The sequence below is a fragment of the Somniosus microcephalus genome, chromosome 10 (assembly GCF_052327205.1).
Source record: "Somniosus microcephalus isolate GS21.2 chromosome 10, FLI_Smic_1.0, whole genome shotgun sequence".
Lineage (NCBI taxonomy): Eukaryota > Metazoa > Chordata > Chondrichthyes > Squaliformes > Somniosidae > Somniosus > Somniosus microcephalus.
Window position 1 is genome coordinate 180,711,322 of NC_140996.1, and position 102,246 is coordinate 180,813,567.

Consider the following 102,246-nt stretch of genomic DNA (forward strand, 5'->3'; position numbering starts at 1 on the left):
TTACCAGGTGTGCCCTGTCTGGCCTATAAAAATGCGGTTTGCATTCGGCGCAGACCTGGCAGTTCCTGGTCATGGTCCTGACCTCCTCGATGGAGTAAGGCAGGTTGCGAGCTTTAATAAAGTGGAAGAACCTGGTGACCCCCGGGTGGCAGAGATCATTGTGGAGGGTCCGTAGCCTATTGACTTGTGCGTTGGCACATGTCCCACGGGATAGGGCATCTGGGGGCTCATTAAGTTTCCCGGGCCGGTATAAGATATCGTAGTTGTAGGTGGATAACTCGATCCTCCACCGCAATATCTTATCATTTTTGATTTTCCCCCTTTGTCTGTTGTTAAACATAAATGCTACTGACCGTTGGTCAGTGAGCAGGGTGGAATGTTTACCGGCCAGGTAATGCCTCCAGTGCCGTACAGCCTCCACTATCGCCTGGGCCTCCTTCTTGACTGAGGAGTGTCGAATTTCGGGGCCCTGGAGGGTCCGTGAAAAGAACGCCACGGGTCTCCCCGCCTGGTTAAGGGTTGCGGCTAGGGCGAAGTCGGATGCATCGCTCTCCACTTGGAAAGGGATGGACTCAACCACTGCGTGCATTGTGGCCTTCGCAATGTCCTCTTTTATGAGGGTGAAGGCCGCACGGGCCTCTGCCGTCAGGGGGAAGGAGGTTGACTTGATGAGGGGCCGGGCTTTGTCCGCATAGTTGGGCACCCACTGGGCGTAGTAAGAGAAGAACCCTAGGCATCTCTTCAGGGCTTTTAGGCAGTGGGGGAGGGGTAGTTCCAGGAGGGGGCGCATTCGGTCGCGGTCGGGGCCGATGACTCCGTTTTCCACCACGCAGCCAAGAATAGTGAGGCGCGCGGTGCAGAACATACATTTTTCTCTGTTGTATGTCAGATTCAGCTGTTGGGCCGTACGGAGGAATTTTTCTAGGTTGGCGTCGTGGTCCTGCCGGTCATGGCCGCAGATGGTGACGTTGTCTAGATAGGGGAAGGTGGCCTGCAGTGCGTTCTGGTCAACCATCCAGTCCATCTCCCTTTGGAAGACCGAGACCCCGTTGGTGACGCCGAAGGGGACTCGGAGGAAGTGGTATAGGCGACCGTCAGCCTTGAAGGCCGTGTACTGGCGGTCCTCAGGCCTGATGGGGAGCTGGTGGTATGCCGACTTCAGATCAATCGTCGAGAATACCCAGTATTGTGCTATCTGGTTGACCATGTCAGATATGCGGGGAAGTGGGTATGCGTCTAATTGCGTGTATCGATTGATCGTCTGGCTGTAATCAATAACCAGGCGCTGTTTTTCGCCGGTCTTTACTACCATCACTTGGGCTTGCCATGGGCTGGTGCTGCCCTCGATAATCCCTTCCCTCAGGAGCCTTTCTACTTCTGATTTAATAAAGCTCCTATCCCCGGCACTGTACCGCCTGCTTTTAGTAGCAATTGGCTTGCAGTCTTTGGCGAGGTTAGCGAACAACGGGGGGGGTTTGACCTTCAGGGTGGACAGGCTGCATACTTTGCGCGGCGCCGTGTTTAAATTCTGCTGGCTGCAGACTGTAAGTGGGGGCAGGGGCCCGCCATATGCCAACGTGACGCTCTCCAGATGGCACTGGAAGTCTAATCCTAGCAGTACGGGAGCGCAGAGCTGTGGCAGGACGAGGAATTTAAAATCTCTGTACTCCACGCCGTTCACTGTCAGAGTCGCTACACAGTAGCCGCCGACGTCCGCCGTATGGGACTTTGAGGCCATAAAGACCTGGTGGCGTGTGTGCATAACCGATAGGGAGTAGCGTCGCACCGTGTCGGGGTGGATGAAGCTCTCCGTGCTTCCGCAGTCAAAAAGGCAATTTGTGGCATGGCCATTTACCTTTACGTTCATCATAGACCTGGCTAGTTGATGGGGCCTAGATTGGTCCAGGGTGATGGAGGCCATCGTCGAGGTCGGTGGGTCGCTGTAGTATTCGCCCGCGCTGGGGGCCTGGTCCCGAAATGGTGCCCAAGATGGCGGCTCCTCCGCGGCTGGTGGTGCCCAAAATGGCATCCCGCACGGCTCACACGTGGTTGGTGGGGTCCAAAATGGCGGCCTGTACGGTTCACACGCGGCGCTGCTGGAATTGGGGGTCGATTTCGCCCTGCACACTCTCGCGTAGTGGCCTTTCTTGCCGCATTTGGAGCAGGTCGCGTCCTTTGCTGGGCATTGCTGTCTGGGGTGCTTGGCCTGGCCGCAGAAGTAGCATTTCTGGCCTCTGGTCATTGCAGCTGTAGTTGGGCTGCTGGCGGCTTGTGGCCTTCCCGGGTCCCAAGATGGCTGCTCCCGTGACATCCACGTGGCCATCCGGTCAGGGGGGTAGGCGTCCATGTTCTGGAGGGCCACGTCTAACGAGTTAGCGAGGGCCACCGTCTTCTGCAGGTCGAGCCCCCTCTGTTCCAGCAGCCTCTGCCGAGTATAGTTGGACCTGATGCCGGCTACGTAGGCGTCTCGGATCAGGTCTTCCGTGCATTCCTTGGCCGTCACCGCTTTGCAATTACAGGCCCGGCCGAGGACTCTCAGTGTCAGTAAATACCCGGCGCCCGATTCCCCGGGGCGCTGTTTGCGGGTAGCCAGGAGGTGTCTGGCGTAGACCTCGTTAACAGGCCTCACGTATTGTTCCTTTAGCGTCACGATGGCGGCCGCGTAAGTTGTGGCGTCTCGGATGATCAAGTAGACTCGGTGGCTCACCCGTGAGTTCAAGACAAGCCGTTTCACGTCATCTGTAGTGACGGTAGTGCTGGAGGCCTCCAGGAAGGCTTCGAAACAGCTCAGCCAGTGTTCAAAGTTATTGGCTGCGTCTGCTGCTTGAGGATCCAGGTCTAAATGTTCCGGCTTCAAGATTTGCTCCATGTCGAAAATTAGTCAATAAAATTGATGCTCTATCAATAACACCAAAGACTACGAGTTGAACTTATACGAAGTAGGCTTTTATTGACTAAGAACTGGAGCATGCCTCTGCTAGTGGATCCATCCTAAGAGCTCCCGGGAGGAGGGTGGTGAGTCACCTTTATACCCGGGCTTAGGGGTGGAGCCAGGGGTGGAGACATGCCCGGACTTGCACAGAGTTAACAGTGGTTTACCAAAGACAGAGGGCTGCACCCAGGTTTTCAGATGACTCCCTACATATTCTTGTGGAGGGAGTCAGAGCACACAGGGAGGTCCTCTTCCCTGCTGATGGGTGGAAGAGACCTCCCCAGGAGACTAAAAGAGCCTGGTTCCAAATTGCAGAGGAGGCCAACAGCAGGGATGTTGTAAGGAGGACTTGGGTGCAGTGCCGGAAGCGCTTCAATGATCTCATGAGATCAGGAAAGGTGAGTAAAAAGCCACACTCAACTCCATCCTGCGGTGCCTCTCAGCACATCCCCATCACTCTGCCTTCCCAAGCCTACCCCTGCACATCATTCCTCACATCAACATACCTTGCACATCCACCCATCCCTTTCTCTCTATCTACATCATCACATCCCCATCTCACTAGCCACCCCTCACACTCACCCTCATCCTAGTACAATCATATCAACTAACAACACACAAGGAGGCCCTTTGGCATTGGCACCATACTCCCTCATAGTCACCCTCTAAAGATGTAACCCACACATCACTTACACTCATCCCACCACTCTCACTCAACCTTCTCTTCTTTCCCTCCTTGCAGGAGAAGAGAGCCTACAACAGCAGGGAGAGGGAGAGAACCAGAGATGGCCCTTCGCCACTTTGATAGCAGCAGAGGAGGTCGTCCTGGAGGTCTCAGGAGTTGTGAAGCAGCTGGCAGTGGGAGACAGAGAGAGGGGGACCTCTCAGCAACCTGGTGGCAGAATTGCATCTCATACAGACACATGGCATACAGCAATCACTCATATGGGGACTGATGTCAGCAGCCAGTGAATGTTCATCATGTGCATAATGGTGTTGTTACACATTTTTAATATAACATTTCTATATCATCTCTTTACTCTCCCACTGGTCCATCACGAGCACCCCCCACTGTCCAGGCGGACGAGGAAGACGACTCCTCAGAGGAGCCTCCAGCCTTTGAGGGTGCACCATCACCAGATATAAACACACCCAGCACCAGCACAGATACGCACACCTCAGTGGGTCCCATGTGAGATAGAGTAGTGTTGTCACCTGGTGCCTCACAACTCACAAGTGAGCAAGATGAGATGGTGGAGACAGGAACAGCAGTGGGGACTCCTCGCCGGAGGGCGCAGGGCACTCCCAGCTCTGTTCAGCTGCATGCAGACGCTCAGCCTCAGGGGCGATCAAGAAAGAGGGCGATCCTGGAGGTGTAGAAAGAAGTGCAGAAGGCTCTGACAGGTGAAGAACATTCACTGGCTGCTGACATCAGTCCCAATATGAGTGATTGCTGTAAGCCATGTGTCTGTATGAGATGTAATTCTGTCACCAGGTTGCTGAGAGGTCCCCCTCTCTCCCTCTCCCACTGCCAGCTGCTTCACAACTCCTGAGACCTCCAGAGTGACCTTCTCTGCTGATGTCTGCAAATGTGCAGAGAATGGAGGAGTCCATCTCCAACATGAGCACTACCGTGTTGCAGGTGATGGCGACGGTAGGCTCTTTCATGGAAAGGATGGTCACCTGCATCAAGCAACTAATGCGCCACTCACATGAGTACATGCTATCTATGGAGAACAGATGGAAGAAGCCCATAGACCTCCTGTCTAGGAGGGATGTCAGCGTAGACTTGGGTCCTCCTGGAATATGTTTCATGGCCAAGTGGGGTCAGAGAGGAATATTACAAGATTTTCACCCTTCCCAGGAAATTACATGGCTCCTGAAGGGTAGGAAGTCTCTGATTAGTGATGCATAAGGCATCAGGACTATATAGGACAGACCAGATGGACCAGCTGGTCTTATTCTGTCGGGCATTTTAGTATGTTCATATACAGATCATTCTGCTTTCAGCATTAGTTATCTTGATCTTTTTAGTCAGGAATTCTTTACAAATAATTCACTCTTCACCACCTTATTAGACTGAAACACAACATTACATAATCAACAATAACCACAAGACAGCGCAGATAGAACATGCATGTGCACAAGACTAAATAAATTTAAGAGTAACTGAATTTCTCCAGAGAACAAAGCATCAGAGAACATAGGCATGGATATTTCTTGAATAATGTTAGTGCTCATGACTGGCACTGGATAAGTGCAGTGTTGTGCATGTGGGCAGTGGCAAATGCTCAACATTCTTATACCCTTTAGGAAAAAGCATTAAAGAAGGTGGAGACAGAGAGATAACAACAGAAAATGCTGGAAAAACTCAGCAGGTCAGGCAACATCCATGGAGAGAAATTTGAGTTGACGTTTCGGGTCGAACCCTTCTTCAAAACTGGAACGAAAGATTTGGGCATTCTAGTGCATACATCTTTAAGGGTACATGACCAATGCCATGAAGTGATAACTAGAGCAAATAGGGTGTTGGGGTGTATCCATAGGACAATTGAGTAAAAGACGAGGCATACTATTTTGTCCTTGTACAAGACCTTGGCCAGGCCACACTTGGAATACTGTGTCCAATTTTGGTCTCCTCACATGGTGGGTAATATTGAGGCTTTGGAAAGGGTACTAGATAATTCCCAGTTTGAAGCATCTTAGTTATCAAGATAGGCTAAAAGAGTTGGGATTCTACACTTCAGAGAAGTGTAGGCTTAGAGGTGATCGAATTGATGTTTATAAGATAATGAAGGGAATAGATTGTGTTCCAGTTGACAGATTGTTCCAATTTAATAGGTTAAGGAAGACCAGAGGTCACAAATTTAAGTTCTATAAGGCCAGATCTAGGTTAGATGTCAGGAGGTGGTTCTTTTCTCAGAGAATAGTGGACCTTGTGGTCCCAGAGAATAGTGGACAATACAGGGCCTTGGTGAGACCACACCTGAAGTATTGTGTGCAGTTTTGTTCTCCTTACCTAAGAAAGGATATACTTGCCATAGAGGGAGTGCAGCGAAGGTTTACCAGACTGATTCCTGGGATAGCAGGACTGTCGTATGAGGAGAGATTGGGTTGACTAGGCCTGTATTCACTAGAGTTTAGAAGAATGACAGGGGATCTCATTGAAACATATAAAATTCTGACAGGGCTAGACAAACTGGATGCAGGAAGGACGTTTCCCCTGGCTGGGGGGTCTAGAACAAGGCGTCACAGTCTCAGGATACGAGGTAGGACATTTAGGACTGAGATGAGGAGAAATTTCTTCACTCAGAGGGTGGTGAACCTATGGAATTCTCTACCACAGAAGGCTGTGGAGGCCAAGTCACTAAATATATTTAAGAAGGAGATAGATAGATTTCTAGACGCTAAAGGCGTCAAGGGGTATGGGGAGAGAGCGGGAATATGGCATTGAGATAGAGGATCAGCCATGATCATATTGAATGGCAGAGCAGGCTCGAAGGGCCGAATGGCCTACTCCTGCTCCTATTTTTCTATGTTTCTATGTTTCTACCTCTGGAACAGGCTGCCATCTTGTACGATTGATGCTGATTCACTGAATTCCCTCAAGCGAGAGCTGGACCTGTTTCTGGCTGGGGTGGAGATCACCGTTTACAGAAGGTAGGTACTGCAAGGAATTCAGAGCCAGAGTGATCTCCTGAACTAGTTTCGATCGCCTAGATGGGTCAGAGACGAATTTCCCAGATTTTTTTCCCCAAATTGGCCTGGGTTTTTAATCTGTTTTTTTTGCCTCTCCCAGGAGATCACATGGTTTCGGGTGGGGTGGAGTGTATATGTTGTGATACACAAGGTATCGCAATTGTGTGGGACATGCTCAATGGAGCAGTGGGTCTTTACCTGTCCATCATTTTTCGTATGTTCATATGAATCACTTTGACATGTAAAGGAATGGGATAGGTATGATTAACATTTAAAGCATTTTCAATTATTTTTGAAAATTGAATCCATTCCCCAGTAAATTTAATCGAGTACTTTAGCAGATTGGTTAATATTCCATAATGTGGTTGATTAGAAACGGTTTCTGCTTGATCAAAGCTTCATAATGTAATTGAGAAATTAATTTGGTAAGATCCAAACGATATTTTGTCACCTTTCTGCTGCTTGCTCACCGCTCCAATTTGCTGTTTGAACCTCTTTAGTCTGGTTTCCACCCTAACCACAGCAACAAGACAACCCTGATCAAAGACTCCACTGACATCCTCTGTTCTCTATCTCTCCTTGACCTCCATGCAGGATTTGAGATGACCTATCACACCATCCGCCTCCACTACCTCCCTCCTATGGTCCACCTCAATGGAACTACCCTGGCATGGTTCCATTCCTGAGCCAACATAGCTAGTGCATCTTCAAAAATGGCTTCTCCTCTAGTTTCCACATAATCACCTCCAGTGCCCCTTAAGGATATGTCCTTGGACCCCTCCTCTTTCTCATCTGCATGTTGCCCCTAGGTGATATTATCCACAGACACAGAATCAGTTTACACATGTATGTTGATGTCACCCAACTCCACCTCTCCACTACTTATCTTGACCCCATGATAATCTCCATGCTGTCTGTCTGACATTCAGTCATGGATGAGAAAAAATATTCCTTTAATTGACTCGTGGTTAGACGGAAGCCATCATTTTTGTTCCCTGACCAAAATTCCATCCTACTGCCATTGACTCCACCTGCTCCTGAGGTGCTTACTCAGGCTGAACCAGACTGTACACAATCTCAGACTTCTGTTCAACTCAGAGCTGAGCTTCAAATCTCACATGCCAATCACTACCTGTACCAACACTTCCATAGTCGCATCATTGTCCACCTCCACTTCTATCCTAACCCACTGTCAACAAAATCCTTATCCACAACTTCATCACCTCTAGACAACTTATCCAATGCCCTCCTTCCTGGACTCATAACCCCCACTGTCCATCAGTTCCAAGTTGTTCAAAACTTAACTCCTCACATCATGTTCCATACTAACCCCTGGCCAATCACACCTGTCCACATTGACCTGGATTGTCTTTCTGTCCCAACAACAATTATTTTCATTTATATAGTACCTTTAATGTAGAAAAATGTCCCAATGTTCTTCACAGAGGTGGAATCAAAAATGGACAGAGCCAAAGAAGCAGATATTATGAAGTGTTACCAAAAAACTTGGTCAAAGAGATGGGCTTTAAAGAGGGTCTTAAAGGAGGAGAGGGCGATGAAGAGGTGGAAGGATTTAGGAATGAGAAAGCAGGAAACTATAGACCAGTTAGCCTAACATCTGTCATTGGGAAAATTCTGGAGTCCATTATTAAGGAAGTAGTAGCAGGACATTTGGAAAATCATAACACAATCAAGCAGAGTCAGCATGGTTTTATGAAAGGGAAATCATGTTTGACAAATTTGCTAGAGTTCTTTGAGGATGTAACGAGCAGGATGGGATATAGGGGAACCAGTAGATGTTGTGTATTTGGGTTTCCAGAAGGCATTCAATAAGGTGCCAGATTAAAGGTTACTGCACAAGATAGGAGCTCACGGGATTGGGGGTAATATATTAGCATGGATAGAGGATTGGCTAACTAACAGAAAACAGAGAGTCGGGATAAATGGGTCATTTTCAGGTTGGCAAACTTTAACTAGTGGGGTGCCACAGGGATCAGTGCTGGGGCCTCAACGATTTACAATCTATATTAATGACTTGGATGAAGGGACCAAGTGTAATGTAGCCAAATTTGCTGATGGTACAAAGATAGGTGGGAAAGCAAGTTGTGAGGCAGACACAATCTCCAAAGGGATGTAGATAGGTTAAGTGAGTGAGCAAAAATTTGGCAGATGGAGTATAATGTGGGAAAGTGTGAAATTATCCACTTTGGTAGGAAGAATAAAAAAGCAAATTATTATTTAAATGGAGAGAGACTACAAAATGTTGAGTACAGAGGGATATGGGGGTCCTTGTACATGAAACACAAAAAGTTAGCATGCAGCAAGTGATTAGAAAGGCAAATGAAATGTTAGCCTTTATTGCAAGGAGGTGGAGTATAAAAGTAGGGAAGTCTTGCTACAACTGTACAGGGCGTTGGTGAGACCACACCTGGAGTACTGCGTACAGTTTTGGTCTCCTTATTTAAGGAGGGATATACTTGCATTGGAGGCAGTTCTGAGAAGGTTCACTGGGTTGATTCCTGAGATGAGGGGGTTGTTTTATGAAGAAAGGTTGAGCAGGTTGGGCCTATACTCATTGGAGTTTAGAAGAATGAGAGGTGATCTAATTGAAACATAGAAGATCCTGAGGGGGTTTGACAGGGTAGATGCAGAGAGGATGTTTACCCACGTGGAGGAATCTAGAACTAGGGGGTTTAGTTTCAAACTAAGGGGTCGCCCATTTAAATCGGAGATGAGGAGGAATTTCTTCTTTCAGAGGGTCGTGAATATTTGGAATTCTCTACCCCAGAGAGCTGTGGAGGCTGGGTCATTGAATATATATAAGGTGGAGATAGACAAATTTTTGAACTATAGGGGAGTCAAGAGTTATGCGGAGCGGGCAGGAGTTGAGGCCAAGATCAGACCAGCCATGATCTTATTGAATGGTGGAGCAGGCTCGAGGGGCCAAATGGCCTACTCCTGCTCCTATGTCTTATGTTCTTATGTTCTAGTTGTAAATTGGTGGTGCTGGGGGACAGCAAGCCAATGTACATTAGTGAGGACAGAGTGAGCAAGATTTGGTGTGGGATAGAGTAAGGGCAGCAAAGTTCCCCCAATGGATTGAATTTAAGATCCTCGTCCTCAGCTACAGAATGCTCTATCACCTTGTGCCATCCTATCTCTATCACAGTCTCACGCCTTATGGCCCCTTAAGTGACTTCTAGTCCTCTGAAGCTGGCCTCCTGTGCATTCCCTCTCCCTCTGCTCCACCTTTGGTGGCAGAGCCTTCAACTTAATCCACTCTACCCTTTCCAACTCCATCCTTACACTCCTCCACATGTCTACCGCCCACTCCACCTTCAAAAGCCTTCTCAAGACATAGGTTTTCAAACAAGCTTTTGCTCACCTATTTGCTATTCCTTAAAGGCTTGCACCTGTTCCCTTTTTTCCTCTCTGAAGCACCGGGACATTTTCTACATTAACAGCAACAACAATGTGTATTTATATAGTGCCTTTAACGTAGTAAAGCATTCCAAAGCACTGCACAGGAATATTAAAGGACAAAAAATTTGAGACCGAACCACATAAGGATAAATTAGGGAGGAGGGGTAGGTTTTAAGGAGCGTCTTAAAGGAGGAAAGAGAGGTAGCGAGACGGGGAAGTTTAGGCAGGGAATTCCAGAGATTATGACCTAGGCAACTGAAGGAATGGCCACCAATGGTTGAGCGATTATAATCAGGGATGCTCAAGAAGGCAGAATTAGAGGAGCGCAGATATCTCAGGGGGCTGTGGGGCTGAAGGAGATTACAGAGATAGGGAGGGGCGAGGCCATGGAGGAATTTGAAAACAAGGATGAGAATTTTGAAATCGAGGCGCTGCTTAACCGGGAGCCAATGTAGGTCAGCGAGCATAGGGGTGATGAGCGAACGGGACTTGGTGCAAATTAGGACACGGGCAGCCAGGAGTGTGTTGGAATAGTCAGGTCTAGAGGCAACAAATGCATGGATGAGGGTTTCAGCAGCGGATGAGCTGAGGCAAGGGCGGAGACGGGTGATGTTATGGAGCTGGAAGTAGGCGGTCTTTGTTATGCTGCGGAAAAGTGGTCAGAAACTCATTTCTGGGTCAAATATGACACCAAGGTTGCAAACAGTGTGGTTCAGCCTCAGACAGATGCTAGGGAGAGGGATGGAGTCAGTGGCTAGGGAACGGAGTTTGTGGCGGGGACTGAAAACAATGGCTTCCCAATATTTAATTGGAGAAATTTCTGCTCATCCAGAACTGTATGTCAGACAAGCAGTCTGACAATTTAGAGACCATGGAGGTGTCGAGAGAAGTGGTAGTGAGGTAGAGGTGGGTGTCGTCAGCGACATGTGGAATCTGACAGTGTGTTTTCGGATGATGTCGCCAAGGGGCAACATGTAGATGAGAAATAGGAGGGGGCCAAGGATAGATCCTTGGGGGACACCAGAGGTAACGATGCGGGAGCAGGAAGCGAGGCCATTACAGGTGATTCTCTGGCTACGATTAGATAGATAAGAATGGAACCAGGTAAGTGCAGTCCCACCCAGCTGGACGGTGGTTGAGAGGCGTTGGAGAAGGATGGAGTGGTCAACCATGTCAAAGGCTGTAGCCAAGTCAAGGAGGATGAGGAGGGATAGTTTACCTTTGTCACAGTCACAAAGGATGTCATTTGTGACTTTGATGAGAGCCATTTCGGTACTGTGGCAAGGGCGGAAACCTAATTGGAGGGATTCAAACATGGAATTGCGGGAAAGATGGGCATGGATTTGAGAGGTGACAACATGTTCAAGGACTTTGGAGAGGAAAGGGAGGTTGGAGATGGGACGGTAGTTTGCAAGGATGGAGGGATCAAGGGATCCTTGGAGGGATCAAGGGTTGGTTTAAAGGTGCCCGAAACGTCAACTCCTTTCCCTCCCCCCCTTCCCCCCCCCTTTCCTTTTGTTTCTCTCTCACACTCTCTCAGCCCTGCCAGTACACTTCACACCTAATCTCAGCCTATTACCATCTCGTCTGGCTTCGAACACCTTTTATTGTCTCTTCTACTACTTTTGTTTCTTTTACTTCTTTTGTCCGATCGCAGCCCTGCCTTCGATCTATTTTATTTTCTTTCCAGTTTTGAAGAAGGGTTCGACCTGAAACGTCAACTCAAATTTCTCTCCACGGATGTTGCCTGACCTGCTGAGTTTTTCCAGCATTTTCTGTTGTTATTTCGGATTTCCAACATCTGCAGTATTTTGCTATCGTCCTATATAAACGTAAGTTGCTATAACTGTTGAAATGAGCCAATGTGATTCTAATAGTTACAGGGAAAGGGCAGGGAAATGGAATAGTTCATTCCAGTTGAAGTGTCGTCTTCTGTGCTGCAAATCCTACATTCTAATTACAGAAAAAAGCCAAAAATACTAACTCAGAGAAAGAAAGAACTTGCATTTATATAGTGCCTTTCACAACTTTAGCATTTCCCAAAGTGCTTTACAGTCAATTATGTACTTTTGAAATGGAGTAGCTCATGTAATTTTTTTTTATTCGTTCATGGGATATGGGTGTCACTGGCAAGGCCAGCATTTATTGCCTATCCCTAATTGCCCTTGACAAAGTGGTAGTGAGCCACCTTACAACTGAGTGGATTGCTGGGTCATTTCAGAGGGCAGTTAAGAGTCAACCACATTGCTGTGGGCCTGGAGTAACATATAGGCCAGACCGGGTAAGGATGGCAGATTTCCTTCCCTAAAGGGCATTAGTGAACCAGATGGGTTTTTATGACAATCCGGTAGTGTCATTGTCACCATGACTGACACTAGCTTTGTATTCCAGATTTATTTACTTACTTGAATTTAAATTCCCCAGCTGGCGTGGTGGGGTTTGGAACTCATGTCTCCAGATCATCAGTCCAGGCCTCTGGATTACTAGTCCAGTAACATAATGTAGGAAACATCGCAGCCAAATTGTGCACAGCAAGATCCCACCAACTGCAATTAAATAAATTAATAGTTCATCTGTTTTTAGTGAGGGATAAATGTTGGCCAGGGCACCTGGAGAATTCCCTGCTCTTTTTCGAATAGTGGCATGTGATCCTTTATGTTCACCTGAGAGAGCAAACAGGGGCCTCAGTTTAACGTCTGATACAAAAGATGGCACCTCTGACAGTGCAGCACTCCCTCAGTACTACCCTAGACTTTTGTGTGTAAGTCTCTGCAGTGGGACCTGAACCACAACCTCCTGACCCAGAGTCGAGAAGTCTACCAACTGAGCCACGACTGACACAAAGTTCAAATGTTGGTGAGTTGCCTGACATATATTCACGGTTTGGCAAGAAACAAAACTATTGTAGGAACTGGGGTTCCTAGCCGAAGAATTGAGATCGACTCAGAAAATCAAAAACAATAAAATTTAATGAACAAACGAAGCTGTACAGGAAACTGTAGGATACAATGCAAATAGGTCTGGTCTGCTTGAAAGCCTCTCTGGAAACTGCTAGAAGGTTCCGAGCTCAACTGCTAGCAGGTTCCGAGCTCAACTGCTAGCAGGTTCCGAGCTCAACTGCTAGAAGGTTCCGAGCTCTACTGCTAGAAGGTTGCGAGCTCTGACGTCATGACGTCATCACGTTCTTCCCGCCGTTGAGAGATCACTGACGGACGGCATGACGTCATCACGCAGAGTACAGGAAAGAAGCCCTAGTACAGTTAACAGATACATTAAAGGTGCAGCCCCCAGCTGTAAAACATTGCTGTAAAAGGAATTATATACAATTGTCCGTAATCCTCTGGTGGTTCCGCCACATGCGCCCCCCCAGAATTGCTTTTAACAGAGAAGGTAAGGCGAGAAGGGGGTCTGACGAGTCTGTCCGACTGACTGCGATACCCCGGCAGCTGGCACGGAGCACTAGAAGACGAACTGGCCGTTGGGATGACGTCGCAGGCGGAGGAGAAGAAGAGGCCGGCTGTGGTCGATCCGGTGAGACGGGCACTGGCGACTCGGCGGATGACTGTGTCTGTACTGGACCGGCAGTCGACGGTGGACGACCACGATGAGGCGGCTGAGCGGTGATGACTGGTTCGCTCAGATCCAGATGCGCCGGTTTCAACCGGTCGATGGAGATGTGGTCAGGCTTACCGCCGACGTCGACTGTGAAGGACTTGTCACCTGACGAGATGGCGCGGAACGGACCTGTGTAAGGCGGTTTGAGCGGGTTTTTGCGAGCATCCTGCCGAATGAACACGTATTCTGCGCTCTTAAGATCCACCGGGACATGGGAGCGCTGCAGGTCATGATGCGACATAGGCACTGGGATGAAATTCCTAGCCGCTTCCTGGTGGCTGACGAGCTGCTGAGCTGGGGACCAGGGTTCCGTGTGAGGAGGAAGAAAATCGCCAGGCACTCTGAGTGGTTGGCCATAAACCAGCTCTGCTGAAGAAGAATGCAGGTCATCCTTAGGTGCCGTGCGAAGACCTAGCAGCACCCAAGGGAGCCTGTCCACCCAACTAGGCCCACGGAGACTAGCCCGCAGTGCGGCTTTAAGGGACCTGTGGAATCTTTCACACAGACCGTTCGCCTGTGGATGGTAGGCGGTGGTATGATGAAGCTTGGTGTCCAAACCTTGAGCTACGGCGTTCCAAAGCTCAGAGGTAAATTGAAGCCCCCGGTCGGAGGAGATGTCAGCCGGTACCCCGAACCGAGCTACCCACGACGAGATGAAGGCTCTGGAGACGTCTGCCGCTGTGGTGGCAACCAAAGGAATTGCCTCTGGCCACCTGGTGGTGCGGTCTACCACGGTGAGCAGGTGAGTGTACCCGCGAGAGGAAGGGAGAGGACCAACCAGGTCCACGTGCACATGGCCGAATCGACGCTCCGGAACCAGAAAAGTGGCGACTGGGGCCTTAACATGGCGTTGTATCTTGGACTTCTGGCAACTCACGCAGGTATTGGTCCAGTCACGGACGTCGAGATGCATGCCCTTCCAGACGAATTTCTTTGCCATGAGTCATTGTGACGCTCTCATGCCAGGGTGTGACAACCCGTGGATAGTGTCAAAAATTCTCCTGCGCCATTCGACTGGAACGATTGGACGTGGGACGCCCATCGAGATGTCACACAGGAGTGTGGTCCCTGCGGCCTGGAAACTGACATCAGCCACTTGTAAGCTGGAAGGTGCGGTCCAGTATGCCTGCACTTCAGGGCCTGCCTTCTGTTCTTTTGCCAAACCAACATAGTCGACTCCCAGGTGTACTGCGTGGAGCTGGACGCGGGAGAGACAATCCGCCACCAGGCGTGTTGTATGTCGGTTGTAAATTCAGATATGTACGTAAGATGACGGTGTTGCCGTGCCGACCATGGTTCCGCTGTCTTGGCCATCGCAAAAGTAAGTGGCTTGTGGTCTACAAAAGCCGTGAATGGGTGTCCTTCCAGTAGGAAGCGAAAATGGCGGATGGCCAGAAACAATGCCAACAACTCCCTATCAAAAGTACTATACTTGCGTTCGTTCTTCCGCAATTGGTGGCTGAAGAAAGCCAGTGGTTGCCATGTGCTGTCGACCCACTGCTCCTGTACTGCCCCGATGGCATAATCAGATGCGTTGGTGGTAAGGGCAATGGTTGTGCCTGGAAGGGGATGTGCCAACATGGTTGCAGCAGCCAAAGCGTTCTTAGTGTCGAGGAAAGCCTGGTCCATCTGGGGTGTCCAATTGATCGGGTCTTTGCCCGATTTACCTCTGAGGGCTTCGTACAAAGGTTGCATCAACAATGCCGCCTTGGGGACGAACCGATGATAAAAATTGACCATTCCCAGAAATTCCTGGAGGGCCCTGACGGTCTGAAGAAGAAGGAACGAGGTGACTGCTTCCACCTTCGTGGCCAACAGGACGGCGCCTTCTGAGGTGATTCTGTATCCCAGGAAATCAATGCTGTGCAACCCAAACTGGCACTTGGCCGGGTTGATAATAAGGCCATGTTGGCTGAGACGAGAAAAAAGGGTACGCAAGTGCGTAATGTGTTCTTTCGTGCTGTTACTGGCAATAAGGATGTCGTCTAGGTAGACGAAGATGAACGGCAGATCGCGCAACACGGAATCCATGAGACGTTGGAAGGTTTGTGCTGCATTCTTCAGCCCAAACGGCATACGAAGGAACTCAAAGAGCCCGAAAGGTGTGATGACGGCAGTTTTGGGGATGTCCTGAGGATGCACGGGCACTTGATGATAGCCTCGGATGAGGTCTACTTTGGAAAAGATGGAATTCCCTGCCAGATGGGCCGAAAAATCCTGAATGTGAGGAATTGAGTACCGATCCGGTGTGGTAGCCTCATTCAGGCATCTGTAGTCATCGCATGGTCGCCATCCGCCACCCGGCTTAGGAATAATGTGTAATGGCGAGGACCAAGGACTATTTGAACGTCGAATAATACCCAGGCATTCCATTGCATGGAACTCCGCCTTGGCGGCCGCGAGTTTTCCGGGTTCCAGCCTTCGAGCTCTCGCATAAACGGGGGATCCTGTCATGGTAATGTGGTGCGCCACACCATGCCTCGTGACTGAAGAAGAAAATGTGGGCCTGGTGAGCTCAGGGAACTCACTGAGAAGACGAGAGAACTCATTTGGAGATGGGACTGCACAGGCAACTGACCAAGACATCGCGGTGCTTCGGGGCAGGGACCGAGTGAAAAGTGGAGGCACTGATTAGCCGGCAGTGTCGGACGTCAACGAGAAATCCGTTTGTGCAGAAGAAATCTGCCCCCAGGATGGTCTGTGAGACTTTCGCCGTGATGAACTCCCAAACAAAACGTTGGCCGCCAAAACTCAACTGGACCCTACGCTTCCCGAACGTGTGAATGGCCGCACCATTGGCTGCTTCGAGGGAGGGACCTTGACTGCCGGATTGAAGATCTAGCTTTGACGCTGGTAGGATACTGCACTGGGAGCCAGTATCACAGAGAAAACGTCGCCCTGACAGGGAGTCTGTAATGTATAGGAGTTTCCCTGCGGACCCGACGGCCATCGCAACTCCGGCGCATCCCTTAGGCCTTATTGATCTTCTCAGAAACCGCTGGTTTGAGGTAGGTTTTTTTTTGGTGAGAAACTGCAGGGCGGATGGCAATTTCTGGCCTTCGCGCCGAAATGAGCGTGGTATGCACGCCAGCCTGCAGGAGGAGGAGTCGGATTCGCTCTTGTGGGGGATGGGCGCCTCGTGGCTGCACAAGATTGCTGTGAGACGGTGAATATTTTATCCGCTTCCGCGGCGAGTTCAGCACAATCCGTGATCGCGGAATTGGCCAAGGCCGTCTGTACTGGCTCTGGTAGTTGACAGAGAAACAGCTCGCGGAACAGAAAACATTGCGATTCCGAGCCCAAAAGCATGAGCATTTGGCTCATGAGCTCTGAGGGCTTTAAGTCCCCGAGGCCGGGCATGGAGGTAAGTCTGCGAGCACGCTCCGACTTGGACAGACTGAAAATCTGCAGTAAAAGTGCTTTTAAAGCTTCATACTTGCCATCGTTCGGCGGACTCTCGAGGAGGCTGACAACCCGCGAGGCCATGGTGCTGTCGAGGGCGGAGACCACGTAATAATAACGGGTTGAATCCGCTGGTACTCCCTGGATTGCAAATTGGGCTTCCACCTGGAAAAACCACGCGGCCGGTTGTTGCTCCCAAAACTGCGGCAGTTTGAGGGTGACGGCGTTCGTGTCCATGATGTAACTTCAACGAAAATTGTTCGAAGAAATCGGGGTCACCAATGTAGGAACTGGGGTTTCTAGCCGAAGAATTGAGGTCCGACTCAGAAAATCAAAAACAATAAAATTTAATGAACCAACGAAGCTGTACAGGAAACTGTAGGATACAATGCAAATAGGTCTGGTCTGCTTGAAAGCCTCTCTGGAACTGCTAGAAGGTTCCGAGCTCAACTGCTAGCAGGTTCCGAGCTCAACTGCTAGCAGGTTCCGAGCTCAACTGCTAGAAGGTTCCGAGCTCTACTGCTAGAAGGTTCCGAGCGCTGACGTCATGACGTCATCACGTTCTTCCCGCCGTTGAGAGATCACATGACAGATGGCATGACGTCATCACGCGGAGTACAGGAAAGAAGCCCTCGTACAGTTAACAGATACATTAAAGGTGCAGCCCCCAGCTGTACTACATTGCTGTCAAAAGTGATTATATACAATTGTCCGTAATCCTCTGGTGGTTCCGCCACACTATCATTAATAATTATATATGAATTGCGGATAAGAAAGTTTCTAGTTACCCTTTGGACGAGACCAGAGATAAATAACTTACACCATGCAATAGTGCCACCTGTTGGATAGAACTGATATAGGCAACTGGCGAGAAGGCGGTGGCCTGAGAGGGTCCCACCTTGGTTTAGAATGTAACCAAAGCATTCGGAATAATTTACTACAGGTGTAAGGGCTTCACCGAAGCGATCGACTAAATAACTTTTTCAAACATTTCTAATGCAATTTGAACTATTTGTAAGCTTGATTTAACAACCATCAACATTTCCCTTCACTCGAAAATTGATTACGACGTCTGTACCTGAAATCTTCTAAGATTCATTTAAATTGTGTTATAAATCCCAGGAAAGTACACAGAGAACTTTTGCAGTACTGACTGTAATGCAATATTAATGAGTGTAACAGGAAGAGAAATAACTTATCGGGCTGCTGCCTTTTAAATCCTTAATGAGTCAGCTCATACTCAGTATTAATGAGTGAAGCTAGATGCCACTCCTGATACAGTGAAGTGCATGCTGGAGAAAGAACATGAGACTGTTTAAGATCTTGGCGGTCCTGTAATAAGCAACTGAGTTAATTTTGTTTTAATGAATTTGCTTCAGCAAAATTTGTCAGTAGTTTAATGTCAGATTAAGCAAATGGTGACATCTGTCTTCCTAATAAGCAGCTGGAAATAATGGGAGCATGGTATCAGTAAGGAGGACATGATTAGGAAAGAACCCGAGGCAATTTATTTCCGAAACGTTATGCCCAACCTCGTGTATGCTGTTTTGATCAAGTGACCCATTACCAGAAGCAAGCTAATGCGAGTGGGAGTAGTCCAAAAGGGAAGTCAGTCTGCTAGCTATCGTGAAACAAACAGAAATATGAATTTAGAGGAGATTATAGAGATCTTACATGAGTTTGGAGAGCTCTAATCAATATTCCCATCCTGTCACAAGAGCGTTCTCTGAGATGAAGTTATCTTCCTAATATCTGAAGAGTGATTAGATGTGTCTTTACACTACTACTGTTGTGTTTTAAAAGCCATTCATTTGCAGGGTGATTGCAGCAGGAATTAATTTGAGAGGATAATGAACAGCTTTTTCTGTGCCAAGTTGGATGAGAATAAATTTTCAGAACTATTGAGTGCTCTCCAGAATCGTATTTTGTTTACAAATCTCAACTGTACTGGTTTGCACTCCCAACTCACTTTCTCTTCAATTGCCTGTGTGCTCGTTATTTACTTACGTATTCGGGTTTAGAAAAATTAAATATCAAATATTCTAAAACGCCCCTAACCTCTTTTATAAAAATGATATTTTGTAAACGAATCGTTTTCTCCTGCTGCAACTTTTGTTTTGTTTAGATTCGAATTAAAATGACCAAAAATTTAAAATGACAGAACATTACAATTACTAGGAAACAGTTCAAGATTGCAGAAGCTGCTGTGTGATCGCTAAACTTTATCAGAAATGGGGGAAAGATGTCTGAGCGAGCTGGTTCATGATTTAATAAATCTTCCATAAATATAGAAATGTGTTTCATGGGATTTTAAATACAATAGTTGATTTGTTTATATTAAATGAGATATAACTGACATACCGAGTAATATATTACCTGTATAGCATACTATGACTTTAAAGACCTCTATATTTTTACCTTACTTGGTAATGTAGTAATGTGATTAATTTAAGTTATTTTGATAGCCATTGGGTAGGAGGGGTTTGTGTTTTCATAATTACATATACGAAGCTCTTCCCTGTAGGGCATTAAGCCTTTCATGATATCTATCGTATTTCAAACTCCAATATTTTTCCGCCATTACTTTATTTGACAAATTATTCCAAGCAAGTGATCTCTTGAGTAAAGATATGTTTTCCTAGTATTTCCTAAATTTGTTTTGCGTTAATTTCCATTTATCTTCTATGTTCCAGCGTTCTTGGTACACTTTGAAGTACAAATGAAATTCTCCCTTGATGACATTTTGAGAGACTGTCAAATTCAAACTTCTCTATTTTTCCACATAGCTCGTCCCCTTTTACATTGGGGATCAGCCTTATAGTTAGTTATGTTCTGTACCATTTCCAATGTAAGTCCATCGTGTTTGTGGTGTGGTGCCCAAAACGAAGGGTGCTACAGATAGCAGTCTGCGACAGATAACTGCAGTCCGGGTCTAGCCAGGCAAGTACCCTACTTACGGTGCTTGGCTTCTGCCTGGCTGGAACTCAGTCTTGTTCAGGAGAGAGCTCTGTGCATGTGTGAATATATGTAGGCGAAGAATGCCTTCTCAACAGTTAAAAATGTATATGTTTGGAAAGTGACAAAGGGAGCGGCCCTGATCCCATGTTTAACTTGTCAGATACTTTAAAATGTATCACGGGGTCCAACCATTTGAGACAGGGCCTGAGACATCGAGGCAGCCAAGCACATTGTAAACAAGATTTTAACACCACGAAGATGTCAAGCACTCTGGTAGGTATAAAACCCGAGAGTTGCGAGACTACATCTTCCAAAAAACCACACACCGCTTTGCCCCTGAGTCAGGCCACAAACGCCAACACTAATCTTGCAATGTAAAGTGATCTGGCTCTTGCCATAACCCATGGGACTGTATATATCCTACTCTTCTGACAGTGTATCCCAACATGCTATGTGTTTTCGGTTCCCCATGCTGTCTGGACATTGAAAGTTGCGTGTCTATTATTCATTAGTTTGATATGTGTGGATATGTGAAGTCACTTATTTCATCTCACAGTATGGAACATTTTTTTGATCCGTGTAAAGCTACATTAGTAAGGCTGTTCAGATGTGTAGGGCCCTTGAAGCTGATGTTCTGTTTGGATGGAAGACAACTTGTAACAAGTCTAAAGTTGTTGAAGAGTTGGTTCCATTTGACCACAAACCTGGTTTATATTACACAGCTACCCATAAAAATGGAGCCATAACAGATTATCAAATGTACAAATGAAATACAGCTTTCCCCTACAGAAAGGTGCATAAAGTGAGTTTTTTTTTAATTCCTGAATTATTCCAATGTTCCTCAGGCCTATTCAATAAGTGGCAACAACCAGTTTTAGGAAACCGATTTGCTTAGAATTGGATACTGTTCAATAAAATATTTAACTCCAACAACTTTTCATTGGTATTTGTCAATGATACTGCAGTGGTCTTTATATACCACAGTTGTACCATATAACTTCCATCGGTTTTTATATGCCACAATTGAATATTGTGTTTTTATTTCGCCCGAATTAATACGTAGGCGCCTCACTACTCAATAATGTGCACGACCTTGTTGAAGGACTCTTGTGGTGCTTTGTATTTCACGCTGCCCTCCTTCCCAGTAGAAAGACACTAGCTTCATTGGCGCATATTTTGTTGTCTCACTCTTTGAAAACTTTTAATCTCCCCCAGCAGAACAATGCTGACTTTTGCCCTGTAACCATTGTACAAACAATCCTTCTGCTCAGGTTTGCCACCAAACACAGTTTATGGTCTGCCGTTTCACAGCAACGCATAGCAACGCCAGTCAACTCATCGGCAATAAGATCAATTATCTAGCTCTATTTATTCGATAGCATGTAGGAAGTATCAAAGTACGTTTTCCAGTACAATGAACAAAGTGATAGTGTGACCTATTCTACTCTCGCAATCAGCGGACCCTCACATGCCAATCGGCACAAAGGTTAAAGAGGCTGAATGACAGTTTGTATTAAATTAAATCTTCTCTCTATCCGTATTAATTTTTTATGGAACAAAATTAAAACGAAACACAAGTTAAATGTACTTGCATGTTGTTGGACAAAAGGTCTTCAGTATTACTAATATAGGTGTACCGTTCACCTTTTGCCTTCAATGGAAATTAAGGTTGGAGTGTAATACTGCCAAATAATATGGCAATTTGTAGAGAGGCCCCACATTTTACACACATGGGTAATTGCCAGGGTATTATAACTGCAACTTTCCAAAAGGTTCAACATTGTGGATGTCCTTGTGCAGTAAAGATGAAGCATTAGCAGATCGTTAAGCAATTGTCGGTGATCTCACTATTGTAAAACCAATCCATTAACTTCTGTGAAAGTGCTTTTCTCTCTTTCCAAATGCAACCGAAATGGATGATTTACTACTTCAATACCCTGGAGCCATCATAGCAACGAGAATGTGAGTCCCCCCACCCCCCCCCCAAAAAAAACAGTACTGAAAAATGACAATTAACTTCCCTACATCTAGTAAGATCAATCAAATTCTGTGATTTGGAACTCAGGCTTTGAAATCTACATTGTAATAAACTAGTCCGTTTACAACTAGCGCGTTAGATTTACAAAAGTATCTTTAAAAGGGAAAATATGGAACGTATATACATCGAAAGCTGAAAAACAATTAAAATAAGTACAGTACAATTCGGGCGCATTTCTGGGGAGGAAAGGGTTCACATTTGAAATGTCGAAATGCAACTGATAGTGTTTCTGAGGCCCAGATATAGCCTAGCAGTTGGCAACTATATTAAACAAAACATTTCACTGTTTTAAAGCCTGAAACACACGGGAGAACAATTCTCCAAATTACAATCGGTTCACATTGTCAGTACGCCAATGGCAAATCTTCAGTGCCCTTTAGCGATCAGAATCTCATAGCTGCTGGTTGAAGTCTGGAATAAAATGTCCCCAAAATTGTCAGATTTAAAAAGTCCAACGCTTCCATAATGTATCCCTGGAGTGCTGTAAAAAGTCTTCTTGGACACTGAAGAATCTGGAGCTCCTCGCTTAAGGAGGTGCCAGTCCACACTTGCCCCCTGTCTCTGTATATCTCTATACAGCTGAAGGTGCTCACTGAGAGACCGTGCCAGGTAAGGCCCCGCCGCTGGCAGCCAGTACTCCGCCGTTAGTAACCGAAAGAGAAGCGGCTGTCCCGGGAGGAGCCGGGCTGAGCTGGGCCGAGCCCTGCTGTGACTGCTGTTGCAACTTCTTCTTGGTCATCTTTCGCTCCTTTGCTCTTCTGTTCTGAAACCAGATCTTTACCTAAAAATGCCGAAATGAAAAATAACTTAGCACAGTACCACAAAGACCAGTTTCCATTCAACTTGTGTTAACGAGAATCGCTGCCCCGGGATACAGGCAGGGATTAGAACGTTCAGACTGTATAAATTACAAAAACACCAACTGAATCAATTTTTAATAATTTGAAGAACATTGATGAGTATATGTAAAGTATAATTTCTGATATTTACGTTGCTTTTTAAGACTTGGTTTTCACCCGAATACCCGACCACAGAAACCTACACATAAAGTTACCTTTAGCTGCTTGTAATAAACGTGTTCAGATTTACACAGCGGGTCTTTGCTACTCTCTTAAGAATAAATCAGCCTTTTTCAGAAAAAAAGAATAAATCAGCCATGGGGGCAGGGGGGATGAGCGGGGTCAAAAACTTGACGGAAATGTACGAATAACTGCTAGAAATATGATATCTTACAAATGTAATTATATTAGCTGCAGCACCTAATTGAAGCTGAATGTACGGTAGATTGGGAGATTAATTTTCAGCTTACTAAATCAGCTTGTTTTACAATAATTGTAAAATCACAGCCGGAAATTAAAACCCATCAGATTTACTGCCCATGTATTGCACAGGGTCTGTGATGAATGGAAGTTTAGAATCTCTCCTGGTTGCTGATCTCGCTAACCTTAGTTCTGAGCCTCTCTTGTTAAACCACAAGCCCCGGCTGCCGCGATATAGATGGAATTTACCCCCTAGATATAGTTGTAACTCAAAACTTTTGGAAGGACATCCTTTGAACGACTGCCACTTGCAAAACAAAACATATCTCAAGATTTATACAGAGCAATTACAACGACTGTATACTCCACAGTGGGTTTCTTACTACATATTGGTTTATATGGTTACATTTTCAAGAGTCGTTTTCAACATGCCCCGTGGTTTGTGAATTCGTCTTCCCCCTCAATCAGAGATGGAAGAAGAAATCGGTTTAGAGATTATTCGCAAAGTAGCGTGTGCAAGCCGCTCTCTGAATATGCTGCCAACGCGCCAAAGTGGCAGCTCTTAGGTTTGGTTTGGGTCTGCTGAAGGAGCGCGATTTCAGTGCTGTGACGAACCTGTCTCTCAGAAAGCCCCAAATTAGCTGCCAGCTCCGCTTTGCGCCGGATAGTGATGTAGCGACTGTAATGAAACTCTTTCTCCAGCTCCAGCCTCTGGTGATCTGTGTACACCACCCGATATTTGTCCTTTGTTCTCGTTTTATCTGCAAGAAAAGGAGTAGAAGCGCATATAATAAAAAGAAAATAAATGCTATACTATTGTGACGTCGATTCTTTAGGATTAGTGAAACCTTTATAGGGGTATAAAATGGAACACTGATTAAACTTCATTATTAGGTAGTTAAGTATCTGATAAATATTACTGAAAGTGCAGCAATGTCGTTTCTTGTGTTGGCAGTTTGCCGAGCTGATCTGAAAACCTTCCGAAATATTTTGTGTCCGTGTCATGAACATACACCATGGCTGCTTGTACCTTCATATATATATATATAAAATAAATATATTTCACAGTTCACAAGAGAAATGTTAGCATTTTTAGTTTCTCTGAGATAACTGAGAATTGACTGCCTATAAAGACGATTGATTTGAAGGGCTCAAAAACGCAAAAGAATAAATACATGCCTTTGCAAATTAGAATAAAAGGTTAAATGAGGTCAATCGATAGTTGAACCCAGATGTTTAACCAGGGCACAGAAAGACATGAGTCTTAACCTACAGAGTGCTGTAAAGGCCACGCTCCCCAGGAGGCAAAAAAGAGCATATCCTAAATGTATATGCCTGGTTTTATTGTGCAACTTAAATTATACATCTCCCAACGCTGCTTTTTCTCAATTCTATTGTCGACTATTTACTACTGCCCAGTATCGATTTTCTAACTTTTATATTTCTTCTGTATGCCCGTGATCAAATGATTCTTCGAGAAGTGCGCAGATCGATGAAGTTGTTGCATAACTAACGACACCCGTCTCATTTTCTGGCAGACCTACAACGTCTTTCGCTTTCTCGAAATGGAACAGTTTCGGGTGAGAGATGGAACTTCGGGTCATTTACCAACAGGTGCATCTTCCCGTCCACACTTATAATGTCACTTGCTGGACACGTCTGACAGAGCGGGCTTTTTTAACATTAAAGGAAACGACACTGGCGGAGGAAACTTGAACATCTGAGTCAAAATGAGTAAAGGTTCTGAGATGAGATTGGAAAGAAATTGACCAAAATCCCGATGATTTTGAGCTTGTTTCTCAAGGTGTTTTAAGAAACTTAAACTGATTTATTTTACAACGATTTTGATTAGTCTTATTCATTAACCAACGCCGAAAGCACAGCACCGCACAAGGCCAAACTTCAGATTCAGAAATCGTAGCTGAAACAGTTTGTGTTAATCAATAATGAATATGTGGGAAATATTGATCCCTTGTGTGTATTGTGGCTGATTTAGGTCAAACACTGGCCCGGTTGAAGTAACATCAAGAGCTAATCGACATTACTGATCTACCCACATCCGACCAAACCAATGCCAGAGGTTGTCAGTAATACAGTTCAGTAGGTTGATAAATGGTATTTTATGGGACAAAAGTTAATTCGGGTGCATTTTGACAAAACAGGCGACGGTCAAACATGTCCAAGGAAAGCGACGGGTCCTTAACTTAAACATTAAAATAACCTGCACAACGAAAGTCTTTCCGGGCAATGCGGCATCTGAATATTATGGGAATGTTCACCCTCTACAAAAAAAATGAAAACCGCCAGAGACCTACGGCGGTTCCTAACTATCTAATCTCCCCGTTGGTAATACAGGACAAATAGGTGCGTTGCGTGAGGTGCAGCTGTGTTCACGTATAAGGATGGGAACTGCTTAAGGTGCTATATAGGTGGAAGTTGTTGTATTGTTGTAGTTAAAATCGGATTTAATAATTACGCTCGTTTATCTATTTGCGCCGTGAATCGAGCGGTTGTTGGGCGGAATGCAGGCATAGTTCGCGCTCCATATCACAAAAATCTTTTTTTGCCTGTAGTTAGATGTTCAACGCCGGCAGGCTGACTTTGTTCAGGTAATTCGCTGCAAACCGCAACAAGAGCACCCCGCGAAGAAACATGTCTGATCCGGGGACACTGTATACAGCTGTTTAAAGGGGAACACGGCTCAAACAATGCAGTACAAGGCGATCTTATCAAAGTGATGTTTTCAGTGGTGGAATAACAAGCCCATTCTGTTTGAATTACCACTCCTGAACAAATGGCGGCAGAACCTTTCATCACAAACCTCAGCGCATTTACATTTAAAACCCCATTCCTAAAGACAGAAGAATGCTAAAGAATTTCAATGGGAACCTGCTTCAAAGATCAAGATTGGCTCTTGGGGCGGGGGCGCATACGGGCATTTGGAGAACGCAAAAAATTGATCTGACAAATGTACTTTTAAAAAGACACATTAATCATCTAAAACACATGGCTTATCTCGTGGAGCAAGAATTACACAAATAATCCCTGGGTGCTGAATGGAAGGGTCAGCCAACCCATTGGGAACGGGATCAGGTTCTTGATTATATTTTCCCTCGAGTTCACCCAAAGCGCAATTCTGTATAAACTTGATAAAAGTAAAACAAAGGCACACACTTTAAAAAGACATATTTTCGTACTTGCACACATTCTACATTATAAATATTTATTTTTCGACTTCGGCTCTACTTTCTTTTGCCTTCTTGTAACCAGCATTGTTTAGTAAATTGAAGGCACTAAAAAAACTATTACATTTGCAACTCAAACTCTTGCAGTTTCTACATTTCAGGCGTGGGTTGTGTCTCTTTTCTTCGTTATCATTCTGAATTTGGAACATTAATATGCTGCAAAATTAATTGCCACAAGTATCATTTGTTATCAAAAACAAATTTCAGAAACGTTCTTTGGAGCTCATTGACGTTTACGTTAGTCACAGGTAACACTTCGTTAGTTGGAATGAGTAACATTTATTGTTCTGTGATGGCCTGGGAACTGAACGGGATCATGCAGAAATGTCAAAATTCTTTATTTGCTGCGAAACTCGCCACCCTTTTCCGGGAGATTGGCGGAACAATGGACTGGGGCTGGTAGAAAAAGGTGTATATCAAAGCATTTCATGTTGAAAGGTCGTGACACACAAGAGATCAACCATCAGTCTGCGGTTTGGAGAAGGGGAAATACAATTAATAAATTAAAGAGATCTGGGCTCCATGCAAGTCTTCGGACTAAAATAAATTTACATTACAACTAAGCCCGGCGCCTGGTCGTGCTGCCTCCTCTCCAGTTTACATTTTAGTTTGAACATTTGACCTGTAACAAGACCGGCAACGACAAGTTCACTTAGTATCTTCCACTCGACCAAGGACTGAGGACTTTGCAAATCAAAGGAGCAATTCTTCCACATTGCAGCAAGGCTCGGAGATTTCACTTGTAACCGTCAAAAATAGATCTCAGAAAATTGCGAACTGTGAGAAATGTTAATCTTGCACCAATTTTGCTCCCAATCTCGATGTTAAATCAACGATTTTAAACTCTAACCAAGTCCAGATGCGTCCTGCAAAGCTGTAAGGCTGCGTTGGTTTGGAATACTGGTTGAAGAGTGAATATGAGAGAAACTATAACCATCTATGTTTGTACACAAACCGGGAGAAGCGAAACAATCTGGTTTCTCGGATTGCCGTGGAAATATTTTGTGAAAGTTAATGTTAATTAGCCAAGGATGGAGAATGGTTCTTTTACACCTTCAGTACTTCAAGTGCGCTCAATTCTGGGCGGGGGAGGCAGAAGTCATTCTAAGTTACAGTATGCGAGTGGTAAACCAGTTTTCAGATCGGCTATTTATAAAAGAATACAGTTTAGTGCTTAGAAAATAGCGGGTACTAATAAAAGTATTTGCTTAATGACTCAGAAACAATTGTCAGTCGACACTGTTCAGTGATTTATATGGCCGAAATTGGTTATAAAATCTTCGAATGTCGATAACAGGATTTGGAATTATTGCAATTAAAGTATGTCTCCGCATTTTAAGAGCCTTATCAGGATGCTAATGAATAAATTAAGGTGAAAAAAGCAGAAGAAATAGCCGTCACAAAACTGCGTTATAAATTTACTGCCATTCATTTATACATTAATAATAATGCTATTATGCTAGCCTGTTACAGCCAGTGTCCACATGAGAAAGTACCGACTATAATAAATACTGCTTACCTCGCAGTACAATGCATACATGGAACTGGTCTTTCAGATAACATTATAGAAAGCATTCTGACACGGTATTACCTCCTCATTTATTAGTGTTTAAGCGGAATTTCCTTGACAGATTGACAGTGTATGATACATATTATAAATAGATCATTGGTACATATATTAAGGCTGTCTACATCAAGATCTCCTTTGCAGGTCTGGTGGGTGTCCAATTCAAGGTAAGTAGAAAGGCTGTCTTTAAGAAATCGCTGTTTATTATACAAATAATTTTAGCAGGGAACATATCAGCTTTTACAGATTTTTTTTAGAAAAATAATTTACTAGATGCCTTTCGGGGTTGGAATAATACTTATTTACATTGATTCCGATGAAGAGAAGCCGGGCTTTTAATTTGCTTGTCAAAAAAGTGCGATCAATTTCTCAAGAAGCGGGTGGTTTTATGGCAGTGGAGTTACAAGCACCACAATCATATTATTTTCTAAGATGCTCTGCACTCTACGTAGATTGGAGGAGACTTTTATATTCACATTTTATATATATATATATATAAATGTAATACGATGGAAACACGATGACAGTTCGAGAGAAAACAACTCTCTATGGCCTTTGCTGAAGGGCTGGGCTATTCTCTACAAATAAGTAAGGGCCAATTTAAGAAGGCAACAATCTTTAACACTCGTTACAAGTGAGGCGAGAGAATGTTTATAACAGAAATGTAATAGTAGTTGCATACAAGGCGTATTAAGCAGCAATTTGCTTTTTCAGGGCGATGCTATGGGGGTGGTAAAGCGACTCTGGCAGTAATGTGAAAATGGAGTACTGGGAACAACCCCTCTATCACATTCTGCTTGGGAGTTTCAAGGCACAACACACAATCTTACCCGTTGCTGATAGCTGCTGGCTTGGTTTCCTCATCCATTGGTAAGGGTTGCGCCTTTGGCTGTTGGGGGAATGCTGTTCCAGAAGGTTATTATTTAAAGGCTGTATCACACCAGATCCCGGGGTCTGAACCGAGCTATAATCTGTGGGGTTGTAAGAGAGAGTCCCTGGTGAGGTGTTGATGGCGTGGACCGTGTTTGTCGGTGCCGCGTAAGCACTCCAGTCTTCCCGGGGAGGGCCATAAGGAGAAGGCCAGGATCCTGAAGATTGCGGGTGATTGTCCAGGTTTACCCCGGGTACATGATAACCAGCATAGTCCGGGTACTGTGGTGGGCTGACGAAATTCTGAGCGCCCAGGTTGATGCCAGAATGCCGGACGGACCCTGAGTACATGCTCATGTCTTTATCCAGAAGATAGCTCACGTACATGTTGGCGATAGGGCGCAATCGGCATGCTGCTTTGGAGAAATCCAGATTATTATTTGCAGGACTTTCTTTTTCCTGGTTTGCCTTTAACAGTGTCTCTCCGAAGGCGATCAGGGCGATCCGCCCGTGTCCCACATGATTAACGATTGTTTACAAGCTTCTATTAGTAATGGCAAACTAAAGGCAGGTGACGTCAACTAATTCGTACAGCCAAAGATTTGCATTTAAAAAGATAAGGAGACAGGAGCGACTCGATCAAGAGTTGCATATTCAACCAAGTATTGTTTGTGAAGCTTCCTCCTTCTATTCCAACCTTCCGCACTTTAACCTCAACGCTCCTGATAGTAAAATCATTAATCACATTCAGAAACTTAAAAAAAATCAGCTTTGGAAAGTTAACTGGTTCTGCAGGTAACGAGAGTGGCCCAGACAAGAGAGGTGGAAGTGACCAGTCACACAAGGTTCAAAAGGCGGCAGATTCGTCCAGTTATATATCACATCATGGACACATTATTCAGTATTCATTTCAAGCTATATCATAAATATATATATGTGTGTGTGTGTGTGTGTGTGTGCACAGTTTTGGTCTCCTTATCTGAGGAAGGATATACTTGCCATTGAGGGAGTGCAACGAAGGTTCACTAGATTGATCCCTGGAATGAGAGGATTGTCCTATGAGGAAAGATTGAGTAGATTGGGCCTATACTCTCCGGAGTTTAGAAGAATGAGAGGTGATCTCCTTGAAACATATAAGATTCTGAGGGGGATTGACAGGTTAGATGCTGAGAGGCTGTTTCCCCTGGCTGGAGAGTCTAGAACTAGGGGGCATAGTCTCAGGGTAGGGATTTAAGACTGAGATGAGGAGGAATTTCTTCACTCAGAGGGTTGTGAATCTTTACCCCCAAAGGGCTGTGGTTGCTGAATGGTTGAGTATATTCAGGGCTGAGATAGATATATTTTTGGACTCTAGGGGAATCAAGGGGTATGGGGATCAGGTGGGAAAGTGGAGTTGAGGGCGAAGATCAGCCATGATCTTATTCAATGGCGGAGCAGGCTAGAGAGGCCGAATGGTCTACTCCTGCTCCTATTTCTTATGTTCTTATGTGGAGAGAGAGAGAGAAAATAACTGGTCCCATGATGAAATCAGCCTGAAAACGTTACACCAATTTAGTAAAATCTAATTACAAGCATAATCAAATGCTTTACTGTTATATATACTGGACAGTGGGAAACCAACATAAGACTTATAATTTACACAGAACTCAAATACCAATAAATAAGTTTGTGTCTTCGGAAGGCACAGTAATCTCGAAATCGAGCTAGGGGTTTATCTGCGTTCTGACATTTCAAAGTTTAGGGCGCAGTGACCACAAAATAAAACTCCTCACAGAGAGCCATTTTATGAAAAATGATTTTGATAGCGAGTGAATCCTCAGCCAGAGAGTCGCTGCAAAGAGTGGGAAATGTTGCATTGCTTTGCAGCGTGCTCATTCCCTTTGGTAGAACAGGAAGTTGGGTGAACTTGTAGTTGCAATACATTATTTGTCAAATGCTAAATGTTCAACTGAGTGAAATCGAGTTTGAAAGTTAGCAGGACAACAGCGGATAAACGTGTATTATTTATGTATTGCTCAGGGCTCATGATTCTAATGAGGAGACGCTTTACACCCATGACTTATTTGAGATGAAACAGATTTTACAGAAATAGACCGAATTTGATTGAATAAATGGTGCATGTCATTAATTTTAACTTGACAAATTATTTACAAAAAACCTCTGGAAGCAGAATGAAAATTCAGAAATGCTAGTAATAATCTGAATAAATAACTAGAATATAAACAAAAACATGCATACCTTTCTTGGGAGCGGAATCATAAGTCGTAAATTGATCAGTAATTTTATATAAATAGGATTTCGAGATTCTCGGATTTTTCAGTTTGATTTCACTTGCAAAGTTAATATTTCAAAGAAATGCCAAGGAGTTGGATATGACATTTTGTATCTAACACCAGAAAGTGCATTTATGAAACTGACTGGACAAATAGGGTTTTATTATTCAAAATAAAAACACACCAGAATACACGGAAACAATTCCCCAGATAAACCTGAATAGAAACTAAATGTTTTGGTTTGCGCAGAAAGGTTGATTCGTGTATTGAAATCTAATCTGCGGAAGGATTTTTGAACATTAATCCTGTTCTCGTTCCAAATTGCTGCATAGAAGTTGCATAAACCTAATCAAAGTTATGTCTGAAATTGATCTTTTGGTTTGACGTTGAGACACTGAACAGTAAAAAAAAAACAAGCACCATATACACACACGTGAATATTCTCCAAATTTGAAAATACAACCACACAAATTATTTTGATGTTCTCGACCCAATCTGCACAATTATTTTTGACGAGACCGACATTAGTAAACTGACCCATTGGGTTAGGGTGTCGATCGTTGTTAAAATATACTTTATAATCTACATACAATATATGTGACGACGTGAAAAGTGCATCTTTTCTCCTTACGCTTTGTGCGTGTATCCTTACTGGGCAATGTCTAGAGAAGTGGACGTTGAGGGCATTTCCACAAAAGTCTTCATTTTCTTGCGGTACCGCAACTTAGTTGCTTCTCAATGACTACAAAGCAAAGAAATATAAAAACTATATTAAGTGTATTAATTACTTAGAATACGGTATCACATTTCGTCCTACACAATATAATGATGCACATCATGTTATTGTGGAATATATTAGTGAAGCGATCGTGTTTTATCTTACAAACGACCGCCATAGAACATAATAATCTATTCATGTATGTGCTGTTAGTCCCATTATTTGTAATGTTTCGTAATATTATTCCAACATTTCAAGCCTTGCGAGAACAAACTCTACATAGTTTATATTTATGTATATACGGATCTTTGCCATATGTAACCCTAGTACTAGAATTATTTGAAAGGGTATTTTACCTTCTGGTGCAGGTTTTGACATGTTACTGCCATCCTGTCTTGGAGTGCAAGTACAATTGATAGTTAGGGACCGTAGTAATTTCCAAACTGTCCTGGCAATATCATCAACATGTTTGGAATCATGCTGATATTTTAAATCCCTCAGTGATACTGGAAACCTTTCGGTGACAATTATTTTTGTATTTTTGAAACAACAAAAACGTATTTATTTAATAGAAACGAGCCAGAAAAAAAAATATTCGCTATAGTTTTAAAGTAAAACTGTGACCATTCGAAGTCCCCACCTCTCACTTCTGGCCTCCGAAGTCGATCCCATGTTAGTGGCTAATTTTAAATCACCGTATGCGAATTTGATGAAGCAATAAACTGAAAATACAGTTTAAAAAGGCGATAAAACTGACAAAAGTTGCTGTCACTTGAATTATATTGCATGATGATTGTGCTTCATAAATTTCAGCTCCGAGTTGTCTGCCCTGTGAACACCTTTCAGATCCTGTAATCTCAAAGTGATAAATGACCATTACAATACAATACAATACAAATCGCTTTATTGGCATGATAAGGTACATCTTATGTTGCCAAAGCATCAAAATACATTTATGGTTGAACACATAAACGCGGTTCCATTCATACAGTGTATAAACAGGTATATCCCTGAGTTTATAAATATATTTTCGCCTTGTTTATATATACTCTTGTCTTAGTTTACTGGTTGTCCCTCTGTTCATGGCAAGCTGTAACATAGTGTGCCGCCAGTGTTACACAGCTTCTCTCCTCCCCCAGTAGGAATGGGAGTTTTTGGTTGTCAGTCAGATTTCTGAATTCAGGGCATATTTGTGAGAATTTTTGATAGAAATTCTCTCTGATGCCCTGATATTTTCCACAGGCTGTGAGGAAGTGCATCTCTGTCTCAACTACTCCCTGACTGCAGTGAGAGCATATCCTGTCTTCTCTTGGCAGCCTGGTCTGCCTGTGTCTGCCTTTTTCGATCGCTAGGCTATGTTCGCTAAGTCTGTACCTTGTCAAGGTTCTTCTCAGTTTGTTATCCTTTACCATGGTCAGGTAATCAGCTATGTTGTATTGTCTGTTTAGGGCCAAGTAGCAATTGAGTTTGCTTTGGGTTTTTGTTGTTTCTGCCCAATATGACAGATATTTTTCCTTTTGCTTAGCGACGATTGTGTTGGGTCGAATTCTTTGTGTTACCCTGTCACTGTCCTGGGACTGGTTATTGTTAGTATTGCTATTAGTTACTTTATTGAGTCCCAGGACTAGTTGACTGAGGGTATTCTTCTTTATGGTCAGCTCTTGGCATTTCAGGGCGTCGTAGTGATAGCATTGGGGGTTGCTCATTTGTAGGTGATTCCAAAATTTGGTGGCTCTTTTTTGGATAGTGATTATTAATGGGTATTGGCCTAGTTCCGCCCTGCATGCGTTGTTTACTGTTTTCCTTTGAGTCCGGAGGATACTTTTACAGAATTCCGCATGTAGGATCTCAATTGGGTGTTTGTCCCATTTTGCAAAATCTTGTTGTGTTAGTGGTCCCCAGACCTCACTGCCATAGAGTGCAATTGGTTCAATTACTGATTTGAAAATTTTGAGCCAAATGCTAATTGGGATTTCTATTTGGATTGATTTTTTGATGGCATAGAAAGCCCTTCTTGCTTTCTCTTTCAGTTCATTCACAGCCAGTTTGAAGTTTCCCGTAGAACTGATTTTTAAGCCCAAGTATGTGTAGTGAGTGGTTTGTTCAATTTTGGTTGTTCCTACTGTGAAATTTATTGTGGGTCCATGTTGTTTGGATCTTTGCTGGAACACAAGGACTTTGGTTTTTTGGGGATTTATTGTCAGGGCCCAAGTCTGGCAGTACGACTCCAGCAGGTCCAGGTTCTGCTGTAGACCCTCCTTAGTTGGTGACAGCAGAACCAGGTCGTCGGCATAGAGGAGGAATTTAACCTTGGATTCATATAGGGTGAGGCCGGGTGCTGTAGATTGTTCAAGTAGTTTTGCCAATCCATTAATGTAAATATTAAAGAGTGTCGGTGAGATTGGCGAGCCCTGCGTCACCCCCCGCCCCTGTGGGAAGTATTTTGTTTGTTTGTCTCCAATTTTAACTGCACATTTATTGTTTGTATACATTGATTTAATTACATCATATGTTTTACCTCCTACCCCGCTTTCGATAAGTTTCAGGAATAAACCGTCATGCCAGATGGAGTCGAAAGCCTTCTGGAAATCTACAAAGCATGCGTAGATTTTGCTTTTGTTATGGTGAACGTGTTTGTCAATTAGGGTCTGTAGGGTGAAGATATGATCGGATGTTCTATAGTTTGGCAGGAATCCAATTTGGCTTTTACTCAAGACATTGTGCTCTTCAAGGAAGTTTATAAGTCTTTTGTTTATGATGCTACAGAATACCTTCCCCAGGTTACTGTTTACACAGATGCCTCGATAGTTGTTTGGGTCGATTTTGTCCCCACTTTTGTATATGGGTGTTATGAGTCCTTTGTTCCAGATGTCAGGGAAATAACCGACACTCAGAACCAAGTTGAAGAGTTTTAGGATAGCCAGTTTCAGTTTGTCGTCTGCGTGTTTAATCATCTCGTTTAGTATGCCGTCTGTCCCGCAAGCTTTTCCTGGTCGCAGGTCCTTGAGTTTTTCAAGAAGTTCTTTTTCTGTTATTATGGCGTCTAGCGGGTTTTGGTTATCTTTTATGGCCATTTCAAGCTTTTCAAGTTTTTTGCGTATTTGGTGTTGCTCTGGTCCTAGTGTGTTTTTCTGGTATAATTTTTCAAAGTGGTTTACCCATGTGTCCCCATTTTGAATGGACAAATCGTCGTGTTGTTTTTTGTGTAGTGTTTTCAAGTTGTCCCAGAAACAATTCGACTCAATGGATTCCTCCATGGAGCTGAGTGTATTCTTAATAAATTGCTCTTTTTTGGTCCTGAGTGTGTTTCTGTATTGTGTTAGCGTCTGACAATAAGTAAGGCGTAATTCCTCGTTTTCTGGATGTCTGTGTTTTTGGTTTGATAGTTTTCTAAGTTTTTTCCTCATGTTATGGCAATCATGGTCAAACCATTTTTCATAGTTTTTTGTTTTGGGTTTGTTCTTGCGAGCTTTCAAGTTTGCATTTGTTGCCAAATTATCAAAAATATTGTTTAGTTTACTAACTGCCCGGTTTACGCCTTCTTTATTGTGAGTGTATATGTTATCCAGAAAGGTGTCTAAGAGAGCTTGAGTTGATGCATTGCTAATTGTTTTCTGGTATTTTTCCGTGTCGTTTTTGGCCCATCTGTACGATTTTTTGGTGTTGTACAGTTTACTGGGTTGTGTTTCTATGTTGTTTGTTTCTGTCTTTTTGAGAAACATAGTAATTTGACTGTGATCTGACAGTGTTGTTTGTGGTTTGACTGTGAATGCTCTGAAAGAGGATGGGTCCAAGTCTGTAATCATATAGTCTACTGTGCTGCAGCCAAGAGGTGAGCAGTAGGTTGATCTTCCTAGGAGGTCTCCTATGAACCTACCATTGACAATGTACAGACCCAGGTTTCGACAGAGCTGTAGTAGCTGTTTACCGTTGGTATTTGACTGCTTGTCGCAGTTATGCCTGTATGGAAGGGAAGGGATGTCAAAGTGGTTATTCCCGAATACGTAATTGTTTCCCTGATTATTGGTGAAGTCTGGTTCTTCGCCCGTTCTTGAATTGAGGTCCCCACAGATCAACACGTTCCCCTGGGCCTGGTATTGGATAATTTCCCCCTCCATGTTGGAGAAGGTGTCCTCTTTGTAGTACGGGGAATCGATTGGAGGGATATAAAGTGCGCAAATGTAAACATCTTGGGTGTTTGAGATAATCTCCCTCTCAAGTTTGAGCCATTAACTAGACGAGTTATGATCATGGCTATTTATTAGACTAACGTGACTCTGATCTCGACAGCTTTATCTACTGCAATTTGTTCTGCCAAAACAATGCACCAGTTATTTTCCTCAAATAAAAGTCTAAAAACATAGAGCGTTTAACCTTCTGGGATTGAGTCCTGACGGATGCCTGGTTTAGGTTAGTGACCAGTTCAATCGAATTCTGTTTATTTCTGGGAACTTTGTCGAGATTTCGGAGCTTCAATTCATTACTTGACTAAATTGAAGGACATCTTTAGGGGCTTTATGTTCAATAAATAATAATCATCGGCACCAATAACACGAGTATTCTAACATTTGGGAACGTGCTAGAGACAATGTACAGATATGTTTCTTTTCTTATGAGTGTAAAACCAAATGAAATCAAACAAACGTTTCGCTGCATTTATTAGCTTTTTAAAGCAATTTATTCGATTTGCAAAGTTGCATTCTGCATTCTACAAGAGGTTTGCACATTTCATTCAGACACTCCAGAGAATTTATTCCCCAATATTTGATGCTTTGAACATCTCTGACAACCCTTCTTATTGCAGCTTGGTGGCCTGGGGTACTTGGTTGAAGATATCCAAAAGATGCAGGCGGCCGACTATTTGAATCTGCTCAATGCTGATCTTAAGCTCTTGTTCAGGGCTGTTGCGGATTCTGCTGCTGAGCTGCTGGATTATGGTGTTCCTGTCATTCATCCTGGTACAGATCACGAACGGAAAGTTGAATTTGTTCTTGTAGGCAGCTTTTAATTCACTAAGCTGGGATCTCTGGCCCGGAGTGAGACTGGTTAGCCCGGCTCGGGTCTGCTCACCCTGGGATTCGGGTGACAGGGTTCCTCTGAGCAGATCTCTCCCAGCCAGCTCGGGAAGGCATCGCAGGATTCCTTCTTTCCCTTTACAAATACAAGAGGAAAGAGCAGCTTCACAAGTTTTAAATACAACATATTTATTTCGATATTAGTGTCAAACTTTATCCGTTTCACAATCTTTAGACCTTTCTCACACATCGGTGTAAACGAAATGAACGCACAAAGATCACTGACACCGACAACAAATACGCGATTTTTTACCAATATTTCTGAACCCTAGCAGGTTACATGTTTAATCTTAACAATCAATTAAAGCAGAGAAAGAGACAACGATTGATAGGTACTACTGGAGCTCATTGAACTTAAAATATCAGAGTATTTTCTAAATAGTAAGAAGCTAGAAAATGTGAAGGAGCAGAGGGATTTAGGGAGCCATGTACAGAAATCATTAAACTAGTGGATAGGTGCAAAAGAACAATGGAATGTTAGCTTTTATCTCAAAGGGGTTGGAATAAAACAGGGATGGAAGTTATGCTACAATTGTATAAAGTTCTGGTTACACCCCACTTGGAGCACTGCATTCAGTTCTGGGCATCGCACCTCAGGAAGGTGATATTGGCCTTGGAGGGGGTGCAGCGCAAATTCACCAGAATGATACCGGGGCTAAAAGGGTTAAATTATGAGGACAGGTTGCATTGTATTCCCTCGAGTATAAAAGAGTAAGGGGTGATCTAATTGAGGAGGGAAGATGATTAAAGGATTTGATATGGGAGATAGAGAAAATCTACTTCCTCTGGTGGGAGAGTCCAGAACAAGGGGGCATAACCTTAAAATTAGAGCTAGGCCGTTCAGGGGTGATGCCAGGAAGCACTTCTTCACACAAAGGGTAGTGGAAATCTGGAACTCACTTCCCTAAAAAGTTGTTGAGGCTAGGTCAGTTGAAAGGGTATTAAGGATTACAGAACTAAGGTGGATAAATGGAGTTAAGATACAGATGAGCCATGATCCAATTGAATGGTGGAACTGGCTCGAGAGGCCGATTGGGCTATACCCATTCCTATGTTCCTATTTCTGTGAATTAGTAAAATATATAAATGCACCCCTGTTATCATAGAATCATAGAATCCTACTGCACAGAAGGAGGCCATTCAGCCTGTCGTGCCTCTGCCAGCTATTTGAAAGAGCTGTCCAATTAGTCCCACTCCCCAGATGTTTCCCCATAACCCTGCACATTAGTCCTCTTCAAGTACATGCCTAATTGCCCTTTGAAAGTTACTATAGAATCTGATTCCACCACACTTTCAGGTAGTGTGTTCCAGGTCTTAACAATCCTCTGCGTGAAGAAATATTTCCTCATTTTCCCTCTAGTTCTTGTGAAAATTCTTTTAAATCCGTGACTTTTGGTTACCGACCCACTTGCCAGAGGAAATACTTTCTCCCTATTTGCTCCATCAAAACCGCTCATAATTTTGAATACCTCTATTAGATCACCCCTTAACCTACATTACAACAGTGACTACACTTCAAAAAGTAGTTCATTGGCTGTAAAGCACTTTGGGACGTCCAGTGGTCATGAAAGGTGCTATATAAATGCAAGTCTTTCCTTCTCTTCTCTAAGGAGAATAATCCCAGCTTCTCCAATCTCTCCACAAAATTGAACTCCCTTATCCCTGGTAACATCCTGGTACACCTCCTCTGTACCCTTTCCAGAACCTTCCTAAAGTGTGGTGCCCAGGATCGTACACACGTTCAACCAGAGATTTGTAAAGCTTTAGAAAGAAAGAAAGACTTGTATTTATATAGCACCTTTCACAACCACTGCACATCTCAAAGTGCTATTACAGCCAATGAAGTACATTTGGAGTGTAGTCAGTATTGTAATGTAGGAAATGCGGCAGCCAATTTGCACACTGCAAGCTCAGTTAAACATCTCATCCGAAAGACTGCACCTCCGGCAGTGCAGTGCTCCCTCAGCACTGCACTGGAGTGTCAGCCTAGAGTTTTGTGCTCAAGTCTCTGGAGTGGGACTTGAACCACACAACCTTTGGACTCAGAGGCGAGAGTGCCACGGCTGACACTCAGCGTGACTTCCTTGTTGTTGTATTCAATGCCTCATTTACAAAGTCAAGTATCCCATACGCTTTATTAACAGCCTTATCAACTTGCCCTGCCACCTTCAAGGATTTGTGAATATGCACCCCCAGGTCCCTCTGCTCTTGCACCACCCCCCTCAAAATAGCATCATTTAGATTATACTGCCTCTCCATGTTGTTGCTCCCAAAGTGCATCACTTCACACTTATCACATTAAATTGCATCTGCCATGTGTCTATATAAATGCAAGTTGTTCTTGTTGTTATTTTCTACTTTATGAGGAATGAAAGAAAGACTTTCACAACCTCGGGACGTCCCAAAGCATTTTACAGCCAATGAATATTAATGACCGAGATGAAGGGACTGAGTGTAATGTATCCAAGTTTGCTGATGATACAAAGCTAGGTGGGACAGTAAACTATGAGGAGAACACAAAGAGTCTGCAACGGGATATAGATAGACTAAGTGAGTGGGCAGTAAGGTGGCAGATGGAGTATAATGTGGGAAATGTGAGGTTATTCACTTTGGTAGGAAAAATAGAAAAACAGAGTATTTTTTAAATGGTGAGAAACTTTCAAATGTTGGTGTTCAGAGAGATTTGGGTGTCCTCGTGCAAGAAACACAGAAAGGTAGCATGCAGGTACAGCAAGCAATAAGTATAATAAATGGCATGTTGGCTTTTATTGCAAGGGGATTGGAGTACAAGAGTAAGGAAGTCTTGCTACAGTTGTACAGGGCCTTGGTGAGACCACACCTGGAGTACTGTGCACAGTTCTGGTCTCTTTATCTAAGGAAGGATATACTTGCCTTGGAGGCGGTGCAACGAAGGTTCACTAGATTGATTCCTGGGATGAGAGGGCTGTCCTATGATGAGAGATTGTGTAAAATGGGCCTATACTGTCTGGAGTTTAGAAGAATGAGAGGTGATCTCATTGAAACATACAAGATTCTGAAGGGGATTGACAGGGTAGATGCTGACAGGTTGTTTCCCCTGGCTGGAGTGTCTAGAACTAGGGGGCATAGTCTCAGGATAAGGGGTAGGCCATTTAAGACTGAGATGAGGAGGAATTTCTTCACTCACAGGGTAGATTTTTGGACTCTAGGGGAATCAATTGATATGGAGATTGGGCGGGAAAGTGGAGTTGAGGTCGATGATCAGCCATGGTCTTATTGAATGGTGGAGCAGGCTTGAGGGGCCGTATGGCCTACTCCTGCTCCTATTTCTTATGTTCTCATGTTCTTATGAAGTATGTTTTTGAAGTATAGCGACTGTTGTAATGTAGGAAATGCAGTAGCCAATTTGCACACAGCAAGGTCCCACAAACAGCAATGTGATAATCACCAGATAATTTCTTTTTTTTATGTTGGTTGAGGGATAAATATTAGCTAGGACTAGGACACTAGGAGAACCCCCCTGCTCTTCTTCCAAATAGCATCATGGGATTTTCACATCCACCTGAGATGGAAGACAGGGCCTTGGTTTAACACCTCATCCAAATGACAACACCTCCCACTGTGCAGCACTCCCTCAGTACTGCACTGTGAGCCTAGATTTTTATGCTTAAATCTCTGGAGGGGGCTTTAACTCACAACCTGCTGATCTAAAGGTGAGAGTTCCACCCACTGAGCCACAGCTGACTCCTTTATCTCTCAGCTCTCTGCAGTTTGGACAATACGTGCCCATGTATGCAATGATGAGTGTAACTATACTGTCAGGTACATGGCTGTATGAAGTAATCTACACAGTTGCCAAAATACGTTATAGATCAACTTAAATGGGGAATTTGAGCAAATGTACCCGGGCTAACAGGAACAGAGAAATTCCAGTGCACATATGCATCTTGGAGGTGAATGCGAAAAAAACAGAAATGGAACTAGACCAAACAGGATAACATATAGGTTGCCTGCAAATAATACAACATCGAGCAGTCTTAAATATTTTCCTAACTTCAGACTCCAATAACAGAAAGTTAAATTGTTTCATTAAAATGTACGAGTGGCATCTGCTAAAATACCCAGTTACGCAAAGTCTTTAATGACTACAAATGCCACTCTTTCTATCCCAACCTCTTGATCTGAGTTTGAAAACAGTGATATCCTTCTGCAATTTTAAATATAATATGATATGATCTTAAAGACTAATGCAATATTTGATGCAATAAACTTAGACCTTGTTTAGTGCAAACTAAATATAACGCGTTCAACTGTGTAAACAGTTTCCGGTACACCTCGCCGGTGTGTCAGTAAATGCAGTCCTGCAGCGCCACTTGGTGCTCAATGAAGAGCACAGCCTCAGTTTAAGGAGAAGGAGGAGCTTCCTCGAGTTCTATCTCTAGACTGCAGTGTCAGTTTGAATGGCGAATTAACGCAAGGGCGCAGATCGGTAATAGCTTTCACAGCAGACTTGTTTATGCTGCCGGGGCGCCATTCAGATCCAGGAGAGAGCTCTGTGAATGTACTTACTTACACGCTGTTCCCAGAGAGACCATTTTAAAAGATTAAGGGCATGGACAGGAGCTTCTGCATCTCACAGACACAAAAAAGTGGGTAGTTTGATAAAGTGTCTTGGAGGTCTAAGAAACTCGCTGAACATTTTGTAAATCCAGTTTGATACTGCACTGCAGGTAGGGTGCGTTATACTACAACTCTAGCATGGGTGCCAAAGTTGCAGTCGAAATCTGGAGCCAGGGCCCAAACTGACTCAGGAGAAATGTGGCGTGAGACCCCCAAGAGGAACCAATCTCAACAGTTGAGTTTGACACCACATGGAGTAGAATACTGCTAGGGAGGCACCCAATGTCAGCACCAATTCTGGATTATAAAGTGTCTTGCGTTACCTGGCTCCTCTAACATCAGTAGCGGGAAAATGCTGAAGAATATTTAAAAATTACTATTTTTCATCCTGGAGAGCACATTGTCAGAAGTAGTCAAAATGGATATAGAACTAATAGGCTGTGCCTCACAAATCCAATAGAATTCTTTGAGGCTGCAGCAAAATTAGTTGACAAGGGCAATCCGCTTGATGACTTATTTGTATTTTCAGAAAGCATTTGATAAACTTCCATATCTGAGGCTTTTAAAGAAGACAAAAAGCAAAACATTGATGGATTTGTGCCCAGCAAGACCCGCACAGAGCTCTGGACCCCTGTGGGTGCATTTTATATTTAAGAGAGCAGGTGTCAACATCCTCTTATAACATTAAAAAGACTCCATACTAAGTCTATAAAGAGCTTCCTAATGTGCTAGGCAGGCTGATCAGGACAATTCATGAGTTATTTGACACTTTCACATTGGTGTGCAGCCAAAACCACTTCATGTTGACTTGAAAGTGCCAATATGACGGCAGCTTTAGTCAGAAAGTTCCCAAATATAGTTAACGTGGGAAATCGAAGTGTCACATTGTTGCAGCAGTGAGGTTCTAATGCGATGTGGGTAGAGATGATAAATAAAAACAGAAAATGCTGGAAATACTCAGCAGGTCAGAGAGAAATGGAGTTAACGTTTCAGGTCGATGACCCTTCGTCAGAACTGGAAAAAGCTGGCGATGTAACAGGTTTTTAAGCAAGTGTAGGGGCAGGGAAAGGGGGGAGGGGAGGAAAGAACAAAAGGGAAGGTCTGTGATAGGGTGGAAGGCAGGAGAGATTAAGAGACAAAGGAGATGATGATGCACGGCAAAAGGAGATGGTAATGGGACAAGTCAAGAAACAAAAGATGACTCTAGATGAAGTGTAAATGGCACTGGCTGAATGATTGACAGTGGCCATGTGACAGAGAGAAAAACAAAATGGAAAAATAAGATAGGGGCAGAGGTTATGGTCTGAAGTTGTTGAACTTGATGTTGTGTCCAGAAGGCTGTAAAGTGCCTAATCAAAAGTGCCAGTTCTGACGAAGGGTCATCGACCTGAAATGTTAACTCTGTTTCTCTTTCCACAGATGCTGCCTGACCTGCTGAGTATTTCCAGCATTTTCTGTTTTTATTTCATGGCCTAGAAATTCACTGGCCTTAGCGCCGCTTTTGAGGCGCTAGAGGGCCTAGCGGCGAAGTTATGGCCAGTTTTGAAATTGACAGGGGCCCTAAATCGGCGTTAGGCCGGTAGCACTGCGCCGGCACCGATGACGTCATCGGTGTGCGCAGCGTCCCGGTTGCCATGGTAACCCGCCCGAACTCGGAAATTGAGTTGCGGCCGCCTCGCCCGTGGCAGCCGCAAGCAACGTTCTGGCAGAGGTGCCTTACAGAACGTTGCGCCGGCGCATTAAAGGCCCCGCGGCGGCCGGCCGCCTTCCCGCCGCCCGCCTGGCCGCAGCTCCCTCCCCGGACTTCCCCCCCCCCCCCGGAACAGAAGCAAGCCCGGCACTTGTCCGAGGTGCCGGGCTCATTTTTAAAAAGATTATCGCGGGCCACGGCCGGGTGCAGGCAGCTCCTCTTTAAGGGAAGGAGGAGGCCTGCACTTCCCGAACCTGCCGCACCGCAGCGGGCGCCGCAGCGCCGGAATAGCGCCAAAATTCAGCGCATAGCGCCAGTTTTCAGGCGCTAACAGCTTTCAGCAGCGCCGGCAGCCGTTTGGGCGCAGAAGTAGTGAATTTTTGGCCCGCCCAGCGCGACTTAGCTCCGGCACTAACTTCCGGCGCTAAAGCCGTCGCTGCGCCAAAACCCAATTTCTAGGCCCATATTTCCAGCATCCACAGTATTTTGCTTTTGTAGCAGAGATGATAAAACTATGCTAAACCTACCCTTGGAGTGCTTGGTGCTGACATTGGGTGCCTCCCTAGCAGTAACATTGCTGACCCCTTGAGTAGAAAAATGTTCACATTTTTTTGAATCTGTATTATGCACGGATGCTTACAGAATTGATCTTGCTTTCACAGCAAAACAAAAGAATGAGAGAGGGATGTGGTGTAGTTCTTTAAAATACTGAAGTATAATGTACACGCAAAGAAAAGGATGGGCTGAGGCCGTGGAATGATTTCAAGACAATGTCAAGGATTTTATACTTAATGTGTTCAGGGCAAGGTGCCAACATAAGTCAGCGAGATAGGAATGACAGGTGAGTGGAACTTACTGTGAGCTACAATATGGGCAGCTGAGTTTTGACCAAGTTGGAGCTTATGGAGAATGGAAGACTAGCAAAGAGAACATTGAATAAGTTGAGTCTGTGGGTGACAAAAGTGTGGGTAAGGATATCAGCAGCAGTGGGGGGTGTTATGGGGTGGAAAAGGGTGATGTTGCAGAGGTGGTCATGGTGCTGGATAGGATGCAGGCTTTAAAACTCAGTTCTTGATTGAACGTGATGCCAAAGTTTCACAGAGTCTGGTTCAGCATAAGCAGATAGCTGGTGGGAGTAGGGGGAAGGTGGCATCAATGGTAACGGAGTAGAGTTCATGGTGCAGGTCATAAATTATGGCTTTAGTTTGGCGGATGTTCAGCTTGCCTACTTCCTGATAATGGGGCCAACCCCAGAAATACACATAGGCTGAGTACACTAAAGGTCTTGCAGGTGGTCCATTCAGAAAATCTAGGTGCCTGTGCCACTTCCTCCCACACACCAGGCTGGTGGACCTCAGCTGTTCCTTTGCTTTCCCCAATTGTTTCAGCAGCCATTGCTGTTTTATCACTATTATTATCAGAGTGTTAAATGATAGAGGAGTTAAATCATCACCTGGGAAGGGCTCAAGCCTCATCCAGATTGCACCAACTGCCACTAATTATTTGCCTTACAAGCAGCAATACCATGAACTACTCCAAAAGAGGAGGAATTAGCCTCTAATCTGTTATTTTCCAGCACCATCACAGTGCCACCACAAGTAGTTCCCAGCAAGTTAACAATTGTTCATCTTCACTGATTTATGCATTTTGACTTAAATGGCTTCTGGTAGAAAATGTCATGTTTTAATTGATAACATTTTTGGAAATAATTTCAAATAATTAAAGTATTAAAGTACTATAGTACAGATACATAAGAACATAAGAAATAGGAGCAGGAGTAGGCCAATCGGCCCCTCGAGCCTGCTCCGCCATTCAATAACATCATGGCTGATCTGATCCTAACCGCCAATCCACTATCACAGAACTATCTCCTGAATCTAACAGAATTAGACACATGAAATAGGAGTAGGATCAGGCTACACGGCCCCTGGGCCCGCTCCGCTACCCATAGGGCCATGACTGATCCGAACCTAGACTCATGTCCAAATTCCTGCCTGCTCCCCGTAACCCTTAATTCCCTTTACTTCTAGGAAACTGTCTATTTCTGTTTTAAATTTATGTAATGATGTAGCTTCTACAGCTTTTTGGGGCAGCATATTCCATGGACCTACCACCCTCTGAGTGAAGTAATTCCTCCTCATCTCAGTTTTGAAAGAGCAGCCCCTTATTCTAAGACTATGCCCCCTAGTTCTAGTTTCACCCATCATCAGGAACATCCTCCCCGCATCCACCCGATCCAACCCCTTCACAATCTTATATATTTCAATAAGATCGCCCCTCATTCTTCTGAACTCCAATGAGTAGAGTCCCAATCTACTCAACCTCTCCTCATATGTCCATTCCCTCATCCCCGGGATTAACCGAGTGAACCTTCTTTGTACTGACTCGAGAGCAAGTATGTCTTTTCTTAAGTATGGACACCAAAACTGTATGCAGTATTCCAGGTGCGGTCTCACCAATACCTTGTACAACTGAAGCAATACCTCCCTATTTTTATATTCTATCCCCCTAGCAATGAAAGCCAACATTCCATTGGCCTTCTTAATCACTTGCTGCACCTGCATACTAACCTTTTGGGTTTCGTACACCAGGATCCCCAGATCCCTTTGTACTTCAGTACTTTCCAGTTTCTTGCCATTAAGATAATAACTTGCTCTACGATTTTTCCTGCCAAAGTGCATAACCTCACACTTTCCAGTATTGTATTCCATCTGCCAAATCTCTGCCCACTTACTTAGCCTGTCTATGTCCCCTTGCAGGCTTTTTATGTCCTCCTCACTCACTACTTTCCCTCCCATCTTAGTATCATCTGCAAACTTTGATATGTTACACTCGGTCCCCTCCTCCAAATCGTTAATATAGATTGTAAAGAGTTGGGGACCCAGCACTGACCCCTGCGGAACACCACTAGTTACTGATTGCCAGTCTGAGAATGAACCATTTATCCCAACTCTCTGCCTTCTGTTAGATAGCCAATCCTCTATCCATGCCAGAATATTACCCCCAATCCCGTGATTTTTTATCTTAAGCAATAATCTTTTGTGTGGCACCTTGTCAAATGCCTTTTGGAAGTCTAAATACACTACGTCCATTGGTTCCCCTTTATCCACCCTATATGTTACTTCCTCAAAGAACTCCAGCAAATTTGTCAAACATGACTTCCCCTTCATAAAACCATGCTGACTTTGTCCTATTAAATTATGATTATCCAAATGTCCTGTTACTGTCCCCTTAATAATGGACTCCAATCTGAATTTGTCATTATCTACATAGAAGCAAGCCACTGTAATGCAAAAGGCACATGGTGCCACCCGGTGACTGACTGCAGCATCACAGACTGGATATTTTATTGAAGCAGACACAAGAAGCATATTTAATAAAATGAATAACATAATATACTAGCAATGTATTTAAAATGTTAATTTATAATACAAAAAATCTGAGCCCCTCTAATTATCACATTTTGTGAACTGATTAGTCTATTAGCTGAGGTCAAAAAATGAAACCTTGTTTCCAGCATAGATCTGTTAGCTGAAACCAATGTTGAAGCTTCTTTTCATACACTACAGGAAGAGAATGCAATGATGAGCAAGCTGGAAATCTCTGATACAACTGCATTTTTTCTGTAAATTCTCGTGTAATTCTAGTGTTTATCATCTGCAATTGATTCCGGTATGATGCGAGAGGAATCTGGCAGAATCAATCCCATAAGCTACCAGAGTGTGCTGCTCCAGGGCGCACTCCACACCCCAAACGTGCCCCAAACCACTCCAGACTTTGCTGCTTGGCCTTAATCTAGTGCCTTTAAGGTCCCATGCATAACCTTGGTCCTCTCCAGACCCTACTCATCAGGTTGTGGGGAAAATGCTAGAGTCCATTATAAAAGATGTAATAGCAGAGCACTTGGAAAACAGTGACAGGATCGGACAAAGTCAACATGGATTTACAAAAGGTAAATCATGCTTGACTAATCTACTGGAATTTTTTGAGGATGTAATTGGTAAAATAGATAAGGGAGAACCAGTGGATGTGGTGTATTTGGACTTTCAGAAGGCTTTTGATAAGGTCCCGCATAAGAGATTAGCATGTATAGTTAAGGCACATGTGATTGGGGGCAAGGTATTGAATTGGATAGAGAACTGGTTGGCAGACAGAAAGCAAAGAGTTGGAATAAACAGGTCTTTTTCCGAGTGACAAGCAGTGACTAGTGGGGTACTGCAGGGATCGGTCCTTGGGCCCCAGTTATTCACAATATATATTCATGATCTAGACAAGGGAACTAGATGTAATGGCCTAGAAATTGGGTATAGCCCCGCTTGAGGCGTTAGAACTGGCGATGCGCAAAGTTTATAGCCAGACGAAACTTATCGCCGCCTGGCGCGATATTGGGTTGCATCGCCCCCAAAGGGGATTGAGGCACTAAATCAGCTGTTGCATGGTGCTCTTAAGGCGCAAAAGGTCAGGCGCTACTCAATTTCGCCGCGGACGGGCGCAGCGCAGGTGAACTCAATTACGGGAAAGCACGAGACCTCCAGGCGCCGGCCGGCTCTTAAAGGGGTGGGTCAGTCATCCTGAGCTTCAACACCCAATGCCCTGTAGGCCTCAGATTCGGCGCGCGCCCTTGTCTGGCGGTACAAACTTGTTCATCATGGAGAAGGTTAGGCAGAGAGCAGAGCGCTTCAGCACTGAGGCTTTGGACCACTTGGTGGCTGCAGTGGAACACCGTCGAGAGGTCCTGTATCCGGATAATGGCAAGAGGCCGAATCAGAAGGCTTATCGACGATCTTGGAGGGAGGTTGCTGTGAGGGTCAACTCCAGCAGCATGGTGACCAGGACCCCTGTTCAGTGCAGGAAGAAATTCAACGACCTCACACGGATCGTTAGGGTAAGTGATGGTTTACCAAACTTGTGCTTCCCTCCATCTGCAGCTGACTTCGGGCACCCTGCTGCAATGATGCGCCAATGGCCATCTGTCAGTATGCACCCATGGCCCTTTCTGGACACACACATGGACTGATGTCTCAAGGCCTGATGTAAGGGCTCTTGCACCATGGGGGGCATGGACTGATGTCTCAAGGCCTGATGTAAGGGCTCTTGCACCATGGGGGGCATGCGATGATGTCTCAAGGCCTGATGTAAGGGCTCTTGCACCATGGGGGGCATGCGATGATGTCTCAAGGCCTGATGTAAGGGCTCTTGCACCATGGGGGGCATACGATGAGGTCTCAAGGCCTGATGTAAGGGCTCTTGCACCATGGGGGGCATGCGATGAGGTCTCAAGGCCTGATGTAAGGGCTCTTGCACCATGGGGGGCATGCGATGAGGTCTCAAGGCCTGATGTAAGGGCTCTTGCACCATGGGGGGCATGCGATGAGGTCTCAAGGCCTGATGTAAGGGCTCTTGCACCATGGGGGGCATGCGATGCGGTCTCAAGGCATCGTGTAACAGAACCTTCCCTTCTTTCCCCTGCAGGCCAAGCTGGCGATGATTCGAAAGGAGCAGCGTCGAACCGGTGGCGGACCTGCACAAGTGGTCACTCTCACGGATCTGGAGGAGAGAGTGCACCAGATACTTGGAGGACGTCTGTCTGGTCCTGTGACCACTGCATCTGCCGACCCCATTACCGACAGCGAGGGTAAGACTCTCAGCTTTTTCACCTGTTGCCGTCCACTTGGTCCCCCCGCCAGCATGCATCCTCAGTGTGCAGCCATGTCAGAGCCTTGCCGCAATCTGGCATGCCTTTCAGCAAAGCTGTCCTTTTGCTAAAGCCACTCTTCCACCTCCCACTTTCAGATGAAGCAGCACCAACTCGAGCTCAACGCGCTGAAGCTGCCAGTGCCAGTGCTACCGGAGGCGAGGACCAGGAGGAATCCGGACCAGCCGCTGCAGAATCCGGGGAGCTGAGACATCTGCAGACTGGGGATAGTAGTCCCCTGGAGGGGATGGGGGGTGGCTCTGAGGACGAACCAGTTGCCAGACCAAGCGGCATGCAGCAGCGCAGGGGGGATAGGCAAGTTCGGCCACCGTCTCCCTGCAGGGCAAGGCAGGTCGTCATGACTGCTGCACAGAGTGCAGATGAGGTCCGTCGCCTGGCTGAGATGAGCAAACAGGCCCGGGTCAGACACACGGAGCTGATGGCTGCAGTGGAGAAGATGCCTGAGTCAATAGATTCATTGGCTAGGAGTATGTTGGACTTCGGGGCAACAATGGAGAGGACTCTGCAGGGCTTTGGGGCCAGAATGGAGAGGACTCTCCAGGTGTTCGGGGAAACTATGGACAGGTCTATCCAGGGCTTCGGGGCCACAATGGACAGGACTATCCAGGGCTTCGGCCCAACAATGGAGAGGACTGTCCACGGCTTTGAGTCGGCAATGGAAAGGACTGTTCAGGGCTTCGGACAATCCCTGGAAAGGTCTGTGCAGGGCTTGTCCGAGGCAGTGGAGCGGTCGGCACCTGCCTTGTCCGAAGCCATGGGAAGAACTGTCCAGGCCTTCTCCGAAGCACTGGCACCTGGCACACAGGTCCTCACTGTTGCCACGCAGTCACTTGCTGGGCTCCTCCACAGCCAGATTGACGCAACGCGATCTCTCACTGCAGCCACCCTCTCTGCATCAGATAGGATCACCCCGGGCCCTTCCACTCCCGTACAAGGCCAGGAATCAGCGGAGCATGCGATTTTGGCGGATGAGCCGAGCCGCTCCCCTCAGATAGCCAGTGTGTCGTCCGACCATGGTGCAGGTGTCCTCTCTCGGCAGGAGAGCATTGCACATGCCAGCGCTGGGACGCCTGCATTGCAGCTGCCACCACCTGCAGGCCACACTGCTCCCAGCCATGGTCACAGCAAGCATCCTGCGTCCGCACCCTCCAAGCCCAGAGGTCGGCCAGGCCATCCCTCAGGGGCTTTTGCGCTTCCAGACAGTCAGGAGGTGTCCCCCAGCCTTGAGCCCGCCACTGGGGTCCAATTACGTAGGAGCAGCAGGGAGGGAAGGGGCCTGGCGCAGAAGAGAAGTCGTTCTCCCTGAAGGGGCTAGTTGTAGAGGGAGGTGCTGAGACGTTTGTTTGTCCAAATTCAAGGACACCCTCACCTGTTGTTATATTTGCTGAGGTTTGTTGAGTTTTGCGGCTTGGCCGAACAGTTAACAGTTATTTTGAAAGTTATGGTTTGTGCTCACATTACGTTGTTTAGCTGTAATGAAAGACTTTTGTGTCAATAAACAGAAGTTTCAATGTTGCATGGTGCATGTGACTACTTTCAGTGATGCTGGCATTCAGAGGCCCTGAAACATCCAAAGTGCGCATGAGTTAAGACTCTCATCATTCCGCCACAGGGGTTTCGACACGAGTCCAGAGGAGCCTCTGACGAATGGACCTTCCACTTTCAGCAGTCCTTCCATCTTCCTCCTCCTCCTCCTCCTCCTCCGCCTGCTCTTCCTCCTCCTCCTCCTCCTCCTCATACTCCTCCTCCTCCGCCTGCTTGTGCAGGGTCCGAGGGAAGGTAATGAATTGATGCGTTCGCCTATAAAGGGCATCTGTCACTTGCCGGATGCAACAGCGGACTGCAGCCTGAGCGACAGTCGCATTGTCCCCAATGGCTGACTGAAATGATCCGTTGCCATAAAAATGGAGGGCATCAGTCAGTTTAGCCATAATGGAGAGAGAGGTTCTGCAGCGTTCACGCGGCTGCAGATGCTGACCAAGCAGGTGGCACAGATCAGTAACAATGTCCCTCCAGATTCGGAGCCTTCGCAAACACTGCTCCTCCGACATGTCAAGGCTTGTCACCTGCTGCCTAAAGACCCTCGCAGCATCCCGTCGGATTGGGCGACCTCCATTGCCCCTCCTCATTCTGGCCAATCCTGGCCGTCTCTCTGCCCCTTCACAGTGTTGGGCGACGAGGCCGTCGCCCTCCAAACAAGCTCCCATTCCGATGCCAGTTGGTCAAAAGGCTTTTAGGTGTAGTGGTGCAAGTGGTTCGGACAGGGTTGAAGGGCCCAAGTACTGTAAAGCTAAATTCCCAGAACTCTGCTCCACATTAGCTCACCAACTCTCTGTAGCAGCAATCGCAATGAGCAGGCCAAGTGGCAGAAGATTCTGCACTAGAGCTGTCCCCTTTAAATAGTGCCGCCCTACTCCGAGAAGGGCCTGTTAGCCCTCCCTCGAACTGTCACTAATAGCGCTGGGCGCTAAGGCTCCGGGCGCCACCCAATATGCACTCAGGCGCTCCTAAAAGGCGTTGCACACTGAAATGACGTCATGAGCTGCTTGCCCTCGCAGGCGCGCGCAAACACTTAGCGCAGGCGCTAAATGTATAGTCAATATCTGAGTTGGCGCTATCTTCATAGCGCTCGCCCCAACATAGGGCTTCACCCCAATTCTAAGTCTCTTAAGGCGCTCAGCGCCGGCGCTACCAACCCAATTTCTAGGCCAATATCTCCAAATTTGCAGATGACACAAAGCTGGGTGGGCGTGTGTGCTGTGAGGAGGATGCCGAGAAACTCCAGGATGATTTGGGCAGGTTGGGTGATTGGGCAAAAGCATGGCAGATGCAATATAACATGGATAAATGCGAGGTTATCCACTTTGGTGGCAAAAACAGGAAGGCAGATTATTATCTGAATGGCAATAGATTGGGAGAAGGGGAAATACAACGAGACCTGGGTGTCCTTGTGCACCAGTTGCTGAAGGTAAGCATGCAGGTGCAGCAGGCGGTTAAGAAGGCAAATGGCATGTTGGCCTTCGTAGCGAGAGGGTTTGAGTACAGGAACAAGGATGTCTTGCTGCAGTTGTACAGGGCCTTGGTGAGACCACATCTTGAGTATTGTGTGCAGTTTTGGTCGCCTTATCTGAGGAAGGATGTTCTTGCCATGGAAGAAGTTCAACGAAGATTCACCAGGCTGATACCTGGGATGGCAGGAATGACGTATGAGGAGAGATTGGGTCGATTGGGCTTGTACTCGCTGGAGTTTAGAAGAATGAGAGGGGATCTCATTGAAACTTATAAAATTCTGGCAGGACTGGACAGACTAGATGCAGGAAGGTTGTTCCCATTGGCGGGGGAGTCCAGAACCAGGGGTCACAGTCTAAAGATAAGGGGTAGGCCATTTAGGACAGAAATGAGGAGGAATTTCTTTACCCAGAGAGTGGTGAACCTGTGGAATTCTCTACCACAGAAGGCAGTAGAGGCCAATACATTAAATATATTCAAGAAGGAGTTAGATATATTTCTTAAGGCTAAAGGGACAAGAGGTATGGGGAGAAAGCAGGGACCGGGTACTGAATTTGGATGATCAGCCATGATCGCATTGAATGGCGGAGCAGGCTCGAGGGGCCGAATGGCCTACTCCTGCTCCTATCTTCTATGTTTCTATGCTGTTCCAGGCTCCTCTTCCTAGCTTCAAACCATTACATGCTCTGCTCCATTGCCTTGTGAAGTGGAGGGTTTTTTCTCTTCTAGCCTCCAAGTGATAGGGGCTGGAATACCGATGAGTATCTTTCATGGCTTCAATGATCTGATTGCAATCATTCTTAGATGTGAGTTGCGGCTCAGTGGTAGCTCACTTGACTCTGAGTCAGAAGATTGTGCATTCAAGTTCCACTCCAGAGACATGAGCACAAAATCTAGGCTGACACTCCAGTATAGTACTAAGGATCTGCTGCAATGTTGGAGGGGCCATGTTTCGGTTGAGCCATTAAACTGAGGCCCTGTCTGGCCTTTCAAATGGACATAAAAGATCCCATGGCACTATTTGAAGAAGAGCAGAGGAATTCTCCGTGATGTCCTGGCCAATATTTATCCCTCAATCAATAACATTAAAACAGATTATCTGGTTATTATCGTATTGCTGTTTGTGGTATCTTTCTATGTGCAACATGGCTGCTGTGTTTCATACATTACAACCATGACTATACTTCAAAAAAGTACTTCATTGGCTGTAAAGTGCTTTCGGACGTCCGGTGGTCATGAAAGGTGCTATATAAATGCAAGTCTTTTTTTCTGTATTTATCATTCAGGCACCGTTCTCATTACTCAGTGGCCAATTGAAGGCAAGGTCCAGTAATAGTTGGTTGACAGATGTATAGTTTCATGATGATGCTGCCAGGATAGTGTCATGTACCCTCCCGCCAGCCTACCCAGGTGTATGCACATGAGGCATAAAGGAACCAGGACCAGGCTGCCCTTGCAGCAAGGTGCAGCCAACTGAAGATCTTCCTGGTGCTCAGGGCCTGGAGACAAGGACCACCTCAGTCCCAAAAGGCCCTTGCAGGAATGCAGGAGCCAGCCATGAGATATCTCCCTTTCAGCGAGGGAGCACAGAAGAGAAGCAAGAGATTGAAAAGGTGCACAATTGCAGGCACCGAGGGAGAAATGTGATGGAAAAAAGGAGTAGGGAGCTACACAAATCTTTTGGCATTAACATTTTGATTGCAATACAGGTATTTGCACAGTATATTTGGCTTTGGGGGTGCACCCTGGTCAAGACGTCATAAATGAAAGATATGGATTCTATTTGGGATAGTGTCTGTACGTCAATGTATTATCAATGGCATTACCATCATCGAATTCCCACCATCAACATCCTGGGGGTCACCATTGATCAGAATCTTAACCGGACCAGCCACACAAATAAATACTGTAGCTATAAGAGCAGGTCAGAGGTTGGGTATTCTGCGGTGAATTACTCACCTTCTGACTCCCCAAAGCCTTTCCATCATCGACAAGGCATAAGTCAGTAGTGTGATATTGGTGCAGAAATTCTGATCCCCACGGGTGGGTACGCGCTGTGTACTGTGCACAGAGCATGCGCTGGAAAGCTCTTGACAGATCCTCTGCCTGCCCGGGAGAAGGGCCTCTGCAGGCGGAGGGTTCCGTTTTTGGGAGACCCTCCACCTGCAGAAAACACTTACAATTCTTGCACCTGGTAAAAACAGGCGTAAGGCCTGCTTTTACCAGGATAAGAGTTGAAAAAAATGTTTAAAAAAAAATTTCCACTGATTTATCATTTTAAAATACTTTAAAGAAAGTTAAGTTTATTTTTAGCCCTGTTAAAAACATTAATTATTTTTTTCAAAAAGTAAAATTTTTGTTTAAAATACTTAATTTATTGCACTGTAATTTAAAGTCATTTTAAAAATGTGATTAAAAAAAAAAAATTATTTAAAGTTTTACTATGTTTTGGGGGTGATCTCTGTTAAGGGTTACGGAGAGAAGGCGGGGACGGGATACTGAATTAAAGGATCAGCCATGATCTCATCGAATGGCGGAGCAGGCACGAAGGGCCGAATGGCCTACTCCTGCTCCTATCTTCTATGTATCTATGTATCTATGTATATCCGTGTATCTTAATGTTGTGTCCTTCAATAATCAGACAACAGACTGCAGGGAACGATTCAACAGGTGTTTGCTGAATGAGGGTTACTCTCAATCACTACTCAGGGTTTATATACAGGTGTGGTCACTGCCGGTACTACAGTATACAGGCGCTGTAAAAAGTAGTTCTCTCCCTTAAGGTATATATAGGGCCAGAAATTCCAGAACGGGGCTTGCAGCGCGTGCAAGCCCCGTATTTGCATTTACCCCGCGCTCCTGCCGATCAGCTCCAGGGACGCCTGCACTTGCAGAAACTGAAAGAAGAATCCCGGGCAGCGTATGACGTCACGCCGCCCAGGAGTGCAGCCAGCGCGGAGCCAGGAGCGTGCAGTGTAAGTGAGACACGCCCCTTGAGGTCTCAGTTTCACTGGACACGCCCCCAATGTTTCTGTCAAGCTGCTTTGCTTTTTTACATGCAAAGCAGCAGTTTAAATAGGTTTTTGGAAGTTTTTTGAAGATTTTGGTAACTTTTATAAACTTTTTTAAATGTTTACATTATTTTGAGTAATCTGAAGTAGTTTTAAAGAGAATTAAAGCAATTTAAAGACTTTTAAAAGCCCTAAAAGAATTTTTTTAATTCCATTTATTTATTTAGCAATGTCGTCGTCATACGTGTCTTCACACTGTTCCCTTTGGGGAACTGTATGAAGTGGTGGAAGGATTTATGGCCGTGATTAACGCTCATTCCGTGACCGTAACCATCTTTGAACCAGCCATTAGGGCGGTTAGTCCTATGGCGGGAGGGTTTTACGGGCTCCCACAAGCTATACAAGGAGGGGGGGCCACCCACACCCACGGACGCAAATATCCCACTGGATGTCAACCCAGAATTTAGAGCCGGAGCTCCGACTCCACTTGCCGGGACTGTCTGGAGCGGGGTTCGAAACCCTACCCTGATCTGGCCCAGCAGCGGGGATCCTACCGCTATGACAAAGGCCCAATCCGATTAGCAACGTGAAATGGCAGCATAGGGCTCCAGTCACGGGGAGGGAAAAGGCGCAGGAAACGTATGGGTGTCACCTTTTGTGCAGAGTGGGCCTTTTGCGTAGCAGTAAGCATCCCCGCCGCTGGGCCAGAAGGAGTAGGGTTTTGAACCCCACTCCAGACAGTCCCGGCAAGTGGAGTCGGAGCTCCAACTTTAAATTCTGGGTGGACATCCAGCGGGATACTTGCGTCCGTGGGTGTTGGTGGCCCCCCCCCCCTCAGATGGGTTGTGGGAGCCCGTAAAACCCTCCCGCCATAGGACTAACCACCCTAATGGCTGGTTCAAAGATGGTTACGGTCACAGAATGAGCGTTAATCACGGCCATAAATCCTTCCACCACTTCATACAGTTCCCCAAAGGGAACAGTGTGAGGATACGTCCGATGATGACCTCTTGCGCAATGCACCTCCTTGGACCCTCAGTCGCAGATGCGAGGGGGCAAGTCATGCAATTGTTAAATTTTTTATGTTATTGACATGTAAAATGTTGGCCCAATAATTCCCTTCCAAATGCGCTAGTACGGTCGGGGTACTTACGCATCTGGCCGGATGAAATGCCGGTTTTCAGCATGCACAGTGCATGTGGGGAAAACCGGCATTTCCTGTCCTCTGAACGAAGGGGTTCAGAGGCAGAACGCGTGCGACTGCACAGGCAGCGCGTGCGCAGTATAATTCGCCGCTTTCATTAATGCTTTCAGTGAGGTGCAGTCATTACAACTTACACATGAAAAAAGCATGGGTACAGTTGCTACAGAGGCTGCGGAGGAAGATATTTCTTATCGTGGAGCTTCTGAAAGTATGTATGTCTGTATATATTCCTTTGCGTGTTATGTATATATTCCTTTACTTATGTGTATGAATGTATTATTTAATTATGACTTTCAGAGAAAGTAACTTATTTGAAAATCATAATTAAAAACATACATTCATACACATTAGTAAAGGAATATAAAACATACATACATATACGTTAAGGAATATATGTGGACATACATACATAACTCATTCTCACATTCCATTCACACAGCCACAATTGCTCCTTCTACCTACCGTTCTGAAAACCCTTTTAAAAAAAAAATTTAAACTTTTAAACTTACTTAAAATTTCTTAAAATAACTTCCCTCCCTTTCCCAAACAAAAATATTGCATTTCAAAAGCTCCACGATAAAATATATCTTCCTCCGCAGCCAATGAACAACTTTACACTTGCTTTTTTCAAGTGTAACTTCCTAAGGGCTTAACCTCACGGATTTCATGAATGAAATCCACGAAGTTCACTGCGCAAGCGCTGCCTGTGCAGTCGCACGCGCTCGAGGTCTGGAAATGCCGGCGTTCCCCGCATGCGCTGTTCATGCTGAACGCCGGCATTTCCAACGGCCAGAAGCGTGAGTAAGCCGACCGTACTCACGTTTCTGGCCTGGAATTTCTGGCCCATACATTACAATTCCTCCCCTTTTAGATTAACAGTACCATAATACTGTGGCGGTACCACTGGTTGTCCCTTACATTGAGACACATAATTCCCTTTAACTTACCTTTTGGGGCCGTTGCCCTTTTAACTTACATGTTGGGGCCATTGCCCCTTTAAGAGACGCCCTAGCGCGCTGACGTCACGTCACATACGACGTGATGTGCGTGCGCCGGCACAGCCCGGCCTAGCGTCTTCGGCCTCAACGGCCAGCCGATGGGAGCAACGCGATCTTCCGCTCCCGCGGCAAGCACCGGCCTCCCGACTTCAGCCTCAACGGCCAGCGACGCAACAACGCGCATCACGTGACGCCCTAAGCGCGGGAAACGCAAACAACGTCAAGACGTCACAACACAAACGCGATGACGTCATCACGCTCCCCACAGGACTGCGAACTCAGTCCTCGTGGAGTCCCCGCTGGGACAACACCTATACCACAGTGCTCCTACAGTCAGCCATCTTACCTGCCATCTTACCTGATGTAATTAGCCTGTTCCTGTAAATAAACAACTTATTTATAGCTCGTCGAAGTCAAACTCTCTTATTTAGTGGCGATCTACACGAACCGCTACAATACTCATTTAACAATTAACATTTTTAATATACAATGTTATATGAAAATAGTCCATTCATATATTCAGTCTCTGGGGAGGCTTCCTGATTCTTTCTGGATAATGCCTTTCCCGAGTGTCTCGCTCTTGGTGCGGAGGCGATTCTAGCACCCTGTCGTCAGTTGATTCATCAGCTTCCAATGCTATTGTTTCTGAGGTAGATGCGACCTGTACGTCGGGTTCCTCACCAGGTACGTATGGCCGAGACATGGGGTTGACTCGTTCCTGTGACTCTAGGATCTGGTCAGCATGGCGTCTCACAATGTTCTCCCCAACATCCACTGTGTACATTAGTGGCCCCTGCCGTGTGCATATCGTTCCTGAATGCCATTTCTCTGTTCGGTAGTCGCGGGCCAAGACTGGTTGCCCTACATTGAAGCTCCTTGTCGGCTTCTCATTGATGTGCTGGAATTGCTTACTCTCAACATCTCTTCGTACATTTGGCCTGAGCAAATCCAGACGAGATCTCAACCTTCGGTTAAAGAACATCATGGCCGGGGCCTGGTTGGTGACTGCATGTGTCGCATTTCTGTAGGCTAACAGGAAATTGTCCACCTTATGCTGCAGTGGAATGTCGTCATCGCACATGGCCTTTACTGCTTTTTTAAAGGTTTGTACGAACCTCTCAGCCAATCCATTTGTGGCTGGATGATACGGGGCGGATGTGTAATGCCTTACCCCATTCCTTTTCATAAATCTTCGAAACTCTTTGGACACAAACTATGGTCCGTTATCAGAGCAAATCTGCTCTGGCAAGCCGTTCCTGGCAAAAATGGTCCGTAGGACTGCAATAGTTTTCTCTGTGGTGGTGGAGGATATTTTGATCACCTCAGGCCATTTCGAGTGCGCATCCACGGCTATTAAAAACATTGAGTCCATGAATGGACCAGCAAAATCAATATGCACCCGTTGCCATGGAGATGAGGGCCACTCCCATGGGTGTAGAGGTGCATGTGGTGGTGCATTTTGGACCTTCTGGCATCCTGAGCAGCTCTTTGTCAGGTCCTCGATTTGCTGATCGATCCCCGGCCACCACACATAAGCCCTAGCAAGGCTTTTCATTTTCACCCCTCCCAGATGACCTTCGTGAAGCTCATTGAGCACTCTCTCCCTTAACTTGGGTGGAATTACCACTTGGGATCCACACATCAAGGTCCCCTGGCATACTGACAGCTGTTCTCTTCTGGATGAGAATGCTGGCAACAGTGAGTCGCCATGTGCTGGCCATCCCTTCACCGTCAAATCATATACCCGAGACAGTGTCGGGTCATTTCAGGTCTCCTTCTCTATACCAGCGTTAGTTACTGGCAAGCATTCAATTATAGTCGAATGAAATATTTCGACAGGATCCACTGCTGGTGCTTCCTCCGCAGTAGGCAGTGGCAGGCGTGATAGCCCATCAGCGTTTCCATGCTGTTTCGTGCCCTTATACTCGATTTCATATTGGTGCGCCCCTAGAAAAAGGGACCATCTTTGTAGCCGTTGCGCAGTCATCACCAGAACGCCCTTCTTTGGATTAAAGATGGAGACAAGAGGTTGGTGGTCAGTCAGCAAGGTGAACTTCTGCCCATGCAGATAGTGATTGAACTTTTTCACTCCCCACACTAGGCTGAGGGCCTCCCTGTCAATCTGGGCGTAGTTACGCTCGGCTGAGGTTAGTGACCGAGACGCAAAGGCTACTGGCCTCTCTGAGCCGTCCGGGAATTTGTGCGACAGCACCGCTCCAATGCCATAGGGTGATGCATCACACGCCAACCGAATTGGTAGTGCTGGGTTGAAATGAGCCAACACCTCTTTTGATGTGATCAATGCTTTGCTCTTCTGGAAAGCTCGTTTACATTCGTCACTCCACTTCCATGGTAGCCCCGTTTGCAGTAGGGTGTTCAGTGGGTGTAGTACTGTAGACAAATTCGGCAAGAACTTATGGTAGTAGTTCACCAGCCCAAGGAACGACCTCAGTTGTGACACATTTTCCGGTGCTGGAGCCTTGACTACTGCCTCAATCTTTTCAGGGGACTTATGTAACCCCTCTTTATCAATAACGTGGCCACAATACGAGATCTGCTTCTGGAAAAACTCGCATTTGTGGCGATTAGCTCGGAGCCCATATTCCTTCAATCTGGTGAGCACCTGCTCGAGATTGGCGAGGTGATCACTGTCATTTTCGCCCGTGACCAGGATGTCATCCAAATAACACTGGGTCCCTGGAATCCCTTGCAGGACTTGTTCCATTGCCCTTTGCCAAATAGCTGGAGCTGATGCTACCCCGAACACCAGCCGGTTGTATTGGTAGAGACCTTTATGAGTGTTGATCGTGAGGTACTGTTTCGAGGCTTCTTCTACCTTCATTTCCAGGTATGCCTGGGCCAGATCAATCTTAGTGAAGCGTTTCCCTCCAGATAGCGAGGCGAAAATATCTTCAATCCGCGGAAGCGGATATTGTACAGTGTGAAGGACCGGGTTCACTGTCACCTTAAAGTCCCCACAGATGCGAACCTTCTTTGGTTCCCCAGGCGTATTACTCAATGTCCTCTTCACTACAGGAACGATGGGTGTAGCCCACTCGCTCCAGTCCACTTTGGACAGTACTCCTGAACGTTCCAAACCTTCCAGCTCTGCTTCGACGGCTGGGCGGATCGCATAAGGTACCGGTCTGGCCTTAAAAAACTTTGGGCTTGCATTTTCCTCTATTTTCATCGTCGCTGTTATGCCTTTTAGTGTTCCAAGTCCCTCCTGGAACACTTCTTGTGCGTCAGTTAGCATTTTTGACAGTCGTCCAGGTGTGACGTCATCATCCTTTTTGGCATCTACAGTCAGTGCTTGTCTGGAATGCCAATCTAGCTGTATCTTCCGGATCCATTCACGTCCTAGTAGTGGTGGTCCTCCATCTGGCAATACATATAGGTCCATTTTTGGTGTTTCCTTGCCATTATATATAATGTTCACCCTTATTTTTCCTTTGGGGTAGACTTTTTGCCCCGTGTACGTCTTCAAGACAATCTTTGTATCTCTCAAGGGTATATGTGAGAATAGCCGCTTGTAGTCCCTTCGGTTTATGACTGTTAGGGCTGATCCTGTGTCCAATTCCATTTTGACTTGGACTCCTGCTATCTTGAGCGTGACCCAGATAGTTTGGTGATCCTCCGTTTTGATCACATTATGTAGTTTCAGACAACCCAGCTCCTTGCTTCCGGAGTCTGTATCACTCTTCTGTTTGTCTGAACTACTCTCCGTCACCTTATGTACCTTCTTGTACTTCTCCTGTGGAGATTTCTTGCTGCTGGTTTTCTTTCCTGACCTGCAGACTCTTGCTGTGTGTCCTACTTTTCCACACTGTCTGCACACTTTGTCCTTGAACCAGCAATCATTATGGTCGTGTGTTGTTCTGCCGCAGCGATAGCACTTCACTGTTCCGTATGACATTTCATTTGTGCCATATTCTTGCGGTCTCCGTTGTATCTCTGCAGCGCCCCGTGCTGCTGCTTCATATGATACCGCAATGCTGAAAGCCTTGTCCAGCGTAAGATCCTTTTCTGATAGAAGCCGTTTCTGGGTTCCTTCACTTTGAAGCCCACACACAAACTTGTCCCTTAAAGTATTTGCTAGTCCCGTTCCAAACTGGCAGTGTTTTGATAGCTTGCGCAGTTCCGTTAAATACTCAGCATTACTTTCAACTTTATGCTGGTTCCTTTTGTGAAACTTACATCTTTCTGCTATCAGCAGCGGTGTGGGGTTTAAGTGGTCCTGTAGGATTGACACTATGTTTTCAAAATCCATTTCTACTGGCTTCTCTGGGGTTACTAGGTTTCATAGTAAGCCATACGTTTTTGCACCCATTGAATTCAACAATACCAGCGCTTTCTTGTCATCTGGCACTTCATTCGCCTTGCAGTATACTTCTATGCGTTCGACATATGTCGTCCAATCTTCGACTTCATTGTCGAACGCTGTGATACTGCCACTTTTTGGCATTTTTGGGTGTGGTTAGACTGGCTTAAAATGGCGTCGCCCGTGCTTTCCTTTCTTCCCCGCTGTGGCTTAAAATGGCGGCTCCTGCGTTGCTGCCAACGCCGCTCTCGGCGGTCCTCGTGGCAAATGGCGACGCCCTGTGGGTTTCGTGCGCTGCTCCTGCACTGCTGCCAACGCCGCTCTCTGCGGTCCTCGTGGCAATGGCAGCACCTCGCATTTTCCTGCCCGCCTCTCTCCCCCGTTGATGCTGCTCGGCCCTTGAACACCGGCTGCGCTCTGCTCTCTCTCGTCTCTCTCCCCCGTTGACGCCGCTCGGTCCTGAACACCGGCTGCGCCCTGTGCGCTCTGCCCTCTCTCTCCCCCGTCGACGCTGCTCGGCCTTTTTCTGTGCCGCTCGGTCGAGCTCTAGCCCGCCGCTGTCCGGGAAGGGTCTGCGCAGTACCTGTTGCCAGCCCGTTTCGCTGGACCACCATGACTGGAAAGCCAAGCCTGGCGCTCGACAGCCTCCCCTGCGATGCTGAAATCTCCGCTGGATGACTGGGCAGTTGCCCATGGTCGACGCCCGTGCTTCTGGACTCGACCTCCTTCCACTGTTCTCCAGGAGTGAATCCCTGGGAGGTGATGCAGAGTTGCAGGTAGGTTCGAATCTGCCTCGTCACCAATGTTATATCCGTGTATCTTAATGTTGTGTCCTTCAATAATCAGACAACAGACTGCAGGGAACGATTCAACAGGTGTTTACTGAATGAGGGTTACTCTAGAACTAACTGTACAGATCACTACTCAGGGTTTATATACAGGTGTGGTCACTGCCGGTACTACAGTATACAGGAGCTGTAAAAAGTAGTTCTCTCCCTTAAGGTATATATACATTACATACATTACAGTCTCTATTCATATATTTGACAGGTCTTCCTGTCAAATGTATGAAGGGAGATTCCCTTCCGTGATTGGCTCCCCATGACCCACGTGATCCCAGGGACGCTGCGAACCACCTGCGCCTCTGGGATACGTGGGCCCTGCACACTGGCAGTTTGGAGAGGCCCAGCAGCGGAACTCTACGCCTCCCGGGAGCCCTCCGGTCTTGGCACAGATTTTTCCAGATTGCAGCCCTCCGCCCACGGGAGGCCTGCGATTGGAATTTCTGGGCCATTATACTTTCCACTTGTCTGGGTGAGTGCAGCTCCAACACTCAAGAAGCTCGACACCATTCAGGACAAAGCTGCCCGTTTGATTGGCACCCAATCCAGCACCTTAAACATTCACTCCCTCCACCACCGGCGCACCGTGTGCAGTGTGTACCATCTACAAGATGCACTGCGGCAACTCACCAAGGCTTTTTCGGCAGCATTTCCCAAACCCTTCATCGTCGCTGGGTCAAAATCCTGGATCTTCCTGCCTAACAGCACTGTGGGAGTACCTTCACCACATGGACTGCAGCGGTTCAAGAAGTCAGCTCACCACCAAGGGCAATTAGGGATGAACAATAAATGCTGGCCTTGTCAGCGATGCCCACATCCGTGAATGAATAAAAAGAACATACTACTGTGGTGATTAAACATAGAAACCAGTGTTCACTCCTGTTTTTCCTGTTTTCCCTGCTTTACGTTGACTTTGAATTCCAAACATTTTTAAGGTTTGTGGTTTCTGACACCATTACGTTGATTAATCACCTTGCTGCGATTTTATATTCTATGCTGGCTCAGTCCCCGGGTCCTGCTGCAAGAAAACGCTTACCTGAAACTGTTGGAACTAACATTGAGCTCTTTAAGGTCGACATCTCTGCGAACTATGTAAATAATTGTAAATTTTTCATTTAGTTTTAACTATAGGTTTTCATTCTGCCTTTTGTTTAGTCCCAGAGAAGAATAAAGAGGCTCATCACAGTGGAGTCCAGCTGAAGATCTTATAAAATTCGACTGTGTATTTAACGTCATCTAAGCTGGTGATCATTGGGGAAATAGAGTTTTTAAATTAATATGTGAGCAGACTTGTTTTCTTACCTGATCGAGGCAAGTTATCTATAAAATCTACAATGCTTTTTTCCAAGGCACACACACTTGTAAACGGGCGATCCGACCAAACTGCACCTATAATCATTGGGCATTTCTCAACCACATTCCCAAACACATCAACAAACTCTTCGAAATTCATGGCGTTAACAACTTGGATATCCATAACTTTAACAGAACGTCCTCCAGCTGTTGCAGAAGTCTCTTGAGTTGTCAACTCTGGGCGGAGCGATTACCGGAGGTTGCAATACCTGTTCTCGTACAGCTGCAGACCTCTAAATTGTGGGTACTTGCCTTTTCAGGGCTGGTTCTCAAAAGGGTGATTTGATTATTCTGTTTTACTCTTTCCTCATTGGCAATAAGGGCATAGCTAGAAACATACTTTTATAATCTGATTGGATGGGGAACGCCCTGCGCTGACTTACTGCTACTCCTCTTAAGTGACAAAAACGGAATAATCAAATCACCTTTTTTATAAAAGAAAGAAAAAGACTTACATTTATATAGCTGTGATATCCGAGTGGTAAGGTCAGAAACTGAGATAAGCCGGACTTCAGGAACCAAAACTCAACTGTTTAATTATACATATGTAGCAACTATAATTATACAACTGTTTAATTATACAGCTGCAGGCAAAGCACTTCCAATTCTTACTGTGCGATTACCAAGATGGAGGATCAACCTCTGAGTCATACCCAGAATGCAATGCCACTACCTTGATAAGTGGTGTGCCAGGACATTACCTTAATACTGGTAAATTTGATCCCTTAATATTTGTCTCCATCTGGTGGTGGATAACTTAAGCATTACATCCCAGATTACTATATCCCCCCCCTCTTATGTTTACAATAATTTCTTAACAACATTCTTAAAACGTCCATAAGGAAACTCCTTTAACGATAGTCCATACTGAAAGAATCTAGCAGGTCGTGATCAATCTCTCTGGCGGCTTGTGAGGCCTTGGTGAACGTCTTACAGTCAAGTCCCTGCTTGATTGTGGTAGAGCCACCTGCTGCTCCTGAGCAGTACTCAGAGTATCTGACTCTGCTACGATGGTTTCCTCTTGACGAAGGAGTCCAGGTATAGCTGGCTCTGTTCGTGGTGTTGGTACCACCAATGCATTTGGATAACTGGGGGCCAACTTGTCCTCCAACATTTCCTCTGGAACCTCCAGTTCGATTTCCCTTTGTCTGGTCAGTATCTGATCCACATGTCTGCGTACTACCTGACCAGTTCCCACCATGACCGTATATGATACTGGACCGGTTATTGAGTCTATGATGCCAGGAATCCATTTTGGACCTGAAATTCCTGGTAAGGACCGCATCTCCTTCTCCAAAACTGCGGCCCTTTGTCCTTCTGTCATGGTTCTCCTTTTGTTTGATTTGTCGGTTTTCCACCTTCCTTTTTAGATCTGGGTGAACCAGGTCAAGATTGGAGCGTAGTCGACGTCCTAACAACAACTCAGCAGGAGAGAGTCCTGTGGTAGATTGAGGTGTTATTCTGTAGCTGAACAGAACTTGTGACACTTTTGCTGCCAAACTCCCTTCCGCACTTTTTTTCATCATCTCCTTAAATGTTTGTATGGCTCTCTCCGCAAGTCCATTTGAAGACGGATGATATGGAGCTGAAGTCACGTGCACTATGCCATTGTTTCTCATGAACTCCTTTGTTTCTGTACTCACAAAACACATGGCAATTGTCACTTACTACGATCTCCGGTATCCCTTGATTACTAAAACTCCTATGCAGGCAGTCTATAGTAACAGTAGATGAAGCAGAATTTACAGGATACACATCCATCCATTTGGAATGTGCATCAATGATTATGAGGAACATCTTTCCCATAAATGGACCCGCATAATCTACATGTAATCTTCTCCATGGTTTATCCGGCCACTCCCAGGGGTGGGGTGGAGCCACTGCTGGTGCCTTCCTGTGTACTTGACAAGTGCTGCATGTCTTGACAAGATTTTCTATCTCCTCATCTAGCTTTGGCCACCACAAGTAACTCCTTGCCAAGGCTTTCATACGCGAAACTCCAGGATGACACTGATGTAGTTGCCCTAGGATAGACTGTCGTGCTGGCTGTGGAATAATCACTCGAGCTCCCCACAACACGCAACCATCCTGCATACTCAGCTCTGTCTTCCTGACACTGTAAGGTATGAAATCAGTCCCTTCCGGATGCTGTGGCCAACCCCTCATCACATATTCTCGGACTCTAGACAGTACTGGATCTTTACCTGTCCATGTCCTTACTTGTTCTGCGGTCACAATTGCCGTATCTGTGTCCTCCAACATCAAAACTCTGTCCTCTGGAGCTGCACGGATAGGTGTACCTGGTAGTGGAAGACGGCTCAAGGCATCTGCGTTCCCATGGTACTTGCCCCCTTGTAAACGATGACATACTCATACGCCCTTAACGTCACTGCCCACCTCTGGATCCGGGGTGACACCATCTGTGGTACTGCCTTCATTTCATTAAAAAGAGACAGAAGAGGTTTATGATCGGTGCATATGGTGAATTTCCTGCCATATATGTACTTGTGAAACCTCTGTAACCCAAACATTACTGCTAATCCCTCTTTATCTAACTGGGAATAGTTTTTTTTCTGCTGGGGTCAGAGTTCGAGACATAAACCCTGTTCCATCTTCCAAGCTGTGTGAAAGAACTGCCCCCACCCCGTAAGGTGAAGCATTACAAGAGAGAATGATGTCTTTCTCTGCATTGTAGTGAACCAGCACATCCGAGGACAGCATGCTTCTTGGACTGTTCAAATGGAACCGTCTGTTCCTCTTCCCACTGCCACTGTGTCTCCTTGCGCAGAAGTTTGTGAAGAGGTGCTAACACTGTTGCCAAGTTTGGTAAAAACCTGTTATAATAGTTTAGTAGTCCCAGGTAAGCTTTTAACTCAGTCACATTTGTAGGAGCTGGGGCCTCCTGCAGTGCTTGTACCTTCTCCTTGATTGGATGGAGCCCGGTGACATCCACTCTGTGTCCCAGGAACACGGCCTCATTCCCCAGGAAAGTGCACTTACTCCTCTTGAGCCATAACCCAGCCTTATCCAATCTTTGTAGTACCTCTCTCAGAGTGCTCAGGTGCTCCTGGTTGGTTCTTCCCGTCACCAGAATATCATCCAGATAGATTGAAACATGTGGAATCCCTTGCAGTACACCCTCGATAGTCCTCTGGAAGATAGCTGGACTAGATGAGACACCGAATGGTAAGCGATTATAGGTAAACAAACCCTTGTGTGTATTTATGGTGACATACTTCTTGGATTCCTCATCTAATGTAATCTGCAAGTATGCATGACTCATATCCAGCTTCGTGAATTTCTTCCCTCCAACCAGGTTTGCAAAAAGATCCTCAGTTTTAGGAATAGGATACTGTTCAAGTTTAGACACCCTATTTACTGTCAATTTATAATCTCCACAGATTCTTACCGAATTGTCTGGTTTTAAAACAGGTACAATGGGAGCTGCCCATTCTGAACATTTTACGGGTTCCAGAATGTTCTCTCTCAAAAGACGGTCAAGCTCAGCCTCTACCTTTAGTTTCATGGCATACGGCACAGGTCGTTGTTTAAAAAACCTTGGCAGTGCCTCCTTGTCGACATAAATCTTAGCTGGGGGCCCATTAAATGTGCCAAGTTCTTCCTTGAACACGTTCTCGTTCAATCAACACGTCTTGCAAAGACAATTGTTTGCCTCCCTCTAGCTGATTTATTGCTCCCCAATCTAATTTAAGTTCTCGTATCCAGCCCCGACCTAACAAGTTTGGTCCAGAACCCGATACTACAACTACAGGTAGCTGTTCCATGGTGTCCCTGTGTTTCACAGTTACAGTAGCTGTACCCAATGTCGCCACTTGTTCACCAGTATATGTTTTAAGCTGCATAGAGCAAGACTTTAACTCTGGAACTTTTGCACGGTTCCACAATTTTGAGTACTCTTCCCTGTTCATTATGGTAACACCACATCCGGTATCCACCTCAAAGTTGACCTTAGAGTCATTTACTATCAGTTGCAAAGTGATAGGATCCACTTTTGGAATGTCCTCTACCATACTATGCAATATGAACATGTTGTCTTCTTTCTCAGCTTCTCCACTGATGTGATGTGCTCCCTGTCTTTTCACTTCTCTTACTAGGTTTTGCTTTCCTCCCCCTTTAGGTTTGTAACCCTCCCCGGGGCCTTTTGCTCTGCATGCACGTTTTATGTGTCCTTTTTTTCCACACTTGTGGCACTTTTCCTCCAGAAACCTGCATTCCCTCGCCGGGTGATCTCCATTGCATCTATAACATGCCTTTACATGCTCACGTTGTGGTTTCTGACTCATATTTAACTTGTGCACCAGCGGACCTGCAACTTGTCTCGTAGTAGCCCAGTCTGAACCTTGGATTTCTTTTACATCTCGGTTAGCTGTCTCTATGGCTTGAGCAAGTTCCAACGCTTTTTCATATGTAAGCCCAGTCTCGGACAATAATCTCCTCCGCATTCGAGCATCCATTATCCCGCAAACAAGCCTATCTCTCAGCATGTCTTTCAAGCTGTTCCCGTAATTGCAATCATGTGCCAGTTTTCTCAACGCCATTACATAATCCAATACAGTCTCTCCCGGTTTCCTGTTCCGTGAATTAAATTTGAAACGCTGTACAATCTCACTCGGTCTGGGATTGAAAATGATCCTTCAGCAAGGCCACTAAGTTAGCAAATGTTACGTCTCCAGGCTTTTCAGGACTGCATAAGTTTCTCATTAAACTATACGTCTGACTTCCCACGGAAGTGAGCAAAATAGCTCTCCTTTTTCCAACATCAACTATATCATTTGCTACAAAGAAATGCTCCAGCAACTCACAGTATTCATTCCAGGTCTGTGTCTGAACATCAAAAGCAGAGATCTCTCCTACCAGAGTAGCCATGATTCAGATCCAGTGTTCTTTTATTTTTCCGTCTTCAAGTTGAGATCAGTTTAGCCTCGTTGCCAAATGTGATATCCGAGTGGTAAGGTCAGAAACTGAGATAAGCCAGACTTCAGGAACCAAAACTCAACTGTTTAATTATACATATGTAGCAGAGAAACATCTCTTACAGCTGCAGGCAAAGCACTTCCAATTCTTACTGTGCGATCACCAAGATGGAGGATCAACCTCTGAGTCATACCCAGAATGCAATGCCACTACCTTGATAAGTGGTGTGCCAGGACATTACCTTAATACTGGTAAATATGATCCCTTAATATTTGTCTCCATCTGGTGGATAATTTAAGCATTACATCCCAGATTACGATAATAGCGCCTTTCACAACCACCGGATATTTCAAAGCAATTTTGAAGTGTAGCCACTGTTGTAATGTGGGAAACGCGGCAGACAATTTACACGCAGCAAGGTCCCGCAAACAGCAATGTGATAATGACCAGATAATCTGTTTTTGTTATGTTGATTGAGGGATAAATATTGGCCAAAACGCCAGGGATAATTCCCCTGCACTTGTTCGAAATAGTGCCATGGGATCTTTTACGTCCACCTGAGAGAGTAGACTGGGCCTCGGTTTAACATCTCATCCGAAAGATGGCCCCTCTGACAGTGCAGCACTCCCTCAGCACTGCACTGGAATGTCAGCCTAGATTTATATGCTCAATTCCCTGGAGTGAGAATTTAACCCACAACCTTCTAACTCAGAAGTGAGAGCACTTCCCACTGAGCCACAGCTGATACTTATGGTCATGTCTATTTGTAACATTAGATTTCTGCTTGGTCCCCTTGGAGGACAAGATCCACCCAACAGTTTGTATTGTGTCATTTGATCCTGCCTGCTGGAAAGTAATCAAGATCTCTGTAATGTGTAATTTGATCCAGTCATTGTCAGGCAGGCAACTGAGTTCACAGTGCTAACACTACTGGTTTCAAAGAACAGACAGGGCTCACCCTCCCGGTTTAGGAGCACCCACGCTGCCAAGGGATGAGACCATGGAGGGATTTTAACATGAGGATGAGAATTTTAAAATAAACCTGTTGGTGAAAAATGCTCCCCTAATTTTCTTTTTTGGCTGTGCAGCCCATTCAAAATTTCATGCATGTGCACAATCTCCCATTCAAAAGCCAATAAGTGGCTTGTGTGGGACCTCCAGGCAGCTGCACGGCCTCATTTCCACACAGCTTAGCAGGAACATTGTTACAAAGGATTATAGGATATAGGGCAGAGAAACAGGCCATTCGGCCCAACCAGTCCATGCCGGCATTTAAGCTTCGCACGAGCCTCCTTCTGTCTTTCCCCATCTAAATCTATCAGCATAACCCTCTATTCCCTTTTCCCTCATATGCTTGTCTAGCCTCCCCTTAAATGCATCTATACTATTCGCTTCAACCACTCCTTGTGGTTGCACAATAACAACAGAAAATGCTGGAAAAACTCAGCAGGCCAGGCAACATCCATGGAGAGAGAAATAGAGTCAACATTTCAGGTCGAAACCCTTCGTCAGGACTGCATAGTGGTAGCGAGTTCCACATTCTCACCATTTTTTGGGTAAAGAGGTTTCTTCTGAGTTCCCTATTGGATTTCATAGAATAGTACAGTACAACACAGAAGGAGGCCATTCAGCCTATCGAGTCTGTGTCGGCTCTTTCAAAGAGCAAGGTCTTGGTGATTATCTTATATTGATGGTCTCTAGTTTTGCTCTTCCCCACAAGTGGAAACAATCTCTCTATATCCACGCTATCAACATTTTTCATAATTTAAAGACCTCTATTAGGTCACCCCTCAGCCTTCTTTTTTCAAGAGAAAAGAGACCCAGCGTGTTCATTCTTTCCTGACATGTATACCCTCGCATTTCTGGTATCATCCTTGTAAATCTTCTCTGCACCCTCTCCAGTACCTCTATATTCTTTTTATAATATGGTGGCTAGAACTGTACGCAGTACTCTTAACTATTGTCTAACCAAGGATCAACACAGTTTTAGCATAACTTCCCTGCTTTTCAATTCTATACCTCTAGAAATAAACCCAAGTGCTTGGTTTGCTTTTTTTATGGCCTTGCTAACCTGTGTCATAACTTTTAATGATTTGTGTATTTGTACTCCTAGATCCCTTTGTTCCTCTACCCCATCTAGACTCGCACCCACCAAGTGAGAAGTGACCTCCCTATCCTTCCAACCAAAATGTAATACCTCACATTTACCTGTGTTGAACTTCATTTGCCAATTATATGCCCATTCTGCAAGTTTATTAATGTCCTCCTGTAACTTGTTGCAGTCCTCCTCAGCATTACATATACTGTATGTATAAGTATAGACTTTAATCTACATATAAACCAAATTTGCAGTAATAGTGTGGAAGACGAATTCATGGAATGTATGCAAGATTGTTTTCTAGATCAGTATGTTGAGGAACCAACTAGGGAACAGGCTATTTTAGATCTAGTATTGTGCAACGAGAAAGGGTTAATTAATAACCTTGTAGTAAAGGGGCCTTTAGGGAAGAGTGACCATAATATGAAGACATTTTTTATTGCGTTTGAAAGTGACTTAGTTAAATCCGAAACTAGGGTCTTAAATCTAAACAAAGTAAACTACGTAGGTATGAAGGGCGAGTTGGCTATGGTAGATTGGGAAACTGCATTAAAAGGTATGACAGTGGATGAGCAATGGCCAGCATTTAAAGAATTAATACATAATTTACAACAAGTATACATTCCTATAAGGCACAAAAACCCCACAGGAAATGTGGTCCAACCGTGGCTAACAAGAGAAGTCAAGGATAGTATTACTTCAAAGTAATTGGGAGGATTTTAGAATTCAGCAAAGGAGGACCAAGAAATTGATAAAGAAAGGGAAAATAGAATGAGAGTAAACTAGCGAGAGACATAAAAACAGACTACAAAAGCTTCCATAGGTATGTAAAAAGAAAAAGATTAGCGAAAGTAAATGTGGGTCCCTTACAGGCTCAGATGGGAGAAATTATAATGGGGAATAAGGAAATGGCTGAGAAATTAAACAAATACTTTGTGTGTCTTCACGGAAGAAGACGCAAAAAAATGACCCGGAAATAATGGAGTACCAAGGGTCTAGTGTGAATGAGGAGCTGTAAGAAATTAGTATTAGTAAAAAAGTAGTGCCAGAGAAATTAATGGAACTGAAAGCCAATAAATCCCCTGGACCTGACGGCCTACAGCCTAGGGTTTTGAAAGAGTTGGCTATAGAGATAGTGGATGCATTGGTTGTCATTTTCCAAAATTCCATAGATTCTAGAATGGTTCCTGCAGATTAGAAGGCAGCAAATGTAACCCCACTATTTAAGAAAGGAGGGAGAGAGAAAATGGGGAACTACAGACCAGTTAGCCTGACATCAGTAGTAGGGAAAATGCTAGAATCGCATTAAGGACGTGGTAACAGCGCACTTAGAAAATAATAATAGGATTGGGCAGAGTCAAGACGGATTTATGAAAGGGAAATCGTGTTTGACAAATCTGTTAGAGTTTTTTGAGGTTGTAACTAGCAGAATAGATAAGGGGGAACCAGTGGATGTGGTGTATTTGGATTTTTCAGAAGGCATTTGATAAGGTGCCACGCATATTAGGGCTCATGGGATTGGGGGTAATATACTAACATGGAATGAGGATTGGTTAACGGACAGAAAACAAAGAGTAGGTATAAACGGGTCATTTTTGGGTTGGCAGGCTGTAACTTGTGGGGTACCGCAAGGATCCGTGCTTGGGCCTCAGTTATTCACAATCAACATCAATGATTTGGATGAGGGGACCAAATGTAATATATCCAAGTTTGCTGATGATACAAAGCTGGGTGGAAATGTAAGTTGTGAGGAGGATGCAAGGAGACTTCAAGGGGATATAGACAGGTTAAGTGAGTGGGCAAGAAGATGGCAAATGGAATATAATGTGGAGAAATGTGAAGTTATCCACTTCGGCAGGAAAAATAGAAAAGCAGAGTATTTTTTAAATGGTGAGAGATTGGGAAATGTTGGTGTTCAGAAGGACCTGGGTGTCCTTGTACACAAATCACTGAAAGTTAACATGCAGGTACAGCAAGCATTTATGAAAGTTAATGGTATGTTGGCCTTTATTACAAGAGGATTTGAGTACAAGAGTAAAGATGTCTTACTGCAATGATATAGAGCCCTTATCGAAGGCCTTTTGAAAATCCAGATAAATTACATCTGCTGCGTTACCATTGTCTACTCTCTCTGTTACCCATTCAAAAAATTCAATAAGGTTGGTTAAGCAACACTTTCCCTTTTGAAATCCATGCTATTCCTTATTATATTTTTGGTTTCTGTATGTTCTTCTATTTTCTCCTTTGGTAGTGATTCCATTATTTTTCCTACCACTGATGTTAAGCTGTGGACATGTTCTATCCCTTCTTAAATATCGGTATTACGTTACTTCCCCTCTGCCCTTCGATCCCATCTCCTCTCCCCCTTCAATCCCCTCCTCTGTTCAATCCCCTCTCCCCCTTCGACCCCCTCTTCTCTCCCCCTTCGATTCCCTCCCCCACATCGATCCCCTCCTCTCCCCCCTTCGGTCCTCTCTCCTCTCCTCCTTCGATCCCCTCTCCTCCCCCATTCGATCCCCTCTCCTCTCCCCCCTTCAATCCCCTCTGTTGTGTATGTACCTTTAAGAGAATAACTGGTCTCAGACTGCAGTACCGGCAGTGACCACCCCTGTATAAAAGGCGCTAGAGAGCCTCTGTTGTTTAGCTTCGTTATGGACTTCCACCAGTAAAGATCTGTTTGTTTTCTCTCCTGCTAGTCCGTGTCTCAATCATTCACGGACTTAACACTGGCGACGAGTAAGAAACGAACTTACCTGCAACTCAGCAGCAGCTCCGACGACGTTGTTGAAGGTCGGAGCCAGAAGAAAAAAAAAATAGAGGCCATTGAAACTCGAGAAACGGGCGTCGACCGTCAATCATCGATTTAAAAACTTGCAGGAGCAACTTTCCAGAGCCAGGCTGGGTTCCTCGGTCCGTGGTTTCCCAGCTAATCGGGCTGGTGGCAGGTAGTGCTCTGATCCTTCCTGGGCTGCGGCGGGCTGAAGCTCGATCAGGTGGCTTTTCAACGGGGCCGGGCAGCGAGTCGGGAAGCAAAGAGAGAGAGAGAGGGTGGAGCATACAGGGCGCGGCCGGTGTTTCGAAGCCGGGCAGCGTTCGGACCTAAGAAGCGGGAGGGAAGTGTCCCAGAGGGTCCGCTCCACGACGGAAATATAATAAAAGAAAAAGAATACGCGCAAGAAACCGTGGAAAGCAGCGCTAACAACAGCGGGGAAGAAGGCAAAGCGCGGGAGGCGCCATTTTGTTAAATCAGGGAAGAAGGCAAAGCGCGGGAGGTGCTATATTAGATTTGCAAGATGCCGAAGACTGGCTGTATCACTGCTTTTGATAATACATTAGAGGACTGGACCACGTATGTGGAAAGAGTCGAGGTATATTTCGAGGCAAACGATATAGCGGAGGGGAAACAGGCATCGATATTGCTAAACTTAATGGGCGCTAGAACGTACGGCCTATTGCGGGACCTGATTACTCCAGCCAAACCGAAGGCGAAGAGTTTTAACGAAATTGTTGCTGTCCTCCAGGAACACTTAAACCCTGCACCGCTGTTGATAGCAGAAAGATTTAAATTCCACAGGAGAACTCAGCACAAAGATGAGAGCAATGCTGAGTATCTTACGGAACTACGCAAGCTATCAAAGCACTGCCAGTTCGGAGCAGGACATGCAGATACCCTACGGGACAAATTTGTCTGTGGACTCCTGAGTGAAGGAACACAGAAGAAGTTACTCTCAGAAAAAGAGCTGACGCTAGATAAGGCTTTCAGCGTGGCAGTATCGTATGAAGCAGCAGCCAGGGGAGCTGCAGAAATTCAACAAAAACCACAGGAATACGGCACCCACGAAATGACACGGGGATTTGCAAAATGTTATCGCTGCGGCAGAACTAACCATGACCAGAAGGACTGCTGGTCCAAAGACAAAATATGCAGACAATGCGGGAAGATTGGACACATTGCACGAGTTTGTAGGTCTGGGAAGAAGACCAGCGACAACAAAAAGGCTACTAAGGAACCATACAAGAAAGTACAAAAGATGACGGACAGTAGTTCCGAAGACCAGATGAGCGATAGTGAATCCGGAAACAGGAGACTAAGCTGTCTCAAACTTCACAATGTAATCGCAAAAGAGGATCACTGAACCATTTGGGTCACTCTCACGATAGCAGGGTCCCAAGTTAAAATGGAATTGGATACAGGATCAGCGCTAACCATCATGAATCGACGAGACTAGAGCGGCTATTTTCACACATACCCTTGAGAGAGACATCCATCGTCTTGACGACGTATACGGGGCAAAAAGTATACCCCAGGGGAAAAATAAGGGTGCCTGTCGAATACAATGGCAAGAAAATACGGAAATTGTATCTCTACATACTGCCAAATGGTGGACCACCGTTATTGGGACGGGAATGGATCAGGAAGATAAACTTAGATTGGCATTCCATTCATGCAATGACGGTGGACGGTAAAAAAGATGACGACGTCACTCCTGGACGATTGTCAACAATCTTAGCTAACGCCAAAGAGGTATTTCAACAAGAACTGGGCACGCTTAAAGGCGTAACCGCCTCGTTAAAAATAGAAGAGAATGCAGTTCCCAAGTTTTTCAAAGCGAGACCGGTACCATATGCAATTCGCCCAGCCATCGAGGCAGAGCTGGAGAATCTGGAGAAGGCGGGCGTGTTGTCTAAGGTCGACTGGAGCGAGTGGGCGACACCCATCGTTCCTGTCATGAAGAAAACGTTAAGCAATAAGTCCGGAGAGCCAAGGAAGATTCGCATCTGTGGGGATTTCAACGTGACGGTGAACCCTGTCCTTCACACAGTACAATATCCTCTTCCAAGGATAGAAGACATCTTCGCCTCACTGTCTGGAGGGAAGCGTTTTACAAAAATTGACCTAGCACAAGCATATTTGCAGATGGAGGTTGAAGAGTCCTCTAGGAAGTATCTCACGATACACACTCACAAAGGTCTTTACCAGTATCATCGATTGGTATTCGGAGTAGCATCGGCTCCGGCGATATGGCAAAGAGCGATGGAACAAGTCCTGCAAGGGATTCCGGGGACTCAGTGTTACTTGGACGACATCCTTGTAACAGGTGAACATGACAGTGAACACCTTAACAACCTAGAACAGGTGCTCACTAGACTACGGGAACATGGGCTGCGAGCCAACTGCCCCAAGTGCGAATTTTTTAAGAAACAGATATCGTATTGTGGCCACGTGATTGACGAAGAGGGGTTATATAAGTCCCCTGACAAAATTGAAGCGGTTATTAAGGCCCCAGCGCCTGAAAATGTGTCGCAATTGAGGTCATTCCTCGGGTTGGTGAATTACTATCATAAGTTTTTGCCGAATTTGTCGACAATTCTGCACCCACTGAACGCCCTGCTACGAACGGGGGTAGCATGGAAATGGAGCGATGATTGTAAACGTGCTTTTCAGAAGAGTAAGGACTTAATCACTTCGAAGGAAGTATTGGCTCACTACAACCCAGCACTGCCAATCAGGCTGGCGTGTGATGCGTCTCCCTACAGCATTGGGGCGGTACTGTCACATAAATTCCTTGATGGATTGGAGAGGCCGATAGCTTTTGCGTCACGCTCGTTAACTTCTGCCGAGCGTAACTACGCCCAGATTGACAGAGAGGCCCTCAGCCTAGTGTGGGGGGTGAAGAAGTTCAATCACTATCTGCACAGTCAAAAATTTACTCTACTAACCGATCATCAACCTCTTGTCTCCATTTTCAACCCACAGAAGGGCGTACCGATAATGACAGCACAACAGCTGCAGAGATGGTCCCTTTTCCTAGGGTCACACCAATATGACATCGAGTACAAAGGAACTAAACAGCATGGAAATGCTGATGGATTGTCACGTCTACCGTTGCCGACGGTGGAAGAAGAAGACCTTGCAGTGGATCCAATGGAGTTATTCCACTCGACCATAGTCGAATGTCTCCCTGTGACGAATGCAAACATAGAAAAGGAAACACGGAATGACCCGACACTATCACGGGTCTATGATTTAACGGTGAAGGGATGGCCAGCACATGGCGAAACACTGCTGCCAGCATTCTCGCCAAGAAGAGAACAGCTGTCAGTGTGCAGAGGAACCTTGATGTGTGGATCCAGAGTAGTAATTCCACCTAAGTTGATGGATAGAGTGCTCAATGAGCTTCATGAGGGTCATCTGGGTGGGGTAAAAATGAAGAGCTTAGCCAGAGCGTTTGTGTGGTGGCCGGGAATCGATAGAGAAATCGAAGAGATGACCAAGAGCTGTGCAGGATGCCAGAAGGTCCAAAACGCCCCACCACAAGCTCCTCTGCATCCATGGGAGTGGCCCTCATCTCCATGGCAAAGGGTGCACATTGATTTTGCTGGTCCCTTCATGGACTCAATGTTTTTAATTGCGGTGGATGCACATTCAAAGTGGCCAGAGGTAATAAAAATGTCCTCAACCACCACGGAAAAAACTATCACTGTCTTACGAACCATATTCGCCAGGAATGGGCTGCCTGAACAGATTTGCTCTGACAATGGACCAGAGTTTGTGTCTGAAGAGTTCCGGAGGTTCTTAAAGAACAATGGTGTTAAGCATTACACATCTGCCCCATATCATCCAGCCACTAATGGATTGGCCGAGAGGTTTGTCCAAACATTCAAGAAGGCTATCAAGGCAATGTGTAATGAAGATATACCCCTACAACACAAGGTGGATAACTTCTTGTTTGCCTACCGGAATGCGACACATGCAGTTACCAACCAAACTCCAGCCATGATGTTCTTCAACCGAAGACTACGATGCCGCTTGGATTTGGTTAAGCCAAACGTCCAAAGAGATGTGGAGAACAGGCAGTTTCAGAATATGAATGAAAGGCTGACCAGGAGTTTTAAGATAGGTCAACCAGTTTTGGCCCGGGACTACCGAACTGAGAAATGGCAGCCAGGAACGATTTGTACACGACAAGGACCTCTCATGTATACCGTGGACGTTGGGGAGAGCATTGTAAGACGCCATGCTGACCAGATTCTAGAGTCACTGGAAAACGTCAACTCCACACCACGATCTGATACACCTGGTAATGAAATCGACGTTCCAATTGCAGCTACCGCAGAACCGGTAATATTGGAAGCAGATGAACCGAACAATGACATTGATTCCAACTCAACATTGCCAGAAGAACCTGATACCCCAAAGAGGCGTTATCCAGACAGAATCAGGAAGCCTCCTCAAAGACTGAACTTATAATTGCTTAAACTTAACCACTGTATCTAGTAACAGTAATTGTGATTGTAATTCGTTATCATTTAGTTGTTAAATGAATGTTATGTACTGTTTATCTAAAAGGGGAGGAATTGTTGTGTATGTACCTTTAAGAGAATAACTGGTCTCAGACTGCAGTACCGGCAGTGACCACCCCTGTATAAAAGGCGCTAGAGAGCCTCTGTTGTTTAGTTTCGTTATGGATTTCCACCAGTAAAGATCTGTTTGTTTTCTCTCCTGCTAGTCCGTGTCTCAATCATTCACAGACTTAACACCCTCCACTCCTCCTTCGATGCCCTCTCCTCCCCCCTTGATCCCCTCTCCTCACCCCCTTCGATCCCCTCTCCTCCCCCACTTCGATCCCCTCTCCTTCCCCACTTCGATCCCCTCTCCTCCCCCACTTTGATCCCCTCTCCTCCCCCCCTTCGATCCCCTCTCCTCTCCCCCCTTCGATCCCCTCTCCTCTCCCCCCCTTCAATCCCACCTCCTCTCCCCCCTTCGATCCCCTCTCCTCTCCTCCTTCGATCCCCTCTCCTCCCCCCCTTTGATCCTCTCTCCTCTCCCCCTTCAATCCCCCCCTCCCCCCCTTTGATCCTCTCTCCTCTCCCCCTTCGATCCTCTCTCCTCTCCCCCCTTCGATCCCCTCTCCTCTCCCCTTCGATTCCCTCTCCTCTCCCCCTTCCATCCCCTCTCCTCCTTCGATCCCCTCTCCCCCTTCGATCCCCTCTCCTCTCACCCCTTTGATCCCCTCTCCTCTCCCCCCTTCGATCCCCTCTCCTCACCCCTTCGATCCCCTCTCCTTACCCCTTCGATCCCCTCTCCCCCCTTCGATCCCCTCTCCTCTTCCCCCCTTCGATCCCCTCTCCTCTCCCCCCTTCGATCCCCTCTCCTCACCCCTTCGATCCCCTCTCCTCTCTCCCTTCGGTCCTCTCTCCTCTCCCCCTCGATCCCCTCACCCCCCTTCGATCCCCTCTCCTCTCCCCCTTTGATCCCCTCTCCTCTCACCCCTTCGATCCCCTCTCCTCTCACCCCTTCGATCCCATCTCCTCACCCCTTTGATCCCCTCTCCTCTCTCCCTTCGATCCCCTCTCCTCATCCCTTCGATCCCCTCTCTTCTCTCCCTTCGATCCCCTCTTCTCTCACCCCTTCGATCCCCTCTCCTCTCCCCCCTTCGATCCCCTCTCCTCACCCCTTCGATCCCCTCTCCTCTCTCCCTTTGGTCCCCTCTCCTATCCCCCCCTTTGATCCTCTCTCCCTTCGATCCCCTCTCCTCTCCCCCTTCGATCCGCTCTCTCCCTTCGATCCCCTCTCCTCTCCCCCTTCGATCCCCTCTCTCCCTTCGATCCCCTATCCTCTCCCCCTTCAATCCCCTCTCCCCCTTCGAACCCCTCTCCTCTCTCCCTTCGATCCCCTCTCCTCGCCCCCCTTCGGTCCCCTCTCCTCTTCCCCTTCGATCCCCCCTCCTCTCCCCCTTCGCTCCCCTCTCCTCTCTCCCTTCAATCCCCTCTCTTCCCCCCCTTCGATCCCCTCTCCTCTTCCCCTTCGATTCCCTCTCCTCTCCCCCTTCGATTCCCTCTCCTCTCTCCCTTCGATCCCCTCTCCTCTCCCCCTTCGATCCCCTCTCTCCCTTCGATCCCCTCTCCTCTCCCCCTTCGGTCCCCTCTCCTCTCCCCCCCCTTCGATCCCCTCTCCTCTCCCCCTTCGATCCTCTCTCCTCCCCCACTTTGATCCCCTCTCCTCCCCCCTTCGATCCCCTCTCCTCTCCCCCCTTCAATCCCCTCTCCTCTCCCCCCCTTCAATCCCCCCTCCTCTCCCCCTTCGATCCCCTCTCCTCTCCTCCTTCGATCCCCTCTCCTCCCCCCCCTTTGATCCTCTCTCCTCTCCCCCTTTGATCCCCTCTCCTCCCCCCCTTTGATCCTCTCTCCTCTCCCCCTTCGATCCTCTCTCCTCTCCCCCCTTCGATCCCCTCTCCTCTCCTCATCGATTCCCTCTCCTCTCCCCATTCGATCCCCTCTTGTTAGGGAATATATATATATTTTAATAACATAGATTTTAATATGATTAAAATCTAATGATTTAAAGAAATCAGATTATGCTTAAGCTGACCACATGCCAAAGGATGGTGTGATGTATCAGATCCAATCACAGCTGGTAACGTCACATCGGCTGACTTCGAAACTGAGAACAATGAAAATGCTGATTTAGCTTAAACTGTGAAAGTGCTGATCTTAGCTTAAAACTGAAAGTGATGATTCTGCTTAACTAGAGAAAAAAGAATGATTGATGTATCAGAGATCCAATCAGTGTGATGTAGTTGAACCAACCATAGCTCTGCATGCATGCTGCTGAGCCAATGGTAATAAAGGGGGTGGGTACATCTGCTGCTGTATAAAAACCAGCCATTTTGAATATGATGTTAGTCGGATAAAGGAAGTCAAACAGTGTAAATCAAGTGATGCAATAAATCGACTATTTAAAACTTACCACCGGACTCGCAAACTTTTATTTTAGTGTGTTGACCTCAGATCAGTGTGGTCCACTGAAATTAATTACCTGATCTAACAATTTGGCGCTGCGAGCAGGGTTGCTGAAGGAAGAGATTGGATCTGAGACACTAGACCTATATTAGAGGTAAGGACTCCTCGTTATAAAAGTCCTCGGTTGGTAGTCTAGTCCTCTCCCCTTCACGCGACTCCGCAAACCTCCCGGGTAGCGAACCCTCTGGGTGGTAAGACGGCGAGATCCCATTGTAGAGCTCTAACTTCGGCGGTGTTATTTAATTAAGCCTACGAATTGAGACCCCCAAGTAAAGAAATCGATATTATGGCACCACTCGATAAACCTATGACTATTAAGCGAGGACGGGCTCCACCTGAAATCTCGGTGGATGAAATCCTCCAGCAGTTGAAAGAATATATAGAATTACAGTTTGACTTACCTGAAACCTGGTTCGAAATTGAACAAAAGTACAGTACCTCCTCCGGACAATGGTCTTTGGATGACATAAAAAGGGTCTGGGGAAAAACGACCCGTATGAAAGATAAAAGACGGATCAGATGGTCCTTGGCACTTATGGGCCAGATCCGACGGCGAAATGAGATTAAGACAAACTCCCAACATGATCACGACTTGATCAATGCCAAACATCAAAAAGATGCGATTTATGAACAATTAAAAAAGAAAACAAATGAGCTTGAAAAGTCAGAAGTGGAAGTTAAAAAATTTAAAGATGAGCTTGAAAAGTCAGAAGTGGAAGTTAAAAAATTTAAAGATGAGCTTGAAAAGTTAGAAGTGGAAATTAAAAAATTTAAAGATGAGCTTGAAAAGTCAGAAGTGGAAGTTTAAAAATTTAAAGATGAGCTTGAAAAGTCAGAAGTGGAAGTAAAAAAATTTAAAGATAAAGTTAAGGAATATAAAAAACAATTGGATAAACAATCGGTAGTTTAAGAAAAAGGAAAATGTGTCGGGACCTGGAAGGGATATCCAAGTTTAATTGAAATAAAGAAAGAAGGTCGTAGGAGACAGAGACAAGAAGGAGGTCAAGAGACCGACTCAGAATCCTCTGGTAATGTCAGTGAAAGTGAAGAAGAGAAAACAGGACCCCATTTGGCCCCATTGAGACAGAAAAGGAAAAGAGTAGAAAAGGAGTATGAGAAGAAAGAAGATGGGGAAGAAAGGGCGAAGTACCAACTCCACCTGTGGGACGGAGTCCAAATTCTGATTGTAATGATACCCAGGAGAGAGGGAAATAAGTTACACAGCAAAGTAAAGACTGGCCTGGGAAATGATGAGCAAGAATTAGATGCCGGATGGGATGCGATCCAACAGTGGTTACAAGTGATTAGCCCTACAAAAACGGATTGGGGAAAGATCATAGCCTGTCAACAGAAAGGGACGGAGGAAGTGTTAGAGTAGGACGGGCGATTTAAAACTAACTGGTTGGAACACTCGGGGCTGAACACAGGAGAGATAAAGAAGGAAAAGGATCTAATTTGCAGGCTAACCAATCTGAAAACTCAGCAAAGGAAGAAAAAAAACAGGGATTTGGAAAGCCAGGAAATGCTGAGACGCCGATGGAAAAAGAGGAAAAAAAAAAGAAACTTAAAGTTTTACTGACATGGAAGTTATTAACATCTGTGCTGAGACAAATAAAACACAAGATTTGCTGAGTGAAAGGAACCTTGAAAAATGACTATGAATGTTTAAGAAGTTACAGTATTTCTTTTGTCTGATTAGATGTTCTTTAAAAGAAAGATTCTGTTATGTGTGTTTTAGCTCCACCCACTTCTCTGTGTTAAAAGCATTTAAATCTTTTGTCTTGTCTTGGATTTTGGAAGTTTTAAGAATGTGCGAATAAGATTGTGCCCCAAGAATTGAAAAAAAAACCTTTGAAATAATTTAAGTTAAGCTGGTGTGTAAAAACTGAGAAGAGCAACAAAAAGTTTGCTTAACAAAAGATTGCGATAGATTTTTGTACTTGCAGTGCAAACTGTACAATGTTACATTAAGTTTCAGTCTAAGATTTAACCTTGGAGTCCCGGTTGCTATGGTGAAATCTTCTAAAGCAGTTTGATTTGATTTGTTTAAATGTGAAAAACTAATTTTTCTCCAGTTATGTTTTTACAGTATTTTGGAAAGACATTTGAAGAAAGGACAATAAGAAATATGACATAATTTACTGTTTTCTGCAAGAATGTGCGATTTTCTTTTGTTTTATCTGTTCTGTTCATGTTTAGTTAAAGTGTGAAAACACAACTGTCTTTTTCGAGCAGGAAAGTTTTTTTTAATTTACGTGAAGTGACGCAATTACGTCTGATAATGTTTTGCTCCACCTTCTTAAAAACCTGCAAAGGAGTTAACCCTTTCCACTGACAGCTGTTTAAGTTCACCAAGCAACAACTTTAGTATGAAATTTAAAGATATGGGACATTATTAAATTTAAGTTTCTTAATTTTAAGTTAATATTTCCCCACAGTGATAGAAAGAAAATTATGATTTGATAAATGGAAGTTATCTTGTAAACTAGTTGTATGATAATGTGCAACATGAACTTGTACTGGTAGTGCTAGATTTAACCGATACGGCTTTACCTACATGGTGTTCTAAGAAAACTCAATAATTATACCAACACCTCCTAACTCAAGTGTTAAAACAAGGCACTACTGAATGGGCTCCTAGGGTTGGTATTGGTAATACCGTAATGGCACCCCAAGCCCAAGGCACTGCTGAATGGGCTCCTAGAGACCGTGGAAAAAGAAAAGTTGAATCTTGAGAATAACTTTAAGCAACAGATTATGCTTTTAGGAGCCTAATAGCTGAGAAAACCGCATTAGTGAAAGCACAACTACAGGAAAGAGCACTTCAGGAGAAAGAAATGGAAGAGATTAATGTAGAGCTAGTTACTGCTAAAAATCAGCTTGAAATCAAGCAGGCTGAAGTGGCCAGATTACAGGCAGAGGGCCAAGAGCTCAGGTCAAAGCTTAAATAGCAGCAAGTAAGACCTTGAAGAAGTATTCAGCCATTAGACGACTACAATCTTTCGATAAGATACCTGAAAGCCCGAGAAAGGCTTGTATCGGATGGCATGGGTGGCATGATAGTGAGATACCGGTATGAGTGTGCAAATGTGATTTGTTACGTATGAGGTAATTACCATCCAGGAATGTATAGTGAATTTGCACTGAAGAACGGGTCTCAGACATGCTCAGTTACTTGACAACAGCAAAACATGAAATGGTTAATGTGGCTCAGGAGAGCGAGACAACTTTTAAAGCATTGACACATACTCCATCGAGAAACTATCTAATTGATGAAACAATCAGAATAGAGTTAAACACACTGGTACCTGTTAGAGGGATTGAAATTGAAGTTGAAGTGGAGAGTTACATGGAATCTGGATTGGGACAATTGAGGGCTAAGGAGAAATCATGTTTAGTAAGAATTATCCACAAGATGGATACGAGTAAAAGAGATCTGGAGAATCTTTTAAATCCATGATATGTTGATTAGATGTTAAACTGTAATGTCGCTTGAAATGATTGTAAGACTGAATTTAACTGTGACTGTAATAATTGTGTTTTGTAGGTAACAGAGCATGGGAAAAACCAGTACGAATCCAGTATGAGGTGATTTTAGTGGTGCCTCCTGTGTCACTACTACTGCAATTACCATGCTTTACGGGTCTAACAGGACCTGTCCCATCAACCAACACATTTTTAAGTATGAGCTACACAATTATGTGGCACAATTCGGATACTCGGATACGACATTCCCCTGTTGTTTGTGGGTTTCAGTGAGCTCATGATGCGACTGAACTCCTCCCTAAAGCATTTTTATGTTTTGGAGCAAGACAACTCGAGAATAGATATTGAAATTGACAGCATAGGGGACAACTCACATTGGTGGGATATTGGGCTTAATACATCAGCACACCCTTAGGTTCATATTATTTCACATGCTCTGGTAGCTATCCAACTTGTAATGATAGTGTATTTGATATATGTAACGTGTGTAGTAAGACTTTGACGCATAAGCCAATTGGGTGCTCATGCCCATGACTGACAAGCACTAACAAATTAATTGAGCACACCGAAAGAGAAGATCCGAAGTAATGTAGAGGAGACCCCAGGCGGGGTAACATCAGGAAAGATAGAAGAAACAGAGGATGTCCCAGGCGGGGCAGAATTGGAACACCGGAACAGTGAATTGAATTTGAGTAAGGGGTCAGAGGTTGCTCCTCCCCCTCAAAGGAATGGACTGTAAGGAAGGGAGAAATCTTTAAGACTCCCTACTAACTAACGCCCAAGTTGAGAGTGCAATAAGAGCTAGCTAGATTAGTCAAGAGCCGATTGTGAGAAATCAATAAGGATATTTCCTTCTCAAAGAAGGGAATTGTAAGAAATACTGTTAGATTCAAAGATGGGTTTTAATTCTTAGACCAGGGACTGACAACAGGCAAGCGGAAAAAGATAGCATATATGCCAGCAAGGTCGAATATCAAGCATCAAAAGACAAATAGAAATGATAAGGGAATGGTAAAATGCAAGGAAACAGGGAGGATAGCACCTGCTAGATAACAAGGAGCCACGAAGCCATAAAATGCCGTTCAAGAATCTTGACAAAACACTCCTCAGAAAGATAAGAGGGAGGCCTTGTACAATAGGATGGGGATCAAATTGTGTGTTTCTGTTGATTAAATGTGCTTGCCACCAGGTGGCTGCTGCCCCGCGGGCAAGATGCCTTGCAGGTCGCCGCAGACCGTTTGTACATCTTAAAGGGGCATGTTATATTTAGTTGCTAGATTGTTTTGTACCTTTTTACTTTTTAATTTTTACCTGAATGTATTTTTCAAAGCCATAAGTTGAGGGGAGCTCCTCCCACTTTTTAAGATGCACTAATTAATTTAAGATCATGAAATCAATTAACTTATTAAAACCAGGCTTTTACTGTGGCCACGTAAAATCCTGGTTGATGTAAATTTGTGCAAAAGCCACTGATCCGGACAGTGGCAAAACACAGCAATGATTGATTATATTTTTAATCGGACTCTTTATTTTTATGATCCAATTTTTGAAAGAATCAAAGGGCGGAGTGTTAGGGAATATATATATATATTTTAATAACATAGATTTTAATATGATTAAAATCTAATGATTTAAAGAAATCAGATTATGCTTAAGCTGACCACATGCCAAAGGATGGTGTGATGTATCAGATCCAATCACAGCTGGTAATGTCACATCGGCTGACTTAGAAACTGAGAACAATGAAAATGCTGATTTAGCTTAAACTGTGAAAGTGCTGATCTTAGCTTAAAACTGAAAGTGATGATTCTGCTTAACTAGAGAACAAAGGAATGATTGATGTATCAGAGATCCAATCAGTGTGATGTAGTTGAACCAACCATAGCTCTGCATGCATGCTGCTGAGCCAATGGTTATAAAGGGGGTGGGTACATCTGCTGCTGTATAAAAACCAGCCATTTTGAATATGATGTTAGTCGGATAAAGGAAGTCAAACAGTGTAAATCAAGTGATGCAATAAATCGACTATTTAAAACTTACCACCAGACTCGCAAACTTTTATTTTAGTGTGTTGACCTCAAATAAGTGTGGTCCATCTCTCCTCCTTCGATCCCCTCTCCTCCCCCGCCTTTGATCACCTCTCCTCCCGCCCTTTGATACTCTCTCCTCTCCCCCTTCGATCCACTCTGCTCTCCCCCTTCGATCCCCTCTCCTCTCCCCCTTCGATCCCCTCTCCTCTCCCGCTTTGATCCTCTCTCCTCTCCCCCTGCGATCCCCTCTCCTCCCCCCCTTCGATCCTCTCTCCTGTCCCCCTTCGATCCCCTCTCCTCTCCCCCTTCGATCCCCTCTCCTCTCCCCCTTCGATCCTCTCTCCTGTCCCCCTTTGATCCCCTCTCCTCTCCCCCTTCGATTCCCTCTCCTCTCCCCCTTCGATCTCCTCTCCTCTCCCCCTTCGATCTCCTCTCCTCTCCCCCTTCGATCTCTCCTCTCCTCTCCCCCCTTCGATCCCCTCTCCTCTCCCCCTTCGATCTCCTCTCCTCTCCCCCTTCGATTCCCTCTCCTCTCCCCCCTTCGATCCCCTCTCCTCTCCCCCCTTTGATCCCCTCTCCTCTCCCCCTTTCATCCTCTCTCCTCTCCCCCTTTGATCCTCTCTCCTCTCCCCCTTCGATCCCCTCTCCTCTCCCCCTTCGATCCTCCCTCCTCCCCCCCTTCGATCCCCTCTCCTCTCCCATCTCGATCCTCTCTCCTCCTCCCCTTCGATCCTCCCTCCTCCCCCCTTCGATCCCCTCTCCTCTCCCCCTTCGATCCTCTCTCCTCCTCCCCTTCGATCCTCCATCCTCCCCCCCTTCAATCCCCTCTCCTCTCCCACTTCGATCCCCTCTCCTCTCCCCCTTCGATCCCCCCTCCTGTCCCCCATTTGATCCCCTCTCCCCTTCGATCCCCTCTCCCCTTTGATCCCCACTCATCTCCCCTTCGATCCTCTCTCCCCTCCTCCTTCGATCCCCTCTGCCCCTTCGATCCCCCCTCCTCTTTCCCTTTGATCCCCTCTCCTCTCTCCCTTCGATCCCCTCTTCTCTCCCCCTTTGATCCCCTCTCCTCTCCCCCCTTCGATCCCCTCTCCTCTCACCTCTTCGATCCCCTCTCCTCTCCCCCCTTCGATCCCCTCTCCTCACCCCTTCGATCCCCTCTCCTCACCCCTTCGATCCCCTCTCCCCCCTTCGATCCCCTCTCCTCTTCCCCCCTTCGGTCCCCTCTCCTCTCCCCACTTGGTCCCCTCTCCTCACCCCTTTGATCCCCTCTCCTTTCTCCCTTCGATCCTCTCTCCTCTCCCCCTCGATCCCCTCACCCCCCTTCAATCCCCTCTCCTCTCCCCCTTCGATCCCCTCTCCTCTCACCCCTTCGATCCCCTCTCCTCTCACCCCTTCGATCCCATCTCCTCACCCATTTGATCCCCTCTCCTCTCTCCCTTCGATCCCCTCTCCTCACCCCTTCGATCCCCTCTCTTCTCTCCCTTCGATCCCCTCTCCTCTCACCCCTTCGATCCCCTCTCCTCTCCCCCCTTCGATCCCCTCTCCTCACCCCTTCGATCCCCTCTCCTCTCTCCCTTTGGTCCCCTCTCCTCTCCCCCCCCTTCGGTCCTCTCTCCCTTCGATCCCCTCTCCTCTCCCCCTTCGATCCCCTCTCTCCCTTCGATCCCCTCTCCTCTCCCCCTTCGATCCCTTCTCTCCCTTCGATCCCCTCTCCTCTCCCCCTTTGATCCACTCTCCCCCTTCGAACCCCTCTCCTTTCTCCCTTCGATCCCCTCTCCTCGCCCCCCTTCGGTCCCCTCTCCTCTTCCCCTTCGATCCCCTCTCCTCTCCCCCTTCGATCCCCACTCCTCTCTCCCTTCGATCCCCTCTCCTCCCCCCTTTCGATCCCCTCTCCTCTTCCCCTTCGATCCCCTCTCCTCTCCCCCTTCGATCCTCTCTCCTCTCCCCCTTCAATTCCCTCTCCTCTCCCCCTTCGATTCCCTCTCCTCTCTCCCTTCGATCCCCTCTCCTCTCCCCCTTCGATCCCCTCTCTCCCTTCGATCCCCTCTCCTCTCTCCCTTCGGTCCCCTCTCCTCTCCCCCCCTTCGATCCCCTCTCCTCTCTCCCTTCGATCCCCTCTCCTCTCCCCCTTCGATCCCCCTCCTCGCCCCCTTCGATCCCCTCTCCTCTCTCCCTTTGATCCCCTCTCCTTACCCCCTTCGGTCATCTCTCATCTCCCCCACCATTTAATTCCCTGACCTTCTCCACACGGAGCTGAGGAAAGCGCACAGTACCAAACATTGCAGGCCACAGCAACTGCACCTTTTGGTACTGCGCATGCGCGACCACATCGAGGGCGCATGCATCACACCACCGGGTGTGCATGCGCAGTACCAAATGGGGGCGCATGTGCAGTTGGACCAGAACACCATGGAAATAATCAGTGCCTTTTATGACCAGCCCTGATAAGACAAGTACCCAGAATTGACTGATCTCCAGCTGCTCGAGGAAACGTAATGCAACCTACCGTCATTGTGTAATCCAGCGGCCTGGACTAATGATCCAGTGACAGAGTTCAGATCCCAACAGACAGCTGATGAATTTAAATTCAGTTAATTAAATAAATCTGGAAATAGAATGCTAGTATCAGTAATGGTGACCATGACACTACCAGATTGTTGTAAAAGCTCATTTGATTCACTAATGGACACTTCATCCGCTGTCCTTACCCGGTCTGGCGTATATGTGATTCCAGACCCACAGCAATGCGGTTGACTCTTAACTGCCCTCTGAAATGGCCTAGCGAGCCACTCAGTTGTATCAAATCGCTACGAAAATATATAATAAGAATAAAACCGGACGGACCACCTGGCATCAACTTAGGCACCGGATTCGGACACGACAGGACAACCCAGGCCAAGCTGGTGAGTCCTGAGGACATAGCTGCCAGACTGGGCCTGTGGCAGGTGGTGAGAGAACCAACACAAGGGAAAACTTACTTGACCTCGTCCTCACCAATCTACCTGATGCAAATGCATCTGTCCATGACAGTATTAGTAGGAGCGACCATAACACAGTCCTTGTGGAGACGAAGTCCCATCTTCACACTGAGGACACCCTCCATCGTGTTGTGTGGCACTACCACCATGCTAAATGGGATAGATTCAGAACAGGTCTAGCAGCTCCAAACTGGGCCTGCATGAGGTGCTGTGTGCCATCAGCAGCAGCAGAATTGTATTCCACCGCAATCTGTAACCTCATCGCTCAGCATATCCCTCACTCTACCATTACCAACAAGCCCAAGAACTAAACCTGGTTCATTGAGGAGTGTACAGGAGCATGTCAGGAGCAGCGCCAGGCGTACCTAAAAATGAGGTGCCAACCTGGTGAAGTTACAACAAAGGACTACAATGCATGCTAAACAGCAGAAGCAGCATGCTATAGACAGAGCTAAGCGATCCCACAACCAACGAATCAGAGCAAAGATCTGCAGTCCTGCCACATCCAGTCGTGAATGGTGGCGGACAATTAAACTAATGGGTGGAGGAGGATCTAAGAACATCCCCATCCTCAATGATGACAGAGGCCAGCACATGAGTGCAAAAGACAAGGCTGAAGCATTTGCAACTATCTTCAGCCAGAAGTGCTGAATGGATGATCCATCATGGCCTCCTCCTCAGGTCCCCATCATCGCAGAAGCCAGTCTTCATCCAAATCGATTCACTCCACATGATACCACGCAATGCCTGAGTGCACTGGATACTGCAGTATGTGGGAGCTCCTGGGCGCCAGTGTGATTGAGGATGAACACATTTGCGGTAAGTGTCTGCGGCTCAAGGAGCTTCGGCTCAGATTTGATGAGCTGGAGGCCAAGCTGTGGACACTGCAATGCATCGGAGGGGGAAATTTACCTGGACACTTTATTCCAGGAGGCAGTCACACCCCTTAGGATAGGGTCTTCTGATTTGGTCAGTGGTCAGGAGGATGTGACTGCGAGTGAGGCAGGTATGGGGACCCAGGAGGTGGAGGAGCTTCAGCCTTTCCAATTGTCCAACAGGTTTGAGGTTCTTGCGGCCTATATGGATGAAAGCGGTGGCTGCAGGGTGGGTGAGCAAACTGACCATGGCACCGAGGTACAGGAAGCCATTCAAGTGGGGGGAGGTAATAGGAATGTAGTGGTAATAGGGGACAGCATAGTCAGGGGGATAGATACAGTTCTCTGTGGCCAAGAGCGAGAGTCCAGAAAGCTGTGTTGCCTACCCAGTGCCAGGGTTCGGGACATCTGCTCTGGTCTGGAGAAGAACTTGCAGTGGGAGGAGGAGGAGCCAGTGGTCGTGGTCCATGAAGGTACCAATGACATAGGTAGAACTAGGAAAGAGGTTCTGCTGAGAGAGTATGGGTAGCTAGGGGCTAAATTAAAAAGCAGAACCTCAAGGGTAATAATGTCTGCATTATTACCTGAGCCACAAGCAAATTGGCATTGGGTAAATAAAATTAGAGAGATGAATATGTGGCTCAAAGACTGGTGTGGGAGAAATTGGTTTTGATTCCTGGGGTACTGGCACTAGTACTGGGGAAAGTGGGATCTATATCGTTGGGACAGTCTTCACCTGAACCATGCTGGGACCAGTGTTCTGGTGAGTCATATGGCTAGGGCGGTAGAGAGGGTTTAAAACTAAATAGTGGGGGCAAGGGATCAAATTTGGGAAGATGTGGTAAATCAAAGAGTAGAGACAAGGCAAGAGAGAAAGGTATCAATATGGGAACTGATAAACAGACCATGACAGGAAGAGATAGAGAGTACAAATCTAAGAGTAAATCAACAGATAAGGCTAGAGGTCACAAAAATAATAAAAGGACAAAACTAAAGGCTCTGCATCTGAATGCATGTAGCATTCGAAACATAGAAGATAGGAGCAGGAGTAGGCCATTCGGCCCCTCGAGCCTGCTCCGCCATTCAATGCGATCATGGCTGATCATCCAAATTCAGTACCCGGTCCCTGCTTTCTCCCCGCACCCCTTGATCACTTTAGTCTTAAGAAATATATTCAACTCCTTCTTGAATATATTTAATGTATTGGCCTTTACTGCCTTCTGTGGTAGAGAATTCCACAGGTTCACCACTCTCCGGGTGAAGAAATTCCTCCTCATTTCTGTCCTAAATGGCCTACCCCTTATCCTTAGACTGTGACCCCTGGTTCTGGACTCCCGACCATCTGGAACATCCTTCCTACGTCTAGTCTGTCCAGTCCTGTCAGAATTTTATAAGTTTCAATGAGATCCCCTCTCATTCGTCTAAACTCCAGCGAGTACAAGCCCAATCATCCTAATCTCTCCTCATACGTCATTCCTGCCATCCCAGGTATCAGCCTGGTAAATCTTCGCTGAACTCCTTCCATGGCAAGAACATCCTTTCTCAGATAAGGCGACCAAAACTGCACACAATACTCAAGGTGTGGTCTCACCAAGACCCTGTACAACTGCAGCAAGACATCCTTGTTCCTGTACTCAAACCCTCTCGCTACGAAGGTCAACATACCATTTGCCTTCTTAACCGCCTGCTGCACCTGCATGCTTACCTTCAGCGACTGGTGCACAAGGACACCCAGGTCTCATTGCACTTTCCCTTCTCCCAATCTATTGCCATTCAGATAATAATCTGCCTTCCTGTTTTTGCCACCTCACATTTATCCATGTTATATTGCATCTGCCATGCTTCTGCCCAATCACCCAATCTGTCCAAATCATCCTGTAGTTTCTCGGCATCCTCCCCACAGTACACACGCCCACCCAGCTTTGTGTCGTCTGCAAATTTGGAGATATTACATCTAGTTCCCTCGTCTAGATCATTAATATATATTGTGAATAGCTGGGGTCCAAGGACCGATCCCTGCGGTACCCCACTAGTCACTGCCTGCCATTCGGAAAAAGACCCGTTTATTCCAACTCTTTGCTTTCTGTCTGCCAACCAGTTCTCTATCCAAGTCAATACCTTGCCCCCAATCCCATGTGCCTTAACTTTACACGCTAATCTCTTATGCGGGACCTTATCGAAAGCCTTCTGAAAATCCAAATGCACCACATCCACTGGTTCTCCCTTATCTATTTTACTAGTTACATCCTCAAAAAATTCCAGTAGATTAGTCAAGCACAATTTACCTTTTGTAAATCCATGTTGACTTTGTCCGATCCTGTCACTGTTTTCCAAGTGCTCTGCTAGTACATCTTTTATAATGAAACAAAACAGATGAACTGATAGCGCAAATAGGAATAAATAAATACGATCTGATAGCCATTACAGAAACATGGCTGCAGGATGACATAGGTTGGGACCTGAATATTGAAGGGTACATGACATTTAGGAAGGACAGGAAGCAAGGAAAAGGTGGAGGGGTGGCTCTGTTAATTAATGATGGTATTAGCACAATAGAGAGGGATGACCTAAGTTCAGGAAACCAGGATGTAGAAGCGGTTTGGGTAGAGATGAGAAATGATAAAGACAAGAAGTCACTTGTGGGAGTGGTGTACAGGCCCCCTAACAGTAGCTACACAGTAGGATGGAGTATAAAGGAAGAAATAATGGGAGCTTGTCAGAAAGATATGGCAATAATCATGGGGGATTTTAGTCTACATAAAGACTGGAAAATTCAGATGGGCAAAGGCAGCCTAGATGAGGAGTTCATAGAATGTTTTCAAAATAGTTTCTTAGAACAGCACGTTCTGGAGCTAACCAGAGAGCAGGCTATACTAGACCTGGTACTGTGCAATGAGATAGGATTAATTAATGACCTCATAGTGAAGGCGCCGCTAGATAGCAGCAATCAAAATATGATTGAATTTTACATTCAGTTTGAGGGAGAGAAGAGTGGGTCCAAGACTAGTATTTTAAACTTAAATAAGGGCAATTATGAGGGCATGAAAGCAGAGCTAGCTAAAGTGAATGAGCAAATTAGGTTAAGGGATTGGTCAATGGAGTTGCAGTGGCAGACATTTAAGGGGATATTTCAAAATACACAGAACATATACATTCCAATGAGAAAGAAAAATTCCAAGGCGAGGACACACCATCCATGGTTAACTAAAAAAGTTAAAGATAGTATCAAACTTAAAGAAAATGCATTTAATTGCGCAAAGATGAGTGGCAGGTCAGAAGATTGGACAGAATATAAAAAACAGCTAAAAGATTAATAAGGAGGGAAAAATTAGAGTACGAGAGAAAGCTAGCTAGAGCGTGCGGCATCGGTAGCGGGTGGAGGCGGAGCAGCGCGGCAGAGCGACTACAAGAGGCCCCAGAGGCTCAGGTAGGCCTCAGTGCGGCATCGGCAGCGGGTGGAGGCGGAGCAGTGCGGCAGAGCGACTACAAGAGGCCCCAGAGGCTCAGGTAGGCCTCAGTGCGGCATCGGCAGCGGGTGGAAGCAGAGCAGTGCGGCACAGCGACTACAAGAGGCCCCAGAGGCTCAGGTAGGCCTCAGTGCAGCATCGGCAGCGGGTGGAGGCGGAGCAGTGCGGCAGAGTGACTACAAGAGGCCCCAGAGGCTCAGGTAGGCCTCAGTGCGGCATCGGCAGCGGGCGGAGGCGGAGCAGCGCGGCAGAGTGACTACAAGAGGCCCCAGAGGCTCAGGTAGGCCTCAGTGCGGCATCGGCAGCGGGCGGAGGCGGAGCAGCGCGGCAGAGTGACTACAAGAGGCCCCAGAGGCTCAGGTAGGTGTACCAATCTCCAATCTCAGGCAAGGAGAGAGGTAAAAAGTATTCAAGGTGTGACGTCACCACAAAACAGGTAGGTGATTGGTTGGAGTATTTCTCTCATTTTAAAACTTTAAGTCTGTGGTTTATAGTTTTTAAGGTTGCTGTGGTGTACCAAAGCCTTTCTGGTGCAGAGTGACTGTTGGTAAACCATTTAACTGGTGTAACTAGAGGGATTGATTTAATTTAAATCCAATTAATTAAAGGGGATACTAGCATCTAAAATCGGGCAGAGGGTGTCCATAACTAACAATAAAACATTTAATTAATTACATAGAATGGAGCAGGTGATGTGTTACTGTTGCGAGATGTGGGAGCCAGTGAACCCCATTGAGGCTCACGGTGATTATGTCTGTGACAAGTGTCTGCTGCTACAGGAACTCCAGCTCCGTGTTGATGAGCTGGAGTCTGAGCTTCAGACACTGCGACACATCAGGGAGGGGGAGAAGTACCTGGACTCTGTGTATCAGGAGGTGGTCACACCTATGAAGTTAAGTAATTCAGATGTAGCCCATGGTCAGGGACAGGACGGTGTGACTACAAGTGAGGCAGGTACGGGGATCCAGGAGGTAGAGCTGGAGGAACCGCAGCCCTTGCTCTTGTCCAACAGGTTCGAGGTTCTTACTCCCTGTGGGGACAGGAGCAGGGACTGCAGGGAGGATGAGCAACCTGGCCACAGCACCGTGGAATGGGGGGCCATTCAAGAGGGGGGAGTAAATAGAAATGTTGTAGTGGTAGGGGATAGTATTATTGGGGGGATAGATAGAGTTCTCTGCAGCCGAGGGCGAGAGTCCCGAAGGCTGTGTTGCCTACCCGGTGCCAGGGTTAAGGACATCTCCTCTGGGCTGGAAAGAAACTTGCAGTGGGAGGGGGTGGATCCAGTTGTCGTGGTCCATGTTGGTACAAACGACGTAGATAGGACTAGGAAGCTGGTTCTGTTAAAGGAGTATGAGCAGCTAGGGGTCAAATTAAAAAACAGAACCTCAAGGGTAATAATCTCTGGATTATTATCTGAGCCACGAGCGAATTTGGCTAGGACAAATAAAATTAGAGTTAAATGCGTGGCTCAAAGACTGGTGTGGGAGAAATGGGTTTTGCTTCCTGGGACACTGGCACCAGTACTGGGGCAGGAGGGAGCTGTTCCGTTGGGACGGGCTTCACTTGGCCAGTGCTGGGACTAGAGTCCTGGCGGATCATATAACTAGGGCTGTAGAGAGGGCTTTAAACTAACCAGTGGGGGGGAGGTTTCTAGAGAGCAAATAATAAAAATGACAACAGAGAAGGTCATAGACTTAGGTAACAGTGGGGAAATTAAAAACCAGAGCGTGTCAGGAAGGGGCAGAAGGTATGGAGTAAAAGGTAAAGTAATAAAAAGGGCAAAAGCAGGAACTAAGTGTCACAAAACATTTTTGAAAGTTCTCTATCTGAATGCACATAGCATTCGTAACAAAATAGACGAGTTAATGGCACAAATAACTACATATGGGTATGATCTTGTGGCCATTACAGAAACATGGCTGCAGGGTGACAATGCCTGGGAATTAAACATACCAGGTTATTTAACGATCAGGAAGGACAGGCAGGAAGGAAGGGGAGGTGGGGTGGCTATGTTAATAAAGGAAGGAATCACTGTAATACAGAGAAATGATATTGGGTCAAAAGATCAGGATAATGAAACAGTTTGGGTGGAGGTAAGGAATAATAAGGGGAAAAAAACACTAGTGGGCGTAGTCTATAGGCCTCCGAACAGTTGCAACTCTGTTGGACGGAGTATCAATCAGGAAATAGTTGAGGCTTGTAATAAGGGAGCATCTATAATTATGGGGGATTTTAACTATCATATTAATTGGACAAATCAAATTGGGCAGGGCTGCCTTGAGGATGAGTTCATTGAGTGTATTAGAGATGGGTTTCTTGAGCAGTATGTAACTGAACCGACCAGGGGGCAAGCAACCTTAGATCTGGTCCTGTGTAACGAGACAGGATTAATTAAAAATGTCCTAGTAAAGGATCCCCTTGGAATGAGTGACCATAACATGGTTGAATTCCATATTCAATTAGAGGGTGAGAAGGTTGGATCTCAAACAAGCGTGCTAAGCTTGAATAAAGGAGGCTATGAAGGTATGAGAGCGGAATTGAGTAGAGTGGATTGGGAAAATAGATTAAAGGGTAAGACGATACATGATCAGTGGTGTACATTTAAGGAGTTATTTTACAACTTCCAAAAAATATATATTCCACTGAGAAGAAAAGGGTGTAAAAGAAAAGACAGCCATCCATGGCTAAGTAAAGAAATTAAGGACAGTATTCGACTAAAAACAAGGGCATATAAGGTAGCCAAATCTAGTGGGAGGATAGAGGATTGGGAAAACTTTAAAAGACAGCAAAAAATAACAAAAAGATTGATTAAGAAAGGGAAGATAGATTATGAAAGTAAATTAGCAAAAAATATAAAAACAGATAGTAAGAGTTTTTATAGTTATATAAAAAGAAAAAGGGTGGCTAAAGTAAATGTTGGTCCCTTAGAGGATGAGACCGGGAAATTAATTGTGGGAAATATGGAGATGGCAAAAACACTGAATGAATATTTTGTATCAGTCTTTACAGTAGAAGACACTAAGAATATCCCAACACTGGACAAACAGGGGGCTATAGGGGGGGAGGAGCTAAACACGATCAAAATCACTAAGGAAGTGGTACTCGGTAAAATAATGGGACTCAAGGCGGATAAATCACCTGGACCTGATGGCTTACATCCTAGGGTCTTGAGGGAAGTGGCGTTAGGGATTGTGGATGCATTGGTAATAATTTTCCAAAACTCCCTGGACTCAGCAAAGGTCCCAGCAGACTGGAAAACTGCTAATGTAATGCCCCTATTTAAAAAGGGCAGTAGACAGAAAGATGTTATAGCCTAACATCTGTGGTAGGTAAAATATTGGAGTCCATTATTAAGGAGACAGTAACAGGACATTTGGATAATCATAATTTAATAGGACAAAGTCAGCATGGTTTTATGAAGGGGAAGTCATGTTTGACAAATTTGTTGGAGTTCTTTGAGGAAGTAACATATAGGGTGGATAAAGGGGAACCAGTGGATGTAGTGTATTTAGACTTCCAAAAGGCATTTGACAAGGTGCCACACAAAAGATTATTGCTTAAGATAAAAAATCACGGGATTGGGGGTAATATTCTGGCATGGATAGAGGATTGGCTATCTAACAGAAGACAGAGAGTTGGGATAAATGGTTCATTCTCGGACTGGCAATCAGTAACTAGTGGTGTTCCACGGGGGTCAGTGCTGGGTCCCCAACTCTTTACAATCTATATTAACGATTTGGAGGAGGGGACCGAGTGTAACATATCAAAGTTTGCAGATGATACTAAGATGGGAGGGAAAGTAGTGAGTGAGGAGGACATAAAAAACCTGCAAGGGGACATAGACAGGCTAAGTAAGTGGGCAGAGATTTGGCAGATGGAATACAATACTGGAAAGTGTGAGGTTATGCACTTTGGCAGGAAAAATCGTAGAGCAAGTTATTATCTTAATGGCAAGAAACTGGAAAGTACTGAAGTACAAAGGGATCTGGGGGTCCTGGTGCATGAAACTCAAAAGGTTAGTATGCAGGTGCAGCAAGTGATTAAGAAGGCCAATGGAATGTTGGCTTTCATTGCTAGGGGGATAGAATATAAAAATAGGGAGGTATTGCTTCAGTTGTACAAGGTATTGGTGAGACCGCACCTGGAATACTGCATACAGTTTTGGTGTCCATACTTAAGAAAAGACATACTTGCTCTCGAGTCAGTACAAAGAAGGTTCACTCGGTTAATCCCGGGGATGAGGGGATGGACATATGAGGAGAGGTTGAGTAGATTGGACTCTACTCATTGGAGTTCAGAAGAATGAGAGGCGATCTTATTGAAACATATAAGATTGTGAAGGGGTTGGATCGGGTGGATGCGGGGAGAATGTTCCCGATGATGGGTGAAACTAGAACTAGGGGGCATAGTCTTAGAATAAGGGGCTGCTCTTTCAAAACTGAGATGAGGAGGAACTACTTCACTCAGAGGGTGGTAGGTCCATGGAATATGCTGCCCCAAAAAGCTGTAGAAGCTACATCATTACATAAATTTAAAACAGAAATAGACAGTTTCCTAGAAGTAAAGGGAATAAAGGGTTATGGGGAGTGGGCAGGAATTTGGACATGAGTCTAGGTTCAGATCGGTCATGGCCCTGTGAGTAGCGGAGCGGGCCCAGGGGCCGTGTAGCCTGATCCTGCTCCTATTTCGTGTGTCTAATTCTGTTAGATTCAAGAGATGGTTCTGTGATAGTAGATTGGCGGTTAAAATCAGATCAGCCATGGTCTTATTGAATGGTGGAGCAGGCTCGAGGGGCCGATTGGCCTACTCCTGCTCCTATTTCTTATGTTCTTATGTAAATATAAAAACAGGTAGTAAGAGCTTCTAAAGATATTTTAAAAAGAAAAGTGTTAACAATGTGAGCGCTGGTCCTATAATAAGTGAGTCTGAGGAATTAATAATGGAAAATAAGGAGATGGCAGTTGAATTGAACAGGTATTTTGCATTGGTCTTCACTATAGAGGATACAAGTAACATCCTAGAAATAGCTGTAAATCAGGAAATGGAAGGGAGAGAGGAACTCAAGAAAATTACAATCACCAGGGAAGTAGTAACGAGCAAATTGTTGGAGCTGCGGGCTGACAAGTCCCCAGGTCCTGATGGACTTCATCCTACGGTCTTAAAAGAAGTGGCTAGTGAGATAGTTGATGCATTGGTTTTAATTTTCCAAAATTCCCTAGATTCGGGGAAGGTTCCATTAGATTGGAAAATAGCGAATGTAACTCCTTTATTCAAAAAAGGAGGGAGACAGAAAGCAGGAAACTACAGGTCAGTTAGCTTAACATCTGTCATAGCGAAGATGTTAGAAGCTATTATTAAAGACGTTCTAGCAGGCCACTTAGAAAAGTTCAAGGTAATCAGGCAGAGTCAACATGGTTTTGTGAAAGGGAAATCATGTTCAACCAATTTATTGGAGTTCTTTGAGGAAGTAACAACTGCTGTGGATAAAGGGGAACTGGTTGATGTACTGTACTTCGATTTCCAGGAGGCATTTGATAAGGTGCCACATCAAAGATTATTGCGGAAAATAAAAGCTCATGGTGTAGGGGGTAACATATTGGCATGGATAGAAGATTGGCTAGCTAATAGGAAACAGAGAGTAGGCATAAATGTGTCGTTTTCTGATTGGCAAAATGTAACGAGTGGTGTGCCACAGGGATCAGTGCTGGGGCCTCAACTTTTTACAATTTATATAAATGACTTGGATGAAGGGACCGAAGGTACGGTTGCTAAATTTGCTGATGACATAAAGATAGGTCGGAAAGTAAATTGTGAAGAGGACATAAGGAGGCTACAAAGTGATATAGATAGGTTAAGTGAGTGCACAAAGGTCTGGCAAATGGAGTATAATGTGGGAAAATGTGAAGTTGTCCATTTTGGCAGGAAGAATAAAAAGAAGCATATTATCTAAATGGTGAGAGATTGCAGAGCTCTGAGATGCAGAGGGATCTGGGTGTCGTCGTGCTTGAATCGCAAAAGGTTAGTATGCAGGTACAGCAAGTAATTAGGAAAGCTAATAGAATGTTATCATTTATTGTGAGGGGAATTGAATACAAAAGTAGGGAGGTTATGCTTCAGTTATACAGGGCATTGGTGAGACCACATCTGGAATACTGTGTACAGTATTGGTCTCCTTATTTAAGGAAGGGTGTAAATGCATTGGAAGCAGTTCAGAGAAGGTTTACTAGACTAATACTTGGAATGGGCAGGTTGTCTTATGAGGAAAGGTTGGACAGGCTAGGCTTGTATCCGCTGGAGTTTAGAAGAGTAAGAAGTGACTTGATTGAAACATATAAGATCCTGAGGGGTCTTGATGTGGAGAGGATGTTTCCTCTTGTGGGAGAATCTAGAACTAGGGGGGTCACTGTTTAAAAATAAGGGGTCGCCCATTTAAGACAGAGATGAGAAGAAATTTTTTCTCACAGAGGGTCGTGAGTCTTTGGAACTCTCTTCCTCAGAGGGCGGTGGAAGCAGAGTCTTTGAATATTTTTAAGGCAGAGGTAGATAGATTCTTGAAACGTTATTGGGGGTAGGTGGGAATGTGGAGTAATCAGATCAGCCATGATCTTATTGAATGGCGGAGCAGGCTCGAGGGGCCAAGTGGCCTACTCCTGCTTCTAATTCGTATGTTCATATACAGCAAAGGCTGTGGCTCCTGACAGCATCCCAGCTGTAGTGCTGAAGACTTGTGCTCCAGAACTAGCTATGCCTTTAGTCAAGCTGTTCCAGTAGACCTACAACACTGGCATGTACCCGACAAAGTGGAAAATTGCCCAGTTATGTCCTGTCCACTAAAAGCAAGGCAAATCCATTCTGGCCAATTACCCCCCTCCCTTCAGTCTACTCTCAATCATCAGCAAAGTGATGGAAGGTGTCGTCAACAGTGCTATCAAGCTGCATTTACTCACCAATAACCTGCTCACTGATGCGCAGTTTCGGTTCCGTTTGGACCACTCAGTTCCAGACCTCTTTACTGCCTTGGTCCAAACATGGACAAAAGAGCTGAATTCCAGAGGCGAGGTGAGAGTGACTGCCCTTGACATCAAGGCAGCATTTGACTGAGTGAGGCATCAAGGTGCTCTAGTAAAATTGAAGTCAATGGGAATCAGGGGGAAAACTCCCCACTGGCTGGAACCATACCTAGCACAAAGGAAGATGGTTGTAATCCTTGGAGGCAAATCATCTCAGCCCCAGGACATCGCTGCAGGAGTTCCTCAGGGCAGTGTCCTAGGTCCAACTATCTTCAGCTGCTTCATCAATGACCTTCCCTCCATCATAAGATCAGAAATGGGGACGTTTGCTGATGATTGCAGTGTTCAATTGCATTCGCAACTCTTCACATAATATAGCAGTCCATACCTGCATGCAGCAAGACCTGGACAACATTCAGGCTTGGGCTGATAAGTGGCAAATAACATTTGCGCCACACAAGTGCCAGACAATGACCATCTCCAACAAGAGAAAGTCTAACCACCTCCCCTTGACATTCAATGGCATTACCATTATCGAACACCCCACCATTGACAAGAAACTCAACTGGATCAGCCACATAAATACTGTGGCTACAAGAGCAGGTCAGAGGCTGGGTATTCGGCGGTGAGTGACTCACCTCCTGACTCCCCAAAGCCTTTCCACCATCTACAAGGCACAAGGAGTGTGATGGAATACTTTCCACTTGCCTGGATGAGTGCAACTCCAACAACATTCAAGAAGCTCGACACCATCCAGGACAAAGCAGTTCACTAGATTGGCACCCCATCCACCTCCTTAAACATTCACTCCCTCCAGCACCAGTGCACTGTGGCTGCAGTGTACACCATCTACAAGATGCACTGCAGCAATTCACCAAGGCTTTTTCGACAGCACCTCCCAAACCAACAACCTCTACCACCTAGAAGGACAAGAGCAACAGGCGCATGGGAACACCACCACCTCCAAGTTCCCCTTCAAGTCACACACCATCCTGAATTGGAAATACATCACCGATCCTTCATCGTCGGTGGGTCAAATCCTGGAACTTCCAACCTAACAGCACTGTGGGAGTACCTTCATCACAGGGACTGCAGCAGTTTCAGCAGGCAGCTCACCACCACCTTCTCAAGGGCAATTAGGGATGGGCAATAAAGGCTGACCTTTCCAGTGAATAAAAAAAAATTCAACTTCGAGTCATACACCTGATCTCGTGACCTCACGTCAATGACGGTCGTGGAGTCCCAGAATGCAGAGCTGCAAAGAAAAGTCCCTATCTGTAAAACAAGTCACGTGTCAACTAAACCATGTTCTGTGCATATTCGCGTAATAGCGTGACGCGTGCGCACAAAGTCCTGTCCTGCACCGACAAGGCCAATTTCAGGAGGAAAGAAAGACAAACAAAAAAATGCCCAGCCCAGTGGCAACAGTGACCGAGCATAACCATCTTCAATTAAAATATAATTTGCACCGGGAGCGCGGGGCAGATTATCGGAACATCTGTTTCTCTCTCCACAGATGCTGCCCGACCTGCTGAGTATTTCCAGCATTTTATGATTTTATTAGAGATGTCACAAGTTTTAAGCAAGTACAGAGGCAGGGAAGCGGGGAGGGAAGAACAAAAAGGAAGGTCTGTGATCAGGTGGCAGGCAGGAGAGATTAAATGACAAAAGGGATGGTGGTGCAAAGCAAAAGGGGGTGGCAATGGGCCAAGTAAAGAAACAAAAGATGGGTCTAGAGGAGGTGTA

The 102,246-nt window shown here is 45.7% G+C and overlaps 2 protein-coding genes across 2 annotated transcripts; both read right to left on the bottom strand.

Annotated features, from left to right (window-relative positions):
- Nucleotides 1-17,402: 17,402 nt before the first annotated feature.
- Nucleotides 17,403-29,665, bottom strand: LOC147111897 (homeobox protein CDX-1-like). Its single transcript, XM_085999282.1, has 3 exons — nucleotides 28,969-29,665; nucleotides 23,942-24,087; nucleotides 17,403-22,848 (listed from the first exon to the last, which is right to left on the bottom strand). Exons 1-3 carry the CDS (start codon nucleotides 29,393-29,395, stop codon nucleotides 22,657-22,659), a joined length of 765 nt encoding a protein of 254 aa, XP_085855408.1. The 5' UTR covers nucleotides 29,396-29,665; the 3' UTR covers nucleotides 17,403-22,656.
- A 6,990-nt stretch (nucleotides 29,666-36,655) lies between these two features.
- Nucleotides 36,656-63,941, bottom strand: LOC147111898 (2-oxo-4-hydroxy-4-carboxy-5-ureidoimidazoline decarboxylase-like). The gene is made up of 2 exons (XM_085999930.1): nucleotides 63,767-63,941; nucleotides 36,656-37,150 (listed from the first exon to the last, which is right to left on the bottom strand). The coding sequence occupies exons 1-2, from the start codon at nucleotides 63,939-63,941 to the stop codon at nucleotides 36,795-36,797; spliced, it is 531 nt and encodes a 176-aa protein (XP_085856056.1). The 3' UTR covers nucleotides 36,656-36,794.
- Between the last annotated feature and the right edge of the window lie 38,305 nt (nucleotides 63,942-102,246).

Coding starts and splice junctions, on each gene's coding strand:
- LOC147111897 (XM_085999282.1), bottom strand. CDS start 29,395: ATGTACGTGAGCTATCTTCTGGATAAAGACATGAGCATGTACTCAGGG. Junction 24,088..28,968: donor CCAGCAGCTATCAGCAACGG/GTAAGATTGTGT, acceptor CTTTTCTTGCAG/ATAAAACGAGAACAAAGGAC. Junction 22,849..23,941: donor TGGGGCTTTCTGAGAGACAG/GTTCGTCACAGC, acceptor CGGCATTTTTAG/GTAAAGATCTGGTTTCAGAA.
- LOC147111898 (XM_085999930.1), bottom strand. CDS start 63,941: ATGGATATCCAAGTTGTTAACGCCATGAATTTCGAAGAGTTTGTTGAT. Junction 37,151..63,766: donor AGATAACTTGCCTCGATCAG/GTAAGAAAACAA, acceptor GTATTTGTAAAG/GGAAAGAAGGAATCCTGCGA.